This window comes from Lotus japonicus, chromosome 6, assembly GCF_012489685.1.
Source record: "Lotus japonicus ecotype B-129 chromosome 6, LjGifu_v1.2".
Taxonomy (NCBI): Eukaryota; Viridiplantae; Streptophyta; class Magnoliopsida; order Fabales; family Fabaceae; genus Lotus; species Lotus japonicus.
Window position 1 is genome coordinate 19743127 of NC_080046.1, and position 128264 is coordinate 19871390.

At 39.0% G+C, this 128264-nt stretch overlaps 6 protein-coding genes, 4 long non-coding RNA genes and 1 pseudogene across 42 annotated transcripts; 6 read left to right on the forward strand and 5 right to left on the reverse strand.

Annotated features, from left to right (window-relative positions):
• Positions 1 to 11596: 11596 nt before the first annotated feature.
• On the forward strand, positions 11597 to 12778 carry LOC130722270 (mediator of RNA polymerase II transcription subunit 4-like). The gene has a single exon (XM_057572954.1). The coding sequence runs from the start codon at positions 11597 to 11599 to the stop codon at positions 12776 to 12778; it is 1182 nt and encodes a 393-aa protein (XP_057428937.1).
• Positions 12779 to 20235: 7457 nt separating this feature from the next.
• Positions 20236 to 22256, reverse strand: LOC130724159 (uncharacterized). The gene is made up of 2 exons (XR_009014443.1): positions 22003 to 22256; positions 20236 to 20473 (listed from the first exon to the last, which is right to left on the reverse strand). It is a non-coding gene; the product is annotated as an uncharacterized LOC130724159 (long non-coding RNA).
• Positions 22257 to 23070: 814 nt separating this feature from the next.
• LOC130725055 (uncharacterized) lies at positions 23071 to 25847 on the reverse strand. Its single transcript, XM_057576315.1, has 3 exons — positions 25525 to 25847; positions 23829 to 24509; positions 23071 to 23734 (listed from the first exon to the last, which is right to left on the reverse strand). Exons 1-3 carry the CDS (start codon positions 25845 to 25847, stop codon positions 23071 to 23073), a joined length of 1668 nt encoding a protein of 555 aa, XP_057432298.1.
• A 6888-nt stretch (positions 25848 to 32735) lies between these two features.
• Positions 32736 to 33687, forward strand: LOC130726947 (histone H3.3-like). The gene is made up of 4 exons (XM_057578265.1): positions 32736 to 32807; positions 32909 to 32985; positions 33094 to 33184; positions 33281 to 33687. Exons 1-4 carry the CDS (start codon positions 32736 to 32738, stop codon positions 33449 to 33451), a joined length of 411 nt encoding a protein of 136 aa, XP_057434248.1. The 3' UTR covers positions 33452 to 33687.
• Positions 33688 to 50279: 16592 nt separating this feature from the next.
• Positions 50280 to 55254, forward strand: LOC130723874 (uncharacterized). Of its 4 annotated transcripts, none has more exons than XR_009014381.1 (5): positions 50280 to 50803; positions 51250 to 51338; positions 51649 to 51733; positions 52115 to 52148; positions 54951 to 55254. It is a non-coding gene; the product is annotated as an uncharacterized LOC130723874 (long non-coding RNA). The 4 variants fall into 4 exon arrangements; XR_009014382.1 differs by having other exon boundaries at positions 50280 to 50718; XR_009014379.1 differs by having other exon boundaries at positions 50280 to 50676.
• A 797-nt stretch (positions 55255 to 56051) lies between these two features.
• Positions 56052 to 57995, reverse strand: LOC130724395 (uncharacterized). Its single transcript, XR_009014491.1, has 2 exons — positions 57356 to 57995; positions 56052 to 56426 (listed from the first exon to the last, which is right to left on the reverse strand). It is a non-coding gene; the product is annotated as an uncharacterized LOC130724395 (long non-coding RNA).
• Positions 57996 to 64249: 6254 nt separating this feature from the next.
• Positions 64250 to 66574, reverse strand: LOC130725056 (uncharacterized). The gene is made up of 3 exons (XM_057576316.1): positions 66390 to 66574; positions 65533 to 65811; positions 64250 to 64640 (listed from the first exon to the last, which is right to left on the reverse strand). Exons 1-3 carry the CDS (start codon positions 66572 to 66574, stop codon positions 64250 to 64252), a joined length of 855 nt encoding a protein of 284 aa, XP_057432299.1.
• A 9583-nt stretch (positions 66575 to 76157) lies between these two features.
• Positions 76158 to 76496, reverse strand: LOC130722202 (ATP synthase delta chain, chloroplastic-like; annotated as a pseudogene).
• Positions 76497 to 77264: 768 nt separating this feature from the next.
• LOC130725057 (uncharacterized) lies at positions 77265 to 81385 on the forward strand. The gene is made up of 2 exons (XM_057576317.1): positions 77265 to 78515; positions 78680 to 81385. Exons 1-2 carry the CDS (start codon positions 77265 to 77267, stop codon positions 81383 to 81385), a joined length of 3957 nt encoding a protein of 1318 aa, XP_057432300.1.
• A 3815-nt stretch (positions 81386 to 85200) lies between these two features.
• Positions 85201 to 91816, forward strand: LOC130724504 (uncharacterized). 26 transcript variants are annotated; one of them, XM_057575747.1, is made up of 6 exons: positions 85204 to 85654; positions 85896 to 88443; positions 89733 to 89792; positions 90452 to 90500; positions 90615 to 90702; positions 91580 to 91816. In XM_057575747.1, the coding sequence occupies exons 2-6, from the start codon at positions 88408 to 88410 to the stop codon at positions 91707 to 91709; spliced, it is 363 nt and encodes a 120-aa protein (XP_057431730.1). In that variant the 5' UTR covers positions 85204 to 85654; positions 85896 to 88407; the 3' UTR covers positions 91710 to 91816. The 26 variants fall into 26 exon arrangements, 8 of the variants coding, with proteins under 8 accessions (XP_057431730.1, XP_057431729.1, XP_057431724.1 ...); XM_057575746.1 differs by having other exon boundaries at positions 85211 to 85654; positions 90615 to 90802; XM_057575741.1 differs by having other exon boundaries at positions 85211 to 85380; positions 85546 to 85654; positions 85896 to 85983; positions 90452 to 90802.
• A 26084-nt stretch (positions 91817 to 117900) lies between these two features.
• LOC130723179 (uncharacterized) lies at positions 117901 to 120838 on the forward strand. Of its 5 annotated transcripts, none has more exons than XR_009014216.1 (4): positions 117901 to 118319; positions 118525 to 118567; positions 118779 to 120043; positions 120539 to 120838. It is a non-coding gene; the product is annotated as an uncharacterized LOC130723179 (long non-coding RNA). The 5 variants fall into 5 exon arrangements; XR_009014217.1 differs by having other exon boundaries at positions 120548 to 120838; XR_009014214.1 differs by having other exon boundaries at positions 117905 to 118319; positions 118779 to 119330; positions 119885 to 120838.
• Positions 120839 to 128264: the final 7426 nt, after the last annotated feature.

Genomic DNA, 128264 nt, shown 5'->3' on the forward strand with positions numbered 1-128264 from the left:
AAAGTTCCTTTCAAGGCAAAGAATGTTGTCTCAACCTCAAGGCCGTTGGAACTTCTGCATATCGACCTTTTTGGACCAGTGAAAACTGAGTCTATAGGTGGCAAGAGATATGGGATGGTTATCGTTGATGACTATAGCCGCTGGACATGGGTAAAGTTTCTAACCCGCAAGGATGAGTCTCATGCTGTGTTCTCTACCTTCATTGCCCAAGTGCAAAACGAGAAGGCTTGTAGGATTGTGCGTGTCAGAAGTGACCATGGTGGAGAGTTTGAGAATGACAAGTTTGAGAGTCTGTTTGATTCCTATGGAATTGCACATGATTTCTCTTGTCCCAGAACTCCTCAACAAAATGGTGTTGTTGAGAGGAAGAACAGAACTCTTCAGGAGATGGCTAGAACCATGCTCCAAGAAACTGGCATGGCTAAGCACTTTTGGGCAGAGGCAGTAAATACAGCATGTTACATTCAGAACAGAATCTCTGTGAGACCAATTCTGAATAAGACTCCCTATGAATTGTGGAAGAACATAAAACCCAACATTTCTTATTTTCATCCTTTTGGCTGTGTTTGTTATGTTCTCAATACTAAGGATAGATTGCATAAATTTGATGCTAAGTCTTCTAAGTGTCTATTACTTGGTTATTCTGAGAGATCTAAAGGTTTTAGATTTTATAATACTGATGCTAAGACTATTGAAGAATTTATTCATGTTAGATTTGACGATAAGCTTGACTCTGACCAGTCAAAGCTAGTTGAGAAGTTTGCAGATTTAAGCATTAATGTTTCTGACAAAGGCAAAGCTCCAGAGGAAGCTGAGCCAGAGGAAGATGAACCAGAGGAAGAAGCTGGTCCCTCTAACTCACAAACTCTGAAGAAGAGCAGAATCACTGCAGCTCACCCTAAGGAATTGATTCTGGGCAACAAAGACGAACCAGTCAGAACCAGATCTGCCTTCAGACCCTCTGAAGAGACCTTGCTCAGTCTGAAAGGATTGGTGTCCTTAATTGAACCCAAGTCCATAGATGAAGCTCTTCAGGACAAGGATTGGATTCTGGCTATGGAAGAAGAATTGAATCAATTCTCCAAGAACGATGTTTGGAGCTTAGTGAAGAAGCCTGAGAGTGTCCATGTAATTGGAACAAAATGGGTATTCAGAAACAAGCAGAATGAGAAAGGAGATGTAGTCAGAAACAAGGCAAGGCTAGTTGCTCAAGGCTACAGCCAGCAGGAAGGAATAGACTACACTGAAACATTTGCTCCAGTAGCAAGACTGGAGGCAATCAGACTGTTGATCTCTTTTTCAGTGAATCACAACATAGTTCTACATCAGATGGACGTGAAGAGTGCCTTCCTAAATGGTTATATTTCAGAGGAAGTCTATGTTCATCAACCCCCAGGTTTTGAAGATGAGAAGAAGCCAGACCATGTGTTCAAATTGAAGAAGTCACTCTATGGTCTGAAGCAAGCTCCCAGAGCATGGTATGAGAGACTCAGCTCATTCCTTCTGGAGAATGAGTTTGTAAGGGGTAAAGTAGATACAACTCTTTTTTGCAAGACCTATAAAGATGATATCTTAATTGTGCAAATTTATGTTGATGATATTATATTTGGTTCTGCTAATCAATCTCTATGCAAAGAATTTTCTGAGATGATGCAGGCTGAATTTGAGATGAGTATGATGGGAGAATTAAAGTACTTTCTGGGAATACAAGTTGATCAAACACCAGAAGGAACATATATCCATCAGAGCAAGTACACTAAAGAACTTCTGAAGAAGTTCAATATGCTGGAATCAACAGTGGCCAAGACTCCAATGCATCCTACATGCATTCTGGAGAAAGAAGATAAAAGTGGTAAAGTATGTCAGAAGCTCTATCGTGGCATGATAGGTTCACTTCTATACTTAACTGCATCTAGGCCAGACATACTATTTAGTGTTCATTTATGAGCTCGTTTCCAATCAGATCCAAGGGAAACCCACTTAACTGCTGTTAAGAGGATCCTAAGGTATCTGAAAGGCACCACTAACCTTGGCTTGATGTATAAGAAAACATCAGAGTATAAGCTTTTAGGTTATTGTGATGCTGATTATGCTGGAGATAGAACAGAGAGAAAAAGTACTTCTGGAAATTGTCAATTTCTGGGAAGCAATCTAGTCTCATGGGCAAGCAAGAGGCAATCAACCATTGCACTATCAACTGCAGAGGCAGAATATATCTCAGCAGCAATATGCAGCACTCAGATGCTCTGGATGAAACATCAGCTGGAGGATTATCAGATCCTTGAGAGCAATATCCCAATCTATTGTGATAACACTGCTGCAATCTCATTGAGTAAGAATCCTATCTTGCATTCAAGGGCAAAGCACATTGAGGTAAAGTATCACTTTATTAGAGATTATGTACAGAAGGGCGTACTTCTTCTGAAGTTTGTTGATACTGACCATCAATGGGCAGATATCTTTACAAAGTGTAACACCCCACTTTTCGTTATTAGGTTATTTATTATTTTATCTTAATTATTATTATGCTATATGGTAATTTGATGAATTATGTGATTATAATTTAAATCTCATGTGATATAGAATAAGATTTAGATAAATAAGTTTGTTAGGTTTTTGTGTGAGTAATTGAGAGTGGGGCCCATTAGTATGACTATTTAAGGGATATGAGTGAATTAGAAAGGGCTTAATTGCAACTTTGGTCCCTAACATTTACAAAAGCCATGATTTTGGTCCCTCACCTAATTTAATTACATAAATCGTCCCTCACCTAACACTCTGTGAGCAACGTTAGTCATTTTGTCAATTTGCTAACGGAAGGAGGCTGAGGTGGATTAATAATCTGACGTGGACGACACTGGGGAGTGAGAAAGAGTCACATGGGGAGCACGTGACCTCCAACGGTCACCTTCTTTCCTTTTTCTCTTATAAAACAGAGGCAGCTCGCGTGTAAGGGTAAGGGTCCTTCTCCAACTACTGCAACTCGCGTGAAAGACGAAGAAGCTTCTCCAACTGCTGCAGGTCCTTGGGTTCGACGGTTATGGGGGGATTTAGCGAAGGTTCATCTGCCTGTTCTGGATCCGGAAGGCGATTCCACAAGTCCAAGCCACTGAAGATTCTTTGTGATTGTGGAGTTGAAGCTCTCCTTGTAGCATCAGGGACACCATACAGTCATGGAATGGTGTTTTATGGTTGTGGATTGTACAAGGGTCCCCATGTGACTCTCTCTCACTCCCCAGTGTTGTCCACGTCAGATTATTAATCCACCTCAGCCTCCTTCCGTTAGCAAATTGACAGAATGACTAACGTTGCTCACGGAGTGTTAGGTGAGGGACGGTTTATGTAATTAAATTAGGTGAGGGACCAAAATTGTGGCTTTTGTAAACGTTAGGGACCAAAGTTGCAATTAAGCCATTAGAAAGAGAGAAATCAGAATTTGAGAATTGGAGAAGTTAGCAGAGGAGAAGAAAAGAAGCGTGAAAGAGAGAAGGGGAGAAAAGAGAAGAAAAACCTAGAATTTGATCTTCAAGAGGTAAGGGTTTGAATTTATCTTGTATAATTGTAGAATAACAGAGGTTGAGTTTAACATGAAGGAACCCTCATCTTTTTTGAAAATTCAGAACTGAGAGACTGTGTTGAGTGTTAACATGTGGTGAGCAAAATTGATTTTGAGCGAAATTGAGGTTCTGGGGAAAATTGGGTTCTGTTATGTTTTGCCCGCAGATACCCTAACAGTCTGTGTTGTAGAGAGCATAACTCTCTCTACAGAATTCCAAATTGAGTGAAACCAATTTTGTATGAAAGCTAACGCATAGGGATATGTTGGGTAATATTTTCATAATTTTTCGATTGCTGGTTCAATACCAGAATCATTTGCAAGTTTATTCTGTTTCTGCCCGCAGACACCCTAGCAGCCTGTGTTATAGAGAGCATAACTCTCTCTACAGAATTCCGAATTGAGTGAAACCAATTTTGTATGAAAGCTAACTCATAGGGCTATATTGGGTAATATTATCATAATTTTTAGATTTCTGGTTCAATACCAGAATTATCTGCAAGTTCACTCTGTTTCTGCTCGCAGAAACCCTAACAGCCTGTGCTGTAGAGACCATAACTCTCTCTACAGAATTCCAAATTGGGTGAAACCAATTTTATATGAAAGCTAACGTATAAGGCTATGTTTGGTAAAATTTTCATAATTTTTGGACTGCTCATTTAGTACCAGGATTATATGCAATTTTGCTATGTTTCTGCTTATTTCTGATATTGATTCTGAAACTGATTCTAGTAATTGATATGAGACATTTGATGATTTTGTGTTGCTATTTTGTCAGTGGAATAGTGAATGATTTGATAATTGTATTGAAGTGTTATTTTGTGCAATTTTGGTGTGATTTCCGTTATGGAATTTGGTGAGAAAATATGTTATATATTTGGGGCTGGAGTGGTCTCAAATTGCATGTTTTAATTTATGAGTTTTTGCACGAAATACACTTCATTTAGTCAAGAGGCAACGTGTCGGTTTTCATCGGAAAACTGAGGTTTGTCCCAGAACTGGCGTGGTTCTGGAAGTCTGGAGTGGACTTCATTGGTGGTTAACTGTCTGGAGTGGACGCGGTGATACCGCTAAGGTTAACAATTGGTACCACATGCATACATTAGAGTCTCACACACTAAGTTTCACGTTTTCAGTGGTTTTATGTGTTTGGTGATTTGTTGGTGAATTGTTTTGCTGTTGTGGTAAAGTCGAATTATTATTCTTCTTTAAGCTTATAATTTTTCGAAACATTAATAAGAATTGTGAAACTGTCTTGAGAGAAAATATTATAATCACTCAGATTTTAAGGTAAAGGTGAAGAGTTTATAAAGCAGGATCTGAATTGTTTACTTGCTCTTTGTTATGTTATATTTTATACAATGTAAGTTCTTACCCTTCTGTTGGAATGATGTTCTATGCGACATCGCTCAGGTACAGGAGGTAGAGATGTGGCTCATGAGGAGTAGCTTCGGAGAGTCTTAGCTTATGTTATTATTATTATTATTATTATTATAAAATAAGTGTCTTGCTCTGTAATGTAACACGGGTTAGATATTTTACGTTACTTTTACATTTATGTTGAGAGGATTTTATAATCTCTTCTTATGGAAGTTGTTGAATAATTTTCTAAATGATGGCGATGTCGTACTGTTGACGGCCGAAGTGCTTATGAAATTCAGTTCTGAGTATGATGAATTTTATTGGAATATCATGGAAGATAAACCTATTTAAATAAGTGATTTTATGCATCTTAGGATTATCTGACTGGTTTAGAAATTTCATTGGCAGGAATAATTCATTCTTTGAAAAGCATATGAACTTATAAATTTTCAAACACAATCAGTGTTAATTTTAATGAGTTTTCGTGAAGAAGTGTAATACTCCCTTGATATGTTTTTAAACTCTGATAAACGTTTTTAAATAAAACAATGGGAAAAAGGGGGTGTTACACAAAGCCCTTAGCAGAGGATAGATTTAAGGCTTAATTACAATTTTGGTCCCCGACGTTTACCAATGTCACGTGAACTCACGTGAACCTTATATGAACCCATTATACCCAAATCTGAAACCCTAGGGATCTAAATCGCGTTACCTTCTTCGTTCCAGGGAGGTCAGAGATTTGGGTATAATGGGTTCAGATAAGGGTCACGTGATATTCACATGCTTCCCTCTCTCCTCATACCTCATTTCTCTCTCCAACTAGACGTCCACGTAAGCCTCCTCCATTAAGAAATAAACGGTAGGACTAACGTTGCACACGGCCTACAACGTCGGGGACCATCCATGTAATTAAATTTGGTGGGGGACCAAAATCGTGGCATTGGTAAACGTCGGGGACCAAAGTTGCAATTGGTACTGACTCTGAAGCTGAGACATGGACTTTTGTCCAGAGTAAAGATAGATCAGAACCTCTGACTATGATACTTCTTGATCAGAAGATGTCTAGTCCAGAAGGTAACTCAATCAGAGTGTGTGTACCCATTGGTACTGACTCTGAAGCTGAGACAGCAACACGTGTGTCAGTATTTCTGATGCATAGTTCCTTGTGCCCGTGTGACAGTCTGTCATGTTGCGTGTAGATGTGCTTCTCTCCTGTGTGTGATATGTGTATTTACTGTTACTATCTATCTTTAATTTTCAACCGTTGATTTTAAATTGCTTTTTGAATCAACAACGGTTATTTGTCAAAACCCACTATACACACACGATCTCCTTCACTTTCGGTTTTTACTCTCTCTCTCTCTTGCTATTTCAAAACCGCTTATCCTCGATTTCTCTCTCGATCTCTCTTCATCTTTCAACCTTCATCTTCTACCTAAACCTTCAACCGCTCCAAAAATGGTGAGTCAAACCAGAAGAGCTACTGCAGATGCAACCCAGTTCCCTCATATGGTAGTTGGTCTAGCAACAGGTCAAAGGGGTCCTGAGAATCCGAATCAAGATCAAGGTCAAGCTCAAGAGCAGATTATTCCGATTGCAGAACGGGGCTGTGCCGTTCACTGCGTATATGCTCCTGAGGAACTTCAAGTACTGGCAGAATGGAGATTCGACCTCGACAACCTTGCTACAAATGGGTATGATCTTCGTCCTGAAGTCCAAGTTCAAGGTTGGGGAAATTACTTCAACAGGCTTCGAGGACCGGTGTATGACAAACTGATCAAGGAATTCTGGAAGCACGCCGACTGCGATGATACTCAGGTGGTATCTCACATTCTTGGACGAAAGATCATCATTACAGAAAAGTCTTTCGTGAACCTGCTGGGTGCAGAAACTGCTCTTGGGTATCGTTTCCAATTCACTGAATCGAAGCTGAAACCCAAGACGAAGGATGAGACCAACAAGGCCCTGTACACCAATTACAAACCGGGCAAGACTAATTACAAAGTGATGACCTTCATCCCAAGCTCAGGATCTGGCACAAGATTTTGCTCCACTGCATAAACCAGAGACCAAAGGGCAGTTCCCCAGACTACATCAACTTCAACCAGAAGGCGATGTTGTTCTTCATCCAAGACAAGAAGAAGATCTGCCTTCCCTACTTCCTGTTCTCCTACTTGAAGGAGTGTATCCGGAAGTCTCGTACCACTGCCTCCATCAAGTCAGCAATCAAGTATATTCCCTTTGGGAGACTGTTGTCTGATCTCTTCATTGAGAGTGGCCTCATTCAAGATCTGGTAAATGCTGGATGCACAGAGGATCTGACCACCATTGTCAGTGATGTCTTCACTGCGAATTCTCTAAAGAAAATGGGCCTAGTCAAGAAGAAGATTGCTCCTGCCCATGAAGACACATCTTCTGAAATCAGAAGTAGAAGGGTGCCTCTGAATGACTACCCTCTGTGGACACAGGCAGACAATCCTGAAGCCATTAGGTGCTATGTTGAAGACCTAAGGGCTCAAGGCTATGAAATTGATCTCGATGAATTCTTCAGCAGACTGCCGCCAGCTCCAGAGTTTTCTTCTCCTATCAAGAAGAAAGTTCAGAGGAAGATGATCCTAGAAGAATCTTCTGAGGAATCAGATGTCCCTCTGACCAAAAAGAAGAAGACTGGTCAATCCAAGAGAAAACATGATGAAACCAGCAAGCCCGATGATGGTGATGATGGTGATAATGAGGATGGTCCTCCTTCTTCTAAGAAGAAGAAGAAGCAGGTCAGAATTGTGGTGAAGCCCACTCGGGTGGAACCAGCTGCTGAAGTGATCAGAAGGATTGAAACTCCTGCCAGGGTGACAAGATCATCAGCACAATCAAGTAAGTCTGCAGTTGCTTCTGATGATGATTTGAATTTATTTGATGCACTCCCCATATCAGCCATGCTCAAACAATCTTCAAATCCACTAATTCCTATTCCTGAGTCCCAACCAGCTGCACAAACCACCTCTCCACCACATTCCCCCAAGGTCTTCATTTTTTCAACCTTCTCCTACTGAAGCACCACTCTGGAATTTGCTCCAGAACCAACCCTCTAGGCCAGATGAACCAACCTCTCCCATTACCATCCCGTACAACCCATTAACTTCTGAACCCATCATTCATGAGCAACCAGAGCCTAACCAAACAGAACCTGGACCCAGAACCTCTGATCACTCTGTCCCAAGAGCATCAGAACGTCTGGCTCCCAGAACCACGGATACAGACTCTTCCACAGCCCTTACACCTGTATCCTTCCCAACAAATGTTGCTGATTCCTCTCCTTCCAACAACTCTGAATCCCTTCGAAAATTCATGGAAGTTTGAAAAGAAAAGGTGTCTACCTTAGAAGAATTTTATCTCACTTGTCCAAGCCCTAGGAGATATCCTGGCCCTAGACCTGAACGTCTAGTTGACCCAGATGAACCTATCTTGGCCAATCCTTTACATGAGGCAGACCCTTTGGCTCAACAAGCTCACCCTGCCCCTGACCAACAAGAGCCTGTTCAACCAGAACCTGAACCAGAACAATCTGTGTCTAACCAATCCTCAGTTAGATCACCCCATCCTCTGGTTGAAACTTCAGAACCTCACCTTGGAACCTCTGAACCAAATGCTCAAATGTTTAACATTGGCTCTCCACAAGGTGCCTCTGAAGCTCACAGCAGCAATCACCCAGCCTCTCCTGAAACCAACCTCTCTATAATTCCTTACACTCACCTCCGACCCACATCTCTCTCTGAGTGCATCAATATTTTCTATCATGAAGCCTCTTTGATGCTACGCAATGTGCAAGGTCAGACTGACCTAAGCGAAAATGCTGAACATGTGGCTGAAGAGCGGAACAATCTGAGCACTTGGCTAGTGGCTCAAGTTCCCTGCATGCAGAGGGAAGTCAGAGGATCGAGGCTGCAAAGCAAAGGTTTGCTAGAAGGGTGGCTCTTCATGAACAAGAACAGCGACATAAGCTACTTGAAGCTATTGAAGAAGCCAAAAGAAAGAAAGAACAAGCAGAAGAAGCTGCACGTCAAGCAGCAGCTCAAGCTGAACAAGCCAGATTAGAGACAGAACGACTTGAAGCTGAGGCTGAAGCTCTTAGATGCCAAGCACTTGCACCCGTAGTTTTTACTCCTGCTGCTTCTGCTTCCACTCCAGCTCCTCACGCTACTCAGAATGTTCCTTCTAGTTCTGCACAGCCAAACTCGTCCAGACTCGACATTGTGGAACAACGTCTTGACACTCATGAGTCTCTGCTGATTGAAATGAAGCAAATGATGATGGAACTTCTGCGTCGATCTGATAAACCCTAGCTTTAGGATCTCTTCGTTTTGATTTCTTTTCTTTTATCTATGTTTTATTTCGTTAACCTCTAGCTCTTTCTTGTTAATCTTTACTTTGTTCGTTTGTGCCAGTTTTTGATGTGTAAGCTGTGTTAGTGTGATTTATTTTTCTTTTGGAGAATTTAAGAGTTCCACCTTTATGACCAAAGATGTGTCACTGGGCAAATACAAGGAATACATTTCACTTCTTCTGAAGTGATTCTAATTTGACTCTGATACACAAGACTCTGATACCTTGTCCGTGACTCTGATTACTTATGCGCTCTGATTACTCTATTTTCATCTATGTCATAAGTTTTTCACTTTGAACTCTTATATCATTTAGCTCAGAATCTAGACTTTACTAATTTTTTCATCAAGTATTAGATTCAGGGGGAGCTAAGCTCAGAATCAAGCAGTGACTTGAATTCAGAATGAGCAAGATAAACTATTCACATCAGGATAAGTCTTATTCTATATCTCTAAACTCTGAGTGAATTCAGTTTAATGTTAAGAATTGTTCATCAAAAATCTTAGTTTTGTCATCATCAAAAAGGGGGAGATTGTAAGATCAAGTTTTGATCTAGTAGTACAACTCTATGTTTTGATGATTACAAGTTAACCTTTTGATATGAACAATTGTGGTACTCTAACGTGTTTTTCTGAGTGTGCTATTTACAGGCTCTGACCTCAACTCAATCTCACACAAATCAGAAGCACTGTGTATAAAGAGCGACCCAAGCAACGCTTTCGCATTCACCATGTTCAGTATGAACAGTGGAAAAGCTTCAGAAGTTCTGAAGTTATACAAACTCTGATGTGGACTCAGTCACTAGAAGTTCTGAAGATCCAGAAAGTCTGATAACCAAGAAACACTGAAGGCTCAGATATTCTGATGGTGTAGAAGACTCTGAAGATCCAGAAGCTGATTAGTGAAATTCTGATGTCCAGAAGCAAGATACTCTGAAGACCATGTACTTCCCTCTGAGTTCAGAATCAGAAGAAACAATGGTCAGAGGATCTGGGCTTTCCCTCTGACTCTGATCAACCGGCTTCACAAGTTCCAACATGAAGCTTTCTCCTTATCAGAAGTCTCCTAGGTTTAAAGGTCAAGTCGCTATCCAAGTACAAAAGCAACTGTACCTTCCTGACGACCTACCTAACAGTCTCAGACACAGCAGAAGCTTGATTTTCCAGAACTGCCCTCCAACGGTAGAATTTCCCATGCAACGCTCAACCCTAATCCTTGGAGTATATAAAGAGGCTGAAGACTGAAAGAAGCGGCTAGAAGCATTCACTTACGCACAAGACAAATTCAAATTCTTCTAAGCTTTCTTTCATCTGAAATTCATTGAGTTTACTATTAGCTTTTTAGAAGCAAATCTCTTGTAAACAATTCTTTGATAAACAGTTTGTTTAGTTCCTTTAGGAGATCAAGGTTGATCGGATCCTAGAGAAGACTAAGAGAGTGAATCTTAGTGTGAGCTAAGTCAGTGTAATTGTTAGTCACTTGTAGGTTTCAAGTGCAGTTGTAACTCTTACCTGATTAGTGGATTGCCTTCATTCTAAGAAGGAAGAAATCACCTTAACGGGTGGACTGGAGTAGCTTGAGTGATTTATCAAGTGAACCAGGATAAAATCCTTGTGTGCTTTTCTATCTCTTATCTTTAGCACTTAAGTTCTCGAAAGATTTGTCAAAATCTTTAAGGTGGAAGCTTTATCTTGAAAACGTTATTCAAACCCCCCCTTTCTACCGTTTTTCATACCTTCAATACCCTCTCCTGAAACTATTTAATATAAATGTAGAATCCATCAGTAAATCGCCAAAGTTGAGTAAATTTAACAGCTTGTGTGATGAAATCCCTCACGACCTCACTACTGCGTGTAACCTCTCTCCATGTTACTTTCTGCTGTTTGCTTCAATTTGAGTGATGAGTTTATTTGGAACTGTGATTCAAGAAGGGTCTCATATTATCTAAGCTTGCATCATTTACATTCCCTCTAATTCATGTATTTTCTGTCTTCTTTTATGCATTTTACTTGAGGACACAGCCTCCCCAAATAAGAAAGAAATACCTGGATTCCAAAGAGCCCTGACAGCTTTACCAGTTGAAATAATTGATTCTGCAACTTTCAAGGTATATATTCTGGTAGCATATCCTGCAACATGGGATTATATATTTAGGTAGTTTTGCTTTCTTTTTTACTTAAATATGTGTCTTCTTTAGCTATTGATTTCTAAGCCCGGATTCATGCCATTCGGTTGATTATAAATCATTTGATGAATTGATACATGAGTATTGAAAAGGATAAGAGTGGTTGATACAAAATGCTTCAACACCAAATTGCACAATCCCCTGTGCGGCTAGGCCATGCTAACCCTAACTCACCGTCGATTTCAAACCCTACCCCTCAAAAGCCCCCTCCTTCACAAACCCATCATCATCACACTGCTTTACTCTCTCTTCTCCCACCCCTCCCTAGAGCACAAGCACTTCTTCTTCAAATGACTTCCTCAGCATCTAAGCTCTTTGAAACATCATCCAAGAGGCCCCTTTCGGTCACTGCATTTCGTGGATCATTCCCAACCTTCTTTCCTTCCCAAGCCCAAGCACATTTATCTAGCCCGCTTGAGTCTTCTCCTTCCACCACCAAAGAAAGTATTTCACTTTTCACCGTCCTTCAAACCCAAATTGTAGAAGCAGTTGCTGAACTTCAAAAAATTCTTGATCTACAGGATTCTAAGCAGAAGATTGACCAGGAAATTCGCTCGAAAGATTTGGCACTTCTTGCACTTGTCAACAAATTCAAAGATATTGAGCGAGGACTTGACATACTTGATGATGACTACTCTGATTATCGCCACAATAAGAGAATGAAATCAGGAGGTATCAATGAAAATGATTCTTTGGCTTCCTCGACTGTATCATCCCTGCTGATGTTTTCAGATATATTGTCATATGCGAATCGTGTAAGTTATATGACATTTGCTCCACCGGAATTTGGAGCTGGGAAGGCTTCTCTCCATGGCGCATTGCCACCTGCACCACAAGAAGAAAAAATGAGAGCTTCACAGTTATATAATTTTGCAGACCTTGATATTGGATTGCCTAAAACAGTTGAAACCAAGGACAAAACATTTGAGGCTATTATAGAACCTCCACCTCAACAAACTGTTGATACAAATCCTATTGCGAATTTTCCTGCAATTCAAGGGATGCTTCCTCCAAATTTTACTGTGCCACCTGGTTGGAAGCCTGGAATGCCTATACAACTGCCTATTGATATACCAATTCAGCCTCCGCCTGGGTGGAAACCAGGGGATCCTGTGTCGTTGCCTCCGATGGATTCTATTCCAGTACCAAGATTTGAGGAACAAAAATTACATCCTCACATTCCTCAGCCCAAGCAGCCTGAAGTTATTCAAGTGCAGCCAGTTAATTTGGATCTTGGAGGAAGTGATAGTAGTGATTATAGTAGTGATGAAGCCAACTCTGATAATGAAGACTGAGAACTCAGATAACTGATCATCTCAAATTGAGAACTTTACAGGTGAGAAATTTTGATTAAGATGTTTGTCTGTAATTTAAAATAGTTGGGAATGCATGATCAATGTGAATTTTCAACATTTATTTTCCCCCTATAGTTATTCATTCTGCAGTTGATACTTGATAATTATGTCACTGGCGTACGTTATATATCATGTTAGTTGTCATTACCTAGTAGATCTTTTTGGTCTTGAGTCAAGTCAACACAATGCTCCGCTGAGGACTTTTCGTGTTTATGGTTATACTGTAGGCTCTACAAAGCAGAAAGCATATCCTTGCTTAATAAAATATTTCAATAAGCACTACATTTATACAAGTAGAGGTTTGAGTTTTTCAAGCTACAAAGATATTTTATAAAGACGACAGTGTATTCTAATAATAAATTACACTATTATATCAGAGCCTAACTTAATTTGGTTCTGATGATTAGCATATTTACATTAACAAATGAAAAACTCTATCTAAGGCACACTGAAAACCTGTTTTTGTCTCGTTCATAAAAATTAAAGTTTGGAAAGTGACACATTTAATATAACAACCAGACTTTTTCTGAGTATATGGGGTCGACTAATAGAGTTAACGAACCCACAATGAATAACCATATCAATAAATAAATTTCATTCTTGAGAATTTTCCTCCTCTTACTAGCATATTCCTCACCCAATTATTCCTCCCTCTACACATCACAAAATCACATGTAATAGTATCAAGTTAGTAACCATTTCTCTCACATAGATACTCATTCTGATAGAGACTCTTATAACTCAATTTGCACAACATAATTTTTCATTCTTTTACCAACTGCAGAGGTAGCTTTACTGATTTACCTTTCATTTTTTAATCTTCATTCATCAATTAACACCATTGTCAATGATCTGCACATTTCTCAAGCACTAAATTCTCACCTACTCACCCTTTTTCCACACCCCCAAGCATCCACCTTAATCACAAGTACATTTATTTACTGTCACCCTTTTTTTTTGACATCACATACTCAGACACTTTTTTTAGATGATGTATATCAAAGGACTACTTTGTCTCCATGAGTGATGCACAGAGCATACCGACACTCACTTGGATTCGACACCCATGCATGTTACACACGTAGGAAGGGTACCGGAGAGAATGGAAAAGGCTTAGAACGGTGAAATATGGGGAATGAGTTGAAGCACACCTAGTCATCTAGCTACATCTGTCAATTTGAGAAAATTACCCATTGCTCGTCGGTAACCTATGAAGCACGGACTCGGACACAGACACGGGACACGGACACGGGCGGGAACGCCGACACGGCAAAACTCCAAAAAATAGGATACGGGGACACGACTAATATGCTAATATATATATATTAAAAAAAAGCAACATGAAAATTTGATCACAAAATTAAGAGAACATTAGACAAGTAAATGTTTATATATAACTTTCCCAAAGTTTCAAGAACATGTATTGATAAAGGGGAGCCTTGTAACGCCCCGATTTCTCGTGCGTCACGGAAAACCGGATATCCATTTTCACAAAGAATTTTCGTCGTTCAATTAATTATTCTTAATTAATGACAAACCATTCATTATTACGAAAACTCTTGAAACATAACCTTTCCAAAAACACGCGGAAGTAACCAACATCGTAAAACTTTTTAAATAACCAACTGTAAAGAGTACGAATCAAAGGCCTGAATGAAAATAAAGATTACATCAAAACTTGTTCATTCGAATTTAAGCAATAAAATTGTTCGATACCAACACTTCGGAAACTCTCAACCCCAACAGAAAACAAAAGACTCTCAACCCAAACCCTATTCCTTAGCCTCTTCCTCTTCCTCTGAAGTGTAGTCGTCCTCCGGTATTGGCACGTCATGTAGCATCAACTCCCAAGAATGAGTCATCGCCATTATCTTCACGACCATCTACCCCCCCTCCAAATAAACACATAGCAAACAAGCAGGGTCAGGTCCAACAAAAGAATGATAATGACAAAATCAACAACAACATATGTAATATAAGTACATTATATGTCTTTTATGGGAAAGAGTCAGTTACTAACGGAATCTCACTTCACACAACCCACCAAAACTTCCATGGCCATCTTCGTGCTTCCGCAGAGGCACGATTATCACGGTGACCGCAGTCAACCAAATCACGTGGAGCCGCAATGATCCACAAAAGTTCACGGTGACCGCAGTCAACCAAATCACGTGAAGCCACACCGGCCCACAAGGTTCACGGGAGACCGCAGTCAACCCAAATAACTCCCTCGCGTGCAAGGTACCATCGTTCTCATGGTCCATAGTCTCACTAGACCTATGACCGTTTTATCACATTTACTTGCAAGCGAGTTATAAATTCATTCTCTTGGTGTTTAAGGCTCTAATGTCAATCCTAGAGTCTTATGAATTAATATCGTATCAGATTACAACGTCAAGAAATAACAGTCACACTAGGAGGAATTACAGCTGGGTGAGCGACCTCCTAAACAAGTCACAACTAAACTTCATGCAAAGCATAGAAATAATGAGGGCCTCCCAAATTCACAAATTATTTACAAATTCCAGAGGCTCAGTTTACAGATATCATCATATAAAAATCTCAAAAAGGTCCCTAATCACATGTTACTAACATTTCCAACAATTTCTCAAATTTAGTGTTTTTGGACAACAGGTGCAGCGTGTACTAAAACTGGTCTACAGACCGCAATACTTAGCCACAAAATTCACATGATACATGACTGGAAAGATAATTCGAAACTCTACACTTTTATAGTTTATCACTTTTCCATTTGAGATCCAGAATTAGGTGATATTAGGCCTTAAAGCTTGCTGTCCGGTACAGGAAGAACAGCAGGTGCAACAGTCACTAAGATCGACCTCCAGACCTCATTACGAGACCAAAAATTATGTTCTTTATATGCATAGAAAGCCAATTCGAAAATCTACAATTTTCCAGTTTATCCCTTTTTCATTTGAGACCCCGAATTAGGTGATATTAAGCTCCGAAACTCGCTGTCCAGTACAGGAAACTGGCAGAGATACTTTTGCCTTCAAATTAATTTTTCAACCATTCAAGTCCCAGAGTTTTAAACCATATTCCAGCAGCAAGAACCACATATCATATATCATATATCATGCTTAAATTTCCAGAACCAAGATAACCATCAATTCTAGCACAAAAGGCAGATCTAAGCATATAAATCTTCAATCATTTTAATCAAGCAAAGTCATAGAAGAAACGGTAGTTGTAGTGATGATTAATGGAGAATCATGGCATCAACATTTCATCTCAAAACAGAAGCAAAACATCAAGATCTCAAGGCAAAAATAAACAGCAAGCATCATGAACACAAAACTCTTGCAAAAGCAATCATGTTCATGGCTTTTCTCATAGTAAAACATGGCAAATACCCTAGGCAATCTACCCAATCCTAGGACCAGCCCTTACCTTTGTCCTTAGGCTTGAAGAAAAGATGAAATTGAAGAGCAAGGTTCTGGTTTCTCTCCTCTTCTCCCACGCGTGACCTTCCTCTCTCCCTCTCGCTCGCGAACTCCTTCTCCCTCTTGTGCGAACACGTCGACGGTGGTGGGGCTTGGGACGGTGACGGCTAGGGTGCAAGGGGAAAGTTTCTCTCACTCTTTCTCCTCTGTTTTACGTGTTTCAGAAGTGCACCAGGTTTCTTTCTTCAGAATAGTGTGAAAAGAAACCCCTTTCCCCCCCAAAACCCTACATAGCCCGCGTCCCCTCTCTCCCTCTCTTGGGCTAGGGTTTGTTTTCCTTCAAGCCCGACCCAAGTCAAAACCCTTGACCCCATCACTTAATAACTTACTCAGGTCTGAAACTAATCAAAAACCTCAGCCCTTTTTAGTAATATCACGATCAAACTCGGAATTGAAAGGAAACAAATCAATTAAATCCGCTGGTACTGTACAGCCAGGACCATCGTCACTAAACCGATGATATCTCGAGCTACAGAGGTCGGAATGACCTGATTCCACTTCGAGAATTTTCTAAACTTAAAGGGCTACAACTCTCATGAAGGAAGTTTTCCCAAATGAAGTCGTTAAGACCCTCTAAAAATTCACACAAGTTGACAGTTCTAATCTGCCAGTTATCAAACATAGCCAAAAACTTCAATTTTATTCAAACTTCCATAAAATTTGTTCCAAGTTGAACTTAGGGCCTTACAATACCACCCCCTTTAAAAATAGTTTCGCCCTCGAAACTTAAGGGTTTACAAATAAATCGGGGTGTGACTCCCGCATCTTATCCTCTAAATCCCAGGTCGCGTCACCAGTCTCTTGGTTCCACACGATCTTCACTAAAGGTACCTCCTTGTTTCTTAAGTGCTTTACACTTCGATTGACGATCTTGATGGGTGGCACCTCCATTGTCAGATCATCTCTCAGCTGTATATCGTCTGGTGTAATCACATGCGAATCATCTGCCATGTACTTTCGCAACTGCGACACATGAAGAACGTCATGGATGTTGGATAGAAACGGTGGTAGGGCGATCCTGTACGCCACCGGTCCAACTCGCTCCGTGATCTGGTATGGCCCAATAAACTTCGGAGTAAGCTTCTTGGACTTGATTGCTCTTCCGACACCTGTCATCGGGGTAACCCGCAAGAAGACATGGTCTCCGGCCTGAAATTCCAACTCCTTTCGTCGGTTGTCGGCGTAACTCTTTTGGCGACTCTGCGCGGTTCTCATCTTTTCCTGAATTCTCCTGACTTCCTCGGTGGTCTGTTGCACCAATTCCGGGACAATCACCAAATTTTCTCCATCTTGATGCCAGCATAAGGGCGTACGACACCTCCGACCGTACAAAGCTTCGTAAGGTGCCATGCCGATGCTCGCATGGAAACTATTGTTGTAAGTGAATTCGATCAATGGCAGCATCTCATCCCAACTGCCCTTGTGATCCAACACACAGGCCCGTAGCAAATCTTCCAGCGACTGGATTGTCCTCTCTGTCTGCCCATCGGTTTGGGGATGATAGGCAGAGCTCAACCCCAACTTAGTTCCGAGGGCCTGCTGCAAGGCCCCCCAAAAGTGAGAGGTAAACCTCGGATCTCTGTCTGACACGATGCTGGTCGGTACACCATGTAGACGCACAACCTCAGCCACATAAATCTCCGCCAATTTCTCCACCTTGTACTTCAGGTTGATCGGGATAAAATGAGCGGTCTTTGTCAAACGATCAACAACAACCCAAATTGCATCGAACTTCCTCCGAGTTAAAGGTAACGCCGTCACGAAGTCCATAGAAATACTGTCCCACTTACACTCTGGGACATCTAGTGGTTGCAGCTTCCCTGCGGGCTTTCTGATGCTCTACCTTCGCCTTCTGACATGTCAGACAAGTAGAAACATACTCAGCAACCTGCTTCTTCATCCCAGGCCACCAGAAGTGAAGTTTCAAGTCCTGATACATCTTGTTCATTCCGGGATGGATACTCAGTCTACTCTTGTGTCCTTCATCCAGGATCAATCTTCTCATCTCTGCATCGTTAGGCCCACATATTCGTCCCTTGCATCGCAGAATATTGTCATTCCCAATAGAGAACTCTGGTGCCTTTCCCTGAGTCACACGGTCTCGCCACTCAGCTATCCCTTCATCAGTCTCTTATCTAGACTTGATCTCTTCCAAAAGTCCACTTGACACCGTCACCATTCCGAAACTCAGTCTTCCTGGTGCGAGCTTAATGTCCAAGCTCAGATCTCGGAAAGCCTCCAACAGTTCTAACTCCTTGACCATCATTGAGGACACATGTATAGCCTTCCGGCTGAGAGCGTCGGCTACGACATTGCTTTTCCCCGGATGGTACTGTAGAGTGAACTCATAGTCCTGAAGAAATTCCATCCACCTTCGCTGCCTCATGTTCAGATCCTTCTGATCAAATAAGTACTTGAAACTCTTATGATCGCTGTAGATCGTGAACGTACTGCCATAGAGATAGTGTCTCCAAATCTTGAGAGCATAAACTATGGCAGCCAACTCCAAGTCATGTGTGGGGTAGTTCTTCTCATGAGTCTTCAACTCCCTTGAAGCATAGGCAATTGCTTTCTTATCTTGCATCATTACACAACCCAAACCATTGTGTGACGCATCACAGTACACGTCATAAGGTTCTCCTTCCTTAGGTAAAGCTAGTATGGGTGCGGTGGTCAGCCGCTTCTTCAACTTCTGGAAACTAGCCTCACACTTCTCCGTCCACGCAAACGGTTGATTTTTCTTTGTCAAATGGGTCAACAGCGAAGTCAACTTTGCGTAATCTTTGACGAATCGCCTATAGTAGCCAGCAAGCCCAACAAAGCTTCTGATGTCGCTTGCTGTCTTTGGTTGCTCCCATGACAAAATCGTCTCGACCTTGCTAGGGTCAACAGCCACACCCTGACTTGATATGACATGACCTAGGAACTTCACCTCTTCCATCCAGAATTCACACTTCGAGCCGTTAGCATATAGCTCCTTCTCCCGCAATACTCCTAGCACTTGACGCAAATGCTCTTCGTGTTCTTCCTTACTCTTCGAGTAAATCAAAATATCATCAATAAACACCACCACAAACTTGTCCATGAATGGCCTGAACACTCTGTTCAGGTAGTCCATAAACACTGCGGGTGCATTAGTAACCCCAAACGGCATCACAAGATATTCATAATGCCCGTATCGGGTCCTGAATTCGGTCTTCTGGATGTCCGATTCCTTGACTCGGATCTGATGGTATCCTGACTTAAGATCTATCTTCGAGAAGATCACCGCTCCTCTAAGTTGATCCATTAAGTCGTCTATCCGAGGCATCGGATAACGATTCTTCACGATCACTTTGTTGAGTTGTCGGTAGTCCACACATAGTCTGGACCTTCCATCCTTCTGCTTCACCAATAGCACTGGTGCACACAAACGCACACAGGCGTACACCTTGGAGCGCAAAAGGGATTCCAAAGCCCACTCTTCCTTCGATTGACATTCCATCAATCGATCACAGAGTTCAAACATCTTAATATAATCAAACACTTAGTCTCAAGTATCACGGCAATGATACTAACTACAGACAATCTCACAGCCAAGCAAACATCTTAGCAAACAAGTCTACCCAATCTCACCGCGAAGCTTTGAAAACATCTTTATCAAAAACAAAAACACCAACGAGTACGGAAACTCGTAAACCCAAAACCCTTAGTGCTCTGGTTTCTCAACCGGAGCTCTGATACCACAATGTAACGCCCCGATTTCTCGTGCGTCACGGAAAACCGGATATCGATTTTCACAAAGAATTTTCGTCGTTCAATTAACTATTCTTAATTAATGACAAACCATTCATTATTACGAAAACTCTTGAAACATAACCTTTCCAAAAACACGCGGAAGTAACCAACATCGTAAAACTTTTTAAATAACCAACTGTAAAGAGTACGAATCAATGGCCTGAATGAAAATAAAGATTACATCAAAACTTGTTCATTCGAATTTAAGCAATAAAATTGTTCGATACCAACACTTCGGAAACTCTCAACCCCAACAGAAAACAAAAGACTCTCAACCCAAACCCTATTCCTTAGCCTCTTCCTCTTCCTCTGAAGTGTAGTCGTCCTCCGGTATTGGCACGTCACGTAGCATCAACTCCCAAGAATGAGTCATCGCCATTATCTTCACGACCATCTACCCCCCCCCCCAAATAAACACATAGCAAACAAGCAGGGTCAGGTCCAACAAAAGAATGATAATGACAAAATCAACAACAACATATATAATATAAGTACATTATATGTCTTTTATGGGAAAGAGTCAGTTACTAACGGAATCTCACTTCACACAACCCACCAAAACTTCCATGGCCATCTTCGTGCTTCCGCAGAGGCACGGTTATCACGGTGACCGCAGTCAACCAAATCACGTGGAGCCGCAATGATCCACAAAAGTTCACGGTGACCGCAGTCAACCAAATCACGTGAAGCCACACCGGCCCACAAGGTTCACGGGAGACCGCAGTCAACCCAAATAACTCCCTCGCGTGCAAGGTACCATCGTTCTCATGGTCCATAGTCTCACTAGACCTATGACCGTTTTATCACATTTACTTCCAAGCGAGTTATAAATTCATTCTCTTGGTGTTTAAGGCTCTAATGTCAATCCTAGAGTCTTATGAATTAATATCGTATCAGATTACAACGTCAAGAAATAACAGTCACACTAGGAGGAATTACAGCTGGGTGAGCGACCTCCTAAACAAGTCACAACTAAACTTCATGCAAAGCATAGAAATAATCAGGGCCTCCCAAATTCACAAATTATTTACAAATTCCAGAGGCTCAGTTTACAGATATCATCATATAAAAATCTCAAAAAGGTCCCTAATCACATGTTACTAACATTTCCAACAATTTCTCAAATTTAGTGTTTTTGGACAACAGGTGCAGCGTGTACTAAAACTGGTCTACAGACCGCAATACTTAGCCACAAAATTCACATGATACATGACTGGAAAGATAATTCGAAACTCTACACTTTTATAGTTTATCACTTTTCCATTTGAGATCCCGAATTAGGTGATATTAGGCCTTAAAGCTTGCTGTCCGGTACAGGAAGAACAGCAGGTGCAACAGTCACTAAGATCGACCTCCAGACCTCATTACTAGACCAAAAATTATGTTCTTTATATGCATAGAAAGCCAATTCGAAAATATACAATTTTCCAGTTTATCCCTTTTTCATTTGAGACCCCGAATTAGGTGATATTAAGCTCCGAAACTCGCTGTCCAGTACAGGAAACTGGCAGAGATACTTTTGCCTTCAAATTAATTTTTCAACCATTCAAGTCCCAGAGTTTTAAACCATATTCCAGCAGCAAGAACCACATATCATATATCATATATCATGCTTAAATTTCCAGAACCAAGATAACCATCAATTCTAGCACAAAAGGCAGATCTAAGCATATAAATCTTCAATCATTTTAATCAAGCAAAGTCATAGAAGAAACGGTAGTTGTAGTGATGATTAATGGAGAATCATGGCATCAACATTTCATCTCAAAACAGAAGCAAAACATCAAGATCTCAAGGCAAAAATAAACAGCAAGCATCATGAACACAAAACTCTTGCAAAAGCAATCATGTTCATGGCTTTTCTCATAGTAAAACATGGCAAATACCCTAGGCAATCTACCCAATCCTAGGACCAGCCCTTACCTTTGTCCTTAGGCTTGAAGAAAAGATGAAATTGAAGAGCAAGGTTCTGGTTTCTCTCCTCTTCTCCCACGCGTGACCTTCCTCTCTCCCTCTCGCTCGCGAACTCCTTCTCCCTCTTGTGCGAACACGTCGACGGTGGTGGGGCTTGGGACGGTGACGGCTAGGGTGCAAGGGGAAAGTTTCTCTCACTCTTTCTCCTCTGTTTTACGTGTTTCAGAAGTGCACCAGGTTTCTTTCTTCAGAATAGTGTGAAAAGAAACCCCTTTCCCCCCCAAAACCCTACATAGCCCGCGTCCCCTCTCTCCCTCTCTTGGGCTAGGGTTTGTTTTCCTTCAAGCCCGACCCAAGTCAAAACCCTTGACCCCATCACTTAATAACTTACTCAGGTCTGAAACTAATCAAAAACCTCAGCCCTTTTTAGTAATATCACGATCAAACTCGGAATTGAAAGGAAACAAATCAATTAAATCCGCTGGTACTGTACAGCCAGGACCATCGTCACTAAACCGATGATATCTCGAGCTACAGAGGTCGGAATGACCTGATTCCACTTCGAGAATTTTCTAAACTTAAAGGGCTACAACTCTCATGAAGGAACGTTTCCCAAATGAAGTCGTTAAGACCCTCTAAAAATTCAAACAAGTTGACAGTTGTAATCTGCCAGTTATCAAACATAGCCAAAAACTTCAATTTTATTCAAACTTCCATAAAATTTGTTCCAAGTTGAACTTAGGGCCTTACAAGCCTTGGGAACAAAGTTTTTCCTAGTAAACTAATAACCAGCAAGGAACAAAGGAAAATAAAAACACAAAAAGGGAATTAACAAATCTAAAACAGTAGCAATAAAACACAGACCAAGAAAAGCAAGGAAGAAGCACTAAGGAGCTTAAAAACACAAAGAGTATGTGCTTCAAACATTCTCAAAGTTAAAACACAAGTTAATGTCATTACAATTAAAAACTTAAAACTTCAATCTTATGTCAATGAGCTTCACCAAAAAGAAATACTAAGAAGTCTCATTTTGCAAGTTAAGAACTTTGTCTCCATAAAATAAAAGAGTTAATCTATCTAGTGGCTTGCTCCTCCTTCTTGACCACCATCATCATTGAAAAATATAGCCTCTAGCTCTGGTTCATCAAGTGATAAATTAGCAACTTCAAGTATTCCACATCCACCCTCATCAAGAAATTCAAACGCATCTCCCGCTATATCCCACGTTTTGGTTTCCCCTTCATGGTATTGTGGAGAACTTCTTGAAATAAGCCGGAGATTGCTATGAATAAATACTAAATCTTTAGCTCTTTCGGGTGTCATCTTATTTCTCTTCAAAGAATGAATGAAAGAGTATGTGCTCCAATTTCTTTCGGGTGTCATCTTATTTCTCTTCAAAGAATGAATGAAAGAGTATGTGCTCCAATTTCTTTCACTACATGAAGATGAACATGGCTGCCCAAGTAACTTAAGAGCAACTTGTTGTAATAGTGGAGCATGAGCACCATGAGTAAGCCACCAAGATTTAGCATCAATCCGTCCCCTATCTCCTAAAGAGTCAATGTCATCAAATCCTTCTCTTCCATCTGAGAAACTTGCAAACTCTACATTCACACGTCTCCTCACATCCACATCAACAAAGTACTTTCTGAAGCACTTCATCCTTTCACGAGTAATTTCCACATCTTGATGTGGACGAACTCTACTAGCATCTTCACTTAGCCATTCATGACTATAATATCTACAATAAATATATACAAAATATGGTTATATATAAATTCGAATAACATAGAGAATATAATTAAACATTATATTTAAAGAATATAGATAACAACCTTGGGTTTAAAGAGTGAGCTAAACAATGGAGAGGTTTGCTACTCTTAGTCCATTGATCAACTAATATGGAGTGCACTACCTCATAAAAGGTTGATACCTCCGACTCCGTCTTTCTTTCATACTTGTATATGACTTTCCTTACGTTTTCAATCATTGAATCCCACATTTCATATACTACATGGAGAGTTGAAGCATCTGTATCCATTTTTCTTAGGACATCATAGATTGGACTAGTGAATGAAAGAATGTAATCAACCTTATCCCACCAACTAACATCCAACAATTTTTCCCTCACAAGTTTGGCCTTTTCAACATCATCATCCTTGTAAGAATTCCATTTGTCACTAATGACCATCTCTTGAAGCCCTTTCTTTAATTCCCTAAACCTCTTGAGCATCACTATTGTGGAGGCAAATCTCGTTGGAGCAATGGAAATCAACTGCAAGGAATTGAAAGAATGGAAGATTAATAATCTCATAGAGTGGCACATGATGAAGTTCATGATAAGCATAACATCTTCAGCAATTTTTGTGATCCAAGAACATTCTTCGTAAACAGTACTGTTTCTCTCCGTATTCTTGGCTGCACATATATTCTTCAAAGCAAGGTTAAGGGTGTGCACAACACAAGGAGTCCAATAAATAGAAGGAAACTCAGATTCAATAATTAAACCTGCTGCCCTACACACAGGTGCATTATCAGTCACAACTTGCACCACATTTGAGGGTCCAACTTCTATTATAACCTCTCTTATCTTTGTAATTCTGGTTCTCGCACAGGACAAATGTTCTACGCGATGCTGGGACAACCAGTTCGACAACTGACTAACAGTAACAAAACCAGCAAAATAATAAAGAAGAAGACAAGCGATTAGTAACCCAGTTCGGTGAAATTTCACCTACGTCTGGAGGGTTTGCACCCAAAGAAGGAAATCCACTATCTCAAGATTCAGGAATTACAGACACTCATGAACACCACAGTTCATAGTTCACATCCTAATCTACCCAGTGTATTTCTACTTAGTATCTCAATCTAAGTATGAGAGTCCCTCTCCCTTTCTCTCAATCACTGCCACAGTGATTGGTAACAAACAATCAACAATCAGAGTTTTAAGAATCAAAGAACACAGAACACAACTTTGCTTTATAGAATCAGGGAGCAAAGTTTGTTCACAAGAAACAAGGACAAAGAATAATGAACAACCCTAAAACACTTGATCTTTCTCTATTAGCTTCAGTAGTCTACTTGTTTTAGGTCTTCATCCTTTTATATACTTCAGCAGCAGTAGCATAGGCACTAGGGTTTGCTTGGGCTGAAGTAACAGATTGCAACAACAAAACAAATCAAAACTGAATCTCCAAGATATTGTTGCGTTTTTCAAAAGTAAAGATAAAAACAAATCTTTTAACAAAGATTGTTTACACAAATAACAACCCACAAATAAAAACCCTTCTGGTACAGCTACTTGATCCTCAAGTAACTACAAAACATATCTTCATAAAATCTTCAAGGGCCCACAAACACATTCCAAGCAAAGGACTGATGTCCTAGCTTCACGAAATCAGATGTCAAGGCATCCGCTTCGACATCAGGTTGTTTTTGACAAAATGCAGACAACAAAAAGTAACAACAATCTTTTTGGCAATGAAATCTTTATCTTTTACCTCATCTGATTAATCTACAACTTTTAAGAACATAGGCCCACTCTCCGTGACAGCCATAAAATTGATAAGGGGTCTCCTTTGTGGATCACTCCATCCATCACTAACAATAGTCACCCCTTTTTGGCTCCATGAATTCCTAATTGGCTCCAATAGCTTGTCCACATGTCTTCTTTCATTTTCTAGCAAGGTTGTTCTCAACTTGTTATAACCAGGAAGTTTATATCCACTTATAAAATTATTGCATGCAAAAGCAAATGCCTTTTTGTAATGGGGATTTCTTGCAAAATGAAATGGCAATCCAGAAGAATAAAACATTCTAGCAATTTCATAATCAAGTGTCTCTCTACCTTGCATATTGAATGCATTTTCAAGAGCTCCAGATGTCTTCCTCTTTTTAGGATTAGCAGTAGGACTCTCACTAGAAAGCGGGGGCAAATATGTTGTTTTGGTTTTTTACTTCTCAATCATAAGTGTAGCCTCATTGTCTAATTTATGCATATCAATAAGCTTAGCTTGTGTTAGCTTGTCACAAAATCCAACACCCTGTCTTGGAATCTTCAATAGATGAGCTCTGACTCTAGTGTAAGATCCATGAAAGATTTTGTTACAGAGCTTGCATTGGACTTTAAAATTCCCACCCCAAACTCCTGCTCCTTTTGTCTTTGTTACAAAGTTATTTAGAGGCTTGGTGACATCCCCTTGGTAGCCTTGACTTGAAGAAGCCATTTCTATCATGATTTTAAACAAACACAAATTTAGGGAAAGTAGAAAACTGGACAAAAATCAACAGCATAAGCATAATGCCATAATCTGATCATGATCTCATATATATGGGGCTAAAATTACAAACTGCTAATGCTATTTATCTCATATAAACTTATGAAATCAGCAGCATAATCTTAACAAGTTATTCAATATATATAATATGATTCATAAGTTATGTTTGAAAACTCAACTTAGCAATGAAAATCAGCAGCAAAATCAAAGTTTTTTTAATCAACAAATTGATTATATATTGAAATATGGGGCTGTTGGCGTGCAAAAAATAGCATGTACATTAGAAACACTTGCTGTTTGGTTGATGAAACAAGAAACAGAGTAGCAAAAATTAAAGTTTTTGTTGAAAAAATTCATAGAACAGAGGCATGTAGAACAAGAGAAGCTTTCCAACCCATATACAATGAAAGGACCCAAAATAAGAAACTGGCAAACAAAATCAATAAAACCCTAAAGTGATAAAGTTCTTACCTTTGTCTAGAAACAATGAAGGGAAGCGATAGAGAATACTAGGAGGAAGGAGGAAACGGCGGTTCGGCAGAGAAAAACACATCGTCGGTGTAGGAGGAAGATGAAACGCTCACAGTAAAGAGAAGACCACAAAGAAGCACGCCGATGGAGAGAGGACGATCGCTGATGGAGAGAGGACGATCGCCGTCGTCGTTGGCTGAGGAAGAACAACTGCCGCCGTCGCTGGCGGAGGAAGAAGATGAAACCGTCGTTCGTAGCAGTTGCAGAAGAAGATGAAGCGTAAAACGTGAACTTTGTGTGTTCTGTTTGTGTGTGCGTTATGAGCTTTGGATAAGGTTTAATTGATTTTTAATTAGATAAAGTTTGTTTTTTTTTTGGTATAAAGATAAAGTTTGTTTGACTTTTAATTTATCTTTTTTTTAAATCAAAAATTATAAAAAATGACACAAGTGTCCTATATATGTGTCCAGCCATAACGGTGTGTCGGCTCATTCTACAAAGCCGTGTCTCAGCCGTGTCCGAGCTGAGAAATAATAATTTAAAATTCAGACACGTTGCAGACGTGTCCGACACGTGTCGGTCACGTGTCCGTGTCGTCCACTTGTCCGACACGCGGACACGCCTTTGTTCTCATGTGTCTGTGCTTTCTAGTTGCTAACTAATTTTTTGTTAATGTATTTGCTTATTTTACTTTTTCTCTTTAAACTCAGACAGTAGAAGATAAATGTAATTAATTGACATTTTGATCTCATGATTTTTGGATTCTTTTAGTTTGCTAATGTGTTTAATACTTAATGTTTTGATCTGAAACCTCTGAATAAAAAGAAAAATAGTTGATAGCTCCTCTATTTTATGATTGTTTGTTGTATGGCATAATTCTGCTTAATTACATTACAGCTATCAAATGTTGGCATGATGCTGTTTATCTATTTTGGAAACTTCTTTAGTGGTTGCTGGTAGGTTGTTTCTAATGTTTACTGGTGACGTAAGGATGAGCTTGGGGTCCTTGAATGATAAAATGTAGGGAGTCTTCCTATTTGTTTTTCCATTTTGGTCTTGACTTGAACTTTTTTAATTATGACTCATAAATTGTTCGGTGCATGGTACAAACTATCTTGAAGAGTGCTTTGATTAGATGTGAATAAAAAAGACTGTTTGGGAATAATTGACAGTAATGGGTTGGCAAAATAAATTATTTATTCATGACACCAATTCATCCACATATAAATCGAATCGCGTTCATCCATATGGGGAATTTTTTTGTTGAGAATTCAAGTGCGGAGTTGGAGTTCCACATTGGTTAATTATAGATGAGAGAAGACTTTATAAGAGATGCGACGCATAAACCTAATGTCTTAAGGTTTTGAGTTAAGATGTGGTGTCGATATTTCTTGGTGTCTTGCATGTCTCCCCCAACAAAAATGGATAAGACTAGATCAATCATTTAACTTAATCGCTGGAAAACATGCATCTCTTATTGCTTTTCATTCCACAGGATTATCATCTTAAAGCAAGAGCCGATTCTTAGGGATTGTTTGCGAATTGCGAGTTACTTTTTGGAGGTATTTAGAGGGAAAGGCTTGGGAGGGCATATTTTTATGTTTCAAATTAGAAAATTTAGAGGGCATATTTTTATTTTTTTAAATTACTACGTTACATTTGTTCCTATATGTAGAGAGAGAAGAAGCACATATATTAAGAAATGCAATTAATTTTGTTAGTTTTCATGAAAGTTTTATTTTTCCTATTTAACCCTTTAGAATACAATCTTTTCTCATTTATTGCTTCTGCAAGGGTATTTCTTGAAAAAAATCATTTAATGTTTTCTTGAAACTCTAAGTGGACAGATATATATAGGCGCAATTTTTTTTCTTCAAAATGTACAGTTAATAAGGAACATAGGTAATAAAAGATTTACATAATATTTTTATTGTATAAATACTCTGGAGGTCCCTGAAATTGTCTCACGTACGAAAATAAGTCCTTAAAATATTTTTTTCCGATTCCGAATCCCTGGAATTTTTTTTAATCAGAATAGGTCCCTACTCGTGTTTCCAGATTATGTGGCTTAATTTTTGCCGAGTCAATATTTCCACGTGGCTTTTCGATTTTTTTAAAATACACATGGATTAAAAAATAAAAATAAACATTTAAATGTAAAATTGAAACCCTATTTACCTAATTAACCCTAAATCCCAAAATCTAATTAAATCCAATTACCCTAAATCCCTAAAATCATGGAACTCGCCCCTCACCTCAGAAACCTTCCCCCACTTTGTTGAAGCTCTGCCTGAGATTTTTCTCTACCTCTTCTTCCTCCGCACGCCCTCCCTCTCGTTCTCTCAAGTCTCTTTTCTCTATTTCACGTGTTTTGCATCATCCACACCTCTTCCTCACGAATTTCTCCACCAAACCATGAAATAACATGTTCAAAATACTCCTGAACCTTCATATATCTGATCTGGGCGAAGAAATCACAAAAAAAAGCTAAAACGAAGACACCGAGAAGCTCCATAAATTTCGGCGAGAAGAAACCGACTGCAACTGACCTTTTCTCTTCAACCGTGACGACCCAGCCCACGAGACCACCACCACTGAGTTCCTGAGGAAGAGACGAAGTCGGCCCAACACCTCGTTCGCAGCACCGCCTTGACCGCCGCCGTCAACCACTGTCTTCTCCGGCGGGTCTCGCCGGGAAATTTCCAAAATTCGGTAAAACTTATATATTCTGACTCTAATCGTCGTTCTGTGTTCAAATATCATATTTGATTCATAAAACATATATATCTTTTGAGTTGGGAATTTAGGGATTTAGGGTTATTGGATTTAATTAGATTTTGGGATTTAGGGTTAATAGGGTTTTAATTTTACATTTAAATGTTTATTTTTATTTTTTTAATCCATGTGTATTTAAAAAAAAATCAAAAAGCCACGTGGAAATATTGACTCAGCAAAAATTAAGCCACATAAGCTCGAAATACGAGTAGGGACTTATTCTGATTAAAAAAAGTTCCAGGGATCCAGAATCGGGAAAAAATAATAATTAGGGCCTTATTTTCGTACGAGAGACAATTTCAGGGACCTCCCGAGTATTTAAGCCTATTTTTAAATAAAAAAGTTGTTAGTATGTTGTTTTTATGCTAATTCTTACCATTTCTTAGATTTTATTTTTAAAAATCATTATATTACCATGGATACAAGTTATGCTACATCACCATTATATTTTTAAAAATCATTATATTCAAATGGCTTGAGGGACTAAAATCTCACACGCCAACAAATTAGGGGATGAATTTTTGTGAAAATTTAATTCAGGGATAAATACCAATAATTCGCTATAGTTCAGGGCCAAAAGTATATTTAACCCTTTACAGTTTCACATTAGTTTTTTACATTAATGGTTCCAACATCAAATGCATACAAAGGATCTTGAACCGGGTCATTGTATTTTTTCCTAGCATGTTTATCACTCAAATATTATCATAATATACCCGGAAATGGTTAGTAATTTTTACTTCTTCAACATTGGGGGACCTCGAACGTGGATTTTTAATTTCCAAATTCATTCAAACAAAGAGTATGATTCTATTGAAGATTTGGAAATCAATGATGCAGGTTTAGATGAAGACATGTAGTCAGGTGATGATTTCAATTCAAGAGATGATTTCGAGACTAAAGAAGATATGAAATACTCCCTCCATTTCACAAATATTGTTATTTTGGACCTTCTTTCAATATTCCAAAATGTTTGTTGTTTTAGAAATCCAATGCATTTTTGCTAATTTTTTCCACCTTTGCCCTCATTTAATACATTTTCTCTCACTTGTCACTTTTCATATTAACCAACCACAACTCTTCTCCATTAACTACATTCTTCTCTATCTACGTATAATTAATAGTTGCACATGGTACTAGAAAAATTAAATAAGAGAACTTTAGTACCATTATATTATCAATAATTGTCATCTTACTCTCTGTGGAACGGAGGGAGTAATGTTCAGTGTTTAGTCATACAAATCCACAACCTTAAACAACAATCTTTGGGGAACGGAGGGAGTAATGTTCAGTGTTTAGTCATACACTGTATAATTTATTATATCATTTAAATTAATACAATCATATGTTTGGTGAAGCATTGAGTTAATGATAAATACCATAAAAATCAATTTTTTTAACAACAATTATCTTTAATTCAAAATGCATTACTTTTATTTTTGGTGGTGGTAGTGAAGTGCATGGTGGTGGTGGTGGCGGCAACACTGTTGTAGGGCGGTGGTAGAGGGTGTTGTGTCAGTGGTTCTGGTGGTACGGGGTTCTAGAAGTGGCAGTGGCAGTGGCGATGGTGGTGCAAGGGGTAATGGTGACAGTGGTGAATTAAACTGTTTTCAAGTGACTTATACGTCACAATCCTGTTAAATAATTCATCAGTTAAATGCATAAGAGTGGCATTATGAAGAAGAGAATAAAACGCGAAATCAGTACATGGTAATGGTGGAGAAGACAAAAATGAAACACCAAAATGGAGAAGAGAATAAGATTGATATTTACTCAAGATGAAGTTGAGGTTGAAGAAATGCTTAATATTAAAGGTAATAATTATGGGTTGGGAAATAGTTGAGAAGAGAAAGAATTGGAAGTGAAAGAGAAAGAGAGAGAAACGAAGAGGGATGTGTGAAGGAGATAGTAAGTTGTGGAAGTGATGGGCTGGTGGGGTGTTTTAATATTAGGGGTATTTTGGATTTCTTAGAAAGAAAAATTATAGTTTTTTTTTGTGAAAAAAAATTATAGTTTGTTCCCGTATAAATTTTACTTCCACTTTGATAAAATGTGAAGAGAAGATAAATAAATGATTGATATATAAGTGATATGATAGAAAATGCATATAGAGATAAAGAAAAAAAATAGAAATGATATATGAGAAAAAATAGTGTGGGTCAATCTATATTTAAAAAATTGGAATAGCATTAAAAGGTACAAGGATGTAGCAATAGATACTTTAAAAACAAATGTACCAATAGATTTCATTTTCCTGAATTTTCTGACTTGTATCAACTAACTTCTTTTTTTTTAATTGGAATTTTTTTTTCTCCTTAAAAAAGACTCCAAGCTTCCAAAGGTAACCAAACAAAAAAAGACTTCAATTTGTTAATTAAAGGAACCAATGGGAATGCTCCAACTAGACTTCACGATCCGTTTCTTGTATCCTGAATGACATCGCAGCCGTTTATTAATTTCGAGAAAGCACAACTCAACACTTCACTCACCGTCCGATCCCAAACAAAGAGAGTGAATTGTACACATTCGAACATTGACCCACGCCTCCACTATATATAGGCCCTCATCACCAAACCTTGCAAAACTTTAGATCCTTTCCCCCCTTCAATTCAATTTGAAGAAGAACGAATCAAAGTCTTTCGAGGTTAGTTTTTTCTTTCCTTTCAGGATTTTGGAAATTAGGGTTCACTGATTGTTCGTTATCGTAATTTGTTTTACATAATTGTTCTCTATATGAAGATTTGATGTGTTTCAAATTTTGTAACAATTGAATTGTTTGATTCTGCAATCTAATTTGGTATATTTCAATTTGTTCCACTTTTAGGGTTCTGTCTTTTCTAGATTTAGGGAATTGGGTTTACTGATTCTTCAGCTATGATGATTTGCTTTACATTATTGTTATCTATTTGAATTTGAATGATTAGATGCTTTTCAAATTGCGTAACGATTGAATTACTTGATTCTTCTTTTCCAATTTTAGGGTTCTCTGTGCCTTTATCTTGGAGCCGACGATAATTTTATTTGCCAAATTCATTGTTTTTATTCACACTTATGATTTATATAAGAATTAGGTTACAATTATGTTTCAACGGTAGTCATGATTGTTTTGATTGAGGGGACGAGAATGTCCATGATCTTTAAATGTTGTTATCTGGTTGTGTTTGTAGTTTTACTTTCTTGTGTTTTTCTGAATATTTTTTCGGCCGTTGACATATACAGATGGCTCGTACCAAGCAAACTGCTCGTAAGTCAAGCGGTGGAAAAGCTCCTAGGAAGCAGCTTGCAACCAAGGTTTGTTTTGGAATCATCACCTCAATCCTTATTCTCTAAATTTGTATTGGGTGCTTGAAATTTTGGCCAACGGTTTCATGATTTCGTTTATTCTACTTTAGGCTGCTCGAAAGTCTGTACCAACCATCGGTGGGATCAAGAAGCCGCATCGTTACTGTCCTGGAACCGTTGCTCTTCGGTCGGTGACCCTTTTTTGGAATCCTTTATATTTGATTGTTTTACTGGGGTTTCCATTTTCTTGATTTTGTTATGTTTTCTAATAATTGAATTGTTGTTGATGGAACAGTGAGATTAGGAAGTACCAGAAGATTACTGATCTGCTGATCAAGAAACTCCCTTTCCAGAGGTTGGTTCGTGAAATTGCTCAGGACTTCAAGGTAATGTGTAATTACTGATGTGAGATTCAGGTCTTATGTGTTTTTTTTTTCTTAATCATCGTGACTAAAGTTATGTATTTTATCCTGTGGCTGCAGACTGACCTGCGTTTCCAGAGTCATGCTGTCCTTGCATTGCAAGAAGCTGCTGAGGCATACCTCGTTGGAATCTTTGAGGACACCAACCTGTGCGCCATCCATGCTAAGCGTGTCACTATCATGCCTAAGGATATCCAGTTAGCAAGGAGGATTCGTGGTGAGCATATTTGATGTGGCTCTGGAAGTGTTTATTTATTTAGATTTCTTTTTGTTGAAGCTTAATAGTGATATAGTTGTTTACTTGTAGTCTCATAAATTGTGGTAGGAAAATACTGCCATATTTTGTGAAGCTCGAATTATTAGTAATTGTGGAGTTTGGTTCTCTGGTTTTGTGAATTGCTATCGTAATTTCTGGACATGCAGCCATTTGGTAATTGTATTTGAAAACCTTTTGTTACCATCTAAGATAGTGGACCTAGTTTATTATGATGCTTGTTTGTTCATGTTTTGGGAATACGATAGTTTTTCAAACAAAAGTCTGCATAATAGAACTAGCTAACACATTCCTTCAAATTGTGGTCAACCTTCAATTATCCTTTTATGAATTGATTAAGCGTTATATTTTCCATAAAGTGTAGTTATGTAGCAAAAAATGATTGACCAATAAACCGTGTATTTTGCACATTAATGCCCTCTATCAGCTTATTGTTTAGCTCAGGGCCGTGGAGCCCTTTAACCAAAAAAGGCGGCTGCCTAAGGCCCCAGAAAAAATATAAGGCCCAATCTTTTTTTTTCTTCTAAAATTGCATGCAATCTCAGCGTCTGGAATCAAACAGATAGTAGCATTTACCGATTTCTTTTTGGAAACTGGAAGCCAAATTCAAACTTGGGACTTGGAGTGATATATATTAGAAATAGATTGATATTAGATTCAGTGGAAATACCTATAAAAATAATGATTCATAGTGGACCAAAAAAATAAGAACCTTTCATCTTTCCTAAATATTAGCCAATTAAAAATAGAAATTACATTGGTTCAAAAAAAAGAAGAGAAATTACACCAATATTATCATTTCTTTTATATATGTCAAAAAATTACCATTTCTTTTAAAACTATTCAATATCATCATCAGTATAATTTAATATATTTATTTATCCTAAAAAATAAATTTCTTTTATCCTTAATTTATTCTAACTCTCTCAGTCTTTCACTATCTCCCTCGATTAAACGCTTACGCTTTCCTAACTTAATTATAAAACTTTGATAAATGATTTACAGCTCAAAAAGCTAGAAGATTAATATAAAAAAGTTATAATTTTTATGATATACTAAGTCTCTTTAAGATTTTTATATAAAAAAACCACTTTAATATTTTCGCCTTAGGCCCCAAAATGTCTGTACACGGCCCTGGTTTAGCTTGGCCCTTCAGCCTCATTGGTGAATGTAGCCTTTATGGTGCTCTCGAATTTGATTAAATTTTGTTGAAGGATGCTACATGAAATTTTATATGTTGAAGAAGGCATGCTGGGGTCCAGTTACAACGAGATCACTCAACAAAGTGCTGTGATATTTGCATTGTTTAATGTTTAGTCGTAATATTTTGGGAATTGTGATGAAGAGAAATGGGAAGTTTTCATAAATGAACAAGTTTGCACATATTGAGTTCTAGCAATGAACAAGAGATTTATTTCTAGTTATCATAAATACAATATCTTGACATCATCCCAACACATAAAAATATGTTGTACCAGTAGCCGTGACTTTCTGCCACATGTTTTTGAGTTTTTCCATATTTATTACAAGGGAAAAACTTCGATACCGCATCTGTCTGGAGAGGCAGCGGTACCACCGAAAATAATGTTATTTTGTTTTTGGCACCTTTAGTGAAAATTCACCAGGGGCCTATTTCAAACATGAATTCTAAGACTCACTTTGGGTCCCTTTTTCTCCTTAATTTCATATCCATCCCCTATAATATGGTCTAGTTTAAATTTAGTCATCTAACTTAGATCTGGGCTTCATCACCATGTTCTTCATCATCATCATCAATAATTCCTCATGTATCGTCCGTTTAAACCAAAATGCGAAAATCCATAACTTAAAGTAACCCCAAAACGAGATTAACTACGTCTGAGCTTCAATAGATGAGTTCAATTTCCAGATCTCGAAATACCATGTAGCGAAATCCCATCTACAGAAGCTTCACACGATTGCACCAGCTATCTCGAAATCCCATATCCCTACAAACCTTGGATTTTCTTGAATTTCTGTGGTGAATTGGACAGGATTTGGGCTAAATCTTCAACTTGTTCATCTTGTTCATGACAACCACCACCGTACATCAATTTTCCGGAAAATGTAACTTTGAAAACTTGTTTTTCTCCGAGGTCTGGCCTCAGATTGCAACGGTTCCACCACCTTTGTTTCTATACAAGAATCCCACATCACTGTGGCTGGTCCATTCATCTCCGGCTCGAACTCCGCCGTGGCCGCCACCACACCTTCGACTTCTCCGACGACGTAAATCTGGAATTTCCAAATTATTTACATTTGTTCCAGAAATTGTTGTGGTAATAGTTTTACCTTCTAAATTCGTTTATGAGGTTATTTCCAGAATAGTTCAACAAATAAAACATACTTTTGGAACAACAATTCACATTAAGATGAATAGAGAGTAATCACATCCATATACATAACTTTTACCATGAACTTGGTGATGATTGAACTCCTCCATTTGAACCCTAGACAATTACGACACCCTTCAAGCAACCCCATGATGACTAGTTTAGTTATCCATATGACCCGATTAACTCAATGTTAGGTGTTCAACTGTCCCGACAAACGAATGTCATCTATTATGACGACCATTTGAAACAATTATTAGTTATTGTATAGTGCGAGTTAAATTCTGGTTAGTTAACCTAATGAATATCTTAACCCAAAGTTGGTTATTCTATTGTCTCGTATAAACTGAGGTTATCTCTTATAATGATCTACTTAACTTAATGTTAGTAATTCTATACTCCTGATTAAGCTAGGGTTAGTTAATATATGGTCTGATTAAACGAGTGTTGGTTAAATGTCGGATGTGCTAGCATTGGTGGAAGGGAGGGACTATTGAACATCTAGGTTAAACTATGACTATCCCTTTCAATGACTTGTTAACCTAACATTAGTTAACTTAATGACAATGTAACGTTAATACTAAATAAGTTAAACTCTCAGTTGAATTACTAAGTTAGTTATTATAATTATACTCTTTATCGAAGGTTAGCCTAACTCTAATACTCCTAGATAAATTAGGGGTGGTTTTTCCAACGATCTACTAATCTCGATGTTGAATAAACTGTAGTACTGTACAAACTAAGGTTACCAATTCAAACTATCTATGCTCTTAATCTAGGGTTAATTGAACTATATTATCAGCTAAAGTAGATTATGTTAAGTTAGAGTGAAGCACAAAAAAAATGGAAGTATGATTAAAAAGCTGGGCCGTCAAGCATGTTAACGAAAAAACCTCAACTGAATGGGCTAATTACAAAACGACCTATTCTTTTTTTTGGACAATACCGGCCCACATTAAACGTCGAATAACCAGAAAAAAAAACTAAACATTTTGATTCAGCAAGGCCCACTTAAAATGCAATGAAGAGTTAGTCCAGAAAAAAAAAGGAAGGGTAAAGTCGTGGTTTAAGAAAAACTAGACGAACAAATCCGTCTTTAGACAAAATACTTCAGCTTTGCTCAATAAAAAAAAATAGACAAAATACTTCCGCCATTTCATCTTTCTCCAAAGGCATGTATATTATGCTAAGAGAGAAAATATTCGTCAAAAAAAGAAATATTATATCGCCAATTATTTTGCGACAGATGTTCCCCTCTCAACATTCCGTCGCTAATTCAATTAATATAATTCACTAAGGTTTGTGACGAAAAAGGTTGGTCGCAATCTAATTCGATCACTGAGAAATTTGTGTCGAAAAAAATTATCTTCATATTCTGTCACTATTTTCATTAAATAACAAGTCAAAGAGTCAAACTAGTCATGTTCTTTTTTCCGTAATGGCCAAGTCAGACAATGGTCAGGTCAGTCACGGGAAGGAGAAAAGAAACATGTCATTTCATAATGCTGCATAAATAATAGCACGTGAAACAACAGGATAGCCTGCTCCTCTCTCTACTTGGTACCGACAAACAGTAAGGATATGCCACTTCTCAATATTTTTACTTTTGTCCAATGCCTCTTCTCTCTCTATCTGCAACTGAGCTCCAAAGTTTCGGTGCAATTTACATGTTTGGCCCATTAATCGGCCCAATAGTCTAGTGAGGCCGTTTTAATTTTTGTACACTGAATGGCCAGTGAGTCCCATTAATCGGCCATATATTTGGCTTATAGAGTGTTTGATGGATGTATTGGACCATGTTGACAATCTTAGTATTGGGCTTGTATTTCCTTGGCTCAGACAATTTGTGGACAGACTTGCAATGATTATGTTTTCCCTTAGCTTGGGCCTGTTGGTGTTTATCAAATATGAAGCAGGCCTGCATTTCCCTGGCCCAATTTTTATGGCGTATAACGCTATTATGCGGTCCATTATGTTGATAAAAAAAATGTGGTCCATTATTCGCCGGCAAACTCCGTTGTGGCCGCCACCCCCTGTTTCTTCTCCGGCGAGGTTCCAAAATTAGTTTTCCTAGTAGATTGACCTGTTGACCTGCTGAATTCGTTATGCGGGTATGTTCAGAATTGTTCAACATAAAAAACATACTTTTGCGACTACAATTCACCTTAAAATGATTAGAGAGTAATCCCATCCTTCTGTTGCCAAAACAATCCATCGAATAGCACCTCTCGACCCCGCTAAAGACGCTCCGATATAAGATGCGTGGCTCAGCTCCCAAACGCGGGCCAAATTCATAGCCCACAAATCAGATCTGACACGCATGACTCAACACCATAACTAGTCGCCCTTGATGGGCCTGTAGGTGCATTCCAGTGCTAATGCCTTTGACAAAGAAGGTGTAGCTAAAAACTTGTGTTGATCTGGGTCGAACGAACGCAGAAGCTTAGATCTACAGTCAGTTGTATGAGAAAGGGAAAAGAGCTTTCCAAAGACTCAGAGAAGGGAAACGTCTCATAGGAGAAGGAATCACTCAGAGGATTGAAATTGCTTGTATTGTGTATATATAGTTAGGACTAATTCCAAGATATGAAAACTGATAGGGTCTAGACTGGATTAGAGAAACTTTGGGATCATTCACATGAAGATAGAAATGATATAGGACCAGGTATAATAGATGAATAGTATATAGGACAATACTATAAATATTTTCCTGAACTAATCTGGACCATTCAGTTAAAATAATAATAAATATACGGCCAGGAAAGGGGTGGCACGGCTGCCTCTTCAAACAGATGGGATATAGAAGCCTGCCCCTTATTACAATTATACTCTCTATGTCCCTTATTATAAGTCACTTTTATGAGTTTTATTTTTCCCGAAATATAAATCAACTTACATTATAAGAAGCATTGATAACTTTTGTATGTCTACCCATATGCTAATACTTAAATTTTTCCACTATCTAAAATTTTTCTTTATTTCTAAGACCATTATCATTTAGAGATAGTGAAATATTAATAAGGAGAGATAACTTTCAATGAGGGTAATTTAGGAAAATTATTAAAAAGAACTACAAACTCATTACTACAAACTAATTTTCACTGCTTATGGCAGGAAGGATCTAGTGGGATTGTTTCTTTTAATTTTCTCAAGGAATAGGTTGTTGGTCCTGTTATTTCCCATCTCGCCTTCTTGTTTTTTTTTTCACTGAAATTTTGCTATCTGTGTATAGCTTACTAGCTTCTCAGTTTGTACTCTTATTGTATTCGGGGTTAGCACCCCTTGTGCTCAATTAGAACCGTTGGATCAAGGAATCTAAAAATATTTTTTAAATTAGTGGTTTGAATTGAGTGAGAAAGTTGAAAGGGTATAGATGTAATATCCCCTCTCTCACCATTGTGCCCCTACCCTATCCCCTCCTGCCCCATCCTATAGCTTCAAAGTTGAGCTCGGAAGGATTGCCGACCTCAACAATGACAAAGACCAATGGAGACGAGGTGGAGCTTGTGGCGAAGAGAGGAGACGTTGGTTGCAATGATAAACTTGGCCGAAGATCATGACAACAAATGGGTTTCTGGAAGAAGCAGTGAAAGTCGTGGTTTATAGTTGGATGTGGGCTTGAAATAATGGTGGTTCCTGGTTCCAGATCATCTTTTGGTTTTTGGGTTGTCTTTTCTATGGGTAAATGTTAGTTGTTAGTAAATTAGTACAAATTATTCCTCCTCAGAGTTCGAACCTTGACTCTTCACCTACAACTACTATTTTGGGTTGTTGATGAAGGGAGGAGGTTCAGTGTTGGTAATGAGATGAACACGGAGTGTTTGACCATGGTGGTTTGGCGCGTGAGCTCTAAGGGGAAGGTGGAATCACGACCACCACCAATTCCCCATTTTCTACTTTCGGTGCAAACCATGTCCCTCTTTAATTTACCCACCACCACCACCAATTATCCTCACCATAGCTTCAAACTCTGATAGAACTAGAAGCTTCCATGACGCCCTTTGTTCAATTCTCCTTACAATATTCCCTCATTTGAACACATCCAAGTTGAAGAGCCATGGAACGACATGTTGTAGACAGAGTTGTTTTTCCCTGTCCATACAAACTGAGCATGTGGTTCTCTAAGCTTAAATGTGAACAGAACTGAGAGGCGCTAGCTCTCTGTTGGTACATGTTGTCTTGCATTTTGTCAAAACAACCGATTGTCGAAGCAGATGTCGTGGCATATGATTCTGTGAAGCTAGGGTATCAGTCCTCAGCTTGTGGGCCCTTTGAAGATTAATTGAAGATATGTTTTTACGTGTTACTTGAGTAGCAAGTAGCTATTCCAGAAGGGTTTTATTTATGGGTTGTTATTTGTTGAAACAATCTTTGTTAAAAGATTGGTTTCTATCTTTTCTTGTAAAATAAGTAACAAGATCTATCAAGATTGCGTTTTGAATTACTGTTGCTGCAATCTGTTACTTCAGCCCATGCTAACCCTAGAGCCCATGGCACCGCTGCTGAAGTCTATAAAAGGATGAAGACCTAAAACGTGAAGACCATCGAAGCTATAGAGAGAGATCAAGTGTTTTAGAATTTGTGATTGTGCTTTGTCCTTTGTTAGTTGTGAATCCTCTTTGCTCACTGATTCTATAAAGCAAAGAAGGGTTCTGTGTGTTTGATTACTTTCAAACTCTGATTGTTGATTGTGTTCACCAATCACTGTGGCAGTGATTGAGAGAAAGTGAGAGGGGCTCTCATACTTAAGTTGAGATTCTAAGTAGAAAAACACTGGGTAGATTAGGAAGTGAACTATGAACTGTTGTGTTCATGAGTGTCTGTAATTCTTGAATCTTGAGATAGTGGATTTCCTTTCTTTGGGTGCAAACCCTCCAGACGTAGGTGAAAGTTTTTCACTGAACTGGGTTAACAATTCCTATGTTTTGTTGTTTCTGTTTTAAGTTCTGTTTTAATGTCAAGCGATTGTCGAACCTATTGTCCCAGCATCGTGCAGGACGTTCGTAATACAGGGAACTTGAATTACAATTGGTATCAGTCATGAGTTTTCTACCCCCATCACTCCACAGCAGAATGAAATTGTTGAAAGAAAAAATAGAACTCTCCAGAAATCAGCTAGAGTAATGTTACATGCTAAGAAGATTCCACACCAGTTCTGGGCGGAAGCTATGAGTACTGCCTGCTACATACATAGTAGGGTCACCATTAGGTCAGGGACATCCTCTACACAATATGAGCTCTGGAAAGGTAGAAAGCCTTCTGTAAAATACTTTCACATATTTGGAAGTAAATGTTATATTCTTGCAGATCGTGATCCTAGGAGGAAGCTTGATCCAAGAAGTGATGAAGGGATTTTCATGGGGTATTCTATGAACAGCAAAGCTTATAGAGTGTTTAACTCTCGCACAAGGACCATGATGGAATCTGTGAATGTGACTGTGGATGATGAACCAAGTAAGAAGGAAGAGACAAATTTGAATGAAGATGATGATGGTGCAGATGTTCCAGCCGATGCTCCAACAACCGTCCTCGACAATGATTCTGAGACAAGTGCAGATGAACAAGAAGAAGAATCAATCAGGGTTCAGAAGAATCATCCTCAAGAAAACATCATTGGTAATCTTCAAGAAAGGGTGACTACCAGATCCATAAGTCTTATTGCTCATGGTTGTTTTATCTCTAAGATAGAACCCAAGAATGTCAATGACGCTCTCACTGATGAATACTGGATAAATGCTATGCAAGAAGAACTAGAGCAGTTCAGGAGAAATGAAGTGTAGGAGTTAGTGCCTAGACCTGAAGAAGTAAACATCATTTGCACCAAGTGGATCTTCAAGAACAAATCAGATGAAACTGGAACAGTCACAAGGAACAAAGCAAGGCTAGTTGCTCAAGGATATACTCAGATAGAAGGGGTTGATTTTGATGAGACCTTTGCACCAGTGGCTAGACTCGAATCTATAAGACACTTGCTAGGTGTTGCTTGTCTGTTGAAGTTCAGACTCTATCAAATGGAAGTGAAGAGTGCTTTTCTGAATGGCTATTTGAGTGAAGAAGTTTATGTTCAACAACCTAAAGGATTCATAGATCCACATCATCCAGACCATGTGTACAAACTGAGGAAATCCCTGTATGGGTTGAAGCAAGCACCTAGGGCTTGGTATGAAAGGTTAACTGAGTTTCCTGTAAGCAATGGTTGTTGTAAGGGTGGAATTGATAAGATTGTTTGTGAAGAATGATAAAGGTAAGATCATGATAACACAGATTTATGTGGATGACATTGTTTTTGGAGGAATGTCGAACTCGATGGTGGAGCATTTCGTCCGACAAATGAAATCAGAATTTGAGATGAGCTTTGTAAGACCTGGATTTGCGGAACAAGTTTGATTTCTGACTCACGCGTAGAATCAGTGTAAGCGTGACAGGAGTTGCTGTTTGAGAAAAACTAATGAAGAAGAAAGTTCAGGAAATGCTTGAGGAGTGTTGCGTAGTTGTTTTAGGAGTTAGTGCGAGTCGTCTGCACACCTGCCTTATGGCGAGAGTGTTCGGAATAGGCTAATTTCGCTTTTAGAGCAACGTTCAAAGTGCGATTTCAAATTCTTGGGAAAATAAGAAGTTCTCTTTATTTTTCCTTCGACCAGCGTTTCATTTCGGAACCCTGGACTGTACGCACGATAGTATTCACTTTTCGGAAGTCCGACGACGCTAATTTCTTTGCTTCGAAACCCTAGATTCAAGCGCTGGATGAAGACTTTTTCTATTCGGGACTTTTAACGAAGTTTCCATCCGCGTTTCCAGATTTGTTTCGACGTTTCCAATCTTTCTCCAGAACAAAGTTTTGTCGTCTGACCATCACAGCAAAAAGTAGTTTTTCGGGACAGATTAACTTACACCGCTTTTGGGATTTTAGATATCGTTTTTCCCAAATGTCAGAGTTTTGCTTTGAGTTCTGGAATTCTGTTGCCAGAATCTCTCTTAGAATTCACCGGTGAACGTTCTGCAAAAATCGGAATCGCGAAATTTTCATTTTCCCCCGATTTCACTTTCCTATAAATAGCCAAAAATTCAAAATATCTTCTCATTTTCTTTCTTCAAGGCCGCGAGTTGTGGAGAGGAGAGGGAGAAGAATTTTTCGCCGAAACTTGACCGATCTTCGCGCAGTTCGTTCCTACTTCAAGGTATCGAGGTAACTAGCTTGATTCTTACCTCTGATCACTGTTTCTACTGTGTTTCTTTAGCTGTTTCTGTGCTCAAAGTTTCGAGCTTTTTGTAAAACTGTCTGTTTTTCTTGATTTTTGGCTTGGGGTATCTTCTCTACATGCCCAAGAGCCTAGAACCTTCGTCGGTATTCGCCGATATGGATCGAGTTGTTAAGGATCTGAAAAACTGATTCAAAATCCTTTTTGTTCGCTATTCGAAACTTTATTGTCGAAAAGTCGTAATCTGACTTCGTGCCTTTAGGATTAGTTGTTACAAATGTCGTGAGGATCATCGCTGTCAAATTTGTTTTCCGAAGTGATAACTTTGAGGTTTTGAGCTTTTATTTTGGACCGAAACGCCCCTAAACAGCCGTATTTCGATCCGATCGTCCGAAAATTGTTCCGACAGTTTCTTTGCCTTAGTTTTACCCTAAAACTACCTTGTAAACAGATTTGATCGAAGAAAAAGAGCCGGAGCTCTTTTCTCCTTATGGCCGAGAGCTTAGTGCAAGGGGGGGAGTTTTTCGTTTTCGAAAACTTGTCTTTTCGTACCCGATTGTTGTATTCTGAAGCTTTAATGCTTTGTCTATCGTTTATGAGTTGTATTGTGATCGAGCTAATCGATTTTGTTTGGATTTCTGCTTTGTTTTCTCCAAGGTTCAGTTGAAGGAACTTTGGGGTTTTTCAGAGCAATTGTGTGAAGGAAGTTTGAACCACGAGACTGGAGCTGTAAGACCTGGATTTACAGAGCAAGTTAATTTCCGACTCACGCGTAGAATCAGTGTAAGCGTGACAGGAGTTTGATGTTTGAGAAAGATTAATGAAGAAGAAAGTTCAGGAATTGCGTGAGAAATGTTGCGTAGTTGTTTTAGGAGTTAGTGCGAGTCGTCTGCACACCTGCCTTATGGCGAGCGTGTCCAGAACAGGCTAATTTCGCTTTTAGAGCAACGTTTTGAGTGAGATTTCGAATCCTTGGAAAATTTAAAGGTTCTCTTTATTTTTCCTTCGACCAGCGTTCCATTTCGGAACCCTGGATTGTACGCACGATAGTATTCACTTTTCGGAAGTCCGACGACGTTAATTTCTTTGCTTCGAAACCCTAGATTCAATCGCTGTATGAAGACTTTTTCTATTCGGGACTTCTAACGAAGTTTCCGTCCGCGTTGCCAGATTTGTTTCGACATTTCCAATTTTTCTTCAGAAGGAAGTTTTGTCGTCTGACCATCACAGCAAAAAGTAGTTTTTCGGGACAGATTAACTTACACCGCTTTTGGGATTTTAGATATCGTTTTTCCCAAATGTCAGAGATTTGTTTTGAGTTCTAGAATTCTGTCGCCAGAATCTCTCGTAGAATTCAACGGTGAACGTGCTGCAAAAATCGGAATCGCGAAATTTTCATTTTACCGCGATTTCACCTTCCTATAAATAGGAAAAAAATCAAAATATCTTCATTTTCTTCCATTTGGGGCCGCGGATTGAGGAGAGAAGAGGGAGAGGAGATTTTCGCCAAAACTCGACCGATCTTCGTGCAGTTCGTCCCTACTTCAAGGTATCGAGGTAACTAGCTTGATTCTTACCTCTGATCACTGTTTCTACTGCGTTTCTTTAGTCATTTCTGTGCTCTAAGTTTTGAGCTTTTTGTAAAACTGTCCTTTTTTCCTGATTTCTCTGTTGGGTTATCTTCCCTACGTGCCCAAGAGCCTAGAACCTTCGTCGGTATTCGCCGATTTGGACCGAGTTGTTCAAGATCTGAAAAACTGATTCAAAACCCTTTTTGCGCACATTTCGAAACTTTAATGTCGAAAAGTCGTAATCTGACTTCGTACCTTTAGGATTAGTTGTCACGGATGTCGTTAGGATCATTGCCGTCAAATTTTTTTTTCGAAGTGATAACTTTGAGGTTTTGAGCTTTTATTTTGGACCAAAACGCCCCTGAACAGCCGTATTTTGATCCGATCGTCCGAAACTTTTTCCGACAGTTTCTTTGCTTTAGTTTTACCCGTAAACTACCTTGTAAACTGATTTGATCGAAGAAAAAGAGCCGGAGCCCTTTTTCCCTTATGGCCGAGAGCTATATCAATGGGGGGGAGTTTTTCGTTTTCGAAAACTTGTCTTTTCGTACCCGATTGTCGTATTTTGAAGCTTTAATGCTTTGTCTATCGTTTATGTGTTGTATTGTGATCGAACTAATCGATTTTGTTTGGATTCTGCTTTGTTTTCTCCGAGGTTCAGTTGAAGGAACTTTGGGAGTTTCAGAACATTTGTGTGAAGGAAGTTTTAACCACGAGACTGGAGCAGCTCGAGGTTAGGGCAACTTACTAATAGCTATGATTGCATGATAGGCGTCGATAAATTCGACTTATGCTTTATCTGATGTTGATTATGATGATGAGTTGATGTTATGATGTTTTTCCATAACTTGTGCGTTTTGACGCGACTTCGGAGTGGGGATTCATTGATCTGGTGATCTTTGATATTTCGGGTTGGATGAACAACCCTAGGCAAGTTCGAACGTGGGGTTTGAGACTTAGCCATTCGTTGGTATTCGTTGAAATACTTAGACTTTCCCCGGGAAACTTCTTTTGGTGGGTTTTTGGAAAAATTAGAATGTTTAGAATTTCGAAAACTAGAGACTTTGGGAGACTTAGACTTTGAGGAATAAACTCATAACTTGACTAATCCAATTCGAAACGTTTTTACTAAACGAATAAATATAGGGAACTTAAAGGGGAAAATAATTGCGAAAGACGGGGAAAAGTCGACTTTTGTTGTGGGTTTTGGAGAGATTGGGGAAAGCCACTGAGGTGAGCTAAGGTGATGATTGAAAGTCACCGAGTACTTTAGTACTCTTGTTATTCGAGTTGTGTTGTATTGACCGACACTAACTCTTGGGTTTTGGTTGTTCGAGTTGTGTTGTATTGACCGACACTAACTCTAGGTTTTGGGTTGTGGGAGTTGTGTTGTATTGACCGGCACTAGCTCCAAGTTGTGTTGTATTGACCGACACTAACTCTTGGGTTTTGATATTGGGTTGAGCTGAACACTTGTGTTGTGAGGTCGATTCGATGTTTGGCTAACCATATTGCATCATGCATTATATGGTGAATAACTGGAATGGTTCACCATTGCATCATTTGGTGAATAACGAGCGGTGAATAACGGGAATGGTTCATCCGTAGTGAAGAACGGGAATCCTTCACTTGTGGCGAACGGGAACGCGTCACATATATCCGGATCATATTGATTGCATTTCACGCATACATTCACTCTGACTGGAATTGTGTGCTGTTTGGTTTATTGAAGCATTGTTAGAGCCAATAACATGCTAGGATTGCTTATATATATATATATATATATATATATATATATATATATATATATATATATATATATATATCAACATATATCTATACCCCATATCACATGTTGAGTGTATATCTACTTATTTCCATGAGTTGACCCTAGCGCCTTGGCTTTGGTTGCATGTTTGTGGTTGGGCGGTCGGCCTGCTGCCAGATGTCGATGGCGGACTGGTTTTCGATGGTCTCTCCCTCGGGGGGGGATCAGGTATGAGTTGGTGGATCGTGATGCCCCACCGCTTGGGTGATCTATCTTGTGGTTCATCAGGCGACGTACCGGGGAAGGGTCATGGAGGACCGGACTGACGAGCGTGGACGTCTGACGAAAGGAGCTTTACGACGCATGGAGCTGGGCTTCAACTTGCCGACTTCAGTTCGCTGTGGACTCGGTACTGGGAGGGTAGGTTTAGGCAGGCGTCATATTTTGTGTAGAGCTCTGATTCATTTTGCTTTTGGGACAGGGTAAGTTCCCGACGCATGACTTTTTGTGTGTTTCTCTTACTGAGGGATCACAGTGAGTCAGTCGGACTATAGGGGTCTTTGCTTAGGCCATTTTGAGGCCGAATTTCTCCTAGTGGATTGTAATTATAACTTTCTCACTCACACTTCTGGGTCTGTATATATTTGCCTACGGGCACACTACTTTGGAGTCACTGCGAGTGCGCGTGACGTGGGAGTGCAGCTGAGGCTGTACATGTTTATATATGTTGTATATCGGTTAGTTATGACTGCATGATAGGCGTCGAGGAATTCGACTTATGCTTTACTTTGATGTTGATTATGTTGATGAACTGATGTTATGATGTTTTCCATAACTTGTGTTGTTGAGATATTGTTGAATGGTGCGTTTTGACGCGACTTCGGAGTGGGGATTCATTGATCTGGTGATCTTTGATATTTCGGGTTGGATGAACAACCCTAGGCAAGTTCAAACGTGGGGTTTGAGACTTAGCCATTCGTTGGTATTCGTTGAAATACTTAGACTTTCCCCGGGACACTTCTTTTGGAGGGTTTTTGGAAAAATTAGAATGATTAGAATTTCGAAAACTAGAGACTTTGGGAGACTTAGACTTTGAGAAATAAACTCATAACTTGACTAATCCAATTCGAAACGTTTTTACTAAATGAATGAATATAGGGAACCTAAAGGAGAAAATGATTGCGAAAGACGGGGAAAAGTCGACTTTTGTTGTCGGTTTTGGAGAATTGTTGGACATTAGGGGGGAAGGTGAGCCACGGTGATGATTGAAAGTCACCGAGTACTCTAGTACTCTTGTTATTCGAGTTGTGTTGTATTGACCGACACTAACTCTAGGTTTTGGGTTGTGGGAGTTGTGTTGTATTGACCGACACTAACTCCGAGTTGTGTTGTATTGACCGACACTAACTCTTGGTTTTGAGATTGGGTTTTGAGCTAAACACTTGTGTTGTGAGGACGATTCGATGTTTGACTAACCATATTGCATCATGCATCATTTGGTGAATAACATGAATGGTTCACCGATGCATATTCGATGAGGAACGGGAATGCTTCATCGATGGTGAATAATGGGAATGGTTCACCAATGCATCATTCGACAAGGAACGGGAATGCTTTGTCGAGGATGAAGAACGGGAATGCTTCATCCATAGTGAAGAACGGGAATGCTTCACTTGTGGCGAACGGGAATGCTTCACTTATACTCAGACTACGGGAGTTGGACGAGCTATTAGGTCAAGGAAGCTCACGCCAAAGCTCGACGTGTTGGACCAGTTGCGTATCAGATTGCGTTACCACCGTTTCTTTCCAACATTCACGATGTATTTCATGTGTCGCAGTTGAGGAAGCACATTCCAGACCCGACTCATGTAATCGAACCAGACAACGTTGAACTGAAGGATGATTTGACCTTTGAGGCACCGCCAGTGAGTATTGGGGATAGAAGAGTGAAACAGCTGAGAGGGAAGCAGATTGCATTGGTAAAAGTGATATGGAACAACGATACGGGAGACGCTACATGGGAATTGGAAGACAAGATCAAGGAACTGTATCCCGGACTATTCGCAGAACTCTGAGTTTCGAGGACGAAACTTTCTTTTTGGAGGGGAGTATTGTAAGACCTGGATTTGCGGAACAAGTTTGATTTCCGACTCACGCGTAGAATCAGTGTAAGCGTGACAGGAGTTGCTGTTTGAGAAAGACTAATGAAGAAGAAAGTTCAGGAATTGCTTAAGGAGTGTTGCGTAGTTATTTTAGGAGTTAGTGCGAGTCGTCTGCACACCTGCCTTATGGCGAGAGTTTTCGGAATAGGCTAATTTCGCTTTTAGAGCAACGTTCAAAGTGAGATTTCAAATTCTTGGGAAAATAAGAAGTTCTCTTTATTTTTCCTTCGACCAGCGTTTCATTTCGGAACCCTAGACTATACGCACGATAGTATTCACTTTTCGGAAGTCCGACAACGCTAATTTCTTTGTTTCGAAACCCTAGATTCAAGCGTTGGATGAAGACTTTTTCTATTCGGGACTTTTAACGAAGTTTCCGTCTGCGGTGCCAAATTTGTTTTGACGTTTCCAATCTTTCTCCAGAACAAAGTTTTGTCATCTGACCATCATAGCAAAAAGTAGTTTTTCGGGACAGATTAACTTACACCGCTTTTGGGATTTTAGATATCGTTTTTCCCAAATGTCAGAGTTTTGTTTTGAGTTCTGGAATTCTGTTGCCAGAATCTCTCTTAGAATTCACCGGTGAACGTGCTGCAAAAATCGGAATCGTGAAATTTTCATTTTCCCGCGATTTCACTTTCTTATAAATAGCCAAAAATTCAAAATATCTTCTCATTTTCTTTCTTCAAGGCCGCGAGGTGTGGAGAGGAGAGGGAGAAGAATTTTTCGCCGAAACTTGACCGATCTTCGCGCAGTTCGTTCCTACTTCAAGGTATCGAGGTAACTAGCTTGATTCTTACCTCTGATCACTGTTTCTACTGCATTTCTTTAGCCGTTTCTATGCTCAAAGTTTCGAGCTTTTTGTAAAATTGTCCGTTTTTCTTGATTTTTGGCTTGGGGTATCTTCTCTACATGCCCAAGAGCCTAGAACCTTCGTCGGTATTCGCCGATATGGATCGAGTTGTCAAGGATCTGAAAAACTGATTCAAAACCATTTTTGTCGCACATTTCGAAACTTTATTGTCGAAAAGTCGTAATCTGACTTCGTGCATTTAGGATTAGTTGTTACAAATGTCGTGAGGATCATCGCTGTCAAATTTGTTTTCCGAAGTGATAACTTTGAGGTTTTGAGCTTTTATTTTGGACCAAAACGCCCCTGAACAGTCGTATTTCGATCCGATCGTCCGAAAATTGTTCTGACAGTTTCTTTGCCTTAGTTTTACCCTAAAACTACCTTGTAAACAGATTTGATTGAAGAAAAAGAGCCGGAGCTCTTTTCTCCTTATGGCCGAGAGCTTAGTGCAAGGGGGGGGGGGAGTTTTTCGTTTTCGAAAACTTGTCTTTTCGTACCCGATTGTTGTATTCTGAAGCTTTAATGCTTTGTCTATCGTTTATGAGTTGTATTGTGATCGAGCTAATCGATTTTATTTCGATTTCTGCTTTGTTTTCTCTGAGGTTCAGTTGAAGGAACTTTGGGTTTTTCAGAGCAATTGTGTGAATGGAGTTTCACTACCAGAAACACGGGTTTTAGCGGCGGATTTTTGGTGGCGATTGTTGTAACCGCCGCTATTGTTTTAAACTTGGATTACAGCATGTGATATAGCGTCGGTTCAATTTTAGTTACTGGCAGTTTCAATCGCCGCTAAGTTTTAAAATGAAAAATTGCGAAAATTTTCGCGTTTGGCACCACAACGCGGTTTTACTCCCTCCAAACACTAAATCCCAAATCAAATCCACCACCTCCATCACCTTCATTCTCCCGTCAAACCCACCACCTCCTAACACGCGATGCCCACCTTCACAGTAACCGTCTCAAATCCCTAAACCTCACCACCACCTTCATTCTCTTTTCAAACCCAATCAACCACGACCACATCACTTCACCTTCTCCGTCCTTATCTTCACAACACAAAGCCGCTGCAACCACCTAATCACTCTTCTCCAAATCAAGCCATAGTTGCGAACGCCTCTCTTCCTGAACCCCAAATCAAACCAAAGTCGCTGCCATCGCCATTTCTCCTACCTTCGCCTTCCCCAAATTTGCACCCGCACCACTTCACCTACCATCCTTATTCTCTCTACTGTCACTGTCGATTCGTGGTCGTCCTCAGAACTGTGCTCCACCCTTCTGGTTTGTCATCCATGTTTATCTCTCTCCACCGTCATCTATTCTGTAGGTTTTATCCCCTTCTTTCAACAAAATTGCGTCTCTGATTGTGTCTCAGCCATCATTGTTCCATGTTTCTTCTTCTTTCTTAGTAAGGGTTTGTCAACCAAATTTTTAGGATTTATAGCTTTCCAAATCTTGTTTTAATCAGTAATGGAGTCATTAGTGTCGATGTTGAATCATATTTTGGGCCCTTATATTTAGGGTGTTTGATTTTATTTTTTAATTAAAGTGAGAGGAGTAAGTTTGCCTATATTTGTTTGCGATGTTTAGTTCTCTCAGTTTTGTTTTCGGTAGAATTGTTCTTTCACTGTTAAAAGGAATTGAATGTAGGCTTGCATGCTGAAGAACTAGGTTTTCTACATGATGTTGATATCATAGTCTTCAATAGGCCTCCAGTGGACTCATGAGAAAATATCTAAGGGATAGATTCAGTCAGTCTAATATATATCAGATATATTGCTTCTACATTGATTTACTGAAATTCTTGTTGTAACATTGATTTAGATCATAAGACTACAATTGGACTTTGTATAGGTTGCTGGACTATCTGGGCAGATGACTTGGATAAGAGGTGGTCCGACATGTTTGGATGCTAGCAACATTATTGAAGCTATAGATAACAGGTTAGTTGCTCTCTTAAATCTTTCTGAATTCACACTAAATTCACATTCTCATTCTTATGATAATTTCTTCTATCTTCTAGTGGAATTACATAACTGGGTAGTAGTATGCAGAGTAAAGTTGATAACATTTTCAGTGCCAATAATATTGACTACCCACCAGTTTATCAGATCAAGAGCTGATGGTAATGGACAAGTTATCCTCATAGTAACTTGTTCTCTCAGTTAAAATTTAAAGCCATTGTAGAGATCTGTTTGGTCATAACAAATTATTTTCTTATTGTACTCACTTGTAAATTTGATCTTAAAACAGAATGCTTACATAAGCAGAATCAAATGGGCATCATTGTCAAGCCATTGCTCCATTTAGCAACCATTTCTTGCTGTTGGTCTCTAAGGTAAATTTCTAATTCGTTACATGCTTGTGTCTCATTTTTTGCTTTTGTGCACTTGTATTTCATTTCATTTTTATACTTTCTTTGTCTTTGAAACTTATAATTTATTGATGGAGCTTGTCGTGATTTCAAGACTTTTAAATTGAACTTAATGTTTTCTCTGTTGTCAATCTATATATCTGATGCGGAGAGATATTCTTCTAGGTAATTAGATGAAGTATTAGTTTTTATATATATTTGAAGCTTAAACTTGTAAGATTCTGCATTGAGTATAGAGTTTGTTATTTGTTTCTTAAGTAGGTGCAATGACTTGCGGTGAAATATTTGTGATTTCAACATTACTGAACTTTTTTTTTTCTTCTCATTTTTGCAACCATATGGGAGATTACTTCAGTTCAAACTCCATCTAATTCAGGAGGTAATCATTCAAATAATGCTAGAGATTGATATCAATAGTTTATAAAGAAACCATCTTGTCTTTTAATTTGAAAACTTATCATTGCCTAGATATAAAGGTTTATGATACTGGGTTGTGTGCAATTACTTTTTTGCAGTTGGATTTTGATATAGCCCTTTATATAATATGTATTTTGTTTCCTTGATGTGAAGGTTTTTAGTATGGAACTTTATAACCTTGGTTTACATAATTTCCATAATTATTGGTTAGTGTTCAAGTAGAATATTGCAAATAAAAGGATTAATATTAATGAGTGAAAGTCCCCTGTCTGAATTTTCTAATAAAATAGCACAATTAGCTTCAGTTGATACCAGCACCAAATTTCTTAAAATTTCAATTTTTATTTTAGCGGCGGTTGGAACCGCTGTTAAATGTTGAAAAAGGAATAACAGATTTATGTTTAGTGGCGGTTTTAACCGCCGATAAATAGTTCACAGAAGCCGCCGCTAAATTTAGTGTTAAAACCGCCGCTAAACATTTGCGTCGACAATTTCTACAGCTGTTTTGCAACCGACGCAAACAACTTTTAGCGGCAATTATAATCGCCGCTAAACACTAAAATAACCGCCGGTAAAAGCCGTGTTTATTGTAGTGTTTGAACCACGAGACTGGAGCAGCTCGAGGTTAGGGCAACTTACTATTAGTTATGACTGCATGATAGGCGTCGAGGAATTCGACTTATGCTTTACTTTGATGTTGATTATGTTGATTATGTTGATGAACTGATGTTATGATGTTTTCCATAACTTGTGTTGTTGAGATATTGTTGAATGGTGCGTTTTGACGCGACTTCGGAGTGGAGATTCATTGATCTGGTGATCTTTGATATTTCGGGTTGGATGAACAACCCTAGGCAAGTTCAAACGTGGGGTTTGAGACTTAGCCATTCGTTGGTATTCGTTGAAATACTTAGACTTTCCCCGGGAAACTTCTTTTGGAGGGTTTTTGGAAAAATTAGAATGATTAGAATTTCGAAAACTAGAGACTTTGGGAGACTTAGACTTTGAGAAATAAACTCATAACTTGACTAATCCAATTCGAAACGTTTTTACTAAACGAATGAATATAGGGAACCTAAAGGAGAAAATGATTGCGAAAGACGGGGAAAAGTCGACTTTTGTTGTGGGTTTTGGAGAATTGTTGGACACCAGGGGGGAAGGTGAGCCACGGTGATGATTGAAAGTCACCGAGTACTCTAGTACTCTTGTTATTCGAGTTGTGTTGTATTGACCGACACTAACTCTAGGTTTTGGGTTGTGGGAGTTGTGTTGTATTGACCGACACTAACTCCGAGTTGTGTTGTATTGACCGACACTAACTCTTGGGTTTTGAGATTGGGTTTTGAGCTAAACACTTGTGTTGTGAGGACGATTCGATGTTTGGCTAACCATATTGCATCATGCATCATTTGGTGAATAACGGGAATGGTTCACCGATGCATATTCGATGAGGAACGGGAATGCTTCATCGATGGTGAATAATGGGAATGGTTCACCAATGCATCATTCGACAAGGAACGGGAATGCTTTGTCGAGGATGAAGAACGGGAATGCTTCATCCATAGTGAAGAACGGGAATGCTTCACTTGTGGCGAACGGGAACACGTCACAATATCCGGATCATTTTGATTGCATCTCACGCATACATTCACTCTGACTGGAATTGTGTGCTGTTTGATTTATTGAAGCATTGTTAGAGCCAATAACATGCTAGGATTGTTTATATATATATATATATATATATATATATATATATATATATCAACATATATATCTATACCCCATATCACATGTTGAGTGTATATCTACTTTATTCCGTGAGTTGACCCTAGCGCCTTGGCTTTGGTTTCATGTTTGTGTTTGGGCGGTCGGCCTGCTGCCAGATGTCGATGGCGGACTGGTTTTCGATGGTCTCTCCCTCGGGGGGGATCAGGTATGAGTTGGTGGACCGTCATGCCCCCACCGCTTGGGTGATCGATGTTGTGGGTCACCGAGCGACGTACCGGGGAAGGGTCATGGAGGACCGGACGGATGAGCGAGGACGCTTGACGAGAGGAGTGCTACGACGTATGGAGCTGAGCTTTGACTTGTCGCCCTCAGTTCACTGTGGACCAGGTACTGGTCGAGGACCACCTGCACCACCTCCTGCTTCATCTTCTGATGACGAGGACCCAGCGGAGATAGAGCCTGTTGTTGCTACACCTGTTGCGCCACCTCCTGCTACTGCTATCGATCCTACCGACGTGGCGTCGTCCTCTAGGCTTGTGCGGCCGAAGAGGGAGTCTGTTGTCCCATCTGCCTCACGTCTCTTTTCCTTCTCTTCACCGCACGGCTACCGTGTGGACCCCTTGGTTAGGGTGGTGGAGGAGGATGTTCTTACAGGAGAGGTGGATGTTGAGACCGGCTCGACTAGGACGGTGCGCAAGACAGTTAGGAGGGAGGTCGTGGACTTGGACACCGAGATGATTACGGTGGATTCTGACTCTGACTCCCAGAGCAGTGGGGACAGCTACTCGCCGAGCAGCGATGAGGAGGAGGAGCTATGAGCTGGACTGGGAGGGTAACTTTTGCTAAGTGGTTTATAAGATAATATACGTTAGTGTGACTTTTGCTAAATTTACGTTAAACATATGAGTATAGCTTAATTATGCAGCAATTCCATGAGGTTTTCCAGATCAGCAATTTTTTAAAAAATGATCATTCTAAACCTTCTAGATAATTGTAATATTCTTTTTTCTTAATGGGAGCTGCAAATTAAATGCAGGAATATGTACTGCTTCAGCTATCAGTCTGGCGAATTGGAGCATCTGATGAATGTATGATTACCAAGCATTTTGTGTTCATTAATCTCTGTTTACTATGGTTAAATGAACGTGTATTTCCTCAGTGTTCTGGATTTCATTGTCTTGTATGCTATGTTAACTGCCACCTCTACGAAGGATGTTGTTATCCTCATGATATACAATTATCTATCAGATTTAATAAAAATCTATCTGTTTAATGGCAGGTCGATGAGATGATTGGTGTCACTCATCATCCTCGTAGTAATCTTGTTGCAACTTATAGTGAAGATGACACAATGAATTTGTGAGAACCTTGAATCATTTGCAAATTTTGTCAATTTAAAATTTACAATCTTTGTTAAGATTGCTATTATATCAATAAAAATTCCTTTTATTTGCAAAAAAAAAAATGAGAGATGAAGTCACCCTTCTTTGGTTTTAGATGAGTGAGAGAAGAGAGATTAAATTGTGGGTTCAATCACCTATACAATCTTCCCAATTTCTGAAGAAAAAGAGCGGTAACATTAGCACATGTAAGTAACATATTTTTGGCTGCGATTTCCTTCTTTCTCCATGTTTTAAATCTCCACAAACTTCAATTCAAAAAAAAAAAAAAACACCACAAACTTCATTTTAGCAAAATGGCCAATTGGGGAAATTTTATGTTTTAAATAAAAATTAACTTTTTCTCTTTCCCCACCTCATTCTCTATCTCTCCTTTTTCTATTAAACTAAGCAATCTACAAAATTTACTCTATTCATCTCTTTCACTTGTAAACCAAACAATTTATGTTCTCCCTTCTACCTCCATATTAGCTATTCCAGTGAAACTCGTAACAAAAAAATGCCCTGCTAGTCTTCTTTTTAGGTCCTCACTACTACTAAGCAATGGCCACGGTGTGGGGCCAGGGCATTAAACAGACTGATCCTTTGTACATCAATTTTCATTACCATCCTAAAGAACATTTATGCATGTCTTCAGCCCCACCCCCTGGCATGCACCTTATTACAAGAATGTTAGCAATACTCTATTTTAACACACTATTCAACACATTATAACTTCATACAAGTCTAGGAAAAAGTAAAAACAATACAAACATAACATTCACTGTGAGAATAGAATGTTGTTCACTGCACTCGCTGTATTGTGGAACTTCCAAACATTAGAAGTATGGTTTATAGTATAGTATGCTTAATGCTTACACGGTTATAGCAATACAAGTAGCACCATCAGAACACAATTAAAATATTTATAATATACTGCTAAACACAAATCAAACTAAACCGAACAGATCACAAACCATAGTCAGCTTCACAAGCATTTACTTCACATAATGGTAGAAATCAAGCAGTGTCAGCCTTCTCTCTTGCCATGGCACCTCCAACTCCATAGCGTGCTCTAATTTCAGCTGCAAGCAGCATCATGCGCAAGCTTATCCGGTGAAAGCGGACGAGGACTGCAGAACATCAATCATTGGTCACTTCAAAAAATTCAAAATACAGACCATGAAGAAAAGCATAACCTAAGCCACAGTCAACTTACCTACTTCTTAGTGTTCAACGACTCTACCTAAAAAACTAGTTCCTAGTGAGGATTGATCTACCATTTATAAGGACTATTTGGGTCATGTCTTTAGTCAATGTGGAACTTCAACCGTTAACACTTAAAGCACCCCTCATAAGTCACAAGAGACATTTACACTTATCTTGTTTGGTTCAATTTTTAGGAGGGGAAGGGAATGATGGGGGACAAAATCCCTCATAACTCAATTTTGTCTTCCCTCCAAAAGTGGAGGAATTGGAGGGAAATTATTTCATTATACATAAATGTCCCTACTAAGTTTTAAAATCTTCTGAAGTGAGGGTAGCTAATGCAAATTAGTTTTAAAATCCCTCCAATCCCCTAACCAAACAGAAACGAGTTATTTCCCCTCCCCTCCCCTGTCTTGGACAAAGATAATAAGAATTAAAATCCCTCACTTCCCATCCCCTACATGTGCAATTTGCAGGGGGGTGACCCACGGATTAATCAACTGTCAGCTCTAAGTGAAGAATGCTCTAAAGGATAATTTTGACAATATCTCTGATCAATGATAGTTTACACTAAGGTGGCAAAAGTGATTTGAAGCAAAGATCCAAAACAAAAACAGCAAAAGATACATACAAGTAAATCTGAAATAACTAATCTACAAACAAAGGTAATATATCTGAGAAAGAAACAATAAGCAGAACACACACACACATATATATATAAAAGAAAAAAAACATGATCCACTCCCAGTGAGCTTCTGGAATACAAATGAGAAGAGAATCAGAAAAATGAGAAGCAGACGGAAGCAAATTCGTTTATTTATATATTCATTCCACAAAACAGAGACTTTATTACCGACGATGGAAGTAAGGGTCCTGCGGGTTGAGGCGGAAGCCATCAAGCAAGGGTTGTTGATATTTTCACTGTTGAACATATTTCCATTGTCGTCAGGCAACATCACGATGTTAGGGCACGGTTGTGCTCCGACCAAACCAGTATCGACGCTCGGACCATTCGCAACATCACTGCAGAACATCAATCATTGGTCACTTCAAAAAATTCAAAATATTGACCATGAAAAAAAGAATAACCTAAGCCAGAGTCAACTTATCTACTTCAAAGTGTTCAGCGACCCTAACTACCTAAAAACACTAGTTCCTAGTGAGAATTGTTCTACCATTTATAGGGGCTATTAGGGTCATGTCTTTAGTCAATGTGGAACTTCACACGTTAACATTTAACACGCCCCTCACAAGAGACATTTACACTTATCTTGTTTGGTTCAATTTTTAGGAGGGGAGGGGAATGCAGGGGGCAAAACCCCTCATAACTCAATTTTGTCTTCCCTCCAAAAGTGGAGGAATTTGTCGGGGGAATATTTCATTATACATAAATGTCCTACTAGGTTTTAAGATCTTCTAAAGTGAGGGTAGCTAATGCAAATTAGTTTTGAAATCGCTCCCATCCCCTAACCAAACAGAAAAGAGTTATTTCCCCTCCCCTCCCCTGTCTTGAACAAAGATAATAACTACATGTGCAATTTGTAGGTGGGTGACCCACGGATTAATCAAGTGTCAGCTCTAACTGAAGAATTCTCTAAAGGATTATTTTGACGATATCTCTGATCAGTGGTAGTTTACACTAATTAAGCTGGCAAAAGTGATTTGAAGCAAAGATCCAAAACAAAAACAGCAAAAAGATACATACAAGTAAATCTGAAATAATTAATCTATAAACAGATATAATATAGAGAAAGAAACAGCAAGAAGAACAAAACATGATCCAACATGACCATTACTCCCAAAATGTAAAAAGCTAAAGCAACACAAATGATTGCAAAAGATTGTATGTACATGTTTTCTGATGAGAACCAGAATACAGAAATAGAGTACAAGGTATAAGAATAAGAAAAATACTTTGATTAATACTGAAATAGAAGAAACAGAAATACAATAGCTACTGCTATTGTCCCAGAGTAAGACTCCTGTAGAAGAAGAGACTCTCTTCACTCTACTCTTAACAACCTATTTCTCATCATACCCCAACCCTCATCCTAACAGAAACTTATATAGGAAACCTTCTCTCACTCTTTTGCACCTTCCTACCCGCAAAAGGCGTAACTAACTGTGCCAGCTCACTCCTCAAAAGATTCCCCTCCTCTCTTATTCTTTCTAACATAAACTTTCCATATTTTGGGCCTAGACTCATGAGCTGCAGCCCAACTTTCACTAAGGGTTCTATCAATGCCACCCGCTGGAGAAGCAACCTTGTCCTCAAGGTTGAAAGCGGGAAATTGATTTAAAATGGTTGACTCCTCTTCCCAAGTGGCTTCATCTGCTGACTTGTCAGTCCACTGAATAAGAAATTGTTTCACGGGTGCTCCGTGTTGGTGGATCATGCGAGTAGCTAACACTGTACTTGGTTGTACTGATGGAGGAAGCTCCCCTGCAAGTCCCTCTGGCAATTCCTTCTCTACTTGGTAATTCCCGACTGCCTTCTTCAAGAGTGAAACATGGAAGACGGGATGGATGCGAGAAGTGTCGGGAAGACGAAGTTTATACGCCACTGCGCCTATACGTTCCAGCACTTCAAAAGGACCATAAAATCGTGGAGAAAGCTTTGGGTTGATCCTTTGTGCCACTGATTGCTGGCGGTGGGGACGGAGTTTCACAAAAACCCATTCACCTACCTCAAAATGCTTATCCTTGCGCTTCTTATCTGCCTGCGATTTCATGTAACCCTGAGCACGAAGGAGATGGCTTCGTAGCTGTCGCAACGCTTCATCTCTGTCTATCAACTCACGAGCTACAGCTTCAACCTTTGTCTCTCCAACAGTGAAACGAAGCAAGGTAGGAGGAACGCGACCGTAGACCACCTCAAAAGGCGTGACTCCTGTGGAAGAGTGATAGGTAGTGTTGTACCAGTACTCCGCCCAAGGAAGCCAATGGAGCCATGTGCGTGGCTGGTCCGCGATAAAACAACGCAGATATGTTTCCAAACATCGATTAATGACTTCAGTTTGGCCATCCGTTTCAGGATGATATGCCGTGCTCATGGTCATATGTGTCCCTTGGAGCTTAAAGAGTTCCACCCAGAAATTGCTCACAAATATAGGATCTCGATCACTGACTATGGAGCGTGGAACTCCATGCAAACACACTATTTCTTTAGCAAAAGCTTCAGCTACTCCTCTGGCAGAGAAAGGATGACGTAAGGGAATGAAATGCGCGTATTTGGACAACCGATCCACCACCACAAAAACAGTATCAGTGCCTTTTACCTTGGGCAACCCAGTTATGAAATCCATGGAAAGCTCATCCCAAATTTTGTCTGGAATTGGCAATGGTTGGAGCAAGCCCCCTGGCAACGTTGCCAAGTATTTCTGCCTTTGACACACATCACAGGATTGCACGAATTGTTGAACCCGTCCCTTCATTCCGATCCAGTACACGTTCGCAGCAAGTCTTCGATATGTGCGATAAAATCCCGAGTGTCCACCCTGTGGGGTTGCATGAAACTCCTTGAGGAGCTGAGGAATCCAGCGAGATGAAGCAGAAATCACTATACGTTGTGCATAGTACAACACACCTTGTTCATAGGTGAACCCTGGTTTACTGGATGGATCTTTTTGTAGTGCTGCAATAATTGCAGCCAGCTTCTCATCCTGATGAGCTTCTTGAACCAACTCTTTCCCTTCCGACCAATGAGGATAAGAGATTATGGATTGGAACTCACCCTCCTCAAATCGCCGAGACAAGGCATCAGCCCCTTTGTTAGTTGGGCCAGGCTTGTATATGATATCAAAGCGATATCCCAGGAGTTTGGCAGCCCAATTTTGCTGGTCCACCGTTGTAATGCGTTGATGGAGTAATTGACGCAAACTTTTCTGGTCAGTATACACAGTAAATTCCCTTCCGAGCAAGTAAGGGCGCCAATGTTGCACAGCCAACACTATGGCCATTAGTTCCTTCTCATATGCAGACTTAGACAAATTCCTGGGACTCAAAGCTTTACTGAAATAAGCTATGGGTCTGCCCTGCTGAAGTAATATGGCTCCAACTCCATTTCCAGAAGCATCACTTTCTATGGAGAAAGGTTTAGAAAAGTCAGGCAACGCGAGCACTGGTTCTGTTACCATGTATGCTTTGAGGGTCTCGAAGGCTTGCTGGGCTTGGGGAGTCCATTTGAAACCCTCTTTCTTGGTAAGGTCAGTCAAAGGACGAGCAATCTTGCCATAGTCCTGTACAAATTTGCGATAGTACCCAGTTAATCCAAGAAAACCACGAACTCCCTTAGTGTTCTTCGGTACAGGCCATGAAGTAATGCTCTGAATTTTGCTTGGATCCATGGCTACCCCCTTCTGTGAAACTACATGACCCAAATACTCCACAGAATTCTGAGCAAAATTACACTTCTTACGGTTGGCAACCAAGCTTTGTGCTCGCAATCTCTCAAAAACTGTGGTCAGATGCTGCAAATGCAATTCCCAATTTGAGCTGTACACCAAGATGTCGTCGAAGAAAACTAGCACACTTCGACGCAAGAGATCTCGGAAAACTTCATTCATTAAGGCGTGGAAAGTGGAGGGAGCATTCATCAAACCGAAAGGCATTACGAGGTATTCATAATGCCCCTCATGAGTGCGAAATGCAGTTTTATGCACATCTTCCTCTTTCACCAATACTTGATGATATCCCGATTTGAGATCGAGTTTGGAGAAATATCTAGCTCCATGTAACTCATCCAATAGCTCATCAATCACTGGAATTGGGAACTTGTCGGGAATCGTCGCCTTGTTAAGTTCACGATAATCCACACACATCCGCCATGTCCCATCCTTCTTTTTCACCAGGATCACGGGACTGGAAAAAGCGCTTTGACTATGTCGAATAATCCCTGATTTCAACATTTCCATAACTTGCTTCTCGATCTCATCCTTGTGGTGATGAGAGTACCTGTAAGGTCTCACATTCACCGGTCCTTGACCTGCTATGAGATTAATTTGATGGTCTTTCTGTCTCTTTAGAGGTAACCCGCTCTTTTCAGTGAAAATGTCTCCAAATTGCTTGAGGAGAGATTCCAATTGATGTTGCTGTCCCATTGAGAGCTCTGAGACTTCATGGGGTTTCTGTGTAGAATATTCTTCCAGTGATCCTCTACACGCCCCTTCATGTTCCTCGTTCAGATCAACCAACCTCTGCAAAGCCCACTGGTCAAGCTGCATTCCCTTCTGTCCCTGCAAGAAGAAACTCTTGTCTGCGAGTTGGAACCGCATAGTTTGTTTTTCCCAATTGACTAACATATCTCCCAGAGTCATTAACCAGGCTATGCCCAGAACCAGATCAATTCCATCCAAATCAAACAGGATTGTATCCACAGAAGCAGTATAATCACCAATTTCAATTCCAACCTGTTCCACCTTACCCATGGCCATCACCTTGCTCCCATCTCCCAAGAGGATTCGCATTTCTGGGGTGTTCTGTACCTCCCATCCCATAGCTGTCGCCACACGTTTGGACAAGAAGTTATGCGTAGCCCCGCTATCGACTAGAATCAAGATCGGCACGCCCTGAATTTTCCCTTGTAGCTTCATCGTGTGGGCTTGGATGGGCTCAACTCCTAGTTTCATAATACTTAATTCTCCATCAATTTCGGCTGCTTCTTCTTCTTCAACTTCCAGTAGAGAACTTCCTTCCTCGCCGTCGCCGCCCTCGTCAATCAACATGATGCGGAGCTGTCTATCGGGACATTGGTGGAGGGGGTGGTATTTGCCACCACACTTGAAACAGAGCCCCTTCTGCCGCCGGTCAAGGAGCTCTTGGTAGGGCAAGTGTCTGATTCCTCTATCGCGATGGTTGGAACGCGTAGGGCCTGTGTCGTCGCGTTTTTCCTTTTTGTCATCGCCGTTTTTCACCATGACCCAGCCTTGGGTGGACTCACGACCCGTTGGGACTGGGACAGGAGCCGTTTGGTGGGCGGGTCGGGTAAAGGACCCGGTTCCTGGCCCAAATCGAATTCCGCCGGTTTTTGACCCGAAAGAGCGTCGACCCGGCCCATGAAGCTCCGTCTCTATTGCCCGAGCCAGAGGAATCAATCGCGAACGTGGTAGTGTTGTCAACGCTCGCATACTGCGAACGCGTGCTCGTATATCTTCACGCAATCCATGGATGAAGTATCCAAAGAATTGCTCATCAGGCAGATTCGGAGCCTGTGATAACAATCGTTCGAATTCCACCACGTATTCGTCAATGGTTCCCTGTTGCTGTAGATCTGAAAGCTGTTCGAAAGCATCCCTTTTGCTAGCGGTACCGTACCGTTCCAGAAGCTCGTTGGTGAGGCGTTCCCAGGTTAAACCTGGATCCAGATGCAGAAGTGAGTTGAAGTAGTGGATCGTTGATCCCTCCATGCATAGGTGAGCCAAGTTAACCTTGACCTCTGGGCTTGTACCCATGACATGGAAATAGACCTCTGCGCGAGCTATCCATCCCGCTGGGTCTTCTCCATTGAAAAGTGGTAGCTCCACCTTCTTGGCAGATTTTCGAAACTCATCCAGTTGGCCTCCATCGAGTCTTGTCCAGCCAGAAGCTCCGGATGTAACTCCTCTCTCTGCTCCAGAAGTACCAGGTGTACCTCCTTTCTCTGCTTCAGATCGTGCAGGTGTACTCTGATGAAGAGCACTTCCCGAATCATCTGCTTCCTGGGTCGGCTTGGATAATTTCTGGGTTAGAAGGTCAATCAAGCGTGCCTGATTGCTTTCTGCTTGTTCTTGCATCGTGACAAGCGTTGATCGGAGATTCGCGACTTCCGTTTCCAGTGCTGCTACCTTCGCTTCCATCTTCTTCTTCGGTGGCATAAGTTGTCAAAGCAAACGATTATGAACGCTGGTTTCCGTCACGCGAGTATCCGGTAGGTCGGACCAATTTGATGAGAACTAGAATACAGAAATAGAGTACAAGGTATGAGAATAAGAAAAATACTTTGATTAATACTGAAATAGAAGAAACAGAAATACAATAGCTACTGCTATTGTCCCAGAGTAAGACTCCTGTAGAAGAAGAGACTCTCTTCACTCTACTCTTAACAACCTATTTCTCATCATACCCCAACCCTCATCCTAACAGAAACTTATATAGGAAACCTTCTCTCACTCTTTTGCACCTTCCTACCCGCAAAAGGCGTAACTAACTGTGCCAGCTCACTCCTCAAAAGATTCCCCTCCTCTCTTATTCTTTCTAACATAAACTTTCCATATTTTGGGCCTAGACTCATGAGCTGCAGCCCAACTTTCACTAAGGGTTCTATCATTTTCCAACTTCATGTGTTTGGCCTCTGCCCAGTCAGGCTTGAAGTAAGCTTTTTTCATGACTTCCCCGATGTTGTCGCGTGGCGGTGGTCCGAAAAGACTGTGGGTCACACTATTCTTGTCGAAGGACCCGATGTTGTCGCGTGGTGGAGGCGGTAGTCCGAAAACCAATTTGATGAGAACTAGAATACAGAAATAGAGTACAAGGTATGAGAATAAGAAAAATACTTTGATTAATACTGAAATAGAAGAAACAGAAATACAATAGCTACTGCTATTGTCCCAGAGTAAGACTCCTGTAGAAGAAGAGACTCTCTTCACTCTACTCTTAACAACCTATTTCTCATCATACCCCAACCCTCATCCTAACAGAAACTTATATAGGAAACCTTCTCTCACTCTTTTGCACCTTCCTACCCGGAAAAGGCGTAACTAACTGTGCCAGCTCACTCCTCAAAAGATTCCCCTCCTCTCTTATTCTTTCTAACATAAACTTTCCATATTTTGGGCCTAGACTCATGAGCTGCAGCCCAACTTTCACTAAGGGTTCTATCATTTTCCAACTTCATGTGTTTGGCCTCTGCCCAGTCAGGCTTGAAGTAAGCTTTTTTCATGACTTCCCCGATGTTGTCGCGTGGCGGTGGTCCGAAAAGACTGTGGGTCACACTATTCTTGTCGAAGGACCCGATGTTGTCGCGTGGTGGTGGCGGTAGTCCGAAAAGACTGTGGGTCACACTATTCTTGTTAAAGGACCCGAAGTTGCGGGGGTTGTCGTGATGATCCTCATCCACCGGAAGCCTAGCTCCGAACAATGCCGTTTCCGAAACTTTCTTTTCACTGCAGAACATCAATCATTGGTCACTTCAAAAAATTAAAAATACAGACCATGAAGAAAAGCATAACCTAAGCCAGACTGACAGAGTGAATTTATCTACTTCTTAGTGTTCAGCGACCTTAACTCTACCTAAAAAACTAGTTCCTAGTGAGGATTGATCTACCAATTATAAGGACTATTTGGGTCATGTCTTTAGTCAATGTGGAACTTCAACCGTTAACATTTAAAGCACCCCTCACAAGAGACATTTACACTTATCTTGTTTGGTTCAATTTTTAGGAGGGGACTGGGGAGGGGAATGAAGGGGGACAAAATCCCTCATAACTCAATTTTGTCTTCCTTCCAAGAGTGGAGGAATTGGAGGGGAATTATTTCATTATACATAAACGTCCCTACTAAGTTTTAAAATCTCCTAAAGAGAGGGTAGCTAATGCAAATTAGTTTTAAAATCCCTCCAATCCCCTAACCAAACAGAAATGAGTTATTTCCCCTCCCATTCCCTGTCTTGAACAAAGATAAGAAGAATTAAAATCCCTCACTTCCCATCCCCTACATGTGCAATTTGCAGGTGGGTGGCCCAGGGATTAATCAAGTTTCAGCTCTAAGTGAAGAATGCTCTAAAGGATAATTTTGACAATATCTCTGATCAATGATAGTTTACACTAATTAAGCTGGCAAAAGTGATTTGAAGCAAAGTTCCAAAACAAAAACAGCAAAAGATACATACAAGTAAATCTGAAAAAACTAATCAACAAACAGAGGTAATATATCTGAGAAAGAAACAATAAGCAGAACACACACACACACATATATATATAAAAGAAAAAAAAATGATCCACTCCCAAAATGTTAAAAATGAAAGCGACAAAAATAATTGCAAGGAAAGGTACGTACGAGTACTTTGACTCCATGCGTTTGGTCTGTAACCAGTGATCTATGACGGTGGGAGTCATGGTCATGGGGGTTGAGGCGGAAGACACCAACAAAGGGTCGTTGATAGCTTCCCTGTTGAACGTGATTCCATTTCCGTCAGGCAACTTCACGATTATAGGGTACGGTTGTGCTCTGACCAAACTCTTGTCGATGAACCCGATGCGATCCACCATCCTCTTGTGGTAGAGCTGCGCCGGAACCCTAGCGTCAAACGACGTGGTTCCCAAAACCTTGTTTTCACTGCAGAACATCAATCATTGGTCAATTCAAAATATTAAGCCAGAGTGAACTTATCTACTTCTAAGTGTTGAGCGACCCAAACTACCTAAAAAGCCTAGTTCCTAGTGAGGATTGGTGTATCATTTATTAGGGTCATGTCTTTAGTCAATGTGGAACTTCAGATTTTAACGCAACCCTCACAAGAGACATTTACAGTTATCTTGTTTGGTTGAATATTTAGGAGGGGAGGGGAATGAAGGGGGAAACTCAATTTTGTCTTCCCTCCAAAAGTGGAGGAATTGGAGGGGAATTATGAGTTATTTCCCCTCCCCGTTCTTGAACAAAGATAATAAGAATTAAATCCCGCACTTGTCATCCATCCCCTACATGTGCAATTTGCAGGTTACACTAAGGTGGCAAAAGTGATTTGAAACAAAAACAGCAAAAGATAAGATACATACATACAAATAAACCTGAAATAATTAATCAGATAATAGAAAGAAACAGCAAGCAGAACAAAACATGATCCAACATGACCATTACTCCCAAAATGTTAAGAGTTAAAGCAACACAAATAATTGCAAGAGAATAGAAGGTACTTCTCCGACTCCATGCGTTTGGCCGCTGCCCAGTCAGTATCGGCGGAGGCGGAGGGAGAACCGACGTTGTCGTGGTGTTCCACGATGTTGTCATAGGACCCGACGTTGCCGTGGTGATCCACCACCTGAACCCTAGCGCCGTACGACGTCGTTCCCCAAACTTTCTCTTCGCTCGCGAGAGCCATGTTTACAATGTTACTATTTATCTGGTGGAACGCGGGTGTACTGTAAGGATTGGTCAATCTACATACTGAACTGAATAATCTCTCGTCATACACGTGTTTTTACTTTTTATCCCACCCCTTCATTCCACTCTCTCCTCTTTGCTGCTCTCACTTCAATTATTATTATCTTAATCTTAGGGCATTGCTCCGGTTTCTATCTTTTTTTTTGTTTATAACGTTGTTCTATCTTCTTTTTTTAAAGTGTTGTTCTATCTTCTTAAATCTTGTATCTTACTAGTGATTATACCCGTGCGATGCACGGGCTCGCACAGGGTCTAAATCATTGATTTCATTGAAAAGATTACAATTAATCTAATCCAACCATGATTCCTTATTTTATTATTATTCGAATCTCACCATACCACATATATTTATATTATTTATTTTTAATATTTAATATTTAAAATTAAATAAATGCTCCAACTAAAAAATATTTAATTAATATTTGAATTCGGGCAAAGAAGTCCGAAGGAGACTTAAAACCAGCTCTAGCTGGTCAAAACTGGGTACACGAAGTGGAAATAAAGTCGTGCGATGCACAGAGGTTACTCGTGTTAATATTGTACAGGATGATTTATTGTTGATGAATCCGTTATTGCACGGACATATAACGCTTAGTAGGATATGTGGATGAAAAATATAATTTAACATCAATAGGCGATGATAATAAGTTTCACAATTTAATACCTTATTTAATTTACCTTATTTTAATTATGATAATGTAAAAAAGTGCGTTAATATGAGGGTTGAAAATAAGTTACTACTTAATGAGAATAATATGTGTTACCAAAAATCATTATCGTTCAAATTGATCAATATCATTTATTCCTAAATAGTGTCTCATTTCCTTGTCTTATCCAATGAAATTGTGACACATCAATTAAAAATGATTGAATATGACATTTTCAACCTTAAGATTATAATCCCTAAACAAATGAGCTTACTCTATATGGGTGTGTGATGAAAAATTAAAAACAACATATATTATTCTCATTGGAGTAACTTATATGCTTACAATTATTAACTTATTCAATTTTTAGCTCTACTGTAGTTTCATTACTTTTTTTTAATATGAACATTAAGAGTAAAAAGCATTATAAGAACTTTCCTTCTATCTTACACTTTTAGAAGTCGGATATAGTAAAATCTCATTTACACTTCAATGGGATCATTGCTAGTAATCTCATTGACACATATAGTTTAGGCTAGAAGTAATACAATAACCACTGATACTTATATCTGTACTATTGATTACCATTAAAAGACATTGTAAATCCTCAGAATCATTGTGTCACTTGAGGTCTGGACACCATTAGGTCCTAGCTAGTTTCTTATAGTTTTTGTTAATCCAAGATCAGGAGTATTCATAGGGTAACATTAGGACCATTGTACAGCTTCACAGACCATTATAAAGCTTCACAAAATTTGCATGGAAAAACTTCTATAAAAATTGAAAAAGAGGAAGAATGATCTAGAAATATGAAATTAGTGTAAGGGAACATATAAAATGTAGTATTAAAATAGTTATGTACTATTTATGTGAAGTTTCTTCAAACTTCATAAATTAACATTGACAATCATAAAAAAGTTCTCATAACATTAAAAAGTCTTCTACATACTTGATCACATTCCAAACTGTTTGACACGTACATAATATAAAGTGCAATTCATTCTCAAATCTCGACCAAAAACTCAAAAGTACAAAGTATCATATCATGAATCAATGTAATTTGAAAAATTAATAATTATGCAAATTAGCATTGTATCCTAACACCGCATAGCTCCTGCAACTTTTTCAGTTCTCTGTTGTCTAGACATGTAAGCCTATGTGTATCTACTCCGTTGCATCTCCGCTTGATCCATCACATTCCAGGAAGATTTCCAGATCCAAACTAAAGAGAAGCAAATTGCCACACACAGAACTAGTACTAATATCAAGTCAGTGAGCATTACAACAGAAGGAGTATTGAATCTTTCTTAGAAGCAAACCGATAAAATCATTCACTTGGTGTCTATTAATTTTCAACAGATAGAACTCCAAGGCTGCCCAAAAAGACAATGAGCTGGAGCAAGACTGAAACCATCACCATTGTTGGTTATAGAAGTCACAATAGAAAGAAAATATGCTGATCATAAAAGTATACTGCATAGATGAAAATAAAACTCATAACAGCACTCTTCCATTGCCACTAAAGAATAATTTAGCATCAAATTATCACCTTCAATCATCACAAAAGCAATATATTAAAAACTAACAACTAACTGAACTCATTTGATTAATATGCTCAGCATAAATCTTGTTCAACAAAGTCAATGTTCTCATAACATTATTAACAAGATATCAAACAGTTTTAATTTTATGCATCCTAAATTTTATTGAAAAGTAACATACAGTAGACGGTCCCAATGACTATACTTTTATCCTTTACCATTCTACTTACAAAAATGATAAAAAAAATCCAAGATTAAGTACCCAAAAGAAGTCAACAAATAGAAGAATGGGGCAGAAAAAAAGAAATATGCAAATAACTTTTGCTAATTTGACACCTGCAACTCTTCTTGTACCAGAAACAGATCAGATTACAAAGCAAGCTCTTAACCATTACCATCAGATGATCCTTACTTATGAGAATCCAAAAACATACCATATAACACAATAAAGTAGATGCATAAATAAGTCCAAGTAAAGATACAAAAACACTACTTGATTAAACTACTCCTTTATAGTAAGTCCAAGAATTAATTGAGAAACTGGAACATCACCCACTAAAAGAGTGACAATGTGTTAAAGTATTTTTCTTAACCCAAGTTGAGTTAGAATTATACCCAATGCAATTTATTTCTCTTCCCAAGCATTTGAATCTCCGACTTGATCACCGATGTAATAACAGACCAAATATACAAATAGCAATTAAGGTAATACGATACTTTTTGTCTCTTTGAAAGAAAGAAAGGAAGAATGGGAGAGGGAACTGGATGAAGAACCCAAGGAGAAACTCAATACAACAGGAGAAAGGAAAACTACTAATGGAATTGAATGAAGAACAAAGGATGAGAAACCACACAATCAAAGGGGCAATTTATAAGCACATACCTGCCTAAGGATGAAGATACCAGGGAAAGCAAATAATCCATAGGGAATCCAGCAAGATCTTGAAGCTTTCGAACCAAACAACTGGAAGGTATAGCTCCTAGAGCAGATTGATGGTTAGGATGAAGCTCCTGGGTGCCCCTTTACCCCAAATTCCAGGGAAAATGGATATGAAAAGGATGATACGAATAGGACGATACAACTGCACCTTGACGCATAGTGTAGGTCTGGGAGTGAAACTTCACTCCAATTCTCAGGTTTGGAAGGCATAGGCGAAGGAGGAGGAGAAGGTACATAAATATATATCTCAGAAGAAATTCTAACTTCAACCACATAATGAAGTAAGACGGCAAGCACAAACATGTCAAAGTACAGTTTGTTCGAATGTACAAACTACCTAGTATAAATATATGTATTTCAGACTTTGTCTAAATGTAAACCTGTAAAACTTAAAAAAAAATCCAAAACTGTGTATCTGAATAGTCTATATCATTACTCAAATCCCGTAAAAATCACACTAAAATATCCCTGATAATCCTGCAACATAGATAGGGGAGGGGAGTAAAATATCCCTGAGAATCCATGAGATCACACTAAATTAAAGAATATTTATATCACTTTGAGTAATCACTCCATAAAATGAGCTATGTGTTAGTGCAACGGTTCACCAATCTAAAATCTAAATATATAAGATGAAACAAAAAAATATGCAAATCAAAATCACTTTTACTGTTATACCTCCTGCTCCCAATGTGAGCTATTTAAACAAAATGCATATCATTTAATTTGTTGTCATACAAATGTGTGTTTACCATTTAGAAAGAAGAAAAATAATTAAGAGTGGATTAGTGGTTAAAGCTTTATAAAATTTGCAAGAAAACTTAGGTACTAAGTTAAAGTATGAGCATAAAGCTAAAGTAAATATAACTAATGAGTATAAGGATGCAATTATGAGTACAACTAATACCTATGGATGCAACAACTATGAGCTTACTTTCATAAACTGCTCAGATTAGTTTCTGAATAAGCGTTTACATCTCTATCTAAAGATGCAAGTAAAATTTTCAGAAGTACGTAAGAACAATGATCATTCTTGAAATACCTTTAGAAAGAGACAATTCATCATTTTGTACTGCTTTCTTCCAAGAGACTGAATTGTAAATCACTGGGACAAAGGCATCACACTGATATACATTACATTGTTTTGCAACCTGCAATATATATGGGGAAAACCCAAAATCAGGTTAATTCTGCAGTTTCAAGGAGTGAAATTAATATGAAACCAAAAATTTGTTTTACATTTCATCAAATAAACTTGTTATAGTTTGTCAGTTTTGGACAAAAAGGTGTATGTTCCCCACCTTATAAATGATTAATGTTACTCAGATACATGGCCTCTAGATTATAACAAACAGAATCAAACCATGACCAGATAAATTTGCTGCATCATGCTAATTTATGCACATCCCTTAACTGTTTGGTGCAAGAAGTAATACATAGAAAGCCTAAGAAACTTACTTCTGGAACAACATAAGATTCTGGATGCTCCACTTTTGGCATGCATTCCTTAATTTTATAGTAAAAAAAAGGATATCAAGTCATCAAATTTTCTGGCAATTTAAGATGCTATGGAGAAATTTTTAGAAGAGGGAAGTAAAAGACCACAACCCCCATATTAAAGAAAGAAAGATCATAGAACACACACAAAGTCAAACAACATCTCAAATATCACCTGGTGGTAGGTCTTAAAAAATGGCCTAAATCACTAAATAAGAAACTACTTTCGAAGCTGTAAATAAATGGATGAAGAAAAAAAGTGTGTTTTGCTAATTAGCATAATTGATAAGGAAAAAAGGAGGGGAATGAAGTTCATGGCAGGAAAAATCATGACTTTTGATTTCAGAAATGAGAGCATAGCTATGATGGGTGAGAGAGAAACTCAAAGTCCAAGAGGAACAAAATTAATACTGAGCCAGATCCATTGAAAAAGTAATAAAAGATTGAGTTCAAGATGGAAAGCAACAGAGAAGGCATTGAGTTGCCATTTGAACCTTTTGATCCTGAAAGAGGCTGGTTTGGTCCTCCATATAAGACCCAGGATTTTAGAATTAATTAAATATTTAATTTCCAACTCACGCATAGGGTTTTTTGTCAGCGTGAGAGGAACTTGACTTGTGGTTGAGGTTTGGATTAGTATTATGAAGGAGAAAGTTTAGGAAATGACTAAGAATAATACTATAGTCGCTATAGGTTATAGCACGAGCTTTATTCACTTCCGCATTAGGGCGAAAGCGTTAGTAAACGACTAATTTGCACTTAAAGACACGATGGAAACTAATTCCAAAAATCTTCAGAGAAATGTTAGAACTTCTCTTAATCCTTCCATGACAAGCGTTTCGATACGAAACCCTAGAATGTACGAACGTCCGATTCTAATTCTCGGAGGATTGCCGAAACCAAAACCCTGATAGCTCAAGAAACCTAAAATCAACCGACGATGAAGACTTTTTCTATTCGGAGCTTCAAATGAAGATTCCACACGCGTACACCCATTTCTCTCGATGTTTCTAATCTTTCTTCAGAAGGAAGTTTTCTCATCCGACATCAACTGCAAAAAGTAGTTTTTCGGGTAAAACCGATTTACACCGACTTTGGATCGTTTGATTTAATTCCAAGAAACCTCTTTTGAGTTTTGGAATTCTGTCGCCAAAACCTATCTTAGAATTCACAGAGGAATGCGCAGGAAAAATCGGAATCGCGAAATTTTCATTTTTTCGCATTTTCCAAAACCTATAAATAGCTTGAAAAATGAAAAAAAAAAAACAAAAAACCCTTCACCCATTTCACCCAAACCCGCGAGCAAGGAGGAGGAGAGGAGGAGAAGAGATTTTCGCCGATTCTAGCCTGATCGTCTCACAGTTCGTTGCTACGCGTAGGCCTCGAGGTACTGATGCTTTTCCTTACCTCTAATCGTAAATTCTGTAGCTTTTCTCTATGTCTTTCTGTGCTCAAAGTTTTGAGTTTTTTGTAAAACTGTCCAAATAACTTGATTTCAGGGTCTAAACTTATTGCCTACATGCCCAAGAGCATGAATATCCGGTTGTTTTCTGCTGAATCTCGCCGAATTGCCGCCGAGTTTCAATTCTGCTCAAAATACCTATTTCTGACAAAGGTTCCGCTTTTTGAGTCAAAAACTCTCGACTGAGCTTAGTGTTAGTAGGATTAGTCGTCATAATCGTCGTTGGTATCGACCCCATCTAATTTGTTTTTCGAAATTCTGATTTTGAGTTTCCGAGCTAAAAATATTGACCAAAATACCCCTGTGACAGTTTTCGACCCGATAATTTTTCTGAGAGTTTCCCTGGCCTAGATATCGCCTAAGAATACCTAGGAATCAATTTAGATCGAAGAAAAAGTTCGGAAACCCTATTTTTGAGAGTGGCCGAAACCTATTTGTTAGGGTATCGTGTCCAAAAATATTTTTTGGGTCTCTTTGACCTGAGCCATTGCGTAGCTCTTTCAATTGTCGAAATTTTGGCGTTGGTTTCGTGTCATTCCGAGTTCTGTAGCTCGAGTTATGCGCATTTTAGCGAAAACATGTCTTATTGTCCATTCGTGCCTAAATGTCGGACTCTAGAGCTTCGAAAGCTTCTTTTCGGGTTTTGATAGTGTTATTAGTTGTATTGTTTCTTAGCGACTAAGCAATGATACTTTGCTTAAGGTTTGGAACGAGTTGAGCTGAGGAAAGAGACTTTGGAGCAATTGTTGAGGTTTCACAACTGAGGAGGACGTCCAGGGAACTTGCTGAGTTCGGGAGCTTCATTTTGGATTGGACGGGGATGTTGAGCTTGGATGGAGAAATTGGCTAAGGTAATGGTAACTCAGTTTTAGAGCGTCTTTGAGTCTTGCATGATTTATCGCACTGCATGCGTTTGAGATGAAGGTGTTTAATTTGATTGGCAATTGATTGAAATATTTGCATGTTTTGCAATGTTGTATGCTTGCTTATGTTGACTGTTTTCTGACGCTGGTGCCAAATGTTTTCTGAAGGCTTCAGCCGAATGAACGTATTGAGACGTGTGTCTCCGTTTTCTGAGAGGCTTCGACCGTTTACTGGTTTCTGTCATTGAACTGATTTAGTACGTAATTGAATTGATTTATGTTGGTTGATAATATGAATAACATGTGGTTATCCTGATTTGATTATTGAATTTGTGTTTGTTGTTTGAGTGACTACTGAGTTGGATAAGATGTTTTGGTTTGCTTGAAGTGGCAGTGGAGTGGATATTTTCACATGACTACCCCGTCTTTCGAGGCGTTACTTAGTGGAGGTGGAGTGGATATTTTCACATGACTGTCCCGTCTTGCGAGGCGTTATCAAGTGGTAATGGAGTGAATATTTTCACATGATTATCCCGTCCTTCGAGGCGTTATCAAGTGGTGGTGGAGTGGATATTTTCACATGACTGTCTCGTCCTTTGAGGCGTTATCAAGCGGTAGTGGAGTGGATATTTTCACATGACTATCCCGTCCTGCGAGACGTTATCAAGTGGTAGTGGAGTGGATATTTTCACATGACTATCCCGTCCTTCGAGGCATTACTTAGTGAAAGTGGAGTGGATATTTTCACAGGACTGTCCCGTCTTGCGAGACTTTATTGTTTGATTGATATTGTTGAGGATTGTCGATACCTGATTTGATGTTATATTGTTGAGGATTATTGATACCTGATTTGATGTTATATTGTTGATGATTATTGATATCTGATTTGTTGTTATATTGTTGAGGATTATTGATATCTGATTTGTCGTTATATTGTTGAGGATTGTTGATATATGATTTGATGGTATATTGTCAAGGTTGTTGATATCTGATTAGATGTTATAGATTGAGGTTGTTGTTATTTTATTTGATGTTATATTGTTGAGATTATTGTCACATGATTTGATTTTATACTGTGGAGGTTGTGGATATCTGAGCTATTATATGTTGTTAAGTTGTTGATATCTGAATAAATGTTATATGTTAAGTTGTTGATATATGAGTATAGTTATGTTGCTGGTTTATTTACCATGATAGGTAATTAAATTTGAATAGCATGATTTATTTTTTTACGTGGTAGTTGCATGGAGTTAACCCTTTCTATTTGCTACTTGTTGTTTGGGCGCTTAACGCTATTAGGCGATGGAGAATCTTCGATGAAGGTTGACCTTTTTGCGAGTTCGAGATGAGGACTAGAAGAATTATGGAAGACTCGAAGAATAGAGTCGGGTGTAGGGCTAGAGCCTTGGGTTAGAGAGCTTACCGTTATTGGTTTAAGCTTGCATAATGATTTTTAGGAATTTATGTTTGAGTTTCCGGGTAGGTTCCGATGCTTTGCTTTCCTACGGTTCCCCGATGTGGAGATCGTAGGGAGTATGCCGGACTTATGGTGTCATTGCACAATAGGTTCTTTGTTGAGTTGTTTCTAATGGTTAGGTTTTGTAGGTTGGGTGCTTTTGGGTTTACCTTCGGGTACTTGCCTTATTCAAGGCTTGATGTAAATTTATTTACAGTTGAGAGTAACCATGACATGTTTGGAAAATACTTCGAAAAAGAAAAAAAAATATACTCGTGTTTATAAATTTTTTTGGAAAACATTGCATATTTACTTTAATAGGTTACTAAAGTGACACCCGAAATTCGGGGCGTTACACTCCACATATGGCCAGAGGCTTCCTCCAACAATTTATTCTCTCCTGTAACCATCATATGAAATTTCTCTGGTTTCGACTTGAACAATTGCCTTAGTCACACTTGATGTTTTTGTAGATCCTCCTCACAAACAAATTAGAACCAAGATAACCCTTAGCTCCTGCAAGTTTGATGAAAAATAAGGTATTTAGTGCACGATTAAGGTATCATGTTTCACTTCTGCAGAATGCACGCATGATCCTTAAAACCCTGTGTGCTTATACAATACAACTGGTTTGTTGATTCATCACATAGCTAAATCTCAAAATATTTAGGCCAATCAACAATGAAGTCTTAAATTTAATGCCTATTTTTTCTCTTCTAAGATGCAAATCACGTTAGAGAACATATACCAGTTGTAGTGTACATGTGAACCACAATATATAATCCATGATTTTCCATCCTGTTGCAATGAAGAATCAAGTAGTGACAAATAATTGAAATGAACAATCAGCTACTATTTCTCTTTCTCCTGATTCAATTCTTAATACACAGAAGCTACTCATATAAGCTTCTCCCCAAAATTGATTTTAAATCTAGAATTATAGAAGAGTTTCCAAATATAATATAGAACAGAAAAAACCCACTTTTTCAAAATTAAGAATCACATAAGGCACTGTAAGAACGTTGCACTACACAGTTGAGGATTCATATTCATACATATACTTTAACCCCAAAAAAAATAGTACATAAGGATGCAAGAGAGAAAATAGAGCAAGCTCATACAGCCAGTGAGATATCAGCCACTTCAAGCTGAGCTGCAATTTCCTCTAATTGCTTCTTGACACTCATGTCAATCACTTAGACACAGAATTCCCATACCTCACAGTGAAACCCGCCACTAAGCTCGGGTCAAGCTGGGTCTTAATCCTCACATTCTTGGACCCAGTGAGCTTCTACACCTGCTTTGTCTTCGACGCGAACGGTTGGGTTGGAGAAATAGTCGAACACCTTGGGGTCAGAAAAGAGGGTCTCGAGCTTCTCCACGTCGGCGAGTGCGGAGGCGTAGCTGGTGGCGGCGGAATTCAAACTGCCACCCAACGAAGCCATCAGACCCAGACCTTAACAAAATATAAGTAACTGAAAAAGACTACCAGAGTAGTTGATCTATCAAGCGGTGCCAATGACTGATCACGGGTTTTGGTTTTTTAGCAAAGATGATGAACAATTTAGAGAAAACCAAAATGAGATAGAGGGCAATTGATGTACAGGAAAGATTGCAGAAGATTGCACTTGTACTTCAAAATCTACAAGAAAATATTGCAGAAGATTGTTTGCAGCTACAATGTCCGTACCTCTCTATTTGGCAGCTGTAATGGGTCTTCTGAATAGGCACCGAAAAAACCGACCCAAACCCGACCCAGAACCCGGCTCTTGCGGGTTTTCTTTGATGAACATTGGCCAATTCCCTCTAGCTTTAGTAAGTTATAGATGTTATTCTATCTTCTTCTTCAGTTTGTTAATGATTTTGTTGGTACCCTCCCCCCAATGCTCCGCTTGTCCCCTCTGTTCCCTTCGCTGTTGGTCAACCGAAAACCCACTCAACCCAACCAGTTTGCAAGCTGATCCCTCAAGTGATATCAAGAGCGGCGTCTTCAAGTGTTCGGGATGTTCTAGACACACCGCCGCTCTCCCCAGGCCCAAATTCTGCAGGATCCAAAAGATATTTCACCAGAGCTCAAAAGTCTTGGATGCTGGGGAAGGTTTTAGGTCTGCATTTCGAAGGAACAGACGCACAAGCTATTGAAGGCTTAGAAGAAGAGTTACGCCTCATCAGACAGAACTAACAGGATGCAGCGGCGGTGGGTCTCTTGGAATGTCAGAGGTATGGGTAGAGCCGAGAAGAGAAGAGCCGTCATCGATGCACTGATGAAATTGAAACCCGAATTGGCCCTGTTACAAGAGACGAAATTAGACTCCACTCGAATCAAGACTTTGGAGTCATTTGCCAAGGCTGTGAGAATGGAGAGTGTGTTCATACCTACCACAGGTTCAGTGGGGGGATTAATAACACTGTGGAACTCTGCTATTTTCACTATGGAATCAGTAAGTAAAAATGATAGATTCATCGGTCTTCTAGTCAAGTCATTAAAAGATTCCCTGTTGCTCTTCATTGTTAATGTCTACGGCCCCAATGTAGATAGTGAAAGGTATGGTTTCTTCAATCTATTGACTGAGGCTCTGAATGTGAATAATTGTTGTACCATTCTGGGTAGGGATTTCAATGCTATCCTAAATGAAGGGGAAAGGACTGGTACTCAAGGAGGAGTGGAGACCTGTTTTTCTGAATTTGTAGCAGGCTCTAATCTTATTGATCTACCATTGCAAAATGACAAATGTACTTGGTACAGCTCGCGTTTGGGAGGAATTTGGAGTCGCCTTGATAGGTGGCTAGTGTGTGAAGAAGCCATAAACAAATTCGAAGGAATATGCCAATCGGTGGAAAATTGGGAATTATCAGACCATCGACCAATTATACTAACTTTGGGAGCCATTAATTTTGGACCCAAACCTTTCCTGTTTTATAATCATTGGCTCCTGGACAAAGAATTTGAACAATTGGTGTCACAATGGTGGTGCTCCGCTACAGTTGTGGGTTGGTCAGCCTATGTACTACAACAAAAATTGAAAGGACTGAAATCAGTAATAAAGGAATGGAGAGGCTATGCTGGCTCAGCTAACAGGGAAAAAATATCTGCTCTAGAAACAGAATTACAGGTGACAATGGACAGATTATCCTTAGAAGGGGCAGATATAACACTTAGACAGAAACGGCTGTGCATCCTCGATGGTTTATGGCAAGAATTCAGAAAGGAAGAGACTCGTTGGAGGCAGAAAGCCAGGGTTAAATGGATTAGAGAAGGGGATAGAAACACTTCCTATTTTCACTCTACGTGCAAAATCCGTATGGCCAAGAAGCAGATATCTCACTTAGTTGTTGGGGGGGCAGCTGTTGAGGAGCCTAATATGATCAAAGAAACAATTTTCAACCACTTCCAAAACTTCTTCACTAGGGATAATAGACAAAGGCCGAAAATAAGATGCACAAATCTTCCAAAGCTGAGTCATGAGAAGATGGTTGGACTGGAAAACAGATTCACAGAGGGGGAGATTTGGGAAGTTTTGAAGTCTTGTGATGGGAATCGGGCACCAGGACCAGACGGTTTTAACTTGAATTTTTTCAAACAGTTCTGGAGCTTAGTTAAGGGTGAAGTTGTGAAATTCTTTGATGATTTCCATAGCACGGGGAAGCTAGTAAAAGGCCTAATGCTACCTTCATAGCTCTAATACCAAAACATAACAATCCCTCGGCTGTCACTGATTTCAGACCTATCAGTTTGATCGGTAGTGTGTATAAATTGGTCTTTAAGGTGCTAGCATCGAGATTACAGGGAGTTGCCCCCTTGCTGGTCTCAGAGAACCAATTTGCTTTCACACACGGGCGACAAATCTCTGACTGCATCCTTATTGCAAACGAGGTGGTAGATTTCTTGAAAAAGAGAGAAGGCGGAGGATTTCTATTAAAACTTGATTTTGCCAAAGCATATGATAATGTGGAGTGGGGTTTCCTATTCGATATCCTCAAGGAAATGAATTTTGGTGAGCGATGGATCAACTGGATTCGTACTTGTGTCTCTACGGCAACTTTGTCAATCTTGGTAAATGGCTCTTCTACAAGCTTCTTTGATATGGAAAAAGGGCTTCGACAAGGTGACCCGTTATCCCCCCTCTTGTTTAATTTATGTGCTAATGGACTCTCTTGTATGTTGAACCAACTCTTAGGAGAATTTCTCTTTAGTGGTGTGAGAATTGGAACCGGCCTAGCTCTGAACCACTTACAGTTTGCGGATGACACGCTACTGTTCTGTGAGAATGATGAAAACCAAATAGATTTGCTTTGCAATGCCTTATTGTCATTCCTCTTTGCGTCTGGACTCAAAGTAAATTTGCAGAAGACACTTCTAATCGGGTGTAATGTTGAAGCATCAGAGGTGGAAAGAATTGCTGGCATATATGGTTGGAATATTGGCCAATTGCCATTACTCTACCTTGGTGCCCCCCTAGGTGGGAATCCTCGCCGTATCTCTTTTTGGGAACCAATGCTGGATAAACTTAGAAGGAAAAGGCGGACATGGAATTCAAAATTCATCTCTCTAAGCGGCAGATTGACGTTGATGAAGGCAGCACTTTGCTCGGTTCCTCTATTCTTAATGGCTGTATTCAAAGCACCTATAAAGGTCATAGGGGAAGTGGAGAAAATTTTACATAGTTTCCTTTGGGGAAAGGAAGAGAATGGCAGAAAAATCACTTGGATTCCGTGGTCTTTGATCTGCAAATCTCATGAACACGGGGGTCTTGGTCTTGGTTTCATTGGGAGGAAGAACAAAGCTCTTTTACTTAAATGGGCTTGGCGCTTTGGAGTAGAACACAAAAGCTTGTGGAGGAGACTACTCATAGCTAAATATGCACTGGACCCTAGACTACTGTTCTTCCACGTGGCTATGGTGGATGCAAAAAATTGGTCCATTCTGATGCAAGACATTGTGAACATTTTGTATGAAGACTCCCTGGTAGCCAAAGGATTGAAAGAAGGACTCATTGTCAACATTGGAGATGGATCAAATACCAGATTCTGGGAAGATCCATGGGTAGATATTATGCCACTTCGAAACAGATTTCCTCGGCTGTTCGCCATGAGCTCGAACAAATTGAGCATGGTGGCAGAAGTGGGAATTATTGTGCAAGGGAAATGGACCTGGGACCTAGCATTCAGAAGAAATTTTTTTGATTGGGAATTGGAGATACATAGCACCTTCATCAACCTTATAAACAATCATTTTCCTTCAAGAGAATCCAGGGACCACATATGCTGGTGTTTTGAAAGCTCCGGGTTATTCTCAGTGAAAGGATTATGCAAGTGGATAGAGGACAAGGTAAATGAAGGAGAACATTGGGCAATACCATCTCAGGTGAAGAAAATAGTCCCACCTAAGGTGGGATTGCTATTTTGGCAGGGGTGTTATAACAAGATAGCTTGCAAACAAAATCTTCTGAGTCGTGGGGTTTCTTTGGAGGACAATGGCAATTGCTCGCTATGCTCCCAAGCTCCTGAAACAGTTGATCACCTTTTCCTACACTGCTTGCTGTCTTGGAACATGTGGAGCGACATATTAAAAAGAGAAGGCGTTGCATGGGTACCTCCAAACTCCTTGGTTGATTTAGCCAAACAATGGGACTTCCTCTGTGTTAATTCTGATCCTATCTTATGGAAATTAATCCCTTATTCCCTGGTTTGGTCCCTATGGGTCGGAAGAAACGATTTGGTATTTAGAGATAAAGTCTTCAACAGAGAAGAAGTGTGGGATATGCATGTTATGCGAATTGGATGGTGGGTGAAAGCTAAATGGAAAGACTGCCCTTACAACACTGAACAATTTAACGCAAATTTCTGCAATATAAGAATGAAAATGTCTGCGGTGAGTGTTAGGACAACAACTTGGCAACCTCCAACACTAGGTACCCTCAAATTTAATGTTGACGGTGCATCTCAAGGCAATCCCGGACCTAGTGGTCTGGGGGGAGTTCTAAGAGACCACCAGAATAGGGTCTTTGGTTATTTCTCTATCAACTCAGGCTTTGGCTGGGCTTTCGAAGCTGAGGTTCGTGCTATCCTCAAAGCTCTTCAATTCTGCCAGGAATTCATGGTTTATGAGGTGTATATAGAGAGTGATTCGACTGCGGCGGTGGGATGGATAAACTCCAAGTTAAATAGGCCATGGAAACTCCTAAATGAACTAAATCAAATAGACTTCTTGCTGGAGCTAACTAAATGTTCCAAGGTGAGCCACATCTATAGGGAAGCAAATGAGACGGCGGATTCCTTGGCTAAAGTTGGCTGCAATCGGTCCAACTCTCTCTGGTGGTGTGCCAACTCATTGAGAGCATGAGGTCTTATCAGCTTCTCTCTCGTTTTGCTGTCGTGCTTACTGGTTGATTCCCTGGAAAATCGCATGGGTGAAGCTGGTTGGTGGCTTTGTGCTTCCCTTTGTCCCCTGTAGCTTTCCGTTCTTATTTCTGCTTCTGTTTGTTTTTTTTTCCTTTGCTATTTCTATTGCTTTGTCTTTGTTTTCTGCTCCTGTACTGAATCCTATTATTTCAATATATTTTTCATTCTCAAAAAAAAAAAACAAGCGTTTGTTAATGATAAGATAAGATAATTATACAAGATATAAATAAATAAAAATCATTTTAAAAAATTTGGGGCCAAAATCATTTTTTTCTTTTCTAATTCGGTAAACGAGGACCAAAATCTTTAATCCCGAGATATTAAATATTTTATCATTCATTCATCTTACATATTTAACCTTTAGATATGTGAAATTTGGGTTAAATAACCCATCATCTAATCACATTGAAGATAGGTGAGTTGGAATTTTTATATTTTATTTATTAATTTATTTCCAACTCACTTATCTCCAATGTGATTGGATGATGAGTTATTTAACTCAAACTTTCACATGGGTCATTTAAACAACCCCAAGATATAAATATATCTCTATGGTTTTCAAAAACAAATGAATAAATAAATATTATGTCAAATCTCATATACATACTTCACAGTTTGACACACAACATTTGATTTTCGGGCTCGTTTTCCAAAAAATAAAATAAGTAGATTTGATTTAGGAGGGAAAGAAAGAGAGAGAGAAGAGAGAGCAAATAAGATAAGTAGGGAAAAAAAAGAGAAATATAGTATATTTTATGGTTAAATATGTTTGGGGTCCCTGAACTATAGCGAGAAATTAATTTTCGTCCCCAAATTAAAATTTCGTGGTTTTCGTCCTTTTGCCAGATAAACCTAGGTGGTCATATTAATAAACCACCTTTTGCATATGATAATGTGTGCAGAGCGGTCATTTCCTTCTATCCGAACATTCTCAAAATTTAGTGCAAAATCAGCCGCAGGATATAAACATTTTCGCCGCCATGCTTGAATCCACCACAGTATCCTCACAATATGAACATGTCAAATCTCTTCATATTCAAACTGGAAATTCTGGAATATCAATTTGTTTCTTTGAAGCCAAATGGACCAGCACAGCGAAAAAGGAATCAATGTCCATAATATCATATTTGTTTTGATGCGCACTCATCCCCATTCCAACATAAGCTCATGAATTGTCCTTGGACAACACCAATCCACGCCCTCTCTAGCCAAAATTGCACACCACAATCTCCAAGACATATCACAAAGAAAGAGAAGATGACTAACAGTTTCAACAACTTTACCACAAATAACACACATACCTCCGCCTTCAATAACCACCCCCCTCCTTTGCAAATTTGCTAACAGTGCAATCCTATTACATATTTAACCCTTTAGATAATTATATAAGGAGATTAATTTCTATGCACTACACAACCTTTGATTTGCTATCTCATAATTAATTTTGAATTTAATAATATTTAAAATAGGAGATAGAAGGTTGTGATTGAATGACTGTGTAAAATTCAATATTTTCATACAATTTAAAAAGAGGGATATGGAATTGTTATATAACTGAACACTTACCGCAAATGATGGAGGAATGCACCATATACTAGCATCCAGAAGATAGATCTGTTCACGCGCTATCTTGACAGCAATCAAAGTGAAAATCTGAACGTAAACAACCAAACAACAAATGAAAGAACAGTCTTCTATAACAATAAGCTTAAATGCAAGCATGGTAATTCTAAACAGTAAACCACCTTATCAGTAATTTGTTGTCCAGGCATCAGGCAATCAAAATCCTTTCTCTTTGCTTCATAAGAATCCATTGTTAGTACAACCTCCCTGTTACACAACAACACAAAACATTAAGTATGTAAACATGGTTGTTACAGATTAGAAATAAAAAACATCAACTTACTCTGGGTCTTGGTCTTTTTGGAATAAGTAAACAACAGCTTGAGCTCCAAAATGACCCCAGTCAAACTCTGAAGGGAGGTTAAACTTTAAATTGGCACTCTGCCATCATAAATAATGAAGTTAATTATTAATTTTTAAGAAGAATGCAGTTATTTCAGCACATTATATACAAAAAATTAAATTAAACTTGTTACAATTACCTTGGGAAAAATGGGAGCAGGTGAGGGACGAATGTATAGTCTTGCTTGCGTTAACGGGTTAATGACTTTAGAGGCAGGGAGAGTAGTTAGAAAATTGCTTGGAGCTTTTTTGGCCGAACTTGGAGAACGAAATAGCTTCTGCTTTGTTTCTTCAACATCTTTCCTCACAAAGGCTCCAATAAGTCCCTACAACATTGCAAATTCAGGGTCAAACACAAACACTTAGGAAGTCATTTAGAAAGAAAACTTTAAAACTTGTCAAACAATGATTATTACCTCCACGGATGTTGCACTTCTAAAGCTTTTTTGCAACCAAGGTGTAAGAAAGGGTGGGTTCTTTGGAGTTTCTATAGTGCAAAGATTTTCAGCACTAGCAGCAACATCACTCTCTTGGGTTTGGATAGCAGCAGATGCTCCTTCATCAATCTCCAAATCAGCACCATCAAAATCAACGTTCAATGTGTCGTTTTCCATGATCTCAGTCGCAGCCCTTGTCTTCATCCTTTTCTTTTTACCAGCAGCAGTTGCAGTGCGTTTAGACTTAATACCAGCAGCAGATTCACTTGTCCCCTTAGATTGACTACCACCTTTAGGCTCTGATGCAGTGCCTTTAGATTTAAAACCAGCCGCAGATGCAGTCCCTTCAGATTGACTAACAGCTTTAGAATGTGCTTTTGGTACAACTGGTTGCTCAACCATGCTCAAATACTTGTCTACCCTCACCATATTAGCTTGCATCCCAGCCTGAATGGTTTGAAATTCCTCTAGCCGAGCGTCTACACTTTCGAACTTCAGCAAGGTAGCTTTCACCAACCCAGCAAGACCAATAATAGCAGGTAAAATCTGTTTAAAATCTGTTCAATAACAGGATCTCTTCAATTATTTGTGTTCAAGTGATTTTTTTTTGTTACAAATGGAAATCAAAGAAAAAAGAACATAAAAACATTTGTGTTCAAGTGATTGATTGGTATATAAATATACTATACACTATACTAATAATTTTGGCTAGTGTGTGTATTTTTAAAAAATATGTGTTTTTTAAAGATACTTTATGAATGAAAACGATAAAATTTATTTTAGAAATAAGAGATCATCAATTTTGTAAGTTTTTTTACAAATGTGTTTGTTTTAGTTTTTTTCGAAACGCAATTATTTTTTTGTTTAAAAGTACTTTTGGTCTCTCACTTATCACGATTTGGCAGTTCTAGTCCCTCATGGAATTTATTAGTCGACAATGTCCCTCACGTTTACTAATTGTTGCAGTTTTGGTTTTCCGTCAACTTTCATCCAACTTTTTACGATTTTTGATTAAAGAATCAATTAAAAAGAACTAGAAACCATAAAGTTGTTAATCATAAAACATAAAACGGTTATTCAAGCCTTATTTTTAATTGATTTTTTAATTAAAACTGTTAAATATTGAATGAAAGTTGACGAAAAAACAAAACTGCAACAGTTAGTAAACGTAAGGGACGTTGTAGGCTAATAAATTCCTTGAGGGACCAGAACTGTTAAATCATGATAAATGAGGGACCAAAATTGCTACTAAGCCATAATAAATCACTTATTATGAAAATCTAACTTGAAGGTTAGAAATTATTTTGTCATGTAATCATTCAAACAAAAATGCCTTTATGCTAGATCTAAGTGAACTTTTTCCAAAAGCATAAACTTTTATTCATTAAGAAGATAAAAATCGAGAAACAATTATTGAGCGGCTATATTAAATTTTGATGATAAGGTTGTATAAGGTACTTTTGATGATCCCTTTTGCTCAGATACACTCCCATCAAACTTATGAGTTCAGCCCCTCCTCCCTCCGCATCTCCAGGTCGTACTCAGTTCAGCCCCTCCCTTATTCATTGTGTTTCTCATTCACGAACCTCATCATCAAATCAATTTGCGTTTTCTCTCTCTGCCTCAACTCTTCAACTTCAATCCGCTCATCTTCTAACTCAGCACCTTCTTCTACATCGTCATCTCTGCCCCGTTTCAGGTTGGTCTCGCCGTTCAAGCTGTCTCGACGCCTGCGAGTTCGGCGTTTTCGACAACCATGTTTACGACGACGACATCCCCGATGGTTACCTCAACGACTTTTGATTCTGGTACAGAGTGGTCTGTGATTAAATCTTCTATTTCTCTGTTTATTTCCAGGTCTGCATTTCATGTTCTTGGGTTTCATGATGTTTAGGGCTTAATTGATTTAGGATTTTAAATGTAAATATAAATTTTCATTCAAATTTCTCCTTCTGATAATTACTATTGTTGTTACAGCTTTGAGATCAAAACAAAACTTGAATTGAGATTTTATTCTTTTGATAATTGAGTTCTTTCCTAATTTCTAAGCTTCAAGGCTGCAAAATGCAATCCCGTCGCCGCTATCATGGTCCTTCAGAGCTACTTCAAACCCTAATTTCTCCGTTATAACGCCAAGGTAACATCCTAACATTCCTTTCTGACCTTCTGATAATTATTAATAAAATTTGAAAAAAATAGGAAATTATTTATTTGAATATTAGTTTTGATTTTTGAACATTGGAACTGCTTCACCGTTAATTCCCCCCCCCCCCCCCTCCCCCATCAATCTCCAACTTAGTGAAATTATTCTCTCTCCGGTTAATTCATCCCTTAGTAATTAGTGATTTTAAATTCGAATTTGTGCTTGACCGTAAATTACTCCGCCCATCAAGCTTCAAATTAATGATCTTATTCGTTTATTCATTTCCATGATCGAAACAAAACTTGAAAACATATTATCATCAATCTTCCAAATTTGAAAAAAAAAATCTCTATCCCATTAATTTCTCTCTTAGTAATTGGTAATAAATTTCTCTAGAGCGAAATGAACAAATACATACTGAGGTAAATAATTTTGAGATGATTGGTAGTTCTCTTTTTTTTTATTTGCATCATTCCTTTTCCAGAGCAAACAACATTTTATGTCCAATGATTTTCTTCATTCAATTTCATGGTGTTAAGAGTCTGGCATAAAAGGTTGTTATCCACGATTTTTTTGGTTATGTGAATTGAAGTACTTTCGTTGACTAACAATTCAAGTAATTTCCACGATTTTATGTGCTAGGCTTTCACCTTACAACTACCTAGCCATATCTACTAAGAGAACCTTCTTCAATGTGAAGAAAGAGATCAAAACCTCTTTTATAGTTGTTTTGTTGGAACCTACACGGGGGGAAAGACCTTTGAAAAGGGTCCAAGGCAGTCATCACATATAGGCTTGGGTGTGACTAAGAGTCGCTGAAGAATATGACTGCTGATATGGGGTTCCGGCCTTTCTTTATCATATTCATCACAATCTTCCATCCTCCTCTGTTTGGCAATGGCAGTGTTGCTTTTATTTTAATTAGTTTACAACATATAGTTGACTTGGTAAGTTATGATTTGTTGTGGTTTCTTATTGATTAGTTTTTATTACTTGATTGTGAATGAAATGTTTGATTTGATTTGTTGTCTGTGGTGATTTAAAATTTATCCTCTTTGCTGAATTGAGTGTCCTTTCTAAAGCATAAATTTATAAATCAGTAGATTAAATTAGAATGGTAATGTTTATCTCTTCCTCCATGAATTGTAAGCCACTTATGTTATAAAAAACAGGTTGGAGAGAAGATAGATATCTTTCTTTGGAGAGAAGATATATATCTTTCTGGTCTAAAGTAAATCATCATATTAATTAGTCATAGAGTACTTATTCTACTATAATTTATATTGGTCTCTAAATTTTATGTAGATATGGCTAATATTGATGTCCCCTTTAGAGCTGTTTGATTATTCTAACACATTAATTAATGGTCTTTTTTAGGGAGTCACAAGTTGAATTAGTCCTGTACTTATTTGTACTGAACTTTTTTAATCAAGTTTTATATTGAGTATGTTGTGTGATTGTTTAAATTGATGTATCATTTATGCTTTGTTTTGTTTAGGAGAGGTATAGAGAGGAGAGAAGATGAGTAGAGAAAACTATGAGAAAAAATAGTACATCTTGGAGGTTGTTTGATATGAGAAAAAGAAAAGAGAAAGAATGAATAAAGTGGACACTCTCTCCTAACAAGGTGTTAGAGCTGTTTGATTATTCCTATCATTTGTTTTGGTTCCTAAGCTAAGAAGAGACTCTCAGGTTTGTGTACTTATTATTTGTCCAATAATTTAATTTCATTTTAAATAATCATTACATGGTCCTCCTTTGTGTTAGTTTTTCTTATGTGTATACTTATTTGTACAATAATTTAATTTCATATTAAATAATCCTTATATGCACTCCAAGATATTTCTTCTTTTTTGTAACTTCTTTTTTCCATCTATCAGATTAAAATGTGAATCATCTTTTTAGAAACCTTAAAAAAAATGAAGAGGCAGTATGTTGGAGTACCTTCTACTTTGTCTTATTGAATCTAAATGGAGGTGCATAAGTTTCTTGAGACACTATAGAGAGCCTTTTCAAATACCTATTTTGGCCCAATGATTCCCTTATCAAATGTCATGGTGTTGATAGACTTGCATAGTGCATTCATTGCAAGATACAAGCTTAAACAAGGGTGTAAATGAAAAACCAAGGCTTTCAACAGACTAATCAAGCTCATCATTCTCTTCATAGAGAAATTACTTACTTTATTGTTCTCTGTCAAACTATGGTTATCTTTTTTATGATTATTATCAGATGGTTATCTGAAAAGTTCATTCACTTATCTAGAACTTTATTGTGATTTTGATGTCTTAATTTAGTTAAAGTAGAATATTGAATGCACAGTCATTTGTGGTAAGGGTCTTCGTGTTAAACCATTCCAATTTTACAGTTTGTTGAGTGAGTATAGAAGCAGTGACCCCTTCTGCAATCCTTGGATAAATGTCTCAAAAACAGCATGTGTGGCAAGGGGAATCGGTAAAGTAACAGTTAAACTCATGAAGCCAGATTTATAGCTGTGTTAATAACTTCTTTAAACTACTTCAGTTTGATTCTCTATCATTAAGCACAGTGCAGATTTTAAAAGTTCTTTTCTAATTGTCCCTAGCAGTGATTGTTGAAGCAAGATTTATAGGAAAAGCAAGGACCATGCACTCACTGTTGAGGGATCTAAGTGGAATTTTGTTAACTCATCTAAAACAAGTATATGAATGATTTTTGTAGTTTTGTGATAAAGGGAATGACTAAAAAAGAGGAACCATGGAATTTTTTCAGCAACGAGAGAAATTAAGGAAAAAGTTGACAAGAACAATTTTATGGATTTTTTTTAGCTTCTTGATGGAACGCAGTGAGTACTTGACGCTGAATTACTTTATGGGAGCCGTGCATCTAAAAGGAGACTTTACAATGGACTAAATTGAGATTACTTTGTATGAACTAGGTTGAGACACTTTGCATGTCACACGAGCTTTATAAAGTATTAAATATATATGCTATTGTTTTTTATATTAAAATTATATGTTAAAATATTCTGACAGGGATGAATATTTTACATAAAAAAAGTTTATATTTAAACTAATTTAAAATATATGTTCACAAAATTAATGTACGAATTTCATCATTGTTAATAATTTTATAAGCATATATATATATATATATATAAAATTTTAAAATGTGTCGGTAAAATGACGTAGGAATTAGAAAATGTTAATATATAGTTACAATTATATGTATTTAAATAACAGATTAAAATTTGTTTAAAAAAATTAAATGATAAAAGGGTCTTACCAAAAGGAATATTTTATATGAATCAATTTAAAACTTAAATAAAAATAGACTTAAATATAAATTCATTAGCTATATATATATATATATATATATATATATATATATAAACTATATAAAGGGAGAGTTTGTGCAACTTTGAGGGTAAGATAGGAATTCAATAAATCAATGTACATGATTGAATATTTTTTCATGGGCATATATATAAATTTGTGACTAATTAATTATGAAATCAATCTTGACCGTTGATTGTTTCTAATCCTAGTCGTGCATCATTTTCTTATGAAACCCTTTGAGCAACCTTTTCACATTCTTGGTTGTTTTTTTGTTACTTTTGTGACTTTTGATTGTGGTTACAAAAATCAGCAAGAGTCTCTTCATTTTTCTCCCATAAATTTATTAAGTTTTGAGTCTTTTCATTTCCTTTCAAATTCTTTTTATCTTGCCCATCTTAATATCCATAACCTATATTCATATGCAAGAAATATCTCCCTCTGGATTCTCCAACAGCACCATTTCTGCACAAGAAGATCTTCCATCAAGTTAGAAAAATTTCTTCTTCATCAGCTACTTCTTCTTCATCATTTTTCATTCTTAGGCGTTAATGTTCTTCTCCATCATCATCATCCATCCGGTAAGAGCCCCTTTTCTCCTTTTATCTCCCTTTTGATTTATTTATTCTGATTTCATAATCATTTCTTCTTCACATTTCGTTCTGAAGATACATTCTTCTCAACCGATCTTCTTTTTTCCCATCCATTCTTCTCATTCCTCATCTTCCACTGCGATAAGATTTAGTGTTTATTCATAATATGCATATTGTTATCACTAATTCAATCAGTAAGTTACCCATTTTACTGTACTTTTGTCATTGATGCATGTTTTGTTCTTATGCTATGGATTATTAACATTATTATGATCTTTTCTTATCTTCTATTCCATTTTAAAAATAATTTTCTGTTACTTCCAGTTGTAACATTAAACGGTTAAATTCATCTCCTTTCTCATTTCTCTAATTGTGTTTCATGCAAAATTTTATGATATTGCTTCCCTTACTTTACGGTAATCTTCAGTTAATGGTAGTTTCGTGCTTTTTTATTTTCATTGTTTTACTATCAACTAAATCAACCAAATGATTGTCTTTTCGTTTAATCTAATACATTGTAGCTTTTGTTCTCTTTTCAATTTTTTCTTCTTTCAGATTTTGCCTCTATTGTTTCCATTCTTCCAATGTACTATCTTCAAAATATGTAAGTTTCTTGCATTTTATGTACTTTTTTACTGTTTCATTGTGTCCTAAAAATGACTCTTTAGGTAGCACCATTTTATTTTACTTTGTACTGTTGATTGTGGGGAGGAAGCAGGGGTTTTGTCTCCCAACAGATCCGTCTCGAGAAAGCGAAGCGAGAAGGAAGAAAACGGTGAAGGGCAAGATCGCTCTCTCCAACTATGGTAAGAACCTTTCTTCTAAGTTTTTATACCATTTGTTTTGTGGAAAACGAAGCGAGAGAGAAGAAATCGACAAAGAGCAAGATCGTTCTCTCCAACTGTGGTAAGAACCTTTCCTTTTTTTCCCTTCTTTCTGCGTTTTGATTTCAGAGTTCAGACTTATTTTTCTACAATTTATTTTTCACATTATGTTGTTGTTTTCTTTATTCTCATTTCTCATCTTCCACTCCAGTAAGATACAGTCTTTATTCCTCAATTCAATTTTTTTTTCACATTAGGTTGTTATCTTCTTTATTTTATTCCTCATATGGGTGCATGATTTCAAAAATTACATTTTATGAAGTATCTCCGAGCTCAAGAAGTTCCCTAATACTATAATTTATTTTATTCTCTTCTCATATTGTTATCTCAATTGATTCTCTCCTAATTATTTCTAAACCTCTCTTCTACTTTCAACTAAAAAGATATTCATTTTAGTTTTTTAAGGCCAAGAATTGCCACTCATTAATTTACAGGTTTCAATGCCCTCATTTTGGAAGAGCTCTCTTATAAGTTTCAATGCCCTCTTTTTCATTTATATGTAGTTATTGAAGAATTTAGTGGTTACATATTAGTAATTAATATCAGTTAAGAAATTCTAGAGGGCATGATTAGTTAGTTAGGATATATACAAGACATTAATCCTAAATATTAAAAGTTGACAGTTTAAACATAAAATATGATATCAATACCAATAAAAACTTTCCACTAACCCTTTCCACTACAACAATTACAAGTACTGACTTTCCACTAACTCTCTTATAAGTCTAACAATTTTTCTTCTCTATTTGTGGCCATTCAATACACAAGTTGATTTATTGTTGAATGCATATATTGACAGGAGTGAGAAAGGGAAAGGTATAAGTCAGGTGGTACAACTCCTATTGAAGAGGACGAAGAGGGGGGAGGAGAAGGAAGAGGAAGAAGATGAAAAAATGATTCTGAGAAGCAGGACAACAATAGTGTCGTAAATGACTTTTCTTTGTTTCTTCAACTTTCTTGATATGTTATTTCCAAGTGTTGCTTGCTATACTTAATTTAAGGGTATGATATGAACATCATGTTATTGCATCAGAAAGTTTGAGCTTTCTTAATTTGTCTAGCCACCATTACAATGTATCAATTATATTCAATATTAATTGACTTATTCATGGTGAATTGACAAAGATACAACTTTATTATTGAGGAGATATTTTTTTATAAATTGAAAGACAAACTTTATCATACTCTGAGAGGGTAACGATAAATTATATCATTTTTTTAAGTGGTTAATTAGTTGGTTAAATGGTATTAGTTTGTGATTGATTATAAAGATAAAGTGGTTAAAATAATTTGATGTTTCAAGAAAAAAGATACTCTTTTTGCTTCATCGAAAAACAAGAAAAATAAACCCTAATACAAATTTAGTATTTTTCTATTGTAAGATTACGAATTTTCAGAATTCTTAATTTTTTTTCATATAGTTCCAAAATAATTGTTTTTGTAACAAGACAAAAAACATTCTAGAATTCTTAATCTTTTGAAATAAAAAAATTATTAGTTATGAAATTCCTTAAAACGTGATCATTTAGTTTAGATTTCTAGAATATAATAATTAATATTTATTTAGAAATAAAGGTGGATGTTTTAACATTAAAATTTATAAGATCCCAAAATTACTCACCAAAATAAATGGTTAATATGAGATGGTATTCCATTGGTTAATATCACCTAAGTTTTTTATTTAGTGTTTATTTAAATTAATTACACGGTAAATTAAAATTAATATTAATTATTGAAGTCCATATTCATTGTAAGTTATTCTATATTTATAAAAAATTAATTAATATTAATACTAATCTTTAACAATTAAAGGTAGGGTTTCTTTAAAGGTAGGAGTTTAAACATTAAATCTGATATGAATACCAAAATAAATTTTGGACTAATTTTTCCAGCTTCATCAAATTTATAATTAATATTAGTTACATATTAGGTTAATAAAAATAATAGAATTACATAGGACATGATGAATAATTTTAATTTTCTATTATATATATTATTTATTATTAATATTAATCAAAAATACTTAATATCAGTTACGAAATTCCTTAAGACGTCATAAATTATTTCAGTCATATGTAATAAATTAATTTATATTAATACTAAAATTAAGAAAAACTAATATCATTTATGGAATTCCTTGATAATTTATTTTTTCCTTTATATATTGTATTAATTAAAAAAATTGAAAGTAAAAGGATATATATCTATATATATATATATATAAATGATAAAGGGTTTGAGAACAAGCTCAAATCCAAATCCAGGGGGAAACTAGAATAAAAAGAACCTGCTACCTCTTTCTAAACCTGCGAGACCTAAATGTATTAATTAATATTTATATTAATCTTCAGCAATTCAAGCTTGAGACTTTACCATTAAATTTGATATAAATGTAAACTTAAACATTTTAATAAACGTTCGACCTACACCTAAATTTCTTATTATTAAAGTTTAATTAATATTAGTAACAAATCAAATAAAAATAAAATCATATACGGAATTTCAAAGGACATGAAAATTATTTTTAATTAAAAAATTTTAATATTAATATTATTCTTGAAAAAAGTGATATCAATTATCGAACTCTCTATAGGACATAGTAAATTACGTCAAATTTATAAATTATGGAAATAATATTGATATTAATCTTTAGATATTAAAGTTTGGGATTTTAACATTCAATATGATATGAATGCGACAATAAAATTTCTACTAACCCTTACGCTTCCACTTAGTTTTTTTTTAACTATTTAGTTAATATTCTTTACACATCAAATAAAAATAAAATATTAGTTACGAAATTCCAAAAGTCATAATTAATTTTCTTGGGAATTATAATATCAGTTACGGAATTTCACAAGACATGGAAAATCATTATCAAATTTATACAATACATAAATAAATACTAATATTATTCTTTAGCATAATTAATTTTGAAATTTTAACATTAAATTTGATATGAATGCAACAATAAACCTTTTACTAACCCTTTCACTTACAGTTAGATATTTTATTGGTGTTTAGTTAATATTATTTACACACTAATTAAAAAATTTAATATCAGTTACGAAAATTCATAGGACATGCATGATAAATTTATTAGGATTATAGAATATAATAAGTATTATTATTATTATTATTATTATTATTATTAATCTTTAAAATGTTAGTATCATTTACAAAATTTCATAGGACATGGTAAATTATTTTGGATTTCAAAAATATATAAATATTAAACTAAGGATAAGATGTGTATTGTGATTATGATTTTATTAAACAGTTGAATCAAATTAAACTAATGAGAATTTTACCATGAATTTCTTTGCACAAAATTTGTTAATTAATGTATTTAATAATTCTTTTGCTGCAAAAATAAAAAAATGTATGACAACAAAAAGAGTTTTAACCTTCTTGCTCCATGTAGTTAATGAATGGAATAATTAAATTAATAAATAAAAAAATCCAAATATATTTATCCGACTATACTAATTATTGTCTTATTTTATTTTTTTCTTATATTTTGGGAAAGCTAGCGGGTCAATCAAAATGTCAAGTTACATTCTCAAAGAAATAATCATTCTATTTGCAAAAAAATATTAGTATAATCATTACTTATTCGATGTCTTTTATCAGCGCATATATAATATGAGAAAAGGGAAGATACATCGTTGGTGTAAATTTTCTTTACACAAACATCCAATTGTTTTCCGTCACATCAGAAACTATAATTGTAATTTAATTAAAATAAATGAAGAATATAATCATTTATCACACATGGCATACAATAATTGGATAACAGTGTAAAACTTTTTTACACTGATAGTGCACATCCATTAAACTCATATAATATTTCATCTCACTATAATAAAAAATTAAATTATTATATAAAAGACCAAATTAAATAGTTCAACATTAAAATAAACGTAAAAAACAAAAATTAGTATAATTATTACATTACTACAAAACAAATACAAACACATGTGACACACAAAAAAACACTACAAAATTTAAGTTAACTTACATCTAAAATTAATTTTAATTTTTTAATTCATAAATTTGTTTTTATAAACTTAATAAAGATAATATTACTTTATTAAATTTTAACTCAATAAACATAAATAATACCCCGTGCAATGCAGGGTAACAAAAGAATTTTTTTCCTCTATAAGAAACTAAATTAGATAGTGCAACATTAAACGCAAAACCCACGAATAAATAAAATAGTTGTTCTTCTACAAAATAAAAGCAAACACATTCTTCATGGAAAAAAATTACAAATTCGTGTTTTCTTATATTCAAAATTATTTTTGTCCTTTTTATTCATAAACTATTTTTAAATAAACATAACACAAATTTAAAAATTTTCGTACAATAAATAAAAATTAAAATCCGTGCATCGCACGGGTAAAAGGACTAGTATATCTATAAATATAATGCACGGGTTATAAATGGCTGCACAAACCAGTTCATGGACCGCAACTGGTGAGTGATTGGGGTCGTGTTTGGAAGCTGCGAGTTCCGGAGAAATTGAAAGTTTTTGTTTGGCTGTTGCTCCATGACGCTATTCAGGTTAATGCCCAACGGTATCGTTGTCATCTTGCTCTTTCTCCTGGTTGTACACGCTGCTCGCATGCTATGGAGGATAGTCTTCATTCTCTTCGACGGTCCAGCGTGAAGGTATGAAAAACGGTAGAAAGGGGGGGTTTGAATAACGTTTTCAAGATAAAACTTCCACCTTAAAGATTTTGACAAATCTTTCGAGAACATATAAGTGCTTAAGATACGAGATAGAAAAGCACACAAGGATTTTATCCTGGTTCACTTGATAAATCACTCAAGCTAATCCAGTCCACCCGTTAAGGTGATTTCTTCCTTCTTAGAATGAAGGCAATCCACTAATCAGGTAAGTGTTACAACTGCACTTGAAACCTACAAGTGACTAACAATTACACTGACTTAGCTCACACTAAGATTCACTCTCTTAGTCTTCTCTAGGATCCGATCAAACTTGATCTCCTAAAGGTAACTAAACAATTATTTAAGAAAGGAATGTTTACAAAAAATTTGCTTCTGAAAAGCTAATAGTAAACACAGTAAATTCAGATGAAAGAATGCTTAGAAGATTTTTGAATATAGCTTGCGCGTGTGTAATTCTTCCAACCGCATCTTTCAATCTTCAGCCTCTATTTATACTCCAAGGATTAGGGTTTGAACGCTGCATGGAAATGCTACCGTTGGAGGGCAGTTCTGGAAATTCCAGCTTCTGCTGTGGCTGAGAATGTTAGGTAGGTCGTCAGAACAGTACTTTTGCTTTTGTACTTTGAAAGTGACTTGACCTTTAAACCTAGGAGACTTCTGATCAGGGGAATGCTTCATGTTGGAACTTGTGAAGCCAGTTGATCAGAGTCAGAGGGAAAGCACAGATCCTCTGACTGTTGTATCTTCTGGTTCTGTACTCAGAGGGAAGTACATGGTCTTCAGAGTCATCTTGCTTCTGGACTTCAGAGTTTCCACTATTCAGCTTCTGGATCTTCAGAGTCTTCTACATCATCAGAACATCTGAACCTTCAGAGTTTCTTGGTTGTCAGAACGTCTGGATCTTCAGAACTTTAGGTGACTGAGTCCATATCAAAGCTTGTATAACTTCAGATCTTCTGAAGCATTTCTACTGTTCAAAGTGAACATAGATGTTGCGAAAGCGTTGCTTGGGTCACTCTTTATGCACAGTGCTTCTGATTTGTGTGAGATTGAGTTGAGGTCAGAGCCTGTAAATAGCACACTCAGAAAAAACCGTTAGAGTAGCATAATTGTTCATACTCAAATGTTTACTTGTAATCATCAAAACATAGAGTTGTACTACTCGATCAAAACTTGATCTTACAATCTCCCCCTTTTTGATGATGACAAAACTAAGTATTTTGATGAACAATTCTTAAACAATAAACTGAATTCACTCAGAGTTTAGAGATATAGAATAAGACTTATCCGGAAGTGAATAGTTTATCTTGCTCATTCTGAATCCAAGTCACAGCTTGATTCTGAGCACAGCTCCCCCTGAATCTAAGACTTAATGAAAACGTTAGAAATGTCTAGATTCTGAGCTAAATAATGTAAGAGTTCAGAGTGAAGGTGTATGACATAGATGAAATAAAATAATCAAAGCGCATAAGAATTCAGAGTCAACAATAAGTGGTATCAGAGTCAAATAGAATCACTTCAGAAGAAGTGAAATATATTCCTTGTATTTGCCCCACGACACATCTATGGTCATAAAGGTGGAACTCTTAAATTCTCCAAAATCAAAATAAATCACACTAACACAGCTTACACATCAAAAACTGGGTGTACTCCTGACTTTTTGTCATAACCAAAAAGTACGGGGTGTGAAAAATTTAGCTTGAAGTACAAGGTACTCCCCCTTAGAGAAGGTCTAAGTTTAAAAACGATGGAGAAAATAAACGATGCATGAATGAGAGTTAAACGAATTAAAGAAAGGAGTTAATGCAAAAAAAAGAACGTTTACCACCGGCCACGGGAGTAAAGAGAAGCTTCAGTTACCAAGGATTTAGAAGAGAGTAAGCTTCACAACTCGATCAATACCATAAAAGGAAATGGCTTCATACATGGTTGCACTGGAAGAGCTCAGAAGGAAGGCTTTTGAGGAAGATATGTTCCTCAATATAAGGCATCCTGATGGTACAAAGACCATACATGAGCTAACAACGACACTGTTGGATCAAGAACTTGGTCCAGAGCGGAAGAAGGATTTAAAAGAATTCCTTGACTTCGTGGAGGAAATCTAGGAGCTTTGCCAGCTTGAGCTGAATCTTCAAAAGGAGAACGAAGCAGCTGAAGGAAGACTCGAGACTATAGAAGATAGTCTGGAGAGGGAAGATCTGAGTGCCAAGCTTAGCAACATACAGTATGCCCTTGAGCGTCTGGAGAAGGAAAGAGCAGAACAACGCCGGGAGTGCAGGAGAATGAGGAAGGATCCTCCATTCTAGACTTAGGAAATAAAACTCCTGCCCCATCTTGTAGCTTCAAAGTTGAGCTCGGAAGGATTGCCGACCTCAACAATGACAAAGACCAATGGAGACGAGGTGAAGCTTGTGGCGAAGAGAGGAGACGTTGGTTGCAATGATAAACTTGGCCGAAGATCATGACAACAAATGGGTTTCTGGAAGAAGCAGTGAAAGTCGTGGTTTATAGTTGGATGTGGGCTTGAAATAATGGTGGTTCCTGGTTCCAGATCATCTTTTGGTTTTTGGGTTGTCTTTTCTATGGGTAAATGTTAGTTGTTAATAAATTAGTACAAATTATTCCTCCTCAGGGTTCGAACCTTGACTCTTCACCAACAACTACTATTTTGGGTTGTTGATGAAGGGAGGAGGTTCAGTGTTGGTAATGAGATGAACACGGAGTGTTTGACCATGGTGGTTTGGCGCGTGAGCTCTAAGGGGAAGGTGGAATCACGACCACCACCAATTCCCCATTTTCTCCTTTCGGTGCAAACCATGTCCCTCTTTAATTTACCCACCACCATTGTAAGATCAAGTTTTGATCGAGTAGTACAACTCTATGTTTTGATGATTACAAGTTAACATTTGAGTATGAACAATTATGGTACTCTAACGTGTTTTTCTGAGTGTGCTATTTACAGGCTCTGACCTCAATTCAATCTCACACAAATCAGAAGCATTGTGCTTAAAGAGTGACCTAAGCAACGCTTTCGCAACATCTATGTTCACTATGAACAGTAGAAATGCTTCAGAAGATCTGAAGTTTTACAAACTCTGATACGGACTTAGTCACTAGAAGTTCTGAAGATCCAGAAGTTCTGACAACCAAGAAACTCTGAAGGTTCAAATGTTCTGATGGTGTAGAAGACTCTGAAGATCCAGAAGCTGAATAGAGGAAACTCTGATGTCCAGAAGCAAGAAACTCTGAAGACCATGTACTTCCCTCTGAGTTCAGAATCAGAAGATACAACGGTCAGAGGATCTGTGCTTTCCCTCTGACTCTGATCAACCGGCTTCACAAGTTCCAACATGAAGCATTCCCTTGATCAGAAGTCTCCTAGGTTTAAAGGTCAAGTCACTTTCAAAGTACAAAAGCAATTGTGCCATCCTGACGACCAACCTAACAGTCTCAGGCACAGCAGAAGCTGGAATTTCCAGAACTGCCCTCCAACAGTAGCATTTCCATGCAACGTTCAAACCCTAATCCTTGGAGTATAAATAGAGACTGAAGATTGAAAGATGCGGTTGGAAGAATTACACACGCGCAAGCTATACTCAAACTTTCTAAGCATTCTTTCATCTGAAATTCATTGTGTTTACTATTAGCTTTTCAGAAGAAAATCTCTTGTAAACATTCTTTGTTAAACAGTTTGTTTAGTTACCTTTAGGAGATCAAGGTTGATCGGATCCTAGAGAAGACTAAGAGAGTGAATCTTAGTGTGAGCTAAGTCAGTGTAATTGTTAGTCACTTGTAGGTTTCAAGTGCAGTTGTAACTCTTACCTGATTAGTGGATTGCCTTCATTCTAAGAAGGAAGAAATCACCTTAACGGGTGGACTGGATTAGCTTGAGGGATTTATCAAGTGAACCAGGATAAAAATCCTTGTGTGCTTTTTTATCTCTTATCTTTAGCACTTAAGTTCTCGAAAGATTTGTCAAAATCTTTAAGGTGGAAGTTTTATCTTGAAAACGTTATTCAAACCCCCCCTTTCTACCGTTTTTCATACCTTCAACCACCACCAATTATCCTCACCATAGCTTCAAACTCTGATAGAACTAGAAGCTTCCATGATGCCCTTTATTCAATTCTCCTTACAATATTCCCTCATTTGAACACATCCAAGTTGAAGAGCCATGGAACGACATGCTGTAGACAGAGTTGTTTTTCCCTGTCCATACAAACTGAGCATGTGGTTCTCTAAGCTTAAATGTGAACAGAACTGAGAGGCGCTAGCTCTCTGTTGGTACATGTTGTCTTGCATTTTGTCAAAACAACCGATTGTCGAAGCAGATGTCGTGGCATATGATTATGTGAAGCTAGGGTATCAGTCCTCAGCTTGAGTTTCTGTTGTGGGCCCTTTGAAGATTAATTGAAGATATGTTTTTACGTGTTACTTGAGTAGCAAGTAGCTATTCCAGAAGGGTTTTATTTATGGGTTGTTATTTGTTGAAACAATCTTTGTTAAACGATTGTTTTCTATCTTTTCTTGTAAAATAAGTAGCAAGATCTATCAAGATGCGTTTTGAATTGATGTTGCTGCAATCTGTTACTTCAGCCCATGCTAACCCTAGAGCCCATGGCACCGCTGCTGAAGTCTATAAAAGGATGAAGACCTAAAACGTGAAGACCATCGAAGCTATACAGAGAGATCAAGTGTTTTAGGATTTGTGATTGTGCTTTGTCCTTTGTTAGTTGTGAATCCTCTTTGCTCACTGATTCTATAAAGCAAAGAAGGGTTATGTGTGTTTGATTACTTTCAAACTCAGATTGTTGATTGTGTTCACCAATCATTGTGGCAGTGATTGAGAGAAAGTGAGAGGGGCTCTCATACTTAAGTTGAGATTCTAAGTAGAAAAACACTGGGTAGATTAGGAAGTGAACTATGAACTGTTGTGTTCATGGGTGTCTGTAATTCCTGAATCTTGAGATAGTGGATTTCCTTTCTTTGGGTGCAAACCCTCCAGACGTAGGTAAAAGTTTTTCACTGAACTGGGTTAACAATTCCTGTGTTTTGTTGTTTCTGTTTTAAGTTCAGTTTTACTGTCAAGCGATTGTCGAACCTATTGTCCCAGCATCGTGCAGGACGTTCGTACTACATGGAACCTGAATTACAACTGGTATCAGTCATGAGTTTTCTGCCCCCATCACTCCACAGCAGAATGGAATTGTTGAAAGAAAAAATAGAACTCTCCAGGAATCAGCTAGAGTAATGTTACATGCTAAGAAGATTCCACACCAGTTCTGGGCGGAAGCTATGAGTACTGCCTGCTACATACATAATAGGGTCACCATTAGGGCAGGGACATCCTCAACACAATATGAGCTCTGGAAAGGTAGAAAGCCTTCTGTAAAATACTTTCACATATTTGGAAGTAAATGTTATATTCTTGCAGATCGTGATCCTAGGAGGAAGCTTGATCCAAGAAGTGATGAAGGGATTCTCATGGGGTATTCTATGAACAACAAAGCTTATGTGTTTAACTCTCGCACAAGGACCATGATGGAATCTGTGAATGTGACTGTGGATGATGAACCAAGTAAGAAGGAAGAGACAAATTTGAATGAAGATGATGATGGTGCAGATGTTCTAGCCGATGCTCCAACAACCATCCTCGACAATGATTCTGAGACAAGTGCAGATGAACAAGAAGACAAAGAGATCCCATCAAACAAAGCTCCATCAATCAGGGTTCAGAAGAATCATCCTCAAGAAAACATCATTGGTAATCTTCAAGAAAGGGTGACTACCAGATCCAGAAGTCTTATTGCTCATGGTTGTTTTATCTCTAAGATAGAACCCAAGAATGTCAATGACGCTCTCACTGATGAATACTGGATAAATGCTATGCAAGAAGAACTAGAGCAGTTCAGGAGAAATGAAGTGTGGGAGTTAGTGCCTAGACCTGAAGAAGTAAACATCATTGGCACCAAGTGGATCTTCAAGAGCAAATCAGATGAAACTAGAACAGTCACAAGGAACAAAGCAAGGCTAGTTGCTCAAGGATATACTCAGATAGAAGGGGTTGATTTTGATGAGACCTTTGCACCAGTGGCTAGACTGGAATCTATAAGACTCTTGCTAGGTGTTGCTTGTCTGTTGAAGTTCAGACTCTATCAGTTGGAAGTGAAGAGTGCTTTTCTGAATGGCTATTTGAGTGAAGAAGTTTATGTTCAACAACCTAAAGGATTCATAGATCCACATAATCCAGACCATGTGTACAAACTGAGGAAAGCCCTGTATGGGTTAAAGCAAGCACTTAGGGCTTGGTATGAAAGGTTAACTGAGTTTCTTGTAAGCAATGGTTACTGTAAGGGTGGAATTGATAAGATTGTTTGTGAAGAATGATAAAGGTAAGATCATGATAGCACAGATTTATGTGGATGAAATTGTTTTTGGAGGAATGTCGAACTCGATGGTGGAGCATTTCGTCCGACAAATGAAATCAGAATTTGAGATGAGCTTAGTTGGTGAATTGAATTATTTCCTAGGCCTACAAGTCAAGAAGTTTGGCCTTGAAAAGGTTGGGCACAAGAGAACTCGTGCTGCTACACACATCAAACTGTCGAAGGATGAGCAAGGAGAATATGTTGATTAAAGTCTCTATAGAATCATGATTGGTAGCTTATTGTACCTTACTGCTAGCAGACCAGACATCACCTTTGTTGTTGGTGTTTGTGCAAGATATCAAGCAGCTCCTAAGGCAAGTCATCTACTACAAGTCAAGAGAATTATCAAGTACATCAATGGGACAAGTGACTATGGTATTCTCTATACTCATGATACAAACTCCTCTTTAGTTTGATTATGTGATGCAGATTGGCCAGGTAGTGCAGATGATAGAAAGAGCACATCTGGTGGATGTTTCTTCTTAGGGAATAATTTGATTTCATGGTTTAGCAAGAAGTACAATTGTGTCTCACTGTCTATAGCTGAAGCAGAGTATATTGCAGTAGGAAGTAGTTGTACTCAACTCATGTGGATGAAGCAAATGTTGAAGGAGTATGATGATGAACAGGATGTCATGACATTATAATGCGACAATCTTAGTACAATCAATATTTCCAAAAATCCCATACAACATAGCAGGACCAAGCATATTGATATTAGACATCATTTTATTAGAGACTTGGTGGAGGATAAAATTGTCAATTTGGAGCATGTTACAACTGAAAAGCAATTGGCTGATATTTTCACAAAACCCTTGATGCAATGACCTTTGAAAAACTAAGAGGAAATGTAGGGATTTGCCTTTTTGAGGAATAGAAATTAGCGTGCCACATTGTGTTAACGGCTAGTTTATCCTTGATCATCATTAACTGTCGTTGTGACATCAGCAGAGAGAAGGTTGCTTTATGGTTCTCTCATCCTATAACTACCTCCAACGGGAAAATTGTGTTTCCTCAACCGCTTGTGCATCTATCTACTTCTAGTCTCATTGTCTCTAATTTTCAATTCTCCTTCATCGTTCTGTGCTCTGTTTGTGTTTGCTCTCGTTTCATCATGTCTCAAAGTTCAGGAAAGAAGGATTCTGTCAATGAAAAGATTGAAAGAACTGCTAAGGGAGTTAAATGCATGGGTTTGAAGAGTGGTTCTTCTCAACCATCTTCTATGTCAAAGAAAGCTCATGGGAAGACAAAGGCAAGAAACCAAACAAGAAAGACCTACATGTCCAAGGTTCAGAACAAAGAACGCATCAATGTCCCTCACTGTGAGGATGTTACTGATGAAGAGGAAATCAATGATGAAGATTCGGCTTAATCCTCAAATTGGTCCCTGTCTTTGTCTCACCGTCTGAACTAGGTCCCTCACCGGAATGTTTTGTGCAAAAAGTCCTCTATTTTGTAAAAAATCTGGAGCAAGTCCTCACCGGAGTCCAGAGCTCCGGTGAATGATGACATGGCCCGCTGACTGTGTTAATAAGACCAACGTGGATTTAAAAAAAAATTATAATAACACATCAGAATTTCCAAAATTAATTAAAGTTAAACAAAACCCCAACTCTCACCTGCAATTGGAACCCCAACCCCAAACCCCACCCCCACCTGCAACCGAAACCGCCACCCCCAATCCCAACCAAAACCCCAAATCTCACCTGTAACCAGAGCGCCAGGTTTGGGTGGTTGAAGCTCGTAGCAGAAGCACAAACTGGGTGTTCCGTGTGTAGATCGAAAAGAGGAGGAAGGTTTAGAGTGGCCAGTGGAGGAGATGAAGAAAAGGATGGGGATTTGGGTTGCTGCGATTTGAGCAATATATCAGATCCCCAAATCAGATCTTCAACTTGTATCCTTCATGAAATCGTGGGTCGATTCTAAGTTTACGGTAGTTATGAATCGTGGGTCTATTTGCACCTACAAACGTGGGTTTAATTTTTTTGCACCTGTTAATGCTGCGACTATGATTTATGAACTCTTTTCGATTTCGACAAGCATCATCGATTCTGAGTTTGTAGAGATGTATTTCCTGATATGGTGGGTGATGGTGGGTGAGAGGAGGAGGAAGTTGAAGAGGAAGAAGATGAAGACTGAAGAGAAAGAGAGAAGATGTGGATGAGAAAAAAAAAATTAAAATAACATCATTAACTCTCTCTGCATTGGAGATGGAAGAATAATTTTAGGTAGGAATTGTGTTTGATTTAGGGTTAGGAATTGAGATTTAGTGTTTTTGAATTAGGGATTTAGAATTGGGATTAATTTGGGAGGAGTTTGTGTTTTAATTTTTTTTGTTAATTTGTTTTATTTTGGTTAATTAAATTTAAATTTCTGATCTGTTATTTTTTTTTTATTTTTTTAAATCCACATAAGCTTTATTAACACAGTCAGCAAGCCAAATCATCACTCACTGGAGCCCAGAGCTCCGGTGAGGACTTGCTCCAGACGTTTTACAAAATTGAGGACCTTTTGCAAAAAAAAAATCCGACGAGGGACTTGGTTCATACGGTGAGACAAACACAAGGACTAATTTGAGGTTTAAGCCTGAAGATTCTCATGTGAAATCGCCTCCTGATGTTGTGCCCGATGTTGAGACATCTGTGTCTCAGGAAATTTCTGATCAAGAAAATCCTGGAAAGGATTCCACTTCACTTGAAGATTCAGGCAATGCTACCCAGCCTGATGTCTCTGTGTCGTCCTCTTCGAAGGATGCTGATCCAAAGAATGGCAATTATGAGGATATCAATTCTGCAGAGCCACCCCAGGCTCCAGCCCCTGTTAACGACATCTCTGATGATGATTATGATGATGTTCTTCTGACTTCGTCCATTCCTGATAGCGTTGATGCCAGGATGAAAAGAAAAAGAAGGGTCTCTACTCCTGAAGTCACTCATACTCCACCAAAGAGATCCAAATCCTCTCCTGTGAATTACAAGTCTAGACAAGCGATTGTGAAAGGTAAGGGAAAGCAAAAGGTTGTCAAGACTCACAGTGAGAAGAAGAAAAGAAAGGTTCTAATTGATGTTGAAGACTCTGAGTCAGATGCTGAAGTCGATGTCCAGGACATTCGACCTTCTGAGAAAAAGAAACATTCTGGTATGCGTATTCCTCAAAATGTTCCTGTTGTTCCCATTGATAGGGTGTATTTTCACTTAGAAGAGAGTGTTCAGAAGTGGAAATTTGTTTGCAAGAGAAGAATGGCCAAGGAAAGGGAAGTTGGTCCTGATGTTCTTGAGTGTAAGGATGTTATTGTTCTTATAGAGAAAGCAGGTCTGATGAAGACTATTCAGAATGTTGGAAGGTGCTATGAGAAGCTTGTGAGAGAATTCTTGGTGAATCTCTATGTGGATGTTGGACTTCCTGAGAGTGATGAATTCAGGAAAGTCTTTGTGAGGGCTGAATGTGTTGTGTTCTCACCTGCTGTGATCAATCAAGCACTTGGAAGAAGTGCTATTGAATTTGCTGATGAAGAAGTGTCCATGGATGATGTTGCCAAGGAACTTACTGCTGGACATGTGAAGAAGTGGCCCAGCAAGAAATTGTTGTCCACTGGAAATCTTATTGTGAAGTATGCAATCCTTAACAGGATTGGTGCTGTGAATTGGGTTCCTACTCAGCATACCTCTGGTGTTTCTATAACTCTTGCCTGATACTTGTGCTGTGAAGCTGCCTGTTTCATTTCCCTCACTTCTTACTGAGATCATTCTCAAGCAGCATCCTCAGATTCTCAAGGCTAATGAAGTGGCTATGTCTCGTGGATGGACTGGGCGAGACCCTAGGGTCCCTCGCCCAGGAGCGCCAAGCCCAACTCCACATCTATAAATAGGGGATGAATACCAATTGTAAATGACTCTTAGCTCATTTAAGAAATAACAAGATTGAAATTCAGTTACTTTTTCTCGCTAAAGCGGTTACGCTCTCATTCTCTCTAGGAATCTCGCATCACGTTCCTTACACTCTAGGTACTATACCTCATCTCGATGTTCATGGATAGAACATTTGGCGCCGTCTGTGGGGATCGGTATATTTCGATTCCCGGACTACGTGGATTGCGATTTGGTCCAGAGAAGTTCGATTTTCTGTGTGATTTTCTTTGGTTTTTAGATTTTTCGGTCGAGTTCTTCGTTTCACTAGCGAAGATTGATGGAGACACGTCGTCGACGACGCGACGAAGATCAGGCGCAGCGGCGCGGTTCACCTCCGCGTCGCGTGAGAGGCAGGCCGCGACGCGAGTAGGTTCACCGTGAAGAAACCGATCAGTTAACTCCTCCCCCACCACCTCCACCTCCTCCTTCTCCAACGCCTCCACTACCTTCTCCGCCAACTTCACCGGAGCAGCAGAGGTCACCGGTGCATTCACCCGGAGCTTCGGGAGAGGGGACTCTGACATCTCACGCACCGATCTCCAGGCAAGATTGGAGGCGCTTAGTCCGTAGCGTCGATGATATACGGCAGCAAAACGATTACTTAAAGGAACAGTTGGAATATTATCGTTATGAACAACAGGATGAAGGGGAGCGCGAAGCGGAAGCCGTGGCTGAATTTGAACCATTCTCGGCGGCAATGAGGGAGGTGGCTATCCCGGATAACATGAAGAATATTGTCCTCGAGACGTATATCGGGAAAGCTGATCCCAAGGAGCACCTGCTATATTTTAACACAAAAATGGTAATTAGTGCCGTTTCCGACGCTGTAAAGTGCAGGATGTTTCCAGCTACGTTCAAAGGCACGGCCATGGCGTGGTTCACAACTCTACCCCGAGGATCGATCACGAATTTTCACGATTTCTCATCAAAGTTCCTCGTCCAGTTTTCTGCCAGTAAAACCAAACAGGTGACAATTGAGGATCTGTACAATGTCCGCCAGTCTGAGGGCGAGACTCTGAAGCAGTACGTGAAACGATTCAGCGTGGCGTCCGTTAAGATTGAGGAATCAAAGCCAAATGCTTGTGAGCGTGCCTTCAAGAACGGGTTTTAGCCGGGGAAGCTGAATAGCAAATTGAGTCGTAAGCCAGCTCGGTCCATGATAGAGATCCGCGCGCGAGCGAACATCTACATTATGGATGAGGAGGATGATGCTTTCAAGCGAGGGCGAGCGAAAAAGGAAAAGGATGGCGAACAGAGGGATGCATCGCCAGAAGGAAAACAGAGTAAGGAGAGAGGAGGGAGCAACAAGAGGCGAGACAGGAAAGTGAGGACAGGGGAAAAGGCTGTGAAGGAGCCATTGTACCCTAAGAGGGAAAATTTCGAGCGCCCCAGACCGTGGCATCAGCCTCACTCTCGCCGGCGAGAGGAGTCAGGGAAGAGTCTAAATGCACATTTGACGGAGCTACTTTGTGAGGTCATGGCGAACCACGCAGTTGAGGAAGGCGAGAAAGAGACCGACCCGCCTCGAGCGGCGTTGGATAAAACGAAGTGGTGCGAGTATCACCGCTCAGCAGGCCATGACACGGGGGATTGTTTGACACTTAAAAACGAAATTGAGAGACTCATTCAGGCGGGGAGATCACGGATGAATGACCGCGACGATCGGTGGAATGGAGAACGACAGCAGGGAAACCGGTACAAAGGGGGCCGCCAGCAGGACGACCGCCGCCGTACCTCAATCACTGACAAAAAGGAAACACTGGCAACAAGGAAGAAGGGGGCGGAAGAAACCTTCAATAAGGATCTTGAGCCGCCAGTTGGGACAATAAACACAATCGTGGGTGGATTTGGTGGAGGAGGTGACACGGCCTCGGCGAGGCGAAGGCACGTGAAAGCAGTGACATCAGTGCAACAGTATGAGACCCTATTTGGTTTCAGCATTCAGATATTGTGATATCATCAACGGATTTCGAGGGGATCAAAACGCACAAGGATGATCCCGTGGTTGTAATGATAAGGATAAACAGTTTCAATGTGCGGCGAGTTATTTTAGACCAGGGGAGCTCTGCCGACATTATCTACGGCGATGCGTTTGATCAGTTAGGACTGACGGACAAAGATTTGATGCCCTACACAGGAACGTTGGTAGGCTTCTCGGGCGAGCAAGTCTGGGTACGCGGATATATAGATTTGGACACAATTTTTGGTATCGACGAGAACGCCAAGCTTCTTCGCGTGAGGTATCTTGTGTTGCAGGTTGTAGCATCATACAACGTTATCATTGGAAGGAACACGCTCAATCGCCTCTGCGCGGTGATTTCGTCAGCTCACCTGGCGGTGAAATATCCGCTGATGTGCGGAAGAGTGGGAAAGATTGTGGTTGATCAGAGGAGGGCGAGAGAGTGTTATAACAATTGTCTCAGTGTGTATGGAAAAAAGGGAGTTGGCGAGGGACACATGTGTCATGAGGTTGAGGTCATTCAAGGTAATCAAGACAGACATGGGAGATTGAAGCAGATGATTGACAGGAAGATAGCAAGGTCAGAGATCGGCCAAGGACAGGTTAGGATAGATGGCAGGACGAGCAAGGATGGACAGTTCACGGACGCTCATGCAGAAGAGCGTTGGGCAGGTGTGATCGCGGATTTAGAGACGTATAAATTCAGCAGAGGGGTGCTGGCGATCGAGCTCAGGCTCACGGTCAGTCAAGAGAGGCGCTTGGAGAAGCTAGTAGAGGACAATTTTGACCTCTTTAGCTGGAGTTCAAAAGACCCAGCGCTTTAGGGATTGCCAATGTTTAAGAAGCCGAATCTCTCGAATACAGGGCGAGATGAACAAAAGAGGAAAGGAGTGACGATTCAAGGAATGGATCAGCGAATCGTCCAGCAAGGCAGCGGCGAAAAAAGCGGTAATAGGGCGCGCGAACGGATATTGGAAGTCGGTGGGTTCAGTAGCTTTTAAGCCGGGGACATCCAAGCGCGACAAGCAGAAAGGCAAGTTAGGAGAAGCCCCTCATTACCATGAGGCGGGCGGGGGAAGAAACCAACCCTACAGTGACAATGAGTGGGTGGCGAGCACGTCGGGCTCGAAAGATGAGGTGATGGGAGTGATACTTTGACCTGAGGGGCTGAAAGCAGAAGCATGTAGGAAGCAGGAGTGAGGACGCAGCAAAGGAACCAAAAATTAGGACCAAAAATAAAGATGCACTCTTTTTCTCCTTCACGGGAGTTTTTTAACGAGGCATCCCTCGATGTACAATCTTTCATAAATCAAATACAAAAGGATATTCTAAAGCAATACTCCTTGCTCGACTATAATACGACGGTCGCCCGGTGGGAAAAATTCCCTGAAGGTGGCGATCCCAACACGACCTTGATGTCTGGGGATCGCTCCGGAAAAGTCCGGCGCGAACCGCTGCTACCCAGATAGCAAATCAACTAACATGTCACGTTCGCCCGGTGGGAAAAATTCCCTGAAGGTGGCAATCCCAACACGACCTTGATGTCTAGGATTGCTCCGGAAAGTCCGGCGCGAATCGCTGACCTCTCGTTGGCGATGTGTGCGGATAAGCTACTTATCCCAAAAGTCTCCCCGAAATATGGGCAAACGAGACCTCCCCGAAATATGGGTGAGAATAAAAACTAGGCATAAGTCTGGGTAAACCTATATGGCGTAAGCAGAAATGGAATATATGGCATTGTCTATGGCGTAAGCAGAAATGGAATATATGGCATTGTCTATTCTAAACCTTCTGAAGTTGCTGCATCATCTCTTAAGAAAGGAACTTTCTCTATGTCAAAATATCATGCTCAAATTCCTTTCCATTATCCTGTTGAAAGACCCAAAGTTGTCAGAACTTCTGGGCTAACTAACAAGAAAGGACCCAGAAAGTGGGTACCTAGGGATAAGATTATATATGTTGCAGGTATCTTCAATAGGTCCATCGAAACTCCAACCATGGAACCTGGACAGTGGATGCAAGCAACACATGACGGGAGAAAGGCATATGTTCCAAGATCCAAAACTTGAACCTGAAGGTGAAGTTAATCTTGGAGGCATCAATAGAGTAAGATTTGGTCAAGTCAAAGCTAGCTGAAAAAGCTTGTAGAGATGAGCATGACTGTTTCAGATAGAAACAAAGACTCAGAACTTGTCAAACCAGAAGCAACAACATCAGAAGATGCTACTACAACTTCTGACTTGCGTCATCAGAAGAAGAGTAGGTTCATAGCTTCTCATTCTGAAGCATCTGAAGATGGAATTTTTTCAGAATGGAGATGTCACCAGAACCTCTTGACTTTGACACTTCTGCTCTCATAAGAAGATATACTAATCAGCACCCAAGTATCCCTTGGTATTCCTTCTGAGGGGGAGTATTTCGTCTTATGCTCTTACTATTTTTTTTTTTTTTCCACCTTCATTCTTTTTGCTTATGACAAAAAGGGGGAGAACTTATAGTATCTTGACAACTCCTATATTATTTAGCTCAGAATCTAGATATTACTAACGTTGATATTAAGTATTAGATTCAGGGGGAGCTTAGCTCAGAATTTGTATTGTGAATTTACGGAGGAAGAACGTGATTGAGAGAATGAGGAGGACTGTGATATGATTGTTGGGTCCAGGTGGGCCAGCATCCTGCCTGCAGGTAGCATTCGAAACGGGGCGCTGTCTGCTACGCTATAAGAAATAACGTTGCGCCCTCACTAACACCAATTGGTTTTGGCGTAGTGGTAAGCGCGTGATCCTACAAGTGGTATCAGAGCCAGGTCCCGTGTTCGAATCCCACGGAAGGCATGCTGTGCAGCTAGTTTGGCTGGCAGGTGCTGGGGGGGGGGATTGTTGGGTCCAGGTGGGCCAGCATCCTGCCTGCAGGTAGCATTCGAAACGGGGCGCTGTCTGCTACGCTATAAGAAATAACGTTGCGCCCTCACTAACACCAATTGGTTTTGGCGTAGTGGTAAGCGCGTGATCCTACATGGGTAAACCTATATGGCCATTGGGTCCCTAGAAACTGTAAGTCCTCGCCGGGACAAAACCGGCAAGGCCACACCTGCTCTTACGGGAAATATCGGTGTGAAGAAAGCCTCAGTCCAAGACTGAGCAAAAGTCCTAGTTTCCGCTGGCACACATTCAAAATCGCTACACGAGCACAAAATGCAAAGCTTAAAGGCACAAGGGCGAACACGAGGAGAAAAATGGACAAGCGAAATCGTGACCAACTTTCATTAAATAAACACAGAGCAATTTTAATTACAAAAAGGTAAAGAAAAATCAATACAAAATACTCAAACTGCATTAACGTTTTCTGCTTCCCTTGCATCTTCAGCAGCCGCAAAATACTCAGCGTCGAATCCTGGGATAACTTGGCGAAGAGACACCCCGCGCGCAAAAGGCTCGAGATGGCTTCTTGCGCCACACCATCAAGGTCAGGATTCTCGGTTCCTCTCATGCTGCCAAGGAAAGGGTCAGTCAGCATAAAGTCGACAAGGGAAGGTTGCTGGTCTAAAGCAGAACTGTTCTGTCCATCAGTAATCGGACGACTGGCAGTGGGGGAAGAGTGGCGAGGAGAAAGTGAGACGACGAGAGTTTGACCCTCACCACTATGACCCGTTGTGTGGACGGGGGAGGCTCTTGGTGAGCTTATCTCAATTTGATGGCATGAATAGTCAGGAGAAAGGATTGTTTGGGGAACATCGGAGGAAGCGCCTTCAGGAGCGTGTTGACCAGATGACTTCCTCATGGAAGGGCGAGGATCCCGCCTCACCCTTGGGGTTTGGTTAATCCTCGCCCACCAGGTCTTGGCGGGGAGCAGTTGTTTCACCGTCCTTGGCTCTCTTGACTTTCTTCTTTTTCTTTTTCAAATTTTGGGGCAAAGGAATCACGACCCCAGACCTTCCATCTGTGCCAGGGTCGCCCCCTTTGGATTTTTGGGATTTTCTTGTGGGGGAAGGTTGAGCAGCGTCATCGGTAGGCCTCGGTGCCAGCTCGTCAATCTCCAGCGGAAGGACGGTGTCTGGTACTGACTCACCAGACCCAGGAGCAGCGACATTTGGGGCTGTCCCGAGAGTTTCAGAAGGAACAGCATCGATCGAAGATCCAAGCGTAGGATCAACCGAGGTAGATCCTCTAGTCCGCTTCTTTGAAGGGGAAACGGTGGTCTCGGCATCAGCATCTGCGGCAGCGTGTTTCCTCTTGATCCCGTTAGTGTTAAAAATGGGAGGAACTCAAACGCTTTGGCAGCAAGGGCGCGCTTCAGTGCGGCTTCAGTAAAGTTCATTCCTCCTAGGAATGAGTGGAGGGTGTTTTTGCGAGCGGCTTCAAGCAATTGTGAGCACTCGGGGATGGGGAGCCCAGCGAAAAAGCCAAGAATGATTTTATCCTCATCACTCAGCGACGCATCTGACGGAAACGAAACATCGCGAGGGCTCTTGGTCTGGTAGCAAGGGAATAGAGCAGTCCCGTCCCGAAGGGTGAAAGCTTCAGGGAAAGTGGGATGCACGATTATGCGGAAGTACCGACACCCGGGTCCCTTCTTGACGTTGCTCTTATAGGGGAAGAGGCGCTGCCGGCCCGTACGAGACTTCAAAGAGATACACCCTGGGGTAGGGGTCTTCAAAGATTTTGGCTCTACGACGTAGAAATTCAAGAAGTGGGCGGTCTTCGCTTCAAGACCGACGGCGTTGCAAAGAATCTCGAAACACCGAATGAAGGCCCAGGCGTTCTGATGGAGCTGGCTTGGGGCCACGTTAATCTCCCCCATAACTTGGCGAAGGAAGGGGGATTAGAGTAGTTTGATCCCCAGGTCGAGGAAAAAGTACTCGTAGACGTAGAAGAAGTGGGGGTTTTCCACGCCTTGTTCAACCGTGCGATGCTGCCAGGGCCTACGGATGCTTATGCATCGCCCGGTGACGAGAATATCTTCGAGAGACTTCTCGTGGCAAAGCCCACCTGCCTGGCGGGCTGTCTCAGTGACGGACTCGTTAGAGGACTGCTCAGAGGGTTGACAGATGGCTCCTTGAGTGGGGATTTTATTCGTGGACTGGGGCAGAGTGGCGAAAACCCGGTGCCAGAAGGCGTTGATTTCATTCTCAATAAGGGGAAATCCTCTGGAGGGAGGAGGGTTAACCAAAGGAGGAGATGCGGGAGCAACGCTGCGGGATTGGGAGGATCCTTTGGTGCGGCGTTGGGAAGTCATTTCTGCTAAAAAGGAGAATAAGGATGAAAAAGGGAAAGAGCGCAAGGTTGTCAACTTTAGCAGATTGTAAGGATTCCAGAAGTGGTGAATGAGGGGGTGAGGGAGAATTTAAAGTTGGGATGAGCAGCGGTTTGAAAATCGTGCCCCATCATGGCAAAGGTCGAATGATTACTCAAGGGAGTGTGGCGCAGATTTCGGGAAACAGGGACGTTTCATAGATAGCAAGTGAGATTTCATGGATTCACTGACCTTAGTACCACTCTAGGGCGCTACGAGTGGCGCAGGCTCAACATATGTCAAAATATCACGATTCAAAATATCACGGTTTAACCGCGAAAGGACCTTGTAAAGGAGAATGCTGTTTTGGATGACTTGAGGAAGAATAACGTTCAGGAAATTACTTGAAGATAGTACTGTGGTCAGTATAAGAGTTAGCACGAGCCATTTCCACCCGACTAAGGTCGAGAGTGTCCGAAAAAGGCTATTTCCGCTCTTAAAGCGCTGTTTAAGCGAAATTCAAAATCCATGGAAAAATAAGAAGCTCTCTTTATTTTTCCCTCGACCAGCGTTTCATTTCGGAACTCTAGACTGTACGCACGATAGGTTTCACTTCTCGGAAGTCCGACGACGCTAAATTCTATTCTCTTAGGACTTTGAATTTAAGCCCTGAATGAAGACTTTTTCCATTCGGAGCTTCTAACGAAGTTTCCATCTCGGTACCAGATTTCTTTCGACGTTTCAAACCTTTCTTCATAAGGAAGTTTTGTCATCCGACTTTCACAGCAAAACGTAGTTTTTCGGAGCATTTTAGCTCGCACCGCTTTTGGATCGTTTTCTTCAAATTCAAGAAACCTGTTTTGAGTTCTAGAATTCTGTCGCCAGAATCTCACTTAGAATCCACAGAGGAATGTACTGCAAAAATCAGAATTGCGAAATTTTTATTTTCCCGCGATTTCTCTCTCCTATAAATAGAAAAAAAAAACAAAATAACCTCACCATTTCCATAGTGTGGTCGAGAGTGAAGAGGAGAGGAGAGGGAGGAAGAACTTCGCCGATTCTTGACCGTTCTTCGTGCTGTCAGTTGCTACGGGTCGACATCGAGGTAACCTTGCTTATTCTTACCTCTGATCATTCTTTTTATCGCGTTTCTTTATCTCTTTCTGAGCTCCTAGTTTTGAGCTTTTTCCAAAATTGCCCGATTTCTCCGATTTTTCTTTTGAACTACCTACTACTACTATCCAACAAGCTAAATCTCTCGCCGATGCGCGCCGATTTCCATCGAGTCGCCGTAGATCTGAAAAATTGTGTAAAAACCCCAATTTCTTACATATTCAAACTTTATGTTTAAAAAGTCGCGATCTAACCTAGTGCCCTTAGGATTAGTTGTTATAAACGTCGTTGTGAACAACCCCATCTATTTTGTTTTCCAAAATTTCAACTTTTAGTTTTTGAGCTCAAAACTTGGACCAAACTACCCCAATGTGCAATACAATTTCTAAAATTTTTTCGAGCATCGATTTACCCTAGTTATACCCTAAGATTACCTAGGAGTCAAGTTTGATCGAAGAAAAAGCGCCGAAACGCTAAAAATGGAGAGTGGCCGAGACTTGCATGCTTTAGGACAGTAAGGAAACTAAAATCTGGGCAAGGTTGGCCTTATGCATACTGTAGCCCTTCGAGTCGCCAAAATTTTGGCTTTGGTTTCGTGTCATTCCGAGTTCTGTAGCTCGAGTTATGTGCGTTTTAGTGAGCAAAGGTAAATATTAGAATTTCTAGTTTGGTTTCACGAGTCAAAACTTACCCATTCGGGGAAACTCTTCCATTCGCGTTAGAATGTTGTACTCTAATACTTCGTGAGCGTTGTCGAACATTAGTTAGGATTGTTTCGACTGTATCGACTTGTTTTGATTCATTATTGCTTTGTTTGCTCAAAGGTTCAATTGTGGAAACTTTGGGGTTGACTGAACAAGCTTGTGAGCGAGACCTGCACCGCGAGACTGGAACAACTCGAGGTTAGGGCAACTTACTTACTAGCTATTGATTTATAGGTGTCGATAAATTCGACTTGAATATTGCTTGATATTGAACATTGCATTGAATATTGTTTATCACTTTATGGGAAAATGTTTTCTGGAGGTTTCGGCTGAGTCAACTAATATGAGACGTGTGTCTCCGTTTTCTGAAAGGCTTCAGCCGTTTACTGGTTTCTCTCTTATGATTTCTGCACAGAATTATTGTTATATTGCTTCTTATAGCTTGAGATATTGACATTGTTATTGAATTGTGCGCTTGACGCGATTGTGGAGTGTAGGACATTTGAATTGTTTCATTTGATCCTTCGGGTTGAAATAATAACCCTAGGCAGGTTCTGACGGGGGTCTGAGACCTAGCCCTTCTTTTGAACGCTTAGACTTTTCCCGAGGATTATATTTGGGGGATTCGGGAAACTTTGATTAGTTAGAACATGGAACTTGATAATTCATGAAACTTGGATTTTGACAATAAACATCATAATTGAATTAACTCAACTTGAAACACTTTAATTAATTAACGATGACCTTAGGGAAACTTAGAAATTGCAAGTGATTGTGAAATACGGGAATAAGTCGACAAGCCATGCTTTGAGCAAGAAACTGAGCGTGGGTAATACCCTTCTCTCTCGTTGAGTCGTGGGTAATACCCTTATCTCTCGTCAAGTGGATGAGTCAACATGACTAATAAGGGAAATAAGTGCTTCCTTGCACTTCTTGAATAATTTGGTGGACGCCACGGGGGTGATCCACGGTGACGAGAGGAGGTCACCGAGTACTCTAGTACTCTCCCATTGGGGTTTATGTCGTCAGGGTCGACATTAAACACTTGGGTTTTTATTGGGATTTGTAGTTAAACACGTACCTGTGAGGGCGAATCGTTGTTTTTCTAATCATATTGCACTCATGCATACACGCGATGAAGTGCCAAGCGGAGTACTTCGGTATAGCAGGAAGCAACAATCAGCCTTGCAGAGTTGAATCGGTCCTGACTACACCTGGCACAACAGGAAGTGACGATCATCCGTGTAGAGTTGTATCGTCCCTGTTGATGTTCGACATAGCAAGCAGAAATGGTCAAACCATGTAGAGTTTGTACCGTCTTGACTAAAGCAAAAGGTGATAAGCGACACCCGAGCAGAAATGGTTAAACACGAGGCCAGTGTTACGACCGTCTCGAGGTGCCCAACCTTTAAGTGGCAATACCGTTGGTTTGTCCCGTCACCAAGCAGAGTGACGTTATTCAGATTTGTGTCAGCATATTCTGCATTGGCACACCATGCATCTTATTATGATTGACATTGCATGACATGTCATGCCCTTTAATTATATGTGTTTAGATGTTGATGATTGGATTATTATTAGGGGTTTGATAACATGATATGTATATACCTTAGGGTATGCAACACATAACTTATACGTATATATACAACATATATATATATATATATATATATATATATATATATATATATATATATACCCCCTTATTCTTCAAATGTTGCTTGTAATATCTATTGTATTCTGTAAGTTGACCCTAGCACCTTGGCTTTGTGTGTATGTTAGTGTTTGCGCGGTCGGCCTGCTGCCAGACGCTCGTCAGCTGGTTCGAGATGGTTCTTTACTCGGGGAGGACCACGAGCGTAACGACTACTACTGAACCCTTCAGCGAGGACCCGGACTGAATGCATGACCATATGAGGGTCGATGATGGAAGTATAAGGTATGAGTGTTTAGAGCCTACTAAGGTTGGGTGTTAGTGTCATAGCTCTGATTATCTTTTCTCATTTTGGGGCAGGGTAGGTCCCGACTATTAGCTTTTTGTGTGGTTCTCTTCCATGAGGATCACAGGGAGTTTGTCGGACGTAAGAGGTCTTTTGGAAGCCGTTCTAGGCTAACTTACTTTCTTGGAGGACTGTATTTATAAAACTTGTGACTCTGGCTATGGGTCGCACTTGTTTGCCTGCGGGCACTACTTTCAGTTACTTGATGTTACTTTCCTTCACTTGAGGACACTCCTGACGATGTTTTTTGTTGCAGCGAGGGCTGTGCTTATATTGTATATTAGTCGCTGTTAATCGCGAATGGGTTGAGTCTTTATTTCGACAAATCTTTTTATTTAAAAAGAAAACGAAAAAAAAATACCTGCTTTTCTTCTTTATTTTATTTTCGACACTCATGAAGCTTGTTACCTTTGTTCACTTTTTCTTTGAAGAAAGAAAACGCGATGATAGTTGATCATGTATTGAACTCTAAAAGACAAAGTAATGATCAAAACGATCCAAACTTAACTGCATAAAACAAAAGTGAAAGTGATTACTTGGATCCTCTCATATGTTAATTCTCACATACTCGTATGATCTGGTATCATGTGAAGATCTGAGCTTTTAATTATACTTTAATGAAATTTGAGCCTTGATTGATATTTAGAGAGATAAAATTAAAATTATGCCGGAAATAATATTGAGCATCAAATTTCATTAAAAAGTAATTAAAGGTGCAGATCTATCACATGACATAGTCATGTGAGATTAACACATGAGGATCCAAATCCGCTTTTACAGTTTTACCTATTTATTCATTTCATCTATCTATCTATCTATCTATCTATCTATCTATCTATAAACTATATAAATGGAGAGTTTTTGCATCCCGGAGGGCAAGTTTGTAATTTAATAAATTATTGTACATGAAGTACATTTTGTGTATGGGTAATTCAGTAAAACCAAATATAATTAGCCGGTGATTAATCTTGGCCATCTGAGCCTTTCAATCTTGGCCATCAGTTTCTTTTGTGTTGAGACTTTCCTTATTCTTTCCCACTTGAATAGTCACTTTCATAGTCTTCAAAAAAAAAAAAAAAAGAATAGTCACTTTCACATTCACCGTTGAGACTTTTGTGCTTTCCCTTTTCTCCAAAAACACTGTTTCAGAACGCAATCAATATGAATAATGAATTCATGGACTGCTTGCATTCAAACTCCCCTACCATGATCAATTTCCATAAGCACTTTCACAGCAAACGACCGAACTAAGAAATCCAATCATCATTGTTGTTCGAGTGGTGACAAAGGTTGTGCGTATACGGCGACAACATAAGACGAATATTGGAATCGTGAAAGGAAACGGAGCGGTGACAACCCATCTCAAGCGGCACACGGTAAGTAGATGAGAGGTCCCCTTGAGACGTGGCTCAGTAGTAGGACTTTTCCTCGTCTACTTCCAGATCTACTCCTGCGGCAGCCCGCTCAGCTTTCTCTCTTTGCCTGTCTCCGTGGTAAGCATAAACGACTGTGTGGGCTATCCGGAGGAACTGGATGTGGTTCTTGCTCTAATTTGATATTGTTCTTGCTTTCTCATTCCCATTTTGTCTTCCTATTTCGTTGAGCCATGTTCTATTTCATCTCCAACCTTCCAACTGGTGCTGCCTTATCAGTTTGAAAATCTAATTTCATGCTATTTCTTCTTTGGTTTTTTTTCAGTTGCAATGGTGGTAACATGGCAGATTTATTCATCTTCCATCAGGTAAGAATTTTATAAATCTGAATTCTCTTTTCTTTTCATTTCACCATTTACTTATTTCACCTCAGTTCTTCTCTCCATTAGTTTCTCAGGCTATGTTCTTCTCAATCATCGTCTACTACTCCGATAAAATCTTCATTTTGAGCCTTTCACTGCATTTTCACTTTAACATATTGATTTCCCCCCACAATTTAACTTTCCATTATGTTATCAGGCGACATGCTTCGATTTGTCCTCTTCCGCTCCGGTAAAAATCATCTGCTTCCAATGTTGTGCGCACCGCTGCCTCCGCCTTGGATTTCTTACTCTGTTGCAGCTGGATTCATAACGGTGTTGGGTTTCTTTGCCTCTGTTTTGCGCTGATAAAATCCGCTTCTTCATTTTTCAATGTATTATTCAATCATTGATTTTTTCTTTGTGCTTTGGGTTGCATGTTTTCTTTGATTTCCATTTTATTTCTTAACACCGATTTTTTTGTGAGAAAAAAAAAGGTTTAATTTTGTTAACGATAAGGTAAGCCCTCTTTTCTTATGTATGATGCTATATATGTCTATGCTACTGTTTGCAAAAAAGAAACCATGACTTAGAAATGCAGGGTTGGAAATCAATGAGAGGCCATTGAAACATCCTCTCTTGGATTTTGGAAATCACATTTTTTCTCCTCTCATTGAGTTTGGTATCTCTATATTTGTTCTGTAGATTATTTATGCTATCAAGTGGTTGTAAGCAATATGAAGGGCAAGCTGCACATTGTATGAAAAAACAAGTACATTGCTTTTGTTCCATCTTGGCTCCTCCCTTTCTTTATAATACGAGATTGCTGATACTAAATGTCTGCGCATGTATACCAATTAGCCCAAAATGCTCCTTTTGAAAAATTTCTATGTAAGAAGTTCCATTCACCATGTAGGTGTTTTGGCTGTGGTAAAAAATTTATGATTTTTAAAAACTGGAAGAGGTTTTCATTCAAATTTGAAATAGGTTTATGTTCAAAATTGCATTCATGAATTAGTTCTGGATTCTGAGAAGTTTCTTTTTCTTATGACATGTTATGTGCCTTAACAATATGCTCCAAATATTTGTATCCTGCATCTTTTTCCCGTTATTTTGATCTAATAAAGAAATCTGGAGTCCATAGGTGATATGAATATGCTGTTATGTAAATACGAATTCAAAGTCAAGTGCAACTTTTACATGTGTGGTGTCAATAGCTGATCTGAATATGTTGTTTTTTTTATATGGAAATGAGTTGTCTATGTAGCAGAATTTTGGCAAAGATAAATACTAATGTCATATCCATTTTTTTGTCTGATATGTTAGATTGTTGCTAGAACCCTAAAAAGATGAATGGGGGCCATAAGAAAGAGGGGGGTATAATGGCTGATTTGAGTACCAATTTAGAGCTAATTGGCAAGAAATATGAAGATAGAGAACATTCTGATGGATAGTCTCTGCAAAAGTTAGTGGATGGCATCCAAGGTTAGAACCGATTAAAATTTGACATATTCTTAGTAATTTGTGCCACATGCCAAATCTCTAACCTCAATGATACCTGTCTTTGTCCAATTTTAGAAACACCTTTACAACAAATTTAATGAAAGAGTGTTGCCAATCATATTGGCAGGTAGATCTCTGCTTAATATATGTTTTTTCCATTCTTTTTCCTCCACTTATGTATCCAAAACATAATATGGTGCTATCTCAAAGTGCGGCATCACTAACTCAGAAAAGGAAGACATCTTTCAGTTTGGTTTAATTTTACTTGAAGTTACATCTTCCACTGAAGTAGAGGAGCTAAAATATTAGGTATCCATGGCATTTACTCTCAGTTAGATATCTTTAAATTAAATACTTATAAACCATAGATACTGATCTTTCATGATTATATGATTTTCCCCCATTTAATATGACATGGTCAAAGATAATGGTTTTTCCGGTGGTTAATTTGCTTTTTATCATCTTTGTTGGAGAGAGGTTTTTTAGAAGCTGCATCATTGAAGACTGCAGTTCAGATCACCATGAATTGTTTCAGCAATGTTTCCAGTAATCACCCTTCAATAGAGGATATCCTCTTGAATGTACAGAATGGTTGCTTCTATATTTTGTTTTTTTTTTTCATTTATGCAGTCATTATTTCTATTATGATTTAGATTTTCAATGTGGGATAAGAAAAAGAAAGGAGAGTTTGCAAATAAGGATTGTTTTATGCAGTAATGTTTTGGTTGTGTACGGCTAAGTTCTACTTTTTCATCTATTTAACTAGGGTTGTCGTTACTTTTGTCCTTATATCGTTATTTTTCCATCAAAGCATAATAAAAAGATGTTTAATGCTTTAGAAACTGAAGTTAAATATTGAAATACCAATTTATGGTATGTTTGAGTTTGTTTGATGGTAACACTTTTTAGTAAGAATTTGAACTAATTGCCAGTAAAAGACTCTTTATCAAGAGTTGTAATATATGAAATACAACCATTGAAGGACTCTTTAGTTGCCAGTAAAAGAATACAGTTATTATAATATATTAAATTTGAGCTAATTTTGTGAATTAATAATAATAATTAAATATTATAAATTAATGAGTTTAGCAATGAGATTAAAATATAAGATTCAATATGATTTTTTTTTGTCTTTTTGCCACTAGTCTCCACGGGGGAAAATGACTCCACGTGACTAATCTGGCTCGGGATACGGTAGTGATGTCCCTGGCCACAAGAATATTATTTTTGACCTCAGAGAAGATCAAACCCGGACGAGAAGCCTAGGCGAAATCCCTAAAGAAAGGCACATTCACCACTATGTTTTAAACCAAAACAAAACACAAAAAAGAGATCCGATTAGGAAATACGTTTAAATAAAAAAATTAAACAAAAAAGATTTTTACAAAATTAGGCACTAAGTTTAAATAAGCATGATTTTTTTTTTAAGAGCAAGATGAATTTATTAAAAAACAAGATAAAATACAACCCCACAAAGAGGAGACCGGACAAAAGAAACCACCAAACCAACCACAACACGGCACCCTAAAACCACACCAACTATGAAGAAGCTCGTAAAGCCCTATAACCAGCAAAACCCAAAACCAACAACCAAAACCCAAAAACTACCAAAAAAAAAAACTAGACAAACCACAAACATTACGAAACCCCAGGCCCATTTTCTTTGAGAAATTCAGCCAAACCACGAATGGCCTCGTCCTTGCTACCAGGAAATTCCAGGCCCGCATATTTTCCTAGAATCCAAACCTTTTTTGCACGCGTAAAATAGGGACCCGAGGGGGATGGAGGAGACGGAGGGTTACTCGCAGCCGCCTCGATAACTCGCCGACCGCGACGCCTGGGTCTAGGAGGGGAGATTGCTGGATCGAATTCCTCATCAATAAAATTGTCACTCAGCCAAGGAGAATCCACCTCCCTCTAAAAACTGAAAGCTTCTTCCTCTGACTCACCTCTAGTGACGTCCAAAACTGCAGCACCTACCAAAGCAGAACAAGAGCCTACCTCAAAGCTGGAAGGTAGCATAAAATCCCGAGCTGGAACTACATCAGCCAAAACTTGTGCAACAGAAAAAGTAGAGCCAGCGGGACATCAGCGCTTGGATCAGGGAGGGCAAGCGGCCCAAAGGAGCGGACCCTAGGAAGAGGAGCCATAACGCATGAAACTTGATCGAGAGAAGCTGTCAGGGCCCCCATACAGCGAATGGATTGGCTCAGCACAAAGTCATTAAACCAGTCCCACCTATTACTCCTAGAACCTAGAGGAGCAATTAAAATAATCCCTAAATTTGAAATTTCATCAACTAAAGAAACCAAACAGTCCTTATAGATAAGCCTTGAATTATGCAAAGTGTAAGAGGTAGAATCAATAACACTAGAGACAAAAACATCATTGCTCATTAATGAGGAGAGAGACTCTCCATCTCTCCTCCGATCCAACCAGTTCAGGGAAGAGAACTTCATCGGCAAACCTCACCTCCCGCGAGCAGCAAAAACCAGCGCCAGCAAGCATGGCATCACAATCGAACCCAGCACCTACCGAGGAGCACTCTTTCGAAATCCCCTTCACCACATCGCTCCAGGACCTTGAGGGAGGGCGAAGAGCCGTTCGCACTTATCAACTTCCCCTGAGAACGACTCACCTCTGCATCAGGACGAACTTGCATCTTGCCAAAAGATTTTTCTGGTTTCACCGAGAGGAAGGCTCCCCCCAATCGACTCAGCTCTGTATTAAATAAATTTTTGTAATTAAAACAAAATTGTAACGAGGAAACAAAACAATTTCAAGAGATTGTTCCTTTTATTTTGAAAGTTCATTTATTGATAGTATTTTTTTTATTTTTGGTCCAATTATTGATGTAGTAGTTAAAGAGCTCATAGACCAATTACAAGGTAGCCAAACCAGCCAAAACAAATATAAAATTAATGGGACAAGAGATAGTCGTATACATAATAAAATTATATTACAAATCTTGAGGGTAAAATTATAATTTAACACTTTAATACTCATGGGTGAAAAAATTTTCATGATCAAATACGTAAATTTGTGAGTAATTCAATATGAAATCAATTTTGACCAATCATTGCTTCTAATTAAAAAAACTGAAGGATTAATAACATTCAAGTTAAATTATTTCAATCTTAATTTTTTATTCAAAAACTCAATAATAAGATAAATAAATTAAACTTTATTTAAATACTTACTTTTTTTTGGTAATTCAAATTCATTTCTCCACCGTTACAATTTTAATAGCTTTAAAAAAAATTATTATTTTTTATGGTGATTATTGTTGTTTGAATTTTCATTTTAAGTTTAAATGTTTGTCTTACCGTTTCATTTTTAATGAATTTAAACATGGATTTTATTGACTATGTAGTTGTTATAACACAATAAGTATTGATGACTTTTTTATGAGAAAAAGTTAAATGTAAAGATGTTATTCAACACATTATTATTTGAACTATTTGTATGCAAATTTTGATTTGTTTTAATTCTTTAAAATGTATTTTAATAATTAAATTATATATTTTTATGTAAAAAAGATTAAAGGATTAATGAAATTTAAGTATAATTATTTCAAACATAATTTTTTATTTAATTAGTTAATCATCTATATCTATATCTATCTATTTATATATAATATAAAGAAGTTTATGAACCTCGAGGGTAAAATAGTCTATTAATAAACAATGTCACATATTTTTTTTACCTATAGACTTTTAAGTAATTATACATATTATTTCATATGTGATTTTTCAAAACCCGATCAATATTCAGCAGACTTTTAATCTCAGCCATTCGATATTCCCCTTGAATCATCCATCAATGTTAGTATACAACGTTCTACTATTAAGGTCAAAATTATATTTATATATAATTTCTCTTTAAAAAAAAAACTCAAAATTATTTTAAATAATTTTATTATTATTTAATTTATATGTGTTATGAAATTTTCTAGGTCAAAATTAATATTAAATGTGATATTAGTTATGAATTCCATAAGACACATATTATTAGTTTAGGTTTGTTGAATTTTTTTTTTTTGGAAAAAACCAAATAAATATTATATATAGGCTTAATTGCAGTTTTGGTGGACTGGGGGAGACCCCTGGGTCCCTCGCCCAGAAGACTTGACCTTGGGAGGGGGACGCACCGTGACCTTGGGCCTCCCTTCCCGAGGCCCAACTGGCCCATCTGAATAGGAAGGAGGCGTCGAAGCCCAACTCCACCTCTATAAATAGGAGGGAAATATCAATTGTAAAGGACTCTTAGCACATTTGAATAATAATAGCATTGAAATTCAGTTACATTTTCTCTCTCTAAGTGGTTAGAGCTTCTCTCTCTAAGCATTCTCATCACCTTCCTCATACTTTGGGTACTACCTTCCCTCTCTATGTTCTAGCACAGAACATTTGGCGCCGTCAGAGACATTATCCAAACCACGCTGCTTAACAACTTCATCCATTCGCGCCATTTGAGCTGATGTCAAAGTTAGAGAACACGGGAATCCCCGACTCACAGACCCTGAGGAGAGAGTGGAAGTATGAACAGGTGGAGGAGGGGCGTTGGCGGAAGACGTCAGGTTTGGACCAAGCGGCGACGAGATAACTGTTGGACGGGAAAGTGAGCCGTCGACAAGACCGTGTTGGGCTGGAATGTTCCCTGAAGGCTCGCCGAAGTTCAATCTTTTTGGGGAGGGGCGAGGATCCTCCTCGCCAAGGGGTCGTTTCCCGCCCGCCTGGATTCTCAACAGAGATGCCTTGTCGCCTTTCAAATTTATTCGAGGGGGAAAGGAGACGTTATTCTCTTCTTCTTAAAGGCCACCAAAAGCTCCCCTTCGGCGCGGTGAGTTTGTCCTAAAAATATAAAAAAAAGGGTAAGCCGGCTGAAAATAGAAAGAGAGAGAGGCGTAAAAGAGGAAGACTTACCAATCACTCGAGGGCAGTCTGAAACGGCAAGACGAGCCAGAAAGTCGATGACAGCTTTGTGTTCAGGAGAGAGGGAGTCCTCAGACGGGTCAACTATTTGGCGCGCGCCCTGAGTCTAGTAGAAAGGAAATCGAGCGGTGCCATCTTTGTGTGTAAAAACCTCAGGGTATTCATGGGACACCACAACCCTGAAGAATTTCCGGGCTAAATCGATGGATATACTAGGCCAGATGGGGTTGAAGCGCTGACGATCGGGCCTGGCTTCCAGGGAAACCCAGCTGCGTTGCGGGGAGTGCTGGACAGATACACGATAGAAATAAAAGAAGGTCGAAGGTTCAGGTTCTTGGTGAATCGCGTCGCAGAGAATTTCGAAACACAGGAGGAAGGCCCAACTGTTGGGATGAAGTTGACTAGGAGCCACATTGATATTGTGAAGAACGGAGCAAATGAAAGGGGAAAAATGAAATTTAATCTTCAAACTTGTGAACATATACCCATACACATAAAAGAAGTGAGGATCACCCACGGAACCGTCTTTGGGACGGAGCCAAGGGCGTTCAAGGGGTAAGCAGGCACGAACACACAGAAGCTCGTCAAGAGGTTTCTCATGACAAAATCCGCCGGATTCTGAGGAAATCTCCCAAATGGATGATTCCTTTTCCAAATTTGACCGTTGGTTAGGTATTGTCCCGGCGGGCAAGGCCGTCACGGCGGGAGCGCTCAAAGATTCCCAAGTCCTCGTTCGGAAGGCAATGACGTATTTTTCTTCAAGAGGAACGCCTCCTGGAGAGGGGGCGGGGGAACGGGAGGAACACACCGTAGAAGGGTGGCCGCGACGACATTACGTTTGGGATTTTTGGTCTGACGCTTTGGATTCATTGCAGAGGGGTTGCAAGGAACAAAGGTGATTCTGACACTGGGCAAGTTCGCGCGAGAGTAAAGGAGCAAAGATTCGTAATCGCAAAGGAACAAAAGGAATGAGTAAGACAATGTTGTTATAAGCGGGGAGCGACGTGTGGAGGAAAACGTGTAGGAATAAGTTGTGAACGATTACCGAGGGATGTGGAGGAAAAAGAGAGGTTGTGCCCCATGACGTCAGGAAATGACATGATTGCGGTTGCGAAATTCTAGGGAGTGAGAAAGACGCATTAAATGAAAAGCTGAAACGGTTGCTGCCGATTGGTTAAAATTTAAATTGTCAAAGTTGTGATGTGACTGGAAAGGACATGTCAAAGGTAGCGATTGAGATTTTATGGATCCACTGACCCTGGCGTCACTTCAAGGCTCGACGCGTGGGATGGACACAACACGCGACGGAGTATCACGATTCAAGGCACGTGCATAACTATGTTGAGGCGAGCGGACTAGAAGCCTTCGCCACAAGCCTGCTTGTGGACTTGGATCGCCCGAAAGAGGAGGGCACGGCTGGAGATCCAAAGTGTTGATTGTAAAGGCTTTATTTATCAGGCCATGTTGGCCATTGTTTTTCACTCTTAGATTCTAAGTTTTTAGGCCTTGATCAGTATCCTTGGGGATCTCGCCTTATTTCTTACTTAAAGACACACTTAGCTCTCATCCTTCGAGCTCAGTGTCTTGTGGACTTGTGGACTGGGCGAGACCCCTGGGTCCCTCGCCCAGGAGACTTGACCGTGGGCAGGGGATGCACCATGACCTTGGGCCTCCCTTCCCGAGGCTCAACTGGCCCATCTGAATAGGAAGGAGGCGCCGAAGCCCAACTCCACCTCTATAAATAGGAGGGAAATACCAATTGTAAAGGACTCTTAGCTCATTTGAATAATAATAGCATTGAAATTCAGTTACATTTTCTCTCTCTAGGTGGTTAGAGCTTCTCTCTCTAAGCATTCTCATCACCTTCCTCATACTTTGGGTACTACCTTCCCTCTCTATGTTCTAGCACAGAACATTTGGTCCCCCAACTTTGGCCTTCTTGTGAAAATCGTCCCCGGACTTCGAAATTAGCAAAAACCATTCTCAACATTTACACTCCGTTGCAAAATTGGTCTGCCGTTACACTTCAGTAAGAAAACTAACGTTTTCTGGGTAAAAAATAATAAAATATTAAAAAACACCTGAACTTCATCATCTTCATCTCTTTCTTCATCTTCTTCATACCTTCAAACTCAGAATTCCAGAAAAAACAAAAAAAAATCCAGATTCAAGAATCTCATAACAAACTAACAATTAATCAAGCATAAATATCAGAAGTACACACCCAAGGCCATATGAAAAAACATTTGAGGATGATCAATGACAATGTTTGTTTCTATAACATAACTCAATATAACCTCATCTAAAACCTCCTCTGTGTAATTACTAAAATTAGCCCATGTAACCTCTGTGTATTTCAACACATCCTCACTGATCTTTTCATCAACCTAGCAACAAACCTGCAAAATCAAAAGGCACAAACACCAATTTACCAAACCATCTTCCAGATCAAAAGGCATCAATTCTTTTCCATAATAGAAAATGCAATATCAATATCAGTATTTAACCTTCAGTAATTCCATGCGTGAAAATTCTGAGGATCAACCTTTTGAAAACCATTTAGAAGGTGCAATTCGTTGTCCATGGACGAATGCCCCTTGCTGAGCACCCATTTTCTATGGCGCCAGGCACCATAAGACTTGAAATTCTTCCTCAACGCACTCTCAACCTGAAAAACCGAGACGAAAATTCATCATCTGCACTGTTATTGATAATTCAAATCAATAAACTGAAAGTAAACTTGAGTCAAAGGTCCAGAAATGGAAAAGTGACATAGACAATATGAAATAATCAATATTAATAATAAACCTTAAAAGTTAAAGATTGCCTAATAAAAAAACCCTTCGCCGTCGACGCCAAGATCGAGAGGACGACTGCGAGGAAGCTCCAAGAAGAAGGTGAAGGCTAGTCTCGCAGTGACTGAGACATTCAATCCCACTGATTCGGAGACTTCGACGTCTCTTCTCCCCTCAGTAAACAACCAGTTGATGGTTCTGCCAACAGAATTTCAAAATCCACAGGGAGTCTTAACCAGAGCAAGAAGTGCTATGCTCATGGGAAAAAGGCTGGGTTTAGTTTTTGAATGTAGTGATGAGGAGGCAACTCGTGGAATTGCCTCTCAAATTGCTGCCCGCCATTGTTAATTTTGCTGATTCCTTGCTCCGGGTTCAATATGTCTAAGAATTGGGTGACATGGAACGTGAGGGGCCTTGGAATGTCCTTGAAGAGGAAGGTGGTAAAACAAGCTCTTAGTAAACTGAAACCGGAAG

Excerpts from the sequence above, each read along its gene's own strand:
- LOC130722270 (XM_057572954.1), top strand. The coding sequence starts at position 11,597 with ATGCTTCAACACCAAATTGCACAATCCCCTGTGCGGCTAGGCCATGCT.
- LOC130725055 (XM_057576315.1), bottom strand. The coding sequence starts at position 25,847 with ATGCAAGGTAGAGAGACACTTGATTATGAAATTGCTAGAATGTTTTAT. Across the intron at positions 24,510-25,524 it reads GTCACGGAGAGTGGGCCTAT|GGCAGCAGGTTTAATTATTG; the intron begins GTTCTTAAAAGT and ends ACCTGTGTGTAG. Across the intron at positions 23,735-23,828 it reads GCTCACTCTTTAAACCCAAG|ATATTATAGTCATGAATGGC; the intron begins GTTGTTATCTAT and ends TATTTATTGTAG.
- LOC130726947 (XM_057578265.1), top strand. The coding sequence starts at position 32,736 with ATGGCTCGTACCAAGCAAACTGCTCGTAAGTCAAGCGGTGGAAAAGCT. Across the intron at positions 32,808-32,908 it reads GGAAGCAGCTTGCAACCAAG|GCTGCTCGAAAGTCTGTACC; the intron begins GTTTGTTTTGGA and ends ATTCTACTTTAG. Across the intron at positions 33,185-33,280 it reads AAATTGCTCAGGACTTCAAG|ACTGACCTGCGTTTCCAGAG; the intron begins GTAATGTGTAAT and ends CTGTGGCTGCAG.
- LOC130725056 (XM_057576316.1), bottom strand. The coding sequence starts at position 66,574 with ATGGCTCTCGCGAGCGAAGAGAAAGTTTGGGGAACGACGTCGTACGGC. Across the intron at positions 65,812-66,389 it reads AAACGCATGGAGTCGGAGAA|TGAAAACAAGGTTTTGGGAA; the intron begins GTACCTTCTATT and ends GATGTTCTGCAG. Across the intron at positions 64,641-65,532 it reads CGCATGGAGTCAAAGTACTC|TGAAAAGAAAGTTTCGGAAA; the intron begins GTACGTACCTTT and ends GATGTTCTGCAG.
- LOC130725057 (XM_057576317.1), top strand. The coding sequence starts at position 77,265 with ATGGGTAGAGCCGAGAAGAGAAGAGCCGTCATCGATGCACTGATGAAA. Across the intron at positions 78,516-78,679 it reads AGCTGAGTCATGAGAAGATG|CACGGGGAAGCTAGTAAAAG; the intron begins GTTGGACTGGAA and ends TGATTTCCATAG.
- LOC130724504 (XM_057575739.1), top strand. The coding sequence starts at position 89,533 with ATGAAACCCTTTGAGCAACCTTTTCACATTCTTGGTTGTTTTTTTGTT. Across the intron at positions 89,793-90,451 it reads ACAAGAAGATCTTCCATCAA|ATTTTGCCTCTATTGTTTCC; the intron begins GTTAGAAAAATT and ends TTCTTCTTTCAG. Across the intron at positions 90,803-91,579 it reads GATCGTTCTCTCCAACTGTG|GAGTGAGAAAGGGAAAGGTA; the intron begins GTAAGAACCTTT and ends ATATATTGACAG.